This window comes from Pseudophryne corroboree, unplaced genomic scaffold (genome assembly GCF_028390025.1).
Source record: "Pseudophryne corroboree isolate aPseCor3 unplaced genomic scaffold, aPseCor3.hap2 scaffold_191, whole genome shotgun sequence".
NCBI classification, from domain to species: domain Eukaryota; kingdom Metazoa; phylum Chordata; class Amphibia; order Anura; family Myobatrachidae; genus Pseudophryne; species Pseudophryne corroboree.
The window spans coordinates 57239-194052 of NW_026968548.1; the positions used below are offsets into that span (position 1 = coordinate 57239).

The 136814-nt window shown below is 44.0% G+C and overlaps 59 non-coding genes and 7 pseudogenes across 59 annotated transcripts; 6 read left to right on the forward strand and 60 right to left on the reverse strand.

Annotated features, from left to right (window-relative positions):
• Window positions 1–28790: 28790 nt before the first annotated feature.
• LOC135003934 (U1 spliceosomal RNA) lies at window positions 28791–28954 on the reverse strand. Its single transcript, XR_010204812.1, has one exon. It is a non-coding gene; the product is annotated as a U1 spliceosomal RNA (small nuclear RNA).
• A 674-nt stretch (window positions 28955–29628) lies between these two features.
• On the reverse strand, window positions 29629–29791 carry LOC135004021 (U1 spliceosomal RNA). Its single transcript, XR_010204892.1, has one exon. It is a non-coding gene; the product is annotated as a U1 spliceosomal RNA (small nuclear RNA).
• Window positions 29792–29943: 152 nt separating this feature from the next.
• Window positions 29944–30107, reverse strand: LOC135003950 (U1 spliceosomal RNA). Its single transcript, XR_010204829.1, has one exon. It is a non-coding gene; the product is annotated as a U1 spliceosomal RNA (small nuclear RNA).
• Window positions 30108–30802: 695 nt separating this feature from the next.
• Window positions 30803–30944, reverse strand: LOC135004090 (U1 spliceosomal RNA; annotated as a pseudogene).
• A 152-nt stretch (window positions 30945–31096) lies between these two features.
• LOC135004072 (U1 spliceosomal RNA) lies at window positions 31097–31260 on the reverse strand. The gene has a single exon (XR_010204941.1). It is a non-coding gene; the product is annotated as a U1 spliceosomal RNA (small nuclear RNA).
• Window positions 31261–31930: 670 nt separating this feature from the next.
• Window positions 31931–32094, reverse strand: LOC135004103 (U1 spliceosomal RNA). Its single transcript, XR_010204959.1, has one exon. It is a non-coding gene; the product is annotated as a U1 spliceosomal RNA (small nuclear RNA).
• A 152-nt stretch (window positions 32095–32246) lies between these two features.
• On the reverse strand, window positions 32247–32410 carry LOC135003849 (U1 spliceosomal RNA). Its single transcript, XR_010204730.1, has one exon. It is a non-coding gene; the product is annotated as a U1 spliceosomal RNA (small nuclear RNA).
• A 671-nt stretch (window positions 32411–33081) lies between these two features.
• Window positions 33082–33244, reverse strand: LOC135004057 (U1 spliceosomal RNA). Its single transcript, XR_010204926.1, has one exon. It is a non-coding gene; the product is annotated as a U1 spliceosomal RNA (small nuclear RNA).
• A 153-nt stretch (window positions 33245–33397) lies between these two features.
• LOC135003945 (U1 spliceosomal RNA) lies at window positions 33398–33561 on the reverse strand. Its single transcript, XR_010204824.1, has one exon. It is a non-coding gene; the product is annotated as a U1 spliceosomal RNA (small nuclear RNA).
• A 672-nt stretch (window positions 33562–34233) lies between these two features.
• On the reverse strand, window positions 34234–34396 carry LOC135004121 (U1 spliceosomal RNA). Its single transcript, XR_010204975.1, has one exon. It is a non-coding gene; the product is annotated as a U1 spliceosomal RNA (small nuclear RNA).
• A 152-nt stretch (window positions 34397–34548) lies between these two features.
• Window positions 34549–34712, reverse strand: LOC135004225 (U1 spliceosomal RNA). Its single transcript, XR_010205062.1, has one exon. It is a non-coding gene; the product is annotated as a U1 spliceosomal RNA (small nuclear RNA).
• A 670-nt stretch (window positions 34713–35382) lies between these two features.
• Window positions 35383–35545, reverse strand: LOC135004080 (U1 spliceosomal RNA). The gene has a single exon (XR_010204949.1). It is a non-coding gene; the product is annotated as a U1 spliceosomal RNA (small nuclear RNA).
• Window positions 35546–35697: 152 nt separating this feature from the next.
• Window positions 35698–35861, reverse strand: LOC135003840 (U1 spliceosomal RNA). The gene has a single exon (XR_010204722.1). It is a non-coding gene; the product is annotated as a U1 spliceosomal RNA (small nuclear RNA).
• Window positions 35862–36476: 615 nt separating this feature from the next.
• Window positions 36477–36639, reverse strand: LOC135004058 (U1 spliceosomal RNA). The gene has a single exon (XR_010204927.1). It is a non-coding gene; the product is annotated as a U1 spliceosomal RNA (small nuclear RNA).
• A 152-nt stretch (window positions 36640–36791) lies between these two features.
• LOC135003946 (U1 spliceosomal RNA) lies at window positions 36792–36955 on the reverse strand. The gene has a single exon (XR_010204825.1). It is a non-coding gene; the product is annotated as a U1 spliceosomal RNA (small nuclear RNA).
• Window positions 36956–37627: 672 nt separating this feature from the next.
• On the reverse strand, window positions 37628–37790 carry LOC135004107 (U1 spliceosomal RNA). The gene has a single exon (XR_010204962.1). It is a non-coding gene; the product is annotated as a U1 spliceosomal RNA (small nuclear RNA).
• Window positions 37791–37942: 152 nt separating this feature from the next.
• LOC135004226 (U1 spliceosomal RNA) lies at window positions 37943–38106 on the reverse strand. Its single transcript, XR_010205063.1, has one exon. It is a non-coding gene; the product is annotated as a U1 spliceosomal RNA (small nuclear RNA).
• Window positions 38107–38777: 671 nt separating this feature from the next.
• LOC135004081 (U1 spliceosomal RNA) lies at window positions 38778–38940 on the reverse strand. The gene has a single exon (XR_010204950.1). It is a non-coding gene; the product is annotated as a U1 spliceosomal RNA (small nuclear RNA).
• Window positions 38941–39092: 152 nt separating this feature from the next.
• On the reverse strand, window positions 39093–39256 carry LOC135003892 (U1 spliceosomal RNA). The gene has a single exon (XR_010204771.1). It is a non-coding gene; the product is annotated as a U1 spliceosomal RNA (small nuclear RNA).
• Window positions 39257–39930: 674 nt separating this feature from the next.
• Window positions 39931–40093, reverse strand: LOC135003964 (U1 spliceosomal RNA). Its single transcript, XR_010204842.1, has one exon. It is a non-coding gene; the product is annotated as a U1 spliceosomal RNA (small nuclear RNA).
• A 152-nt stretch (window positions 40094–40245) lies between these two features.
• LOC135003918 (U1 spliceosomal RNA) lies at window positions 40246–40409 on the reverse strand. The gene has a single exon (XR_010204796.1). It is a non-coding gene; the product is annotated as a U1 spliceosomal RNA (small nuclear RNA).
• A 674-nt stretch (window positions 40410–41083) lies between these two features.
• LOC135004022 (U1 spliceosomal RNA) lies at window positions 41084–41246 on the reverse strand. The gene has a single exon (XR_010204893.1). It is a non-coding gene; the product is annotated as a U1 spliceosomal RNA (small nuclear RNA).
• Window positions 41247–41398: 152 nt separating this feature from the next.
• On the reverse strand, window positions 41399–41562 carry LOC135003937 (U1 spliceosomal RNA). Its single transcript, XR_010204815.1, has one exon. It is a non-coding gene; the product is annotated as a U1 spliceosomal RNA (small nuclear RNA).
• Window positions 41563–42236: 674 nt separating this feature from the next.
• On the reverse strand, window positions 42237–42399 carry LOC135003971 (U1 spliceosomal RNA). The gene has a single exon (XR_010204849.1). It is a non-coding gene; the product is annotated as a U1 spliceosomal RNA (small nuclear RNA).
• Window positions 42400–42551: 152 nt separating this feature from the next.
• Window positions 42552–42715, reverse strand: LOC135003967 (U1 spliceosomal RNA). Its single transcript, XR_010204845.1, has one exon. It is a non-coding gene; the product is annotated as a U1 spliceosomal RNA (small nuclear RNA).
• Window positions 42716–43389: 674 nt separating this feature from the next.
• Window positions 43390–43552, reverse strand: LOC135004023 (U1 spliceosomal RNA). The gene has a single exon (XR_010204894.1). It is a non-coding gene; the product is annotated as a U1 spliceosomal RNA (small nuclear RNA).
• Window positions 43553–43704: 152 nt separating this feature from the next.
• LOC135003953 (U1 spliceosomal RNA) lies at window positions 43705–43868 on the reverse strand. The gene has a single exon (XR_010204832.1). It is a non-coding gene; the product is annotated as a U1 spliceosomal RNA (small nuclear RNA).
• Window positions 43869–44539: 671 nt separating this feature from the next.
• On the reverse strand, window positions 44540–44702 carry LOC135004047 (U1 spliceosomal RNA). The gene has a single exon (XR_010204917.1). It is a non-coding gene; the product is annotated as a U1 spliceosomal RNA (small nuclear RNA).
• A 152-nt stretch (window positions 44703–44854) lies between these two features.
• Window positions 44855–45018, reverse strand: LOC135004187 (U1 spliceosomal RNA). The gene has a single exon (XR_010205025.1). It is a non-coding gene; the product is annotated as a U1 spliceosomal RNA (small nuclear RNA).
• Window positions 45019–45690: 672 nt separating this feature from the next.
• Window positions 45691–45852, reverse strand: LOC135004043 (U1 spliceosomal RNA). The gene has a single exon (XR_010204911.1). It is a non-coding gene; the product is annotated as a U1 spliceosomal RNA (small nuclear RNA).
• A 152-nt stretch (window positions 45853–46004) lies between these two features.
• On the reverse strand, window positions 46005–46168 carry LOC135003863 (U1 spliceosomal RNA). Its single transcript, XR_010204744.1, has one exon. It is a non-coding gene; the product is annotated as a U1 spliceosomal RNA (small nuclear RNA).
• Window positions 46169–46862: 694 nt separating this feature from the next.
• LOC135004091 (U1 spliceosomal RNA) lies at window positions 46863–47004 on the reverse strand (annotated as a pseudogene).
• A 152-nt stretch (window positions 47005–47156) lies between these two features.
• Window positions 47157–47320, reverse strand: LOC135004083 (U1 spliceosomal RNA). The gene has a single exon (XR_010204952.1). It is a non-coding gene; the product is annotated as a U1 spliceosomal RNA (small nuclear RNA).
• A 6796-nt stretch (window positions 47321–54116) lies between these two features.
• LOC135004041 (U1 spliceosomal RNA) lies at window positions 54117–54268 on the reverse strand (annotated as a pseudogene).
• A 152-nt stretch (window positions 54269–54420) lies between these two features.
• Window positions 54421–54583, reverse strand: LOC135004048 (U1 spliceosomal RNA). Its single transcript, XR_010204918.1, has one exon. It is a non-coding gene; the product is annotated as a U1 spliceosomal RNA (small nuclear RNA).
• A 671-nt stretch (window positions 54584–55254) lies between these two features.
• On the reverse strand, window positions 55255–55417 carry LOC135004007 (U1 spliceosomal RNA). Its single transcript, XR_010204883.1, has one exon. It is a non-coding gene; the product is annotated as a U1 spliceosomal RNA (small nuclear RNA).
• Window positions 55418–55569: 152 nt separating this feature from the next.
• On the reverse strand, window positions 55570–55733 carry LOC135003873 (U1 spliceosomal RNA). The gene has a single exon (XR_010204754.1). It is a non-coding gene; the product is annotated as a U1 spliceosomal RNA (small nuclear RNA).
• Window positions 55734–56404: 671 nt separating this feature from the next.
• LOC135004059 (U1 spliceosomal RNA) lies at window positions 56405–56567 on the reverse strand. The gene has a single exon (XR_010204928.1). It is a non-coding gene; the product is annotated as a U1 spliceosomal RNA (small nuclear RNA).
• A 153-nt stretch (window positions 56568–56720) lies between these two features.
• LOC135003956 (U1 spliceosomal RNA) lies at window positions 56721–56884 on the reverse strand. The gene has a single exon (XR_010204835.1). It is a non-coding gene; the product is annotated as a U1 spliceosomal RNA (small nuclear RNA).
• Window positions 56885–57555: 671 nt separating this feature from the next.
• Window positions 57556–57718, reverse strand: LOC135004061 (U1 spliceosomal RNA). Its single transcript, XR_010204930.1, has one exon. It is a non-coding gene; the product is annotated as a U1 spliceosomal RNA (small nuclear RNA).
• Window positions 57719–57871: 153 nt separating this feature from the next.
• LOC135003959 (U1 spliceosomal RNA) lies at window positions 57872–58035 on the reverse strand. Its single transcript, XR_010204838.1, has one exon. It is a non-coding gene; the product is annotated as a U1 spliceosomal RNA (small nuclear RNA).
• A 672-nt stretch (window positions 58036–58707) lies between these two features.
• Window positions 58708–58870, reverse strand: LOC135004108 (U1 spliceosomal RNA). The gene has a single exon (XR_010204963.1). It is a non-coding gene; the product is annotated as a U1 spliceosomal RNA (small nuclear RNA).
• A 152-nt stretch (window positions 58871–59022) lies between these two features.
• Window positions 59023–59186, reverse strand: LOC135004228 (U1 spliceosomal RNA). The gene has a single exon (XR_010205064.1). It is a non-coding gene; the product is annotated as a U1 spliceosomal RNA (small nuclear RNA).
• A 698-nt stretch (window positions 59187–59884) lies between these two features.
• On the reverse strand, window positions 59885–60020 carry LOC135004100 (U1 spliceosomal RNA; annotated as a pseudogene).
• A 152-nt stretch (window positions 60021–60172) lies between these two features.
• Window positions 60173–60336, reverse strand: LOC135003868 (U1 spliceosomal RNA). Its single transcript, XR_010204749.1, has one exon. It is a non-coding gene; the product is annotated as a U1 spliceosomal RNA (small nuclear RNA).
• Window positions 60337–60951: 615 nt separating this feature from the next.
• On the reverse strand, window positions 60952–61114 carry LOC135004109 (U1 spliceosomal RNA). The gene has a single exon (XR_010204964.1). It is a non-coding gene; the product is annotated as a U1 spliceosomal RNA (small nuclear RNA).
• A 152-nt stretch (window positions 61115–61266) lies between these two features.
• Window positions 61267–61430, reverse strand: LOC135004229 (U1 spliceosomal RNA). Its single transcript, XR_010205065.1, has one exon. It is a non-coding gene; the product is annotated as a U1 spliceosomal RNA (small nuclear RNA).
• A 688-nt stretch (window positions 61431–62118) lies between these two features.
• On the reverse strand, window positions 62119–62254 carry LOC135004101 (U1 spliceosomal RNA; annotated as a pseudogene).
• A 152-nt stretch (window positions 62255–62406) lies between these two features.
• LOC135003869 (U1 spliceosomal RNA) lies at window positions 62407–62570 on the reverse strand. Its single transcript, XR_010204750.1, has one exon. It is a non-coding gene; the product is annotated as a U1 spliceosomal RNA (small nuclear RNA).
• Window positions 62571–63185: 615 nt separating this feature from the next.
• Window positions 63186–63348, reverse strand: LOC135004110 (U1 spliceosomal RNA). The gene has a single exon (XR_010204965.1). It is a non-coding gene; the product is annotated as a U1 spliceosomal RNA (small nuclear RNA).
• Window positions 63349–63500: 152 nt separating this feature from the next.
• LOC135004231 (U1 spliceosomal RNA) lies at window positions 63501–63664 on the reverse strand. Its single transcript, XR_010205067.1, has one exon. It is a non-coding gene; the product is annotated as a U1 spliceosomal RNA (small nuclear RNA).
• A 688-nt stretch (window positions 63665–64352) lies between these two features.
• Window positions 64353–64488, reverse strand: LOC135004102 (U1 spliceosomal RNA; annotated as a pseudogene).
• Window positions 64489–64640: 152 nt separating this feature from the next.
• Window positions 64641–64804, reverse strand: LOC135003870 (U1 spliceosomal RNA). The gene has a single exon (XR_010204751.1). It is a non-coding gene; the product is annotated as a U1 spliceosomal RNA (small nuclear RNA).
• A 615-nt stretch (window positions 64805–65419) lies between these two features.
• On the reverse strand, window positions 65420–65582 carry LOC135004111 (U1 spliceosomal RNA). Its single transcript, XR_010204966.1, has one exon. It is a non-coding gene; the product is annotated as a U1 spliceosomal RNA (small nuclear RNA).
• Window positions 65583–65734: 152 nt separating this feature from the next.
• LOC135004232 (U1 spliceosomal RNA) lies at window positions 65735–65898 on the reverse strand. Its single transcript, XR_010205068.1, has one exon. It is a non-coding gene; the product is annotated as a U1 spliceosomal RNA (small nuclear RNA).
• A 662-nt stretch (window positions 65899–66560) lies between these two features.
• On the reverse strand, window positions 66561–66722 carry LOC135004076 (U1 spliceosomal RNA). The gene has a single exon (XR_010204945.1). It is a non-coding gene; the product is annotated as a U1 spliceosomal RNA (small nuclear RNA).
• A 152-nt stretch (window positions 66723–66874) lies between these two features.
• On the reverse strand, window positions 66875–67038 carry LOC135003857 (U1 spliceosomal RNA). Its single transcript, XR_010204738.1, has one exon. It is a non-coding gene; the product is annotated as a U1 spliceosomal RNA (small nuclear RNA).
• A 671-nt stretch (window positions 67039–67709) lies between these two features.
• LOC135004124 (U1 spliceosomal RNA) lies at window positions 67710–67872 on the reverse strand. The gene has a single exon (XR_010204978.1). It is a non-coding gene; the product is annotated as a U1 spliceosomal RNA (small nuclear RNA).
• Window positions 67873–68016: 144 nt separating this feature from the next.
• Window positions 68017–68132, forward strand: LOC135004193 (U5 spliceosomal RNA). Its single transcript, XR_010205031.1, has one exon. It is a non-coding gene; the product is annotated as a U5 spliceosomal RNA (small nuclear RNA).
• A 270-nt stretch (window positions 68133–68402) lies between these two features.
• LOC135004168 (U5 spliceosomal RNA) lies at window positions 68403–68518 on the forward strand. Its single transcript, XR_010205006.1, has one exon. It is a non-coding gene; the product is annotated as a U5 spliceosomal RNA (small nuclear RNA).
• Window positions 68519–68804: 286 nt separating this feature from the next.
• LOC135004183 (U5 spliceosomal RNA) lies at window positions 68805–68920 on the forward strand. Its single transcript, XR_010205021.1, has one exon. It is a non-coding gene; the product is annotated as a U5 spliceosomal RNA (small nuclear RNA).
• A 274-nt stretch (window positions 68921–69194) lies between these two features.
• Window positions 69195–69310, forward strand: LOC135004196 (U5 spliceosomal RNA). The gene has a single exon (XR_010205034.1). It is a non-coding gene; the product is annotated as a U5 spliceosomal RNA (small nuclear RNA).
• A 14170-nt stretch (window positions 69311–83480) lies between these two features.
• LOC135004206 (U5 spliceosomal RNA) lies at window positions 83481–83596 on the forward strand. Its single transcript, XR_010205044.1, has one exon. It is a non-coding gene; the product is annotated as a U5 spliceosomal RNA (small nuclear RNA).
• A 5363-nt stretch (window positions 83597–88959) lies between these two features.
• Window positions 88960–89033, reverse strand: TRNAN-AUU (transfer RNA asparagine (anticodon AUU)). Its single transcript has one exon. It is a non-coding gene; the product is annotated as a tRNA-Asn (tRNA).
• Window positions 89034–109971: 20938 nt separating this feature from the next.
• Window positions 109972–110150, forward strand: LOC135004146 (U1 spliceosomal RNA; annotated as a pseudogene).
• Window positions 110151–113403: 3253 nt separating this feature from the next.
• LOC135004008 (U1 spliceosomal RNA) lies at window positions 113404–113566 on the reverse strand. The gene has a single exon (XR_010204884.1). It is a non-coding gene; the product is annotated as a U1 spliceosomal RNA (small nuclear RNA).
• Window positions 113567–136814: the final 23248 nt, after the last annotated feature.

The window sequence follows — 136814 nt, forward strand, 5'->3', positions numbered from 1 at the left end:
TACAAGACAGCTTTTCCTTGCCAATATCTCTCTTTTGCAAAGAGCTGCGCATTGGAAAATTCAGGGCTATGTCGTGTAGATGATGGCCTAACAGGAGGCTTTAAAATGTTCTTTCTAGTGTCCTTCGTTTGGGAGAAAAATGCAATGGTACAAGACAGCTTTTCCTTGCCAATATCTCTCTTTTGCAAAGAGCTGCGCATTGGAAAATTCAGGGCTATGTCGTGTAGATGATGGCCTAACAGGAGGCTTTAAAATTTTCTTTCTAGTGTCCTTCATTTGGGAGAAAAATGCAAAGGTACAAGACAGCTTTTCCTTGCCAATATCTCTCTTTTGCAAAGAGCTACGCATTGGAAAATTCAGGGCTATGTCGTGTAGATGATGGCCTAACAGGAGGCTTTAAAATTTTCTTTCTAGTGACCTTCGTTTGGGAGAAAAATGCAATGGTACAAGACAGCTTTTCCTTGCCAATATCTCTCTTTTGCAAAGAGCTGCGCATTGGAAAATCCAGGGCTATGTCGTGTAGATGATGGCCTAACAGGAGGCTTTAAAATTTTCTTTCTAGTGTCCTTCGTTTGGGAGAAAAATGCAAAGGTACAAGACAGCTTTTCCTTGCCAATATCTCTCTTTTGCAAAGAGCTACGCATTGGAAAATTCAGGGCTATGTCGTGTAGATGATGGCCTAACAGGAGGCTTTAAAATTTTCTTTCTAGTGACCTTCGTTTGGGAGAAAAATGCAAAGGTACAAGACAGCTTTTCCTTGCCAATATCTCTCTTTTGCAAAGAGCTGCGCATTGGAAAATTCAGGGCTATGTCGTGTAGATGATGGCCTAACAGGAGGCTTTAAAATGTTCTTTCTAGTGTCCTTCGTTTGGGAGAAAAATGCAATGGTACAAGACAGCTTTTCCTTGCCAATATCTCTCTTTTGCAAAGAGCTGCGCATTGGAAAATTCAGGGCTATGTCGTGTAGATGATGGCCTAACAGGAGGCTTTAAAATTTTCTTTCTAGTGACCTTCGTTTGGTAGAAAAATGCAAAGGTACAAGACAGCTTTTCCTTGCCAATATCTCTCTTTTGCAAAGAGCTGCGCATTGGAAAATTCAGGGCTATGTCGTGTAGATGATGGCCTAACAGGAGGCTTTAAAATTTTCTTTCTAGTGTCCTTCGTTTGGGAGAAAAATGCAAAGGTACAAGACAGCTTTTCCTTGCCAATATCTCTCTTTTGCAAAGAGCTACGCATTGGAAAATTCAGGGCTATGTCGTGTAGATGATGGCCTAACAGGAGGCTTTAAAATTTTCTTTCTAGTGACCTTCGTTTGGGAGAAAAATGCAAAGGTACAAGACAGCTTTTCCTTGCCAATATCTCTCTTTTGCAAAGAGCTGCGCATTGTAAAATTCAGGGCTATGTCGTGTAGATGATGGCCTAACAGGAGGCTTTAAAATGTTCTTTCTAGTGTCCTTCGTTTGGGAGAAAAATGCAATGGTACAAGACAGCTTTTCCTTGCCAATATCTCTCTTTTGCAAAGAGCTGCGCATTGGAAAATTCAGGGCTATGTCGTGTAGATGATGGCCTAACAGGAGGCTTTAAAATTTTCTTTCTAGTGTCCTTCGTTTGGGAGAAAAATGCAAAGGTACAAGACAGCTTTTCATTGCCAATATCTCTCTTTTGCAAAGAGCTACTCATTGGAAAATTCAGGGCTATGTCGTGTAGATGATGGCCTAACAGGAGGCTTTAAAATTTTCTTTCTAGTGCCCTTCGTTTGGGAGAAAAATGCAAAGGTACAAGACAGCTTTTCCTTGCCAATATCTCTCTTTTGCAAAGAGCTGCGCATTAAAAAATTCAGGGCTATGTCGTGTAGATGATGGCCTAACAGGAGGCTTTAAAATTTTCTTTCTAGTGTCCTTCGTTTGGGAGAAAAATGCAATGGTACAAGACAGCTTTTCCTTGCCAATATCTCTCTTTTGCAAAGAGCTGCGCATTGGAAAATTCAGGGCTATGTCGTGTAGATGATGGCCTAACAGGAGGCTTTAAAATTTTCTTTCTAGTGTCCTTCGTTTGGGAGAAAAATGCAAAGGTACAAGACAGCTTTTCCTTGCCAATATCTCTCTTTTGCAAAGAGCTGCGCATTGGAAAATTCAGGGCTATGTCGTGTAGATGATGGCCTAACAGGAGGCTTTAAAATGTTCTTTCTAGTGTCCTTCGTTTGGGAGAAAAATGCAATGGTACAAGACAGCTTTTCCTTGCCAATATCTCTCTTTTGCAAAGAGCTGCGCATTGGAAAATTTAGGGCTATGTCGTGTAGATGATGGCCTAACAGGAGGCTTTAAAATTTTCTTTCTAGTGTCCTTCGTTTGGGAGAAAAATGCAATGGTACAAGACAGCTTTTCCTTGCCAATATCTCTCTTTTGCAAAGAGCTGCGCATTGGAAAATTCAGGGCTATGTCGTGTAGATGATGGCCTAACATGAGGCTTTAAAATTTTCTTTCTAGTGTCCTTCGTTTGGGAGAAAAATGCAAAGGTACAAGACAGCTTTTCCTTGCCAATATCTCTCTTTTGCAAAGAGCTACGCATTGGAAAATTCAGGGCTATGTCGTGTAGATGATGGCCTAACAGGAGTCTTTAAAATTTTCTTTCTAGTGACCTTCGTTTGGGAGAAAAATGCAATGGTACAAGACAGCTTTTCCTTGCCAATATCTCTCTTTTGCAAAGAGCTGCGCATTGGAAAATTCAGGGCTATGTCGTGTAGATGATGGCCTAACAGGAGGCTTTAAAATGTTCTTTCTAGTGTCCTTCGTTTGGGAGAAAAATGCAATGGTACAAGACAGCTTTTCCTTGCCAATATCTCTCTTTTGCAAAGAGCTGCGCATTGGAAAATTCAGGGCTATGTCGTGTAGATGATGGCCTAACAGGAGGCTTTAAAATGTTCTTTCTAGTGTCCTTCGTTTGGGAGTAAAATGCAATGGTACAAGACAGCTTTTCCTTGCCAATATCTCTCTTTTGCAAAGAGCTGCGCATTGGAAAATTCAGGGCTATGTCGTGTAGATGATGGCCTAACAGGAGGCTTTAAAATTTTCTTTCTAGTGTCCTTCATTTGGGAGAAAAATGCAAAGGTACAAGACAGCTTTTCCTTGCCAATATCTCTCTTTTGCAAAGAGCTACGCATTGGAAAATTCAGGGCTATGTCGTGTAGATGATGGCCTAACAGGAGGCTTTAAAATTTTCTTTCTAGTGACCTTCGTTTGGGAGAAAAATGCAATGGTACAAGACAGCTTTTCCTTGCCAATATCTCTCTTTTGCAAAGAGCTGCGCATTGGAAAATTCAGGGCTATGTCGTGTAGATGATGGCCTAACAGGAGGCTTTAAAATGTTCTTTCTAGTGTCCTTCGTTTGGGAGAAAAATGCAATGGTACAAGACAGCTTTTCCTTGCCAATATCTCTCTTTTGCAAAGAGCTGCGCATTGGAAAATTCAGGGCTATGTCGTGTAGATGATGGCCTAACAGGAGGCTTTAAAATTTTCTTTCTAGTGACCTTCGTTTGGGAGAAAAATGCAAAGGTACAAGACAGCTTTTCCTTGCCAATATCTCTCTTTTGCAAAGAGCTGCGCATTGGAAAATTCAGGGCTATGTCGTGTAGATGATGGCCTAACAGGAGGCTTTAAAATTTTCTTTCTAGTGTCCTTCGTTTGGGAGAAAATGCAAAGGTACAAGACAGCTTTTCCTTGCCAATATCTCTCTTTTGCAAAGAGCTGCGCATTGGAAAATTCAGGGCTATGTCGTGTAGATGATGGCCTAACAGGAGGCTTTAAAATTTTCTTTCTAGTGTCCTTCGTTTGGGAGAAAAATGCAATGGTACAAGACAGCTTTTCCTTGCCAATATCTCTCTTTTGCAAAGAGCTGCGCATTGGAAAATTCAGGGCTATGTCGTGTAGATGATGGCCTAACAGGAGGCTTTAAAATTTTCTTTCTAGTGACCTTCGTTTGGGAGAAAAATGCAAAGGTACAAGACAGCTTTTCCTTGCCAATATCTCTCTTTGGCAAAGAGCTGCGCATTGGAAAATTCAGGGCTATGTCGTGTAGATGATGGCCTAACAGGAGGCTTTAAAATTTTCTTTCTAGTGACCTTCGTTTGGGAGAAAAATGCAAAGGTACAAGACAGCTTTTCCTTGCCAATATCTCTCTTTTGCAAAGAGCTGCGCATTGGAAAATTCAGGGCTATGTCGTGTAGATGATGGCCTAACAGGAGGCTTTAAAATTTTCTTTCTAGTGCCCTTCGTTTGGGAGAAAAATGCAATGGTACAAGACAGCTTTTCCTTGCCAATATCTCTCTTTTGCAAAGAGCTGCGCATTGGAAAATTCAGGGCTATGTCGTGTAGATGATGGCCTAACAGGAGGCTTTAAAATTTTCTTTCTAGTGTCCTTCGTTTGGGAGAAAAATGCAAAGGTACAAGACAGCTTTTCCTTTCCAATATCTCTCTTTTGCAAAGAGCTACGCATTGGAAAATTCAGGGCTATGTCGTGTAGATGATGGCCTAACAGGAGGCTTTAAAATTTTCTTTCTAGTGACCTTCGTTTGGTAGAAAAATGCAAAGGTACAAGACAGCTTTTCCTTGCCAATATCTCTCTTTTGCAAAGAGCTGCGCATTGGAAAATTCAGGGCTATGTCGTGTAGATGATGGCCTAACAGGAGGCTTTAAAATTTTCTTTCTAGTGTCCTTCGTTTGGGAGAAAAATGCAATGGAACAAGACAGCTTTTCCTTGCCAATATCTCTCTTTTGCAAAGAGCTGCGCATTGGAAAATTCAGGGTTATGTCGTGTAGATGATGGCCTAACAGGAGGCTTTAAAATTTTCTTTCTAGTGCCCTTCGTTTGGGAGAAAAATGCAATGGTACAAGACAGCTTTTCCTTGCCAATATCTCTCTTTTGCAAAGAGCTGCGCATTGGAAAATTCAGGGCTATGTCGTGTAGATGATGGCCTAACAGGAGGCTTTAAAATTTTCTTTCTAGTTTCCTTCGTTTGGGAGAAAAATGCAAAGGTACAAGACAGCTTTTCCTTGCCAATATCTCTCTTTTGCAAAGAGCTACGCATTGGAAAATTCAGGGCTATGTCGTGTAGATGATGGCCTAACAGGAGGCTTTAAAATTTTCTTTCTAGTGACCTTCGTTTGGTAGAAAAATGCAAAGGTACAAGACAGCTTTTCCTTGCCAATATCTCTCTTTTGCAAAGAGCTGCGCATTGGAAAATTCAGGGCTATGTCGTGTAGATGATGGCCTAACAGGAGGCTTTAAAATATTCTTTCTAGTGTCCTTCGTTTGGGAGAAAAATGCAATGGTACAAGACAGCTTTTCCTTGCCAATATCTCTCTTTTGCAAAGAGCTGCGCATTGGAAAATTCAGGGCTATGTCGTGTAGATGATGGCCTAACAGGAGGCTTTAAAATTTTCTTTCTAGTGACCTTCGTTTGGGAGAAAAATGCAAAGGTACAAGACAGCTTTTCCTTGCCAATATCTCTCTTTTGCAAAGAGCTGCGCATTGGAAAATTCAGGGCTATGTCGTGTAGATGATGGCCTAACAGGAGGCTTTAAAATTTTCTTTCTAGTGTCCTTCGTTTGGGAGAAAAATGCAATGGTACAAGACAGCTTTTCCTTGCCAATATCTCTCTTTTGCAAAGAGCTGCGCATTGGAAAATCCAGGGCTATGTCGTGTAGATGATGGCCTAACAGGAGGCTTTAAAATTTTCTTTCTAGTGTCCTTCGTTTGGGAGAAAAATGCAAAGGTACAAGACAGCTTTTCCTTGCCAATATCTCTCTTTTGCAAAGAGCTACGCATTGGAAAATTCAGGGCTATGTCGTGTAGATGATGGCCTAACAGGAGGCTTTAAAATTTTCTTTCTAGTGACCTTCGTTTGGGAGAAAAATGCAAAGGTACAAGACAGCTTTTCCTTGCCAATATCTCTCTTTTGCAAAGAGCTGCGCATTGGAAAATTCAGGGCTATGTCGTGTAGATGATGGCCTAACAGGAGGCTTTAAAATGTTCTTTCTAGTGTCCTTCGTTTGGGAGAAAAATGCAATGGTACAAGACAGCTTTTCCTTGCCAATATCTCTCTTTTGCAAAGAGCTGCGCATTGGAAAATTCAGGGCTATGTCGTGTAGATGATGGCCTAACAGGAGGCTTTAAAATTTTCTTTCTAGTGACCTTCGTTTGGTAGAAAAATGCAAAGGTACAAGACAGCTTTTCCTTGCCAATATCTCTCTTTTGCAAAGAGCTGCGCATTGGAAAATTCAGGGCTATGTCGTGTAGATGATGGCCTAACAGGAGGCTTTAAAATTTTCTTTCTAGTGTCCTTCGTTTGGGAGAAAAATGCAAAGGTACAAGACAGCTTTTCCTTGCCAATATCTCTCTTTTGCAAAGAGCTACGCATTGGAAAATTCAGGGCTATGTCGTGTAGATGATGGCCTAACAGGAGGCTTTAAAATTTTCTTTCTAGTGACCTTCGTTTGGGAGAAAAATGCAAAGGTACAAGACAGCTTTTCCTTGCCAATATCTCTCTTTTGCAAAGAGCTGCGCATTGTAAAATTCAGGGCTATGTCGTGTAGATGATGGCCTAACAGGAGGCTTTAAAATGTTCTTTCTAGTGTCCTTCGTTTGGGAGAAAAATGCAATGGTACAAGACAGCTTTTCCTTGCCAATATCTCTCTTTTGCAAAGAGCTGCGCATTGGAAAATTCAGGGCTATGTCGTGTAGATGATGGCCTAACAGGAGGCTTTAAAATTTTCTTTCTAGTGTCCTTCGTTTGGGAGAAAAATGCAAAGGTACAAGACAGCTTTTCATTGCCAATATCTCTCTTTTGCAAAGAGCTACTCATTGGAAAAATCAGGGCTATGTCGTGTAGATGATGGCCTAACAGGAGGCTTTAAAATTTTCTTTCTAGTGCCCTTCGTTTGGGAGAAAAATGCAAAGGTACAAGACAGCTTTTCCTTGCCAATATCTCTCTTTTGCAAAGAGCTGCGCATTAAAAAATTCAGGGCTATGTCGTGTAGATGATGGCCTAACAGGAGGCTTTAAAATTTTCTTTCTAGTGTCCTTCGTTTGGGAGAAAAATGCAATGGTACAAGACAGCTTTTCCTTGCCAATATCTCTCTTTTGCAAAGAGCTGCGCATTGGAAAATTCAGGGCTATGTCGTGTAGATGATGGCCTAACAGGAGGCTTTAAAATTTTCTTTCTAGTGTCCTTCGTTTGGGAGAAAAATGCAAAGGTACAAGACAGCTTTTCCTTGCCAATATCTCTCTTTTGCAAAGAGCTGCGCATTGGAAAATTCAGGGCTATGTCGTGTAGATGATGGCCTAACAGGAGGCTTTAAAATGTTCTTTCTAGTGTCCTTCGTTTGGGAGAAAAATGCAATGGTACAAGACAGCTTTTCCTTGCCAATATCTCTCTTTTGCAAAGAGCTGCGCATTGGAAAATTTAGGGCTATGTCGTGTAGATGATGGCCTAACAGGAGGCTTTAAAATTTTCTTTCTAGTGTCCTTCGTTTGGGAGAAAAATGCAATGGTACAAGACAGCTTTTCCTTGCCAATATCTCTCTTTTGCAAAGAGCTGCGCATTGGAAAATTCAGGGCTATGTCGTGTAGATGATGGCCTAACAGGAGGCTTTAAAATTTTCTTTCTAGTGTCCTTCGTTTGGGAGAAAAATGCAAAGGTACAAGACAGCTTTTCCTTGCCAATATCTCTCTTTTGCAAAGAGCTACGCATTGGAAAATTCAGGGCTATGTCGTGTAGATGATGGCCTAACAGGAGTCTTTAAAATTTTCTTTCTAGTGACCTTCGTTTGGGAGAAAAATGCAATGGTACAAGACAGCTTTTCCTTGCCAATATCTCTCTTTTGCAAAGAGCTGCGCATTGGAAAATTCAGGGCTATGTCGTGTAGATGATGGCCTAACAGGAGGCTTTAAAATTTTCTTTCTAGTGTCCTTCGTTTGGGAGAAAAATGCAAAGGTACAAGACAGCTTTTCCTTGCCAATATCTCTCTTTTGCAAAGAGCTACGCATTGGAAAATTCAGGGCTATGTCGTGTAGATGATGGCCTAACAGGAGTCTTTAAAATTTTCTTTCTAGTGACCTTCGTTTGGGAGAAAAATGCAATGGTACAAGACAGCTTTTCCTTGCCAATATCTCTCTTTTGCAAAGAGCTGCGCATTGGAAAATTCAGGGCTATGTCGTGTAGATGATGGCCTAACAGGAGGCTTTAAAATGTTCTTTCTAGTGTCCTTCGTTTGGGAGAAAAATGCAATGGTACAAGACAGCTTTTCCTTGCCAATATCTCTCTTTTGCAAAGAGCTGCGCATTGGAAAATTCAGGGCTATGTCGTGTAGATGATGGCCTAACAGGAGGCTTTAAAATGTTCTTTCTAGTGTCCTTCGTTTGGGAGTAAAATGCAATGGTACAAGACAGCTTTTCCTTGCCAATATCTCTCTTTTGCAAAGAGCTGCGCATTGGAAAATTCAGGGCTATGTCGTGTAGATGATGGCCTAACAGGAGGCTTTAAAATTTTCTTTCTAGTGTCCTTCATTTGGGAGAAAAATGCAAAGGTACAAGACAGCTTTTCCTTGCCAATATCTCTCTTTTGCAAAGAGCTACGCATTGGAAAATTCAGGGCTATGTCGTGTAGATGATGGCCTAACAGGAGGCTTTAAAATTTTCTTTCTAGTGACCTTCGTTTGGGAGAAAAATGCAATGGTACAAGACAGCTTTTCCTTGCCAATATCTCTCTTTTGCAAAGAGCTGCGCATTGGAAAATCCAGGGCTATGTCGTGTAGATGATGGCCTAACAGGAGGCTTTAAAATTTTCTTTCTAGTGTCCTTCGTTTGGGAGAAAAATGCAAAGGTACAAGACAGCTTTTCCTTGCCAATATCTCTCTTTTGCAAAGAGCTACGCATTGGAAAATTCAGGGCTATGTCGTGTAGATGATGGCCTAACAGGAGGCTTTAAAATTTTCTTTCTAGTGACCTTCGTTTGGGAGAAAAATGCAAAGGTACAAGACAGCTTTTCCTTGCCAATATCTCTCTTTTGCAAAGAGCTGCGCATTGGAAAATGCAGGGCTATGTCGTGTAGATGATGGCCTAACAGGAGGCTTTAAAATGTTCTTTCTAGTGTCCTTCGTTTGGGAGAAAAATGCAATGGTACAAGACAGCTTTTCCTTGCCAATATCTCTCTTTTGCAAAGAGCTGCGCATTGGAAAATTCAGGGCTATGTCGTGTAGATGATGGCCTAACAGGAGGCTTTAAAATTTTCTTTCTAGTGACCTTCGTTTGGGAGAAAAATGCAAAGGTACAAGACAGCTTTTCCTTGCCAATATCTCTCTTTGGCAAAGAGCTGCGCATTGGAAAATTCAGGGCTATGTCGTGTAGATGATGGCCTAACAGGAGGCTTTAAAATTTTCTTTCTAGTGACCTTCGTTTGGGAGAAAAATGCAAAGGTACAAGACAGCTTTTCCTTGCCAATATCTCTCTTTTGCAAAGAGCTGCGCATTGGAAAATTCAGGGCTATGTCGTGTAGATGATGGCCTAACAGGAGGCTTTAAAATTTTCTTTCTAGTGCCCTTCGTTTGGGAGAAAAATGCAATGGTACAAGACAGCTTTTCCTTGCCAATATCTCTCTTTTGCAAAGAGCTGCGCATTGGAAAATTCAGGGCTATGTCGTGTAGATGATGGCCTAACAGGAGGCTTTAAAATTTTCTTTCTAGTGTCCTTCGTTTGGGAGAAAAATGCAAAGGTACAAGACAGCTTTTCCTTTCCAATATCTCTCTTTTGCAAAGAGCTACGCATTGGAAAATTCAGGGCTATGTCGTGTAGAGGATGGCCTAACAGGAGGCTTTAAAATTTTCTTTCTAGTGACCTTCGTTTGGTAGAAAAATGCAAAGGTACAAGACAGCTTTTCCTTGCCAATATCTCTCTTTTGCAAAGAGCTGCGCATTGGAAAATTCAGGGCTATGTCGTGTAGATGATGGCCTAACAGGAGGCTTTAAAATTTTCTTTCTAGTGTCCTTCGTTTGGGAGAAAAATGCAATGGAACAAGACAGCTTTTCCTTGCCAATATCTCTCTTTTGCAAAGAGCTGCGCATTGGAAAATTCAGGGTTATGTCGTGTAGATGATGGCCTAACAGGAGGCTTTAAAATTTTCTTTCTAGTGCCCTTCGTTTGGGAGAAAAATGCAATGGTACAAGACAGCTTTTCCTTGCCAATATCTCTCTTTTGCAAAGAGCTGCGCATTGGAAAATTCAGGGCTATGTCGTGTAGATGATGGCCTAACAGGAGGCTTTAAAATTTTCTTTCTAGTGTCCTTCGTTTGGGAGAAAAATGCAAAGGTACAAGACAGCTTTTCCTTGCCAATATCTCTCTTTTGCAAAGAGCTACGCATTGGAAAATTCAGGGCTATGTCGTGTAGATGATGGCCTAACAGGAGGCTTTAAAATTTTCTTTCTAGTGACCTTCGTTTGGTAGAAAAATGCAAAGGTACAAGACAGCTTTTCCTTGCCAATATCTCTCTTTTGCAAAGAGCTGCGCATTGGAAAATTCAGGGCTATGTCGTGTAGATGATGGCCTAACAGGAGGCTTTAAAATATTCTTTCTAGTGTCCTTCGTTTGGGAGAAAAATGCAATGGTACAAGACAGCTTTTCCTTGCCAATATCTCTCTTTTGCAAAGAGCTGCGCATTGGAAAATTCAGGGCTATGTCGTGTAGATGATGGCCTAACAGGAGGCTTTAAAATTTTCTTTCTAGTGACCTTCGTTTGGGAGAAAAATGCAAAGGTACAAGACAGCTTTTCCTTGCCAATATCTCTCTTTTGCAAAGAGCTGCGCATTGGAAAATTCAGGGCTATGTCGTGTAGATGATGGCCTAACAGGAGGCTTTAAAATTTTCTTTCTAGTGTCCTTCGTTTGGGAGAAAAATGCAATGGTACAAGACAGCTTTTCCTTGCCAATATCTCTCTTTTGCAAAGAGCTGCGCATTGGAAAATCCAGGGCTATGTCGTGTAGATGATGGCCTAACAGGAGGCTTTAAAATTTTCTTTCTAGTGTCCTTCGTTTGGGAGAAAAATGCAAAGGTACAAGACAGCTTTTCCTTGCCAATATCTCTCTTTTGCAAAGAGCTACGCATTGGAAAATTCAGGGCTATGTCGTGTAGATGATGGCCTAACAGGAGGCTTTAAAATTTTCTTTCTAGTGACCTTCGTTTGGGAGAAAAATGCAAAGGTACAAGACAGCTTTTCCTTGCCAATATCTCTCTTTTGCAAAGAGCTGCGCATTGGAAAATTCAGGGCTATGTCGTGTAGATGATGGCCTAACAGGAGGCTTTAAAATGTTCTTTCTAGTGTCCTTCGTTTGGGAGAAAAATGCAATGGTACAAGACAGCTTTTCCTTGCCAATATCTCTCTTTTGCAAAGAGCTGCGCATTGGAAAATTCAGGGCTATGTCGTGTAGATGATGGCCTAACAGGAGGCTTTAAAATTTTCTTTCTAGTGACCTTCGTTTGGTAGAAAAATGCAAAGGTACAAGACAGCTTTTCCTTGCCAATATCTCTCTTTTGCAAAGAGCTGCGCATTGGAAAATTCAGGGCTATGTCGTGTAGATGATGGCCTAACAGGAGGCTTTAAAATTTTCTTTCTAGTGTCCTTCGTTTGGGAGAAAAATGCAAAGGTACAAGACAGCTTTTCCTTGCCAATATCTCTCTTTTGCAAAGAGCTACGCATTGGAAAATTCAGGGCTATGTCGTGTAGATGATGGCCTAACAGGAGGCTTTAAAATTTTCTTTCTAGTGACCTTCGTTTGGGAGAAAAATGCAAAGGTACAAGACAGCTTTTCCTTGCCAATATCTCTCTTTTGCAAAGAGCTGCGCATTAAAAAATTCAGGGCTATGTCGTGTAGATGATGGCCTAACAGGAGGCTTTAAAATTTTCTTTCTAGTGTCCTTCGTTTGGGAGAAAAATGCAATGGTACAAGACAGCTTTTCCTTGCCAATATCTCTCTTTTGCAAAGAGCTGCGCATTGGAAAATTCAGGGCTATGTCGTGTAGATGATGGCCTAACAGGAGGCTTTAAAATGTTCTTTCTAGTGTCCTTCGTTTGGGAGAAAAATGCAATGGTACAAGACAGCTTTTCCTTGCCAATATCTCTCTTTTGCAAAGAGCTGCGCATTGGAAAATTCAGGGCTATGTCGTGTAGATGATGGCCTAACAGGAGGCTTTAAAATTTTCTTTCTAGTGTCCTTCGTTTGGGAGAAAAATGCAAAGGTACAAGACAGCTTTTCATTGCCAATATCTTTCTTTTGCAAAGAGCTACTCATTGGAAAATTCAGGGCTATGTCGTGTAGATGATGGCCTAACAGGAGGCTTTAAAATTTTCTTTCTAGTGCCCTTCGTTTGGGAGAAAAATGCAAAGGTACAAGACAGCTTTTCCTTGCCAATATCTCTCTTTTGCAAAGAGCTGCGCATTAAAAAATTCAGGGCTATGTCGTGTAGATGATGGCCTAACAGGAGGCTTTAAAATTTTCTTTCTAGTGTCCTTCGTTTGGGAGAAAAATGCAATGGTACAAGACAGCTTTTCCTTGCCAATATCTCTCTTTTGCAAAGAGCTGCGCATTGGAAAATTCAGGGCTATGTCGTGTAGATGATGGCCTAACAGGAGGCTTTAAAATGTTCTTTCTAGTGCCCTTCGTTTGGGAGAAAAATGCAAAGGTACAAGACAGCTTTTCCTTGCCAATATCTCTCTTTTGCAAAGAGCTGCGCATTGGAAAATTCAGGGCTATGTCGTGTAGATGATGGCCTAACAGGAGGCTTTAAAATGTTCTTTCTAGTGTCCTTCGTTTGGGAGAAAAATGCAATGGTACAAGACAGCTTTTCCTTGCCAATATCTCTCTTTTGCAAAGAGCTGCGCATTGGAAAATTTAGGGCTATGTCGTGTAGATGATGGCCTAACAGGAGGCTTTAAAATTTTCTTTCTAGTGTCCTTCGTTTGGGAGAAAAATGCAATGGTACAAGACAGCTTTTCCTTGCCAATATCTCTCTTTTGCAAAGAGCTGCGCATTGGAAAATTCAGGGCTATGTCGTGTAGATGATGGCCTAACAGGAGGCTTTAAAATGTTCTTTCTAGTGTCCTTCGTTTGGGAGAAAAATGCAATGGTACAAGACAGCTTTTCCTTGCCAATATCTCTCTTTTGCAAAGAGCTGCGCATTGGAAAATTCAGGGCTATGTCGTGTAGATGATGGCCTAACAGGAGGCTTTAAAATGTTCTTTCTAGTGTCCTTCGTTTGGGAGAAAAATGCAATGGTACAAGACAGCTTTTCCTTGCCAATATCTCTCTTTTGCAAAGAGCTGCGCATTGGAAAATTCAGGGCTATGTCGTGTAGATGATGGCCTAACAGGAGGCTTTAAAATGTTCTTTCTAGTGTCCTTCGTTTGGGAGTAAAATGCAATGGTACAAGACAGCTTTTCCTTGCCAATATCTCTCTTTTGCAAAGAGCTGCGCATTGGAAAATTCAGGGCTATGTCGTGTAGATGATGGCCTAACAGGAGGCTTTAAAATTTTCTTTCTAGTGTCCTTCATTTGGGAGAAAAATGCAAAGGTACAAGACAGCTTTTCCTTGCCAATATCTCTCTTTTGCAAAGAGCTACGCATTGGAAAATTCAGGGCTATGTCGTGTAGATGATGGCCTAACAGGAGGCTTTAAAATTTTCTTTCTAGTGACCTTCGTTTGGGAGAAAAATGCAATGGTACAAGACAGCTTTTCCTTGCCAATATCTCTCTTTTGCAAAGAGCTGCGCATTGGAAAATCCAGGGCTATGTCGTGTAGATGATGGCCTAACAGGAGGCTTTAAAATTTTCTTTCTAGTGTCCTTCGTTTGGGAGAAAAATGCAAAGGTACAAGACAGCTTTTCCTTGCCAATATCTCTCTTTTGCAAAGAGCTACGCATTGGAAAATTCAGGGCTATGTCGTGTAGATGATGGCCTAACAGGAGGCTTTAAAATTTTCTTTCTAGTGACCTTCGTTTGGGAGAAAAATGCAAAGGTACAAGACAGCTTTTCCTTGCCAATATCTCTCTTTTGCAAAGAGCTGCGCATTGGAAAATTCAGGGCTATGTCGTGTAGATGATGGCCTAACAGGAGGCTTTAAAATGTTCTTTCTAGTGTCCTTCGTTTGGGAGAAAAATGCAATGGTACAAGACAGCTTTTCCTTGCCAATATCTCTCTTTTGCAAAGAGCTGCGCATTGGAAAATTCAGGGCTATGTCGTGTAGATGATGGCCTAACAGGAGGCTTTAAAATGTTCTTTCTAGTGCCCTTCGTTTGGGAGAAAAATGCAAAGGTACAAGACAGCTTTTCCTTGCCAATATCTCTCTTTTGCAAAGAGCTGCGCATTAAAAAATTCAGGGCTATGTCGTGTAGATGATGGCCTAACAGGAGGCTTTAAAATTTTCTTTCTAGTGTCCTTCGTTTGGGAGAAAAATGCAATGGTACAAGACAGCTTTTCCTTGCCAATATCTCTCTTTTGCAAAGAGCTGCGCATTGGAAAATTCAGGGCTATGTCGTGTAGATGATGGCCTAACAGGAGGCTTTAAAATGTTCTTTCTAGTGTCCTTCGTTTGGGAGAAAAATGCAATGGTACAAGACAGCTTTTCCTTGCCAATATCTCTCTTTTGCAAAGAGCTGCGCATTGGAAAATTTAGGGCTATGTCGTGTAGATGATGGCCTAACAGGAGGCTTTAAAATTTTCTTTCTAGTGTCCTTCGTTTGGGAGAAAAATGCAATGGTACAAGACAGCTTTTCCTTGCCAATATCTCTCTTTTGCAAAGAGCTGCGCATTGGAAAATTCAGGGCTATGTCGTGTAGATGATGGCCTAACAGGAGGCTTTAAAATTTTCTTTCTAGTGTCCTTCGTTTGGGAGAAAAATGCAAAGGTACAAGACAGCTTTTCCTTGCCAATATCTCTCTTTTGCAAAGAGCTACGCATTGGAAAATTCAGGGCTATGTCGTGTAGATGATGGCCTAACAGGAGTCTTTAAAATTTTCTTTCTAGTGACCTTCGTTTGGGAGAAAAATGCAAAGGTACAAGACAGCTTTTCCTTGCCAATATCTCTCTTTTGCAAAGAGCTGCGCATTGGAAAATTCAGGGCTATGTCGTGTAGATGATGGCCTAACAGGAGGCTTTAAAATGTTCTTTCTAGTGTCCTTCGTTTGGGAGAAAAATGCAATGGTACAAGACAGCTTTTCCTTGCCAATATCTCTCTTTTGCAAAGAGCTGCGCATTGGAAAATTCAGGGCTATGTCGTGTAGATGATGGCCTAACAGGAGGCTTTAAAATGTTCTTTCTAGTGTCCTTCGTTTGGGAGTAAAATGCAATGGTACAAGACAGCTTTTCCTTGCCAATATCTCTCTTTTGCAAAGAGCTGCGCATTGGAAAATTCAGGGCTATGTCGTGTAGATGATGGCCTAACAGGAGGCTTTAAAATTTTCTTTCTAGTGTCCTTCATTTGGGAGAAAAATGCAAAGGTACAAGACAGCTTTTCCTTGCCAATATCTCTCTTTTGCAAAGAGCTACGCATTGGAAAATTCAGGGCTATGTCGTGTAGATGATGGCCTAACAGGAGGCTTTAAAATTTTCTTTCTAGTGACCTTCGTTTGGGAGAAAAATGCAATGGTACAAGACAGCTTTTCCTTGCCAATATCTCTCTTTTGCAAAGAGCTGCGCATTGGAAAATCCAGGGCTATGTCGTGTAGATGATGGCCTAACAGGAGGCTTTAAAATTTTCTTTCTAGTGTCCTTCGTTTGGGAGAAAAATGCAAAGGTACAAGACAGCTTTTCCTTGCCAATATCTCTCTTTTGCAAAGAGCTACGCATTGGAAAATTCAGGGCTATGTCGTGTAGATGATGGCCTAACAGGAGGCTTTAAAATTTTCTTTCTAGTGACCTTCGTTTGGGAGAAAAATGCAAAGGTACAAGACAGCTTTTCCTTGCCAATATCTCTCTTTTGCAAAGAGCTGCGCATTGGAAAATTCAGGGCTATGTCGTGTAGATGATGGCCTAACAGGAGGCTTTAAAATGTTCTTTCTAGTGTCCTTCGTTTGGGAGAAAAATGCAATGGTACAAGACAGCTTTTCCTTGCCAATATCTCTCTTTTGCAAAGAGCTGCGCATTGGAAAATTCAGGGCTATGTCGTGTAGATGATGGCCTAACAGGAGGCTTTAAAATTTTCTTTCTAGTGACCTTCGTTTGGGAGAAAAATGCAAAGGTACAAGACAGCTTTTCCTTGCCAATATCTCTCTTTTGCAAAGAGCTGCGCATTGGAAAATTCAGGGCTATGTCGTGTAGATGATGGCCTAACAGGAGGCTTTAAAATTTTCTTTCTAGTGTCCTTCGTTTGGGAGAAAAATGCAAAGGTACAAGACAGCTTTTCCTTGCCAATATCTCTCTTTTGCAAAGAGCTGCGCATTGGAAAATTCAGGGCTATGTCGTGTAGATGATGGCCTAACAGGAGGCTTTAAAATTTTCTTTCTAGTGTCCTTCGTTTGGGAGAAAAATGCAATGGTACAAGACAGCTTTTCCTTGCCAATATCTCTCTTTTGCAAAGAGCTGCGCATTGGAAAATTCAGGGCTATGTCGTGTAGATGATGGCCTAACAGGAGGCTTTAAAATTTTCTTTCTAGTGACCTTCGTTTGGGAGAAAAATGCAAAGGTACAAGACAGCTTTTCCTTGCCAATATCTCTCTTTGGCAAAGAGCTGCGCATTGGAAAATTCAGGGCTATGTCGTGTAGATGATGGCCTAACAGGAGGCTTTAAAATTTTCTTTCTAGTGACCTTCGTTTGGGAGAAAAATGCAAAGGTACAAGACAGCTTTTCCTTGCCAATATCTCTCTTTTGCAAAGAGCTGCGCATTGGAAAATTCAGGGCTATGTCGTGTAGATGATGGCCTAACAGGAGGCTTTAAAATTTTCTTTCTAGTGCCCTTCGTTTGGGAGAAAAATGCAATGGTACAAGACAGCTTTTCCTTGCCAATATCTCTCTTTTGCAAAGAGCTGCGCATTGGAAAATTCAGGGCTATGTCGTGTAGATGATGGCCTAACAGGAGGCTTTAAAATTTTCTTTCTAGTGTCCTTCGTTTGGGAGAAAAATGCAAAGGTACAAGACAGCTTTTCCTTTCCAATATCTCTCTTTTGCAAAGAGCTACGCATTGGAAAATTCAGGGCTATGTCGTGTAGATGATGGCCTAACAGGAGGCTTTAAAATTTTCTTTCTAGTGACCTTCGTTTGGTAGAAAAATGCAAAGGTACAAGACAGCTTTTCCTTGCCAATATCTCTCTTTTGCAAAGAGCTGCGCATTGGAAAATTCAGGGCTATGTCGTGTAGATGATGGCCTAACAGGAGGCTTTAAAATTTTCTTTCTAGTGTCCTTCGTTTGGGAGAAAAATGCAATGGAACAAGACAGCTTTTCCTTGCCAATATCTCTCTTTTGCAAAGAGCTGCGCATTGGAAAATTCAGGGTTATGTCGTGTAGATGATGGCCTAACAGGAGGCTTTAAAATTTTCTTTCTAGTGCCCTTCGTTTGGGAGAAAAATGCAATGGTACAAGACAGCTTTTCCTTGCCAATATCTCTCTTTTGCAAAGAGCTGCGCATTGGAAAATTCAGGGCTATGTCGTGTAGATGATGGCCTAACAGGAGGCTTTAAAATTTTCTTTCTAGTGTCCTTCGTTTGGGAGAAAAATGCAATGGTACAAGACAGCTTTTCCTTGCCAATATCTCTCTTTTGCAAAGAGCTGCGCATTGGAAAATTCAGGGCTATGTCGTGTAGATGATGGCCTAACAGGAGGCTTTAAAATTTTCTTTCTAGTGTCCTTCGTTTGGGAGAAAAATGCAATGGTACAAGACAGCTTTTCCTTGCCAATATCTCTCTTTTGCAAAGAGCTGCGCATTGGAAAATTCAGGGCTATGTCGTGTAGATGATGGCCTAACAGGAGGCTTTAAAATTTTCTTTCTAGTGACCTTCGTTTGGGAGAAAAATGCAAAGGTACAAGACAGCTTTTCCTTGCCAATATCTCTCTTTGGCAAAGAGCTGCGCATTGGAAAATTCAGGGCTATGTCGTGTAGATGATGGCCTAACAGGAGGCTTTAAAATTTTCTTTCTAGTGACCTTCGTTTGGGAGAAAAATGCAAAGGTACAAGACAGCTTTTCCTTGCCAATATCTCTCTTTTGCAAAGAGCTGCGCATTGGAAAATTCAGGGCTATGTCGTGTAGATGATGGCCTAACAGGAGGCTTTAAAATTTTCTTTCTAGTGCCCTTCGTTTGGGAGAAAAATGCAATGGTACAAGACAGCTTTTCCTTGCCAATATCTCTCTTTTGCAAAGAGCTGCGCATTGGAAAATTCAGGGCTATGTCGTGTAGATGATGGCCTAACAGGAGGCTTTAAAATTTTCTTTCTAGTGTCCTTCGTTTGGGAGAAAAATGCAAAGGTACAAGACAGCTTTTCCTTTCCAATATCTCTCTTTTGCAAAGAGCTACGCATTGGAAAATTCAGGGCTATGTCGTGTAGATGATGGCCTAACAGGAGGCTTTAAAATTTTCTTTCTAGTGACCTTCGTTTGGTAGAAAAATGCAAAGGTACAAGACAGCTTTTCCTTGCCAATATCTCTCTTTTGCAAAGAGCTGCGCATTGGAAAATTCAGGGCTATGTCGTGTAGATGATGGCCTAACAGGAGGCTTTAAAATTTTCTTTCTAGTGTCCTTCGTTTGGGAGAAAAATGCAATGGAACAAGACAGCTTTTCCTTGCCAATATCTCTCTTTTGCAAAGAGCTGCGCATTGGAAAATTCAGGGTTATGTCGTGTAGATGATGGCCTAACAGGAGGCTTTAAAATTTTCTTTCTAGTGCCCTTCGTTTGGGAGAAAAATGCAATGGTACAAGACAGCTTTTCCTTGCCAATATCTCTCTTTTGCAAAGAGCTGCGCATTGGAAAATTCAGGGCTATGTCGTGTAGATGATGGCCTAACAGGAGGCTTTAAAATTTTCTTTCTAGTGTCCTTCGTTTGGGAGAAAAATGCAAAGGTACAAGACAGCTTTTCCTTGCCAATATCTCTCTTTTGCAAAGAGCTACGCATTGGAAAATTCAGGGCTATGTCGTGTAGATGATGGCCTAACAGGAGGCTTTAAAATTTTCTTTCTAGTGACCTTCGTTTGGTAGAAAAATGCAAAGGTACAAGACAGCTTTTCCTTGCCAATATCTCTCTTTTGCAAAGAGCTGCGCATTGGAAAATTCAGGGCTATGTCGTGTAGATGATGGCCTAACAGGAGGCTTTAAAATATTCTTTCTAGTGTCCTTCGTTTGGGAGAAAAATGCAATGGTACAAGACAGCTTTTCCTTGCCAATATCTCTCTTTTGCAAAGAGCTGCGCATTGGAAAATTCAGGGCTATGTCGTGTAGATGATGGCCTAACAGGAGGCTTTAAAATTTTCTTTCTAGTGACCTTCGTTTGGGAGAAAAATGCAAAGGTACAAGACAGCTTTTCCTTGCCAATATCTCTCTTTTGCAAAGAGCTGCGCATTGGAAAATTCAGGGCTATGTCGTGTAGATGATGGCCTAACAGGAGGCTTTAAAATTTTCTTTCTAGTGTCCTTCGTTTGGGAGAAAAATGCAATGGTACAAGACAGCTTTTCCTTGCCAATATCTCTCTTTTGCAAAGAGCTGCGCATTGGAAAATTCAGGGCTATGTCGTGTAGATGATGGCCTAAAAGGAGGCTTTAAAATTTTCTTTCTAGTGTCCTTCGTTTGGGAGAAAAATGCAATGGTACAAGACAGCTTTTCCTTGCCAATATCTCTCTTTTGCAAAGAGCTGCGCATTGGAAAATTCAGGGCTATGTCGTGTAGATGATGGCCTAACAGGAGGCTTTAAAATTTTCTTTCTAGTGTCCTTCGTTTGGGAGAAAAACGCAATGGTACAAGACAGCTTTTCCTTGCCAATATCTCTCTTTTGCAAAGAGCTGCGCATTGGAAAATTCAGGGCTATGTCGTGTAGATGATGGCCTAACAGGAGGCTTTAAAATTTTCTTTCTAGTGACCTTCGTTTGGGAGAAAAATGCAAAGGTACAAGACAGCTTTTCCTTGCCAATATCTCTCTTTTGCAAAGAGCTGCGCATTGGAAAATTTAGGGCTATGTCGTGTAGATGATGGCCTAACAGGAGGCTTTAAAATTTTCTTTCTAGTGTCCTTCGTTTGGGAGAAAAATGCAATGGTACAAGACAGCTTTTCCTTGCCAATATTTCTCTTTTGCAAAGAGCTGCGCATTGGAAAATTCAGGGCTATGTCGTGTAGATGATGGCCTAACAGGAGGCTTTAAAATTTTCTTTCTAGTGACCTTCGTTTGGGAGAAAAATGCAAAGGTACAAGACAGCTTTTCCTTGCCAATATCTTTCTTTTGCAAAGAGCTGCGCATTGGAAAATTCAGGGCTATGTCGTGTAGATGATGGCCTAACAGGAGGCTTTAAAATTTTCTTTCTAGTGACCTTCGTTTGGGAGAAAAATGCAAAGGTACAAGACAGCTTTTCCTTGCCAATATCTCTCTTTTGCAAAGAGCTGCGCATTGGAAAATTCAGGGCTCTGTCGTGTAGATGATGGCCTAACAGGAGGCTTTAAAATTTTCTTTCTAGTGCCCTTCGTTTGGGAGAAAAATGCAATGGTACAAGACAGCTTTTCCTTGCCAATATCTCTCTTTTGCAAAGAGCTGCGCATTGGAAAATTCAGGGCTATGTCGTGTAGATGATGGCCTAACAGGAGGCTTTAAAATTTTCTTTCTAGTGTCCTTCGTTTGGGAGAAAAATGCAAAGGTACAAGACAGCTTTTCCTTGCCAATATCTCTCTTTTGCAAAGAGCTACGCATTGGAAAATTCAGGGCTATGTCGTGTAGATGATGGCCTAACAGGAGGCTTTAAAATTTTCTTTCTAGTGACCTTCGTTTGGTAGAAAAATGCAAAGGTACAAGACAGCTTTTCCTTGCCAATATCTCTCTTTTGCAAAGAGCTGCGCATTGGAAAATTCAGGGCTATGTCGTGTAGATGATGGCCTAACAGGAGGCTTTAAAATATTCTTTCTAGTGTCCTTCGTTTGGGAGAAAAATGCAATGGTACAAGACAGCTTTTCCTTGCCAATATCTCTCTTTTGCAAAGAGCTGCGCATTGGAAAATTCAGGGCTATGTCGTGTAGATGATGGCCTAACAGGAGGCTTTAAAATTTTCTTTCTAGTGACCTTCGTTTGGGAGAAAAATGCAAAGGTACAAGACAGCTTTTCCTTGCCAATATCTCTCTTTTGCAAAGAGCTGCGCATTGGAAAATTCAGGGCTATGTCGTGTAGATGATGGCCTAACAGGAGGCTTTAAAATTTTCTTTCTAGTGACCTTCGTTTGGTAGAAAAATGCAAAGGTACAAGACAGCTTTTCCTTGCCAATATCTCTCTTTTGCAAAGAGCTGCGCATTGGAAAATTCAGGGCTATGTCGTGTAGATGATGGCCTAACAGGAGGCTTTAAAATTTTCTTTCTAGTGTCCTTCGTTTGGGAGAAAAATGCAATGGTACAAGACAGCTTTTCCTTGCCAATATCTCTCTTTTGCAAAGAGCTGCGCATTGGAAAATTCAGGGCTATGTCGTGTAGATGATGGCCTAACAGGAGGCTTTAAAATTTTCTTTCTAGTGACCTTCGTTTGGGCGAAAAATGCAAAGGTACAAGACAGCTTTTCCTTGCCAATATCTCTCTTTTGCAAAGAGCTGCGCATTGGAAAATTCAGGGCTATGTCGTGTAGATGATGGCCTAACAGGAGGCTTTAAAATTTTCTTTCTAGTGACCTTCGTTTGGTAGAAAAATGCAAAGGTACAAGACAGCTTTTCCTTGCCAATATCTCTCTTTTGCAAAGAGCTGCGCATTGGAAAATTCAGGGCTATGTCGTGTAGATGATGGCCTAACAGGAGGCTTTAAAATTTTCTTTCTAGTGTCCTTCGTTTGGGAGAAAAATGCAATGGTACAAGACAGCTTTTCCTTGCCAATATCTCTCTTTTGCAAAGAGCTGCGCATTGGAAAATTCAGGGCTATGTCGTGTAGATGATGGCCTAAAAGGAGGCTTTAAAATTTTCTTTCTAGTGTCCTTCGTTTGGGAGAAAAATGCAAAGGTACAAGACAGCTTTTCCTTGCCAATATCTCTCTTTTGCAAAGAGCTGCGCATTGGAAAATTCAGGGCTATGTCGTGTAGATGATGGCCTAACAGGAGGCTTTAAAATTTTCTTTCTAGTGTCCTTCGTTTGGGAGAAAAATGCAAAGGTACAAGACAGCTTTTCCTTGCCAATATCTCTCTTTTGCAAAGAGCTGCGCATTGGAAAATTAAGGGCTATGTCGTGTAGATGATGGCCTAACAGGAGGCTTTAAAATTTTCTTTCTAGTGTCCTTCGTTTGGGAGAAAAACGCAATGGTACAAGACAGCTTTTCCTTGCCAATATCTCTCTTTTGCAAAGAGCTGCGCATTGGAAAATTCAGGGCTATGTCGTGTAGATGATGGCCTAACAGGAGGCTTTAAAATTTTCTTTCTAGTGACCTTCGTTTGGGAGAAAAATGCAAAGGTACAAGACAGCTTTTCCTTGCCAATATCTCTCTTTTGCAAAGAGCTGCGCATTGGAAAATTTAGGGCTATGTCGTGTAGATGATGGCCTAACAGGAGGCTTTAAAATTTTCTTTCTAGTGTCCTTCGTTTGGGAGAAAAATGCAATGGTACAAGACAGCTTTTCCTTGCCAATATTTCTCTTTTGCAAAGAGCTGCGCATTGGAAAATTCAGGGCTATGTCGTGTAGATGATGGCCTAACAGGAGGCTTTAAAATTTTCTTTCTAGTGACCTTCGTTTGGGAGAAAAATGCAAAGGTACAAGACAGCTTTTCCTTGCCAATATCTCTCTTTTGCAAAGAGCTGCGCATTGGAAAATTCAGGGCTATGTCGTGTAGATGATGGCCTAACAGGAGGCTTTAAAATTTTCTTTCTAGTGACCTTCGTTTGGGAGAAAAATGCAAAGGTACAAGACAGCTTTTCCTTGCCAATATCTCTCTTTTGCAAAGAGCTGCGCATTGGAAAATTCAGGGCTATGTCGTGTAGATGATGGCCTAACAGGAGGCTTTAAAATTTTCTTTCTAGTGACCTTCGTTTGGGAGAAAAATGCAAAGGTACAAGACAGCTTTTCCTTGCCAATATCTCTCTTTTGCAAAGAGCTGCGCATTGGAAAATTCAGGGCTATGTCGTGTAGATGATGGCCTAACAGGAGGCTTTAAAATTTTCTTTCTAGTGACCTTCGTTTGGGAGAAAAATGCAAAGGTACAAGACAGCTTTTCCTTGCCAATATCTCTCTTTTGCAAAGAGCTGCGCATTGGAAAATTCAGGGCTATGTCGTGTAGATGATGGCCTAACAGGAGGCTTTAAAATTTTCTTTCTAGTGCCCTTCGTTTGGGAGAAAAATGCAATGGTACAAGACAGCTTTTCCTTGCCAATATCTCTCTTTTGCAAAGAGCTGCGCATTGGAAAATTCAGGGCTATGTCGTGTAGATGATGGCCTAACAGGAGGCTTTAAAATTTTCTTTCTAGTGTCCTTCGTTTGGGAGAAAAATGCAAAGGTACAAGACAGCTTTTCCTTGCCAATATCTCTCTTTTGCAAAGAGCTACGCATTGGAAAATTCAGGGCTATGTCGTGTAGATGATGGCCTAACAGGAGGCTTTAAAATTTTCTTTCTAGTGACCTTCGTTTGGGAGAAAAATGCAAAGGTACAAGACAGCTTTTCCTTGCCAATATCTCTCTTTTGCAAAGAGCTGCGCATTGGAAAATTCAGGGCTATGTCGTGTAGATGATGGCCTAACAGGAGGCTTTAAAATTTTCTTTCTAGTGCCCTTCGTTTGGGAGAAAAATGCAATGGTACAAGACAGCTTTTCCTTGCCAATATCTCTCTTTTGCAAAGAGCTGCGCATTGGAAAATTCAGGGCTATGTCGTGTAGATGATGGCCTAACAGGAGGCTTTAAAATTTTCTTTCTAGTGTCCTTCGTTTGGGAGAAAAATGCAAAGGTACAAGACAGCTTTTCCTTGCCAATATCTCTCTTTTGCAAAGAGCTACGCATTGGAAAATTCAGGGCTATGTCGTGTAGATGATGGCCTAACAGGAGGCTTTAAAATTTTCTTTCTAGTGACCTTCGTTTGGTAGAAAAATGCAAAGGTACAAGACAGCTTTTCCTTGCCAATATCTCTCTTTTGCAAAGAGCTGCGCATTGGAAAATTCAGGGCTATGTCGTGTAGATGATGGCCTAACAGGAGGCTTTAAAATATTCTTTCTAGTGTCCTTCGTTTGGGAGAAAAATGCAATGGTACAAGACAGCTTTTCCTTGCCAATATCTCTCTTTTGCAAAGAGCTGCGCATTGGAAAATTCAGGGCTATGTCGTGTAGATGATGGCCTAACAGGAGGCTTTAAAATTTTCTTTCTAGTGACCTTCGTTTGGGAGAAAAATGCAAAGGTACAAGACAGCTTTTCCTTGCCAATATCTCTCTTTTGCAAAGAGCTGCGCATTGGAAAATTCAGGGCTATGTCGTGTAGATGATGGCCTAACAGGAGGCTTTAAAATTTTCTTTCTAGTGACCTTCGTTTGGTAGAAAAATGCAAAGGTACAAGACAGCTTTTCCTTGCCAATATCTCTCTTTTGCATAGAGCTGCGCATTGGAAAATTCAGGGCTATGTCGTGTAGATGATGGCCTAACAGGAGGCTTTAAAATATTCTTTCTAGTGTCCTTCGTTTGGGAGAAAAATGCAATGGTACAAGACAGCTTTTCCTTGCCAATATCTCTCTTTTGCAAAGAGCTGCGCATTGGAAAATTCAGGGCTATGTCGTGTAGATGATGGCCTAACAGGAGGCTTTAAAATTTTCTTTCTAGTGACCTTCGTTTGGGAGAAAAATGCAAAGGTACAAGACAGCTTTTCCTTGCCAATATCTCTCTTTTGCAAAGAGCTGCGCATTGGAAAATTCAGGGCTATGTCGTGTAGATGATGGCCTAACAGTAGGCTTTAAAATTTTCTTTCTAGTGTCCTTCGTTTGGGAGAAAAATGCAATGGTACAAGACAGCTTTTCCTTGCCAATATCTCTCTTTTGCAAAGAGCTGCGCATTGGAAAATTCAGGGCTATGTCGTGTAGATGATGGCCTAACAGGAGGCTTTAAAATTTTCTTTCTAGTGTCCTTCGTTTGGGAGAAAAATGCAATGGTACAAGACAGCTTTTCCTTGCCAATATCTCTCTTTTGCAAAGAGCTGCGCATTGGAAAATTCAGGGCTATGTCGTGTAGATGATGGCCTAACAGGAGGCTTTAAAATTTTCTTTCTAGTGACCTTCGTTTGGGAGAAAAATGCAAAGGTACAAGACAGCTTTTCCTTGCCAATATCTCTCTTTTGCAAAGAGCTGCGCATTGGAAAATTCAGGGCTATGTCGTGTAGATGATGGCCTAACAGGAGGCTTTAAAATGTTCTTTCTAGTGTCCTTCGTTTGGGAGAAAAATGCAATGGTACAAGACAGCTTTTCCTTGCCAATATCTCTCTTTTGCAAAGAGCTGCGCATTGGAAAATTCAGGGCTATGTCGTGTAGATGATGGCCTAACAGGAGGCTTTAAAATTTTCTTTCTAGTGTCCTTCGTTTGGGAGAAAAATGCAATGGTACAAGACAGCTTTTCCTTGCCAATATCTCTCTTTTGCAAAGAGCTGCGCATTGGAAAATTCAGGGCTATGTCGTGTAGATGATGGCCTAACAGGAGGCTTTAAAATTTTCTTTCTAGTGACCTTCGTTTGGGAGAAAAATGCAAAGGTACAAGACAGCTTTTCCTTGCCAATATCTCTCTTTTGCAAAGAGCTGCGCATTGGAAAATTCAGGGCTATGTCGTGTAGATGATGGCCTAACAGGAGGCTTTAAAATTTTCTTTCTAGTGCCCTTCGTTTGGGAGAAAAATGCAATGGTACAAGACAGCTTTTCCTTGCCAATATCTCTCTTTTGCAAAGAGCTGCGCATTGGAAAATTCAGGGCTATGTCGTGTAGATGATGGCCTAACAGGAGGCTTTAAAATTTTCTTTCTAGTGACCTTCGTTTGGGAGAAAAATGCAAAGGTACAAGACAGCTTTTCCTTGCCAATATCTCTCTTTTGCAAAGAGCTGCGCATTGGAAAATTTAGGGCTATGTCGTGTAGATGATGGCCTAACAGGAGGCTTTAAAATTTTCTTTCTAGTGTCCTTCGTTTGGGAGAAAAATGCAATGGTACAAGACAGCTTTTCCTTGCCAATATCTCTCTTTTGCAAAGAGCTGCGCATTGGAAAATTCAGGGCTATGTCGTGTAGATGATGGCCTAACAGGAGGCTTTAAAATTTTCTTTCTAGTGACCTTCGTTTGGGAGAAAAATGCAAAGGTACAAGACAGCTTTTCCTTGCCAATATCTCTCTTTTGCAAAGAGCTGCGCATTGGAAAATTCAGGGCTATGTCGTGTAGATGATGGCCTAACAGGAGGCTTTAAAATTTTCTTTCTAGTGACCTTCGTTTGGGAGAAAAATGCAAAGGTACAAGACAGCTTTTCCTTGCCAATATCTCTCTTTTGCAAAGAGCTGCGCATTGGAAAATTCAGGGCTATGTCGTGTAGATGATGGCCTAACAGGAGGCTTTAAAATTTTCTTTCTAGTGCCCTTCGTTTGGGAGAAAAATGCAATGGTACAAGACAGCTTTTCCTTGCCAATATCTCTCTTTTGCAAAGAGCTACGCATTGGAAAATTCAGGGCTATGTCGTGTAGATGATGGCCTAACGAGGCTTTAAAATTTTCTTTCTAGTGACCTTCGTTTGGTAGAAAAATGCAAAGGTACAAGACAGCTTTTCCTTGCCAATATCTCTCTTTTGCAAAGAGCTGCGCATTGGAAAATTCAGGGCTATGTCGTGTAGATGATGGCCTAACAGGAGGCTTTAAAATATTCTTTCTAGTGTCCTTCGTTTGGGAGAAAAATGCAATGGTACAAGACAGCTTTTCCTTGCCAATATCTCTCTTTTGCAAAGAGCTGCGCATTGGAAAATTCAGGGCTATGTCGTGTAGATGATGGCCTAACAGGAGGCTTTAAAATTTTCTTTCTAGTGACCTTCGTTTGGGAGAAAAATGCAAAGGTACAAGACAGCTTTTCCTTGCCAATATCTCTCTTTTGCAAAGAGCTGCGCATTGGAAAATTCAGGGCTATGTCGTGTAGATGATGGCCTAACAGTAGGCTTTAAAATTTTCTTTCTAGTGTCCTTCGTTTGGGAGAAAAATGCAAAGGTACAAGACAGCTTTTCCTTGCCAATATCTCTCTTTTGCAAAGAGCTGCGCATTGGAAAATTCAGGGCTATGTCGTGTAGATGATGGCCTAACAGGAGGCTTTAAAATGTTCTTTCTAGTGTCCTTCGTTTGGGAGAAAAATGCAATGGTACAAGACAGCTTTTCCTTGCCAATATCTCTCTTTTGCAAAGAGCTGCGCATTGGAAAATTCAGGGCTATGTCGTGTAGATGATGGCCTAACAGGAGGCTTTAAAATTTTCTTTCTAGTGTCCTTCGTTTGGGAGAAAAATGCAATGGTACAAGACAGCTTTTCCTTGCCAATATCTCTCTTTTGCAAAGAGCTGCGCATTGGAAAATTCAGGGCTATGTCGTGTAGATGATGGCCTAAAAGGAGGCTTTAAAATTTTCTTTCTAGTGTCCTTCGTTTGGGAGAAAAATGCAATGGTACAAGACAGCTTTTCCTTGCCAATATCTCTCTTTTGCAAAGAGCTGCGCATTGGAAAATTCAGGGCTATGTCGTGTAGATGATGGCCTAACAGGAGGCTTTAAAATTTTCTTTCTAGTGTCCTTCGTTTGGGAGAAAAATGCAATGGTACAAGACAGCTTTTCCTTGCCAATATCTCTCTTTTGCAAAGAGCTGCGCATTGGAAAATTCAGGGCTATGTCGTGTAGATGATGGCCTAACAGGAGGCTTTAAAATTTTCTTTCTAGTGACCTTCGTTTGGGAGAAAAATGCAAAGGTACAAGACAGCTTTTCCTTGCCAATATCTCTCTTTTGCAAAGAGCTGCGCATTGGAAAATTCAGGGCTATGTCGTGTAGATGATGGCCTAACAGGAGGCTTTAAAATTTTCGTTCTAGTGCCCTTCGTTTGGGAGAAAAATGCAATGGTACAAGACAGCTTTTCCTTGCCAATATCTCTCTTTTGCAAAGAGCTGCGCATTGGAAAATTCAGGGCTATGTCGTGTAGATGATGGCCTAACAGGAGGCTTTAAAATTTTCTTTCTAGTGACCTTCGTTTGGGAGAAAAATGCAAAGGTACAAGACAGCTTTTCCTTGCCAATATCTCTCTTTTGCAAAGAGCTGCGCATTGGAAAATTCAGGGCTATGTCGTGTAGATGATGGCCTAACAGGAGGCTTTAAAATTTTCTTTCTAGTGCCCTTCGTTTGGGAGAAAAATGCAATGGTACAAGACAGCTTTTCCTTGCCAATATCTCTCTTTTGCAAAGAGCTGCGCATTGGAAAATTCAGGGCTATGTCGTGTAGATGAGGCTAGAGCTGGGGAGGGTCTCTGCTCGGGCACCCCCCTGTCAAGTGAAGGAGATCCAACTGAGGCAGCACAAGGGAACTCTCGAAAGAAGAACAAGGCTAGAGGAAGATCTGAAACAAAGAAATCTGACTTTTACCAGAGCTGACCAGAGGAAAACACAAACACAGTCCCCCACTACCACAAATAAAGCAGTCAAGTTTCCCACATTAAGGGAAATCACAGGGGTCAGCATACCCAGAATGCAATGAATGAACCTCACCCTGGGAGAATAATCTTCATGACCATGGTATCTCCTATGCAAAATAAGTATGATTTGGGATAGAGCTGGGGAGGGCCGCTGCTCAGGCATATCTCTGTCAAGTTAAGGAGATTCAACTGAGGCAGCACAAGGGAACTCTCATCTGGGGACAACAACTGCAGGGAGAACACATATTTTCAGATAAACATGGGAGGGCAGAAGGCTGCCTAATACTGAAGCACCCCCAAACAACAAACCAAATGCAACAACTAGTGCAAGCATTCCTGGGGGAAGGCCTGCCGCAGATGGATTTGCATATGGTGATGTCATCCAAGCAGTGGGTCAAAGTTGGCTTCAACCCTCGTCTGCATATGAAAACAGAAAAGGGGCGTGCAGGGCATGGTGGCCTTTTGCGGCGCTTGTCTGACCCCTAGTTTGCATTAAACACCTCCACCCTCCTTCGGTGTGGGGCTCATGTTGGCTATGCCCCAGCCCCTGAAGCATTCAAGCTGATTTCTTGCAGCAGCTGGGCACTGTAACAGCTCCAGAGCTGCTCTGTAAGGCAAGTAAAAGGGTGTGGGCCCTGCAGCACTACCTGTAGTTTGCATTGTGCATTGGAAGGCACAAAGTAAGCAGACGGGAGGAGAAGTCAGGATAGTGCACAAGGGTATAGAAGGGAGCGGCTGAAGAAAAGAGAAGTGGAAACAGACAGCAAACTAGTCTGGAGAGAGACCTGAGACAAAGAGATCTGAATTATACGAGAGCCGACCAGGGGAAACACAAATTATGCAGTCAAGTTTCCCACATTTGGGGAAATCGCAGGAGCAGCACACCCAGAGTACAATGGGTGAGCCTTGCCCTGGGAGAAGCACCTTCATGATCATAGTATCTCACCTGGCAGGTAAGTAGGAGTTGGGCTAGAGCTGGGGAGGGTCGCTGCTCGTGTACCCCCCTGTAAAGTGAAGTAGATCAAACTGAGGCAGCACAAGGGAACTCTCGAAAGAAGAATAAGGCTAAAGGAAAATCTGAGACAAAGAAATCTGACTTTTACCAGAGCTGACCAGAGGAAAGCACAAACACAGTCTCCCACTACCACAAATAATGCAGTCAAGTTTCCCACATTTGGGGAAATCACAGCGGTCAGCATACCCAAAATGCAATGAATGAACCTCACCCTGGGAGAAAAATCTTCATGACCATGGTATCTCCTATGCAAAATAAGTATGATTTGGAATAGGGCTGGGGAGGGCCGCTGCTCATGCACATCTCTGTCAAGTAAAGGAGATTCAACTGAGGCAGCACAAGGGAACTCTCATCTTGGGACAACAACTGCAGGGAGAACATATATTTTCAGATGAACATGGGAGGGCAGAAGGCTGCCTAATACTGAAGCACCCCCAAACAACAAACCAAATGCAACAACTAGTGCAAGCATTCCTGGGGGAAGGCCTGCCACAGATGGATTTGCATATGGTGATGTCATCCAAGCAGTGGGTCAAAGTTGGCTTCAACCCTCGTCTGCATATGAAAATAAAAAAGGGGTGTGCAGGGCATGGCGGCCTTTTGCGGTGCTTGGATGACCCCTAGTTCGCATTAAACACCTCCACCCTCCTTCGGTGTGGGGCTCATGTTGGCTATGCCCCAGCCCCTGAAGCATTCAAGCTGATTTCTTGCAGCAGCTGGGCACTGTAACAGCTCCAGAGCTGCTCTGTAAAGCAAGTAAAAGGGTGTGGGCCCTGCAGCACTACCTGTAGTTTGCATTGTGCGTTGGAAGGCACAAAGTAAGCAGACAGGAGGAGAAGTCAGGAGAGTCCACAAGGGTATAGAATGGAGGGGCTCAAGAAAAAAGAAGTGGAAACAGACAGCAAACTAGGCTGGAGAGAGACCTGAGACAAAGAGATCTGAATTATATGAGAGCCGACCAGGGGAAACACAAATTATGCAGTCAAGTTTCCCACATTTGGGGAAATCGCAGGGGCAGCACACCCAGAGTGCAATGGGTGAGCCTTGCCCTGGGAGAAGCACCTACATGATCATAGTATCTCACCTGGCAGGTAAGTAGGAGTTGGGCTAGAGCTGGGGAGGGTCGCTGCTCGGGCACCCCCCTGTCAAGTGAAGGAGATCCAACTGAGGCAGCACAAGGGAACTCTCGAAAGAAGAACAAGGCTAGAGGAAGATCTGAGACAAAGAAATCTGACTTTTACCAGAGCTGACCAGAGGAAAGCACAAACACAGTCCCCCACTACCACAAATAATGCAGTTGAGTTTCCCACATTTGGGGAAATCACAGGGGTCAGCATACCCAGAATGCAATGAATGAACCTAACCCTGGGAGAACAATCTTCATGACCATGGTATCTCCTATGCAAAATAAGTATGATTTGGGATAGGGCTGGGGAGGGCCGCTGCTCAGGCACATCTCTGTCAAGTAAAGGAGATTCAACTGAGGCAGCACAAGGGAACTCTCATCTGGGGACAACAACTGCAGGGAGAACACATATTTTCAGATGAACATGGGAGGGCAGAAGGCTGCCTAATACTGAAGCACCCCCAAACAACAAACCAAATGCAACAACTAGTAAAAGCATTCCTGGGAGAAGGTCTGCAGAAGACGGATTTGCATACGGTGATGTCATCCAAGCAGTGGGCCAAAGTTGGCTGGAACCCTCATCTGCATATGAAAAGAGAAAAGGGTTATGCAGGGCATGGCGGCCTTTTGCGGTGCTTGGATGACCCCTAGTTCGCATTAAACACCTCCATTCTCCTTCGGTGTGGGGCTCATGTTGGCTATGCCCCAGCCCCTGAAGTATTCAAGCTGATTTCTTGCAGCAGCTGGGCACTGTAACAGCTCCAGAGCTGCTCTGTAAGGCAAGTAAAAGGGTGTGGGCCCTGCAGCACTACCTGTAGTTCGCATTGTGCGTTGGAAGGCACAAAGTAAGCAGACAGGAGAAGTCAGGAGAGTGCACAAGGGCATAGAAGGCAGGGGCTCAAGAAAAGAGAAGTGGAAACAGACAGCAAACTGGCTGGAGAGAGACCTGAGACAAAGAGATCTGAATTATACGAGTAGCCGACTAGAGGAAACACAAATTATGCAGTCAAGTGTCCCACATTTGGGGAAATCGTAGGAGCAGCACACCCAGAGTGCAATGGGTGAGCCTTGCCCTGGGAGAAGCACCTTCCTGATCATAGTATCTCACCTGGCAGGTAAGTAGGAGTTGGGCTAGAGCTGGGGAGGGTCGCTGCTCGGGCACCCCCCTGTCAAGTGAAGGAGATCCAACTGAGGCAGCACAAGGAAACTCTCGAAAAAAGAACAAGGCTAGAGGAAGATCTGAGACAAAGAAATCTGTATTTTACCAGAGCTGACCAGAGGAAAGCACAAACACAGTCCCCCACTACCACAAATAATGCAGTCGAGTTTCCCACATTTGGGGAAATCACAGGGGTCAGCATACCCAGAATGCAATGAATGAACCTCACCCTGAGAGAACAATCTTCATGACCATGGTATCTCCTATGCAAAATAAGTATGATTTGGGATAGGGCTGGGGAGGGCCGCTGCTCAGGCACATCTCTGTCAAGTAAAGGAGATTCAACTGAGGCAGCACAAGGGAACTCTCATCTGGGGACAACAACTGCAGGGAGAACACATATTTTCAGATGAACATGGGAGGGCAGAAGGCTGCCTAATACTGAAGCACCCCCAAACAACAAACCAAATGTAACAACTAGTAAAAGCATTCCTGGGAGAAGGTCTGCAGAAGACGGATTTGCATACGGTGATGTCATCCAAGCAGTGGGCCAAAGTTGGCTGGAACCCTCATCTGCATATGAAAAGAGAAAAGGGTTATGCAGGGCATGGCGGCCTTTTGCGGTGCTTGGATGACCCCTAGTTCGCATTAAATACCTCCACCCTCCTTCGGTGTGGGGCTCATGTTGGCTATGCCCCAGCCCCTGAAGCATTCAAGCTGATTTCTTGCAGCAGCTGGGCACTGTATCAGCTCCAGAGCTGCTCTGTACGGCAAGTAAAAGGGTGTGGGCCCTGCAGCACTACCTGTAGTTCGCATTGTGCGTTGGAAGGCACAAAGTAAGCAGACGGGAGAAGTCAGGATAGTGCGCAAGGGCATAGAAGGGAGCGGCTCAAGAAAACAGAAGTGGAAACAGACAGCAAACTAGGCTGGAGAGAGACCTGAGACAAAGAGATCTGAATTATACGAGAGCCGACCAGGGGAAACACAAATTATGCAGTCAAGTTTCCCACATTTGGGGAAATCGCAGGAGCAGCACACCCAGAGTGCAATGGGTGAGCCTTGCCCTGGGAGAAGCACCTACGTGATCATAGTATCTCACCTGGCAGGTAAGTAGGAGTTGGGCTAGAGCTGGGGAGGGTCGCTGCTCGGGTACCCCCCCTGTCAAGTGAAGGAGATCCAACTGAGGCAGCACAAGGGAATTCTCGAAAGAAGAACAAGGCTAGAGGAAGATCTGAGACAAAGAAATCTGACTTTTACCAGAGCTGACCAGAGGAAAACACAAACACAGTCCCCCACTACCACAAATAATGCTGTCGAGTTTCCCACATTTGGGGAAATCACAGGGGTCAGCATACCCAGAATGCAATGAATGAACCTCACACTGGGAGAATAATCTTCATGACCATGGTCTCTCCTATGCAAAATAAGTATGATTTGGGATAGGGCTGGGGAGGGCCGCTGCTCAGGCACATCTCTGTCAAGTAAAGGAGATTCAACTGAGGCAGCATAAGGGAACTCTCATCTGGGGACAACAACTGCAGGGAGAACACATATTTTCAGATGAACATGGGAGGGCAGAAGGCTGCCTAATACTGAAGCACCCCCAAACAACAAACCAAATGCAACTACTAGTGCAAGCATTCCTGGGGGAAGGCCTGCAGCAGATGGATTTGCATATGGTGATGTCATCCAAAGCAGTGGGTCAAAGTTTGCTTCAACCCTCGTCTGCATATGAAAAGAGAAAAGGGGCGTGCAGGGCATGGCGGCCTTTTGCGGCGCTTGGATGACCCCTAGTTCGCATTAAACACCTCCACCCTCCTTCGGTGTGGGGCTCATGTTGGCTATGCCCCAGCCCCTGAAGCATTCAAGCTGATTTCTTGCAGTAGCTGGGCACTGTAACTGCTCCAGAGCTGCTCTGTACGGCAAGTAAAAGGGTGTGGGCCCTGCAGCACTACCTGTAGTTTGCATTGTGCATTGGAAGGCACAAAGTAAGCAGACGGGAGAAGTAAGGATAGTGCGCAAGGCCATAGAATGGAGCGGCTTAAGAAAAGAGAAGTGGAAACAGACAGCAAACTAGGCTGGAGAGAGACCTGAGACAAAGAGATCTGAATTATACGAGAGCCGACCAGGGGAAACACAAATTATGCAGTCAAGTTTCCCACATTAGGGGAAATCGCAGGGGCAGCACATCCAGAGTGCAATGGGTGAGCCTTGCCCTGGGAGAAGCACCTTCATGATTATAGTATCTCACCTGGCAGGTAAGTAGAAGTTGGGCTAGAGCTGGGGAGAGTCGCTGCACGGGCACCCCCCTGTCAAGTGAAGGAGATCCAACTGAGGCAGCACAAGGGAACTCTCGAAAGAAGGACAAGGCTAGAGGAAGATCTGAAACAAAGAAATCTGACTTTTACCAGAGCTGACCAGAGGAAAGCACAAACACAGTCCCCCACTACCACAAATAATGCAGTTGAGTTTCCCACATTTGGGGAAATCACAGGGGTCAGCATACCCAGAATGCAATGAATGAACCTCACCCTGGGAGAACAATCTTCAAGACCATGGTCTCTCCTATGCAAAATAAGTATGATTTGGGATAGGGCTGGGGAGGGCCGCTGCTCAGGCACATCTCTGTCAAGTAAAGGAGATTCAACTGAGGCAGCACAAGGGAACTCTCATCTGGGGACAACAACTGCAGGGAGAACACATATTTTCAGATGAACATGGGAGGGCAGAAGGCTGCCTAATACTGAAGCACCCCCAAACAACAAACCAAATGCAACAACTAGTGCAAGCATTCCTGGGGAAGGCCTGCAGCAGATGGATTTGCATATGGTGATGCCATCCAAGCAGTGGGTCAAAGTTGGCTTCAACCCTCGTCTGCATATGAAAAGAGAAAAGGGGCGTGCAGGGCATGGCGGCCTTTTGCGGCGCTTGGATGACCCCTAGTTCGCATTACACACCTCCACCCTCCTTCGGTGTGGGGCTCATGTTGGCTATGCCCCAGCCCCTGAAGCATTCAAGCTGATTTCTTTCAGCAGCTGGGCACTGTAACTGCTCCAGAGCTGCTCTGTAAGGCAAGTAAAAGGGTGTGGGCCCTGCAGCACTACCTGTAGTTTGCATTGTGCGTTGGAAGGCACGAAGTAAGCAGACGGGAGAAGTCAGGATAGTGCGCAAGGGCATAGAAGGGAGCGGCTCAAGTAAAGAGAAGTGGAAACAGACAGCAAACTAGGCTGGAGAGAGACCTGAGACAAAGAGATCTGAATTATACGAGAGATGACCAAGGGAAACACAAATTATGCAGTCAAGTTTCCCACATTTGGGGAAATCGCAGGGGCAGCACAACCAGAGTGCAATGGGTGAGCCTTGCCCTGGGAGAAGCACCTTCATGATCATAGTATCTCACCTGGCAGGTAAGTAGGAGTTGGGCTAGAGCTGGGGAGGGTCGCTGCTCGGGCACCCCCCTCTCAAGTGAAAGAGATCCAACTGAGGCAGCACAAGGGAACTCTCGAAAGAAGAACAAGGCTAGAGGAAGATCTGATATAAAGAAATCTGATTTTTACCAGAGCTGACCAGAGGAAAGCACAAACACAGTCCCCCACTACCACAAATAATGCAGTTGAGTTTCCCACATTTGGGGAAATCACAGGGGTCAGCATACCCAAAATGCAATGAATGAACCTCACCCTCGGAGAACAATCTTCATGACCATGGTATCTCCTATGCAAAATAAGTATGATTTGGGATAGGGCTGGGGAGGGCCGCTGCTCAGGCACATCTCTGTCAAGTAAAGGAGATTCAACTGAGGCAGCACAAGGGAACTCCCATCTGGGGACAACAACTGCAGGGAGAACACATATTTTCAGATGAACATGGGAGGGCAGAAGGCTGCCTAATACTGAAGCACCCGCAAACAATAAACCAAATGCAACAACTAGTACAAGCATTCCTGGGGGAAGTTCTGCAGAAGACGGATTTGCATACGGTGATGTCATCCAAGCAGTGGGCCAAAGTTGGCTGGAACCCTCATCTGCATATGAAAAGAGAAAAGGGGTATGCAGGGCATGGCGGCCTTTTGCGGCGCTTGGATGACCCTTAGTTCGCATTAAACACCCCCACCCTCCTTCGGTGTGGGGCTCATGTTTGCTATGCCCCAGCCCCTGAAGCATTCAAGCTGATTTCTTGCAGCAGCTGGGCACTGTAACAGCTCCAGAGCTGCTCTGTACGGCAAGTAAAAGGGTGTGGGCCCTGCAGCACTACCTGTAGTTTGCATTGTGCATTGGAAGGCACTTAAGAAAAGAGAAGTGGAAACAGACAGCAAACTAGGCTGGAGAGAGACCTGAGACAAAGAGATCTGAATTATACGAGAGCCGACCAGGGGAAACACAAATTATGCAGTCAAGTTTCCCACATTTGGGGAAATCGCAGGAGCAGCACACCCAGAGTGCAATGGGTGAGCCTTGCCCTGGGAGAAGCACCTACGTGATCATAGTATCTCACCTGGCAGGTAAGTAGGAGTTGGGCTAGAGCTGGGGAGGGTCGCTGCTCGGGTACCCCCCTGTCAAGTGAAGGAGATCCAACTGAGGCAGCACAAGGGAATTCTCAAAAGAAGAACAAGGCTAGAGGAAGATCTGAGACAAAGAAATCTGACTTTTACCAGAGCTGACCAGAGGAAAACACAAACACAGTCCCCCACTACCACAAATAATGCTGTCGAGTTTCCCACATTTGGGGAAATCACAGGGGTCAGCATACCCAGAATGCAATGAATGAACCTCACACTGGGAGAATAATCTTCATGACCATGGTCTCTCCTATGCAAAATAAGTATGATTTGGGATAGGGCTGGGGAGGGCCGCTGCTCAGGCACATCTCTTTCAAGTAAAGGAGATTCAACTGAGGCAGCATAAGGGAACTCTCATCTGGGGACAACAACTGCAGGGAGAACACATATTTTCAGATGAACATGGGAGGGCAGAAGGCTGCCTAATACTGAAGCACCCCCAAACAACAAACCAAATGCAACAACTAGTGCAAGCATTCCTGGGGGAAGGCCTGCAGCAGATGGATTTGCATATGGTGATGTCATCCAAAGCAGTGGGTCAAAGTTGGCTTCAACCCTCGTCTGCATATGAAAAGAGAAAAGGGGCGTGCAGGGCTTGGCGGCCTTTTGCGGCGCTTGGATGACCCCTAGTTCGCATTAAACACCTCCACCCTCCTTCGGTGTGGGGCTCATGTTGGCTATGCCCCAGCCCCTGAAGCATTCAAGCTGATTTCTTGCAGTAGCTGGGCACTGTAACTGCTCCAGAGCTGCTCTGTACGGCAAGTAAAAGGGTGTGGGCCCTGCAGCACTACCTGTAGTTTGCATTGTGCATTGGAAGGCACAAAGTAAGCAGACGGGAGAAGTAAGGATAGTGCGCAAGGCCATAGAATGGAGCGGCTTAAGAAAAGAGAAGTGGAAACAGACAGCAAACTAGGCTGGAGAGAGACCTGAGACAAAGAGATCTGAATTATACGAGAGCCGACCAGGGGAAACACAAATTATGCAGTCAAGTTTCCCACATTTGGGGAAATCGCAGGGGCAGCACATCCAGAGTGCAATGGGTGAGCCTTGCCCTGGGAGAAGCACCTTCATGATTATAGTATCTCACCTGGCAGGTAAGTAGAAGTTGGGCTAGAGCTGGGGAGAGTCGCTGCACGGGCACCCCCCTGTCAAGTGAAGGAGATCCAACTGAGGCAGCACAAGGGAACTCTCGAAAGAAGAACAAGGCTAGAGGAAGATCTGAAACAAAGAAATCTGACTTTTACCAGAGCTGACCAGAGGAAAGCACAAACACAGTCCCCCACTACCACAAATAATGCAGTTGAGTTTCCCACATTTGGGGAAATCACAGGGGTCAGCATACCCAGAATGCAATGAATGAACCTCACCCTGGGAGAACAATCTTCAAGACCATGGTCTCTCCTATGCAAAATAAGTATGATTTGGGATAGGGCTGGGGAGGGCCGCTGCTCAGGCACATCTCTTTCAAGTAAAGGAGATTCAACTGAGGCAGCACAAGGGAACTCTCATCTGGGGACAACAACTGCAGGGAGAACACATATTTTCAGATGAACATGGGAGGGCAGAAGGCTGCCTAATACTGAAGCACCCCCAAACAACAAACCAAATGCAACAACTAGTGCAAGCATTCCTGGGGGAAGGCCTGCAGCAGATGGATTTGCATATGGTGATGCCATCCAAGCAGTGGGTCAAAGTTGGCTTCAACCCTCGTCTGCATATGAAAAGAGAAAAGGGGCGTGCAGGGCATGGCGGCCTTTTGCGGCGCTTGGATGACCCCTAGTTCGCATTACACACCTCCACCCTCCTTCGGTGTGGGGCTCATGTTGGCTATGCCCCAGCCCCTGAAGCATTCAAGCTGATTTCTTGCAGCAGCTGGGCACTGTAACTGCTCCAGAGCTGCTCTGTAAGGCAAGTAAAAGGGTGTGGGCCCTGCAGCACTACCTGTAGTTTGCATTGTGCGTTGGAAGGCACGAAGTAAGCAGACGGGAGAAGTCAGGATAGTGCACAAGGGCATAGAAGGGAGCGGCTCAAGAAAAGAGAAGTGGAAACAGACAGCAAACTAGGCTGGAGAGAGACCTGAGACAAAGAGATCTGAATTATACGAGAGATGACCAAGGGAAACACAAATTATGCAGTCAAGTTTCCCACATTTGGGGAAATCGCAGGGGCAGCACAACCAGAGTGCAATGGGTGAGCCTTGCCCTGGGAGAAGCACCTTCATGATCATAGTATCTCACCTGGCAGGTAAGTAGGAGTTGGGCTAGAGCTGGGGAGGGTCGCTGCTCGGGCACCCCCCTCTCAAGTGAAAGAGATCCAACTGAGGCAGCACAAGGGAACTCTCGAAAGAAGAACAAGGCTAGAGGAAGATCTGATATAAAGAAATCTGATTTTTACCAGAGCTGACCAGAGGAAAGCACAAACACAGTCCCCCACTACCACAAATAATGCAGTCGAGTTTCCCACATTTGGGGAAATCACAGGGGTCAACATACCCAGAATGCAATGAATGAACCTCACCCTGGGAGAACAATCTTCATGACCATGGTATCGCCTATGCAAAATAAGTATGATTTGGGATAGGGCTGGGGAGGGCCGCTGCTCAGGCACATCTCTGTCAAGTAAAGGAGATTCAACTGAGGCAGCACAAGGGAACTTTCATCTGGGGACAACAACTGCAGGGAGAACACATATTTTCAGATGAACATGGGAGGGCAGAAGGCTGCCTAATACTGAAGCACCCCCAAACAACAAACCAAATGCAACAACTAGTGCAAGCATTCCTGGGGGAAGGCCTGCAGCAGATGGATTTGCATATGGTGATGTCATCCAAACAGTGGGTCAAAGTTGGCTTCAACCCTCGTCTGCATATGAAAAGAGACAAGGGGCGTGCAGGGCATGGCGGCCTTTTGCGGCGCTTGGATGACCCCTAGTTCGCATTACACACCTCCACCCTCCTTCGGTGTGGGGCTCATGTTGGCTATGCCCCAGCCCCTGAAGCATTCAAGCTGATTTCTTGCAGCAGCTGGGCACTGTAACAGCTCCAGAGCTGCTCTGTAAGGCAAGTAAAAGGGTGTGGGCCCTGCAGTACTACCTGTAGTTTGCATTGTGCATTGGAAGGCACAAAGTAAGCAGACGGGAGGAGAAGTCAGGATAGTGCACAAGGGTATAGAAGGGAGCGGCTGAAGAAAAGAGAAGTGGAAACAGACAGCAAACTAGGCTGTAGAGAGATCTGAGACAAAGAGATCTGAATTATACGAGAACCGACCAGGGGAAACACAAATTATGCAGTCAAGTTTCCCACATTTGGGGAAATCGCAGGGGCAGCACACCCAGAGTGCAATGGGTAAACCTTGCCCTGGGAGAAGCACCTTCATGATCATAGTATCTCACCTGGCAGGTAAGTAGGAGTTGGGCTAGAACTGGGGAGGGTCGCTGCTCGGGCACCCCCCTGTTAAGAGAAGGAGATCCAACTGAGGCAGCACAAGGGAACTCTCAAAAGAAGAACAAGGCTAGAGGAAGATCTGAAACAAAGAAATCTGACTTTTACCAGAGCTGACCAGAAGAAAACACAAACACAGTCCCCCACTACCACAAATAAAGCAGTCGAGTTTCCCACATTTGGGGAAATCACAGGGGTCAGCATACCCAGAATGCAATGAATGAACCTCACCCTGGGAGAATAATCTTCATGACCATGGTATCTCCTATGCAAAATAAGTATGATTTGGGATAGAGCTGGGGAGGGCCGCTGCTCAGGCACATCTCTGTCAAGTTAAGGAGATTCAACTGAGGCAGCACAAGGGAACTCTCATCTGGGGACAACAACTGCAGGGAGAACACATATTTTCAGATGAACATGGGAGGGCAGAAGGCTGCCTAATACTGAAGCACCCCCAAACAACAAACCAAATGCAAAAACTAGTGCAAGCATTCCTGGGGGAAGGCCTGCCGCAGATGGATTTGCATATGGTGATGTCATCCAAGCAGTGGGTCAAAGTTGGCTTCAACCCTCGTCTGCATATGAAAACAGAAAAGGGGCGTGCAGGGCATGGTGGCCTTTTGCGGCGCTTGACTGACCCCTAGTTTGCATTAAACACCTCCACCCTCCTTCGGTGTGGGGCTCATGTTGGCTATGCCCCAGCCCCTGAAGCATTCAAGCTGATTTCTTGCAGCAGCTGGGCACTGTAACAGCTCCAGAGCTGCTCTGTAAGGCAAGTAAAAGGGTGTGGGCCCTGCAGCACTACCTGTAGTTTGCATTGTGCATTGGAAGGCATAAAGTAAGCAGACGGGAGGAGAAGTCAGGATAGTGCACAAGGGTATAGAAGGGAGCGGCTGAAGAAAAGAGAAGTGGAAACAGACAGCAAACTAGGCTGGAGAGAGACCTGAGACAAAGAGATCTGAATTATACGAGAGCCGACCAGGGGAAACACAAATTATGCAGTCAAGTTTCCCACATTTGGGGAAATCGCAGGAGCAGCACACCCAGAGTACAATGGGTGAGCCTTGCCCTGGGAGAAGCACCTTCATGATCATAGTATCTCACCTGGCAGGTAAGTAGGAGTTGGTCTAGAGCTGGGGAGGGTCGCTGCTCGGGTACCCCCCTGTAAAGTGAAGGAGATCCAACTGAGGCAGCACAAGGGAACTCTCGAAAGAAGAACAAGGCTAAAGGAAAATCTGAGACAAAGAAATCTGACTTTTACCAGAGCTGACCAGAAGAAATCACAAACACAGCCTCCCACTACCACAAATAATGCAGTCAAGTTTCCCACATTTGGGGAAATCACAGGGGTCAGCATACCCAAAATGCAATGAATGAACCTCACCCTGGGAGAAAAATCTTCATGACCATGGTATCTCCTATGCAAAATAAGTATGATTTGGAATAGGGCTGGGGAGGGCCGCTGCTCATGCACATCTCTATCAAGTAAAGGAGATTCAACTGAGGCAGCACAAGGGAACTCTCATCTGGGGACAACAACTGCAGGGAGAACACATATTTTCAGATGAACATGGGAGGGCAGAAGGCTGCCTAATACTGAAGCACCCCCAAACAACAAACCAAATGCAACAACTAGTGCAAGCATTCCAGGGGGAAGGCCTGCCGCAGATGGATTTGCATATGGTGATGTCATCCAAGCAGTGGGTCAAAGTTGGCTTCAACCCTCGTCTGCATATGAAAAGAGAAAAGGGGCGTGCAGGGCATGGTGGCCTTTTGCGGCGCTTGGCTGACCCCTAGTTTGCATTAAACACCTCCACCCTCCTTTGGTGTGGGGCTCATGTTGGCTATGCCCCAGCCCCTGAAGCATTCAAGCTGATTTCTTGCAGCAGCTGGGCACTGTAACAGCTCCAGAGCTGCTCTGTAAGGCAAGTAAAAGGGTGTGGGCCCTGCAGCACTACCTGTAGTTCGCATTGTGCGTTGGAAGGCACAAAGTAAGCAGACAGGAGGAGAAGTCAGGATAGTGCGCAAGGGCATAGAAGGGAGCGGCTCAAGAAAAGAGAAGTGGAAAAAGACAGCAAACTAGGCTGGAGAGAGACCTGAGACAAAGAGATCTGAATTATACGAGAGCCGACCAGGGGAAACACAAATTATGCAGTCAAGTTTCCCACATTTGGGGAAATCGCAGGGGCAGCACACCCAGAGTGCAATGGGTGAGCCTTGCCCTGGGAGAAGCACCTTCATGATCATAGTATCTCACCTGGCAGGTAAGTAGGAGTTGGGCTAGAGCTGGGGAGGGTCTCTGCTCGGGCACCCCCCTGTCAAGTGAAGGAGATCCAACTGAGGCAGCACAAGGGAACTCTCGAAAGAAGAACAAGGCTAGAGGAAGATCTGAAACAAAGAAATCTGACTTTTACCAGAGCTGACCAGAGGAAAACACAAACACAGTCCCCCACTACCACAAATAAAGCAGTCAAGTTTCCCACATTAAGGGAAATCACAGGGGTCAGCATACAAAGAATGCAATGAATGAACCTCACCCTGGGAGAATAATCTTCATGACCATGGTATCTCCTATGCAAAATAAGTATGATTTGGGATAGAGCTGGGGAGGGCCGCTGCTCAGGCACATCTCTGTCAAGTTAAGGAGATTCAACTGAGGCAGCACAAGGGAACTCTCATCTGGGGACAACAACTGCAGGGAGAACATATATTTTCAGATGAACATGGGAGGGCAGAAGGCTGCCTAATACTGAAACACCCCCAAACAACAAACCAAATGCAACAACTAGTGCAAGCATTCCTGGGGGAAGGCCTGCCGCAGATGGATTTGCATATGGTGATGTCATCCAAGCAGTGGGTCAAAGTTGGCTTCAACCCTCGTCTGCATATGAAAACAGAAAAGGGGCGTGCAGGGCATGGTGGCCTTTTGCGGCGCTTGTCTGACCCCTAGTTTGCATTAAACACCTCCACCCTCCTTCGGTGTGGGGCTCATGTTGGCTATGCCCCAGCCCCTGAAGCATTCAAGCTGATTTCTTGCAGCAGCTGGGCACTGTAACAGCTCCAGAGCTGCTCTGTAAGGCAAGTAAAAGGGTGTGGGCCCTGCAGCACTACCTGTAGTTTGCATTGTGCATTGGAAGGCACAAAGTAAGCAGACGGGAGGAGAAGTCAGGATAGTGCACAAGGGTATAGAAGGGAGCGGCTGAAGAAAAGAGAAGTGGAAACAGACAGCAAACTAGGCTGGAGAGAGACCTGAGACAAAGAGATCTGAATTATACGAGAGCCGACCAGGGGAAACACAAATTATGCAGTCAAGTTTCCCACATTTGGGGAAATCGCAGGAGCAGCACACCCAGAGTACAATGGGTGAGCCTTGCCCTGGGAGAAGCACCTTCATGATCATAGTATCTCACCTGGCAGGTAAGTAGGAGTTGGGCTAGAGCTGGGGAGGGTCGCTGCTCGTGTACCCCCCTGTAAAGTGAAGGAGATCAAACTGAGGCAGCACAAGGGAACTCTCGAAAGAAGAATAAGGCTAAAGGAAAATCTGAGACAAAGAAATCTGACTTTTACCAGAGCTGACCAGAGGAAAGCACAAACACAGTCTCCCACTAACACAAATAATGCAGTCAAGTTTCCCACATTTGGGGAAATCACAGCGGTCAGCATACCCAAAATGCAATGAATGAACCTCACCCTGGGAGAAAAATCTTCATGACCATGGTATCTCCTATGCAAAATAAGTATGATTTGGAATAGGGCTGGGGAGGGCCGCTGCTCATGCACATCTCTGTCAAGTAAAGGAGATTCAACTGAGGCAGCACAAGGGAACTCTCATCTTGGGACAACAACTGCAGGGAGAACATATATTTTCAGATGAACATGGGAGGGCAGAAGGCTGCCTAATACTGAAGCACCCCCAAACAACAAACCAAATGCAACAACTAGTGCAAGCATTCCTGGGGGAAGGCCTGCCACAGATGGATTTGCATATGGTGATGTCATCCAAGCAGTGGGTCAAAGTTGGCTTCAACCCTCGTCTGCATATGAAAATAAAAAAGGGGTGTGCAGGGCATGGCGGCCTTTTGCGGTGCTTGGATGACCCCTAGTTCGCATTAAACACCTCCACCCTCCTTCGGTGTGGGGCTCATGTTGGCTATGCCCCAGCCCCTGAAGCATTCAAGCTGATTTCTTGCAGCAGCTGGGCACTGTAACAGCTCCAGAGCTGCTCTGTAAGGCAAGTAAAAGGGTGTGGGCCCTGCAGCACTACCTGTAGTTTGCATTGTGCGTTGGAAGGCACGAAGTAAGCAGACGGGAGAAGTCAGGATAGTGCGCAAGGGCATAGAAGGGAGCGGCTCAAGAAAAGAGAAGTGGAAACAGACAGCAAACTAGGCTGGAGAGAGACCTGAGACAAAGAGATCTGAATTATACGAGAGATGACCAAGGGAAACACAAATTATGCAGTCAAGTTTCCCACATTTGGGGAAATCGTAGGAGCAGCACACCCAGAGTGCAATGGGTGAGCCTTGCCCTGGGAGAAGCACCTTCCTGATCATAGTATCTCACCTGGCAGGTAAGTAGGAGTTGGGCTAGAGCTGGGGAGGGTCGCTGTTCGGGCACCCCCCTGCCAAGTGAAGGAGATCCAACTGAGGCAGCACAAGGAAACTCTCGAAAAAAGAACAAGGCTAGAGGAAGATCTGAGACAAAGAAATCTGACTTTTACCAGAGCTGACCAGAGGAAAGCACAAACACAGTCCCCCACTACCACAAATAATGCAGTCGAGTTTCCCACATTTGGGGAAATCACAGGGGTCAGCATACCCAGAATGCAATGAATGAACCTCACCCTGGGAGAACAATCTTCATGATAATGGTATCTCCTATGCAAAATAAGTATGATTTGTGATAGGGCTGGGGAGGGCCGCTGCTCAGGCACATCTCTGTCAAGTAAAGGAGATTCAACTGAGGCAGCACAAGGGAACTCTCATCTGGGGACAACAACTGCAGGGAGAACACATATTTTCAGATGAACATGGGAGGGCAGAAGGCTGCCTAATACTGAAGCACCCCCAAACAACAAACCAAATGCAACAACTAGTGCAAGCATTCCTGGGAGAAGGCATGCAGCAGATGGATTTGCATATGGTGATGCCATCCAAGCAGTGGGTCAAAGTTGGCTTCAACCCTCGTCTGCATATGAAAAGAGAAAAGGGGCGTGCAGGGCATGGCGGCCTTTTGCGGCGCTTGGATGACCCCTAGTTCGCATTACACACCTCCACCCTCCTTCGGTGTGGGGCTCATGTTGGCTATGCCCCAGCCCCTGAAGCATTCAAGCTGATTTCTTGCAGCAGCTGGGCACTGTAACTGCTCCAGAGCTGCTCTGTAAGGCAAGTAAAAGGGTGTGGGCCCTGCAGCACTACCTGTAGTTTGCATTGTGCGTTGGAAGGCACGAAGTAAGCAGACGGGAGAAGTCAGGATAGTGCGCAAGGGCATAGAAGGGAGCGGCTCAAGAAAAGAGAAGTGGAAACAGACAGCAAACTAGGCTGGAGAGAGACCTGAGACAAAGAGATCTGAATTATATGAGAGATGACCAAGGGAAACACAAATTATGCAGTCAAGTTTCCCACATTTGGGGAAATCGTAGGAGCAGCACACCCAGAGTGCAATGGGTGAGCCTTGCCCTGGGAGAAGCACCTTCCTGATCATAGTATCTCACCTGGCAGGTAAGTAGGAGTTGGGCTAGAGCTGGGGAGGGTCGCTGCTCGGGCACCCCCCTGTCAAGTGAAGGAGATTCAACTGAGGCAGCACAAGGAAACTCTCAAAAAAAGAACAAGGCTAGAGGAAGATCTGAGACAAAGAAATCTGACTTTTACCAGAGCTGACCAGAGGAAAGCACAAACACAGTCCCCCACTACCACAAATAATGCAGTCGAGTTTCCCACATTTGGGGAAATCACAGGGGTCAGCATACCCAGAATGCAATGAATGAACCTCACCCTGGGAGAACAATCTTCATGACCATGGTATCTCCTATGCAAAATAAGTATGATTTGGGATAGGGCTGGGGAGGGCCGCTGCTCAGGCACATCTCTGTCAAGTAAAGGAGATTCAACTGAGGCAGCACAAGGGAACTCTCATCTGGGGACAACAACTGCAGGGAGAACACATATTTTCAGATAAACATGGGAGAGCAGAAGGCTGCCTAATACTGAAGCACCCCAAACAACAAACCAAATGCAACAACTAGTACAAGCATTCCTGGGGGAAGGTCTGCAGAAGACGGATTTGCATACGGTGATGTCATCCAAGCAGTGGGCCAAAGTTGGCTGGAACCCTCATCTGCATATGAAAAGAGAAAAGGGGTATGCAGGGCATGGCGGCCTTTTGCGGCGCTTGGATGACCCTTAGTTCGCATTAAACACCTCCACCCTCCGTCGGTGTGGGGCTCATGTTGGCTATGCCCCAGCCCCTGAAGCATTCAAGCTGATTTCTTGCAGCAGCTGGGCACTGTAACAGCTCCAGAGCTGCTCTGAAAGGCAAGTAAAAGGGTGTGGGCCCTGCAGCACTACCTGTAGTTTGCATTGTGCGTTGGAAGGCACAAAGTAAGCAGACAGGAGGAGAAGTCAGGAGAGTCCACAAGGGTATAGAAGGGAGGGGCTCAAGAAAAAAGAAGTGGAAACAGACAGCAAACTAGGCTGGAGAGAGACCTGAGACAAAGAGATCTGAATTATATGAGAGCCGACCAGGGGAAACACAAATTATGCAGTCAAGTTTCCCACATTTGGGGAAATCGCAGGGGCAGCACACCCAGAGTGCAATGGGTGAGCCTTGCCCTGGGAGAAGCACCTACATGATCATAGTATCTCACCTGGCAGGTAAGTAGGAGTTGGGCTAGAGCTGGGGAGGGTCGCTGCTCGGGCACCCCCCTGTCAAGTGAAGGAGATCCAACTGAGGCAGCACAAGGGAACTCTCGAAAGAAGAACAAGGCTAGAGGAAGATCTGAGACAAAGAAATCTGACTTTTACCAGAGCTGACCAGAGGAAAGCACAAACACAGTCCCCCACTACCACAAATAATGCAGTTGAGTTTCCCACATTTGGGGAAATCACAGGGGTCAGCATACCCAGAATGCAATGAATGAACCTAACCCTGGGAGAACAATCTTCATGACCATGGTATCTCCTATGCAAAATAAGTATGATTTGGGATAGGGCTGGGGAGGGCCGCTGCTCAGGCACATCTCTGTCAAGTAAAGGAGATTCAACTGAGGCAGCACAAGGGAACTCTCATCTGGGGACAACAACTGCAGGGAGAACACATATTTTCAGATGAACATGGGAGGGCAGAAGGCTGCCTAATACTGAAGCACCCCCAAACAACAAACCAAATGCAACAACTAGTAAAAGCATTCCTGGGAGAAGGTCTGCAGAAGACGGATTTGCATACGGTGATGTCATCCAAGCAGTGGGCCAAAGTTGGCTGGAACCCTCATCTGCATATGAAAAGAGAAAAGGGTTGTTACAAACCTGCAGCGGCCGCGGCGGCCGCGCTTGTCCCTACGGGTGGTCTGGTCTGCCCGGCGCCTCGTTCCCCCTGGCGGTCTCCGGATTCAGTGGCGGGTCGGCGCTGCTCCCCGGCGGCTTCCCGGAAGCAGGGACGCCGCCATCGCAAGTGAGGGCAAGCAGGCGGAGCAGGTCTGACGTCACCTGCCTGCTCCGTCAATCAGGCTGGGGCGGGGAGTTTAAAAGCGGATACCAGGCAGAGATCCGGTGCCTGAGTATCTTCGTTTCTCCTTCGGAAGCTGTGATTCCAGAGCTCCCTCGTCCTGTGCCTCCAAGCATCCCGTGCCTCCAAGCACCTCCGTGCCTCCAAGCACCTCCGTGCCTCCAAGCACCTCGTGCCTCCAAGCACCTCCGTGCCTCCAAGCACCTCCGTGCCTCCAAGCACCTCCGTGCCTCCAAGCACCTCGTGCCTCCAAGCACCTCCGTGCCTCCAAGTACCTCCGTGCCTCCAAGTACCCCCGTGCCTTCAAGCACCTCCGTGCCTCCAAGCACCTCGTGCCTCCAAGCACCTCCGTGCCTCCAAGCACCTCCGTGCCTCCAAGCACCTCCGTGCCTCCAAGCACCTCGTGCCTCCAAGCATCTCCGTACCTCCAGGGGCCTCCTAGCACGCCCTGTACTTCCAGCACCTCAGAACCCCAATACCGCGGAGCCTCCGACATCACGGTACCTCTAATATCTCAGTACCCCAGCCTTCAGTATTTCTACGAGTCTTGTCTTACAGGAGACCGTCAAGAACTCCTCTGTGCCTCCCGCCTGCCGACGTAGTCCTGCATGAGGAAGACCTACATCCGGCCATCCCTACTGCGACCCAGTGGCGGTTCCTCTTCCCGGTCATCGGAAGAAGCCCCGAGTCCACAACACTCCCAAACCAGGTCAGTGATAGTATACTCAGGCCTAATGGACTCGGGGATTCGGAACACGGACTCGAGTGCCATCCAGAACCTGGCTTCCCGAGTACAAAGTCAGGAGGCGGCGCAAGGCCAGGTGATGCAGTACCTCCAGCAGTTGTCCGGACGTCTGGATCAGATCCAGGCGTCTCTGGCCTCAGTAATTCCGGCTCCTGCTCCAGTGGTCGCACCAGTTGTCGTTGCCAGTAATGTTCAACCATCGGCTGGTATCACTCCACGTCTTCAGTTGCCTACTCCGTCCCGCTATAATGGGAATCCCAAAAATTGCCGCGGTTTCTTGAACCAATGCGAGGTACATTTCGAGCTACTTGCACACAACTTTCCTACAGACCGGTCCAAGGTAGCATATATCATTTCTTTATTGGAAGGTTCTGCTTTGGATTGGGTGTCTCCACTATGGGAACGGTCCGATCCCATGGTTTCCAACTATACCAACTTCATCTCGTCCTTTCGAAGGATTTTCGACGAACCCGGCAGAATGACCACGGCTTCTTCCGATTTGCTCCATGTTCGGCAAGGCGCCCGTTCCGTGGGCCAGTATGTGGTTCATTTCCAGACCATTGCTTCCGAACTACGCTGGAATAATGACGCCCTGAGAGCTGCCTTCTGGAACGGTCTTTCCGACCGGCTGAAAGATGAGCTGGTTACTAGAGATCTGCCGGATCCATTAGAAGATTTGATTTCTCTGTGCGTCAAGGTGGATCTTCGGATGCAAGAGCGTGGAAGAGAACGTAGCCATTCAGATCGTCCCAGGCTCCGGAATCCTACTCCTAGGCCGGTGGCCTCACCTAGCTCAGATGAGCCCATGCAAATTAACCGCTCCCGACTGTCTCCAGAAGAACGACAGCGTCGTCGTGAGGGTAAACTCTGCCTTTACTGTGGAGCCGCAGATCATTTTCTTAAATCTTGTAAAGTCCGTCCGGGAAACGGGCAGTCCTAGCTTGTTCCGGAGGAGTCAAGCTGGGAGTTGCGACAAAAGCTTCTCCAACTTCGGACTGTTTGCTTCCAGTAACTCTAGTCTCCAACTCAGTCTCCAAGTCTTGTGAAGCCCTATTGGACTCCGGAGCTGCGGGGAACTTCGTTTCTTCCATCTGTGCCCAAAGTTTGGGTTTGAAGTTACGGCCTATCGAGCGGCCAATCTCACTGACGGCTATCAATGGGACTAGAATAGCCAAAGGTCTTATAAGGTGGCGCACGGGGCCAGTTAAGCTGCAGGTCGGGGCTCTACATCAGGAAGATTTGGAACTCTTGGTAATCCCAGAAATGTCCCATGATCTGGTTCTTGGAATACCTTGGCTAAAAAGTCATAATCCCCACATCGACTGGAAGTCGTCACAAATTCTGTCCTGGAGTTCCTTTTGTCACACTAATTGTCTTACTCCTGTCTGTCCGCTCCGTGTCACTTCCAAGACGGATGAAGAGCACATTCCGGAGGCATATCAAGGGTACAAGGACGTGTTTTCGGAACAAGCTGCGGACCTATTACCACCTCACAGGCCTTGGGACTGCTCTATTGACCTTGTCCCAGGGAAGACGCCACCCCGTGGTCGCACATATCCTCTGTCTCTTCCTGAGACCCAAGCCATGTCGGAGTATATTAAGTCCAATCTGCTCAAAGGATTCATTCGCCCCTCTTCCTCCCCTGCTGGTGCAGGCTTCTTTTTTGTGAAGAAAAAAGACGGAGGGTTGAGACCATGCATCGACTACCGCGGTCTAAATGACATTACTATTAAGAATAAGTACCCTTTGCCACTAATCACAGAGTTATTTGATAGGGTTCGTGGGGCCCGCATTTTTTCCAAACTCGACTTGAGAGGAGCTTATAATCTTATACGCATCCGAGAGGGGGATGAATGGAAGACTGCCTTTAATACCCGAGATGGGCATTACGAATACTTGGTGATGCCATTTGGTCTTAGTAATGCTCCCGCGGTTTTCCAGGGATTCGTCAATGAAATCTTTCGTGATATGCTGTATCAGAGCGTTGTGGTATATTTGGACGACATATTGATTTTTTCCAAGAATCTTGTCGAACACAGGTTACAAGTCAAAGAAGTACTACACCGTTTACGAGAGAATCATCTCTACGCCAAGCTCTCCAAGTGTACCTTTGAAGTAACATCTATTCCGTTCCTCGGTTATGTCATCTCGGGGACGGAGCTTCGCATGGATCCGGAAAAGTTATCTGCCATTCGTGACTGGACTCAACCTCTTTCCCTGAAAGCAATACAAAGATTCCTGGGCTTTGCGAACTACTACAGGAAATTCATTAAGGGTTTCTCCACCATTGTTGCGCCCATTACTGCCCTGACGAGGAAGGGTTCCAATCCTAGTCTGTGGTCCCCGGAAGCCATTTTAGCTTTTTCTCGTTTAAAATTAGCCTTCATGACGGCTCCAGTTCTCAAACAACCAGATTTCGATGAACCCTTCTTCTTAGAAGTTGATGCGTCTTCAGTCGGAGTTGGGGCTGTTCTCTCCCAGTATTCCTCTGATAAGAAACTACATCCGTGTGGCTTCCATTCTCGTAAGTTCTCTCCGGCCGAACGGAACTACACTATTGGAGACCAGGAACTCTTGGCAATCAAGTCTGCCTTGGAAGAATGGAGATATCTTCTGGAAGGGGCTAAACACGTGTTTACTATCTACACAGATCACAAGAATTTGCTGTACATCAAATCCGCACAGTGCTTGAATCCTCGCCAGGCAAGATGGGCACTTTTCTTTTCCCGATTCTCGTTCATTATCAAGTACCGGGCCGGGAGTCTCAATATTAAAGCAGATGCACTTTCTCGTTCACAAGTTTCCTCTGACGAGGATGAACCTCCGGAGCGGGGTTTAATTCTGAATCCAGTTTCTGTCTCTGTTGCTTTAACTACTCCAGCTCCTCCTCCTGGAAGAATGTCCGTACCAGCTAGATTCCGCTCAAGGATACTACTGTGGGTCCATAACTCCAAGTTTTCCGGTCATCCCGGCGCTCAGAAGATGTACAAGTTTCTGCAAAGATCTTACTGGTGGAACACCATGAGGAAGGATGTACAAGATTGCGTTAATTCCTGTCCCCAATGTACACAACACAAATCTCCTCGTTTGCCTCCTGCAGGGTTACTTCGTCCTCTGCCTATCCCTGTGAGACCCTGGACTCACATTTCCATGGACTTCGTCACTGACCTGCCCTGTTCCAAAGGTTTCAACACCGTTTGGGTTATCGTTGACCGTTTTTCGAAGATGGCACACTTTGTGCCCTTGACTGGTCTTCCAACAGCACCGAAACTGGCACTACTGTTTATCCGAGAACATTTTCGTTTGCATGGGTTGCCACAAGAGATTGTTTCTGACCGAGGAGTACAGTTCACCGCCAGGTTTTGGAAAGCCCTTTGTTCGACTCTGCAAATCAAACTTAAGTTTTCGTCTGCTTATCATCCCCAAACAAATGGACAAACGGAACGTGTCAATCAGGATCTAGAGACTTTTCTTCGTCTGTACCTCTCTCCTTCACAGGACAATTGGGTGGAGTTGCTGCCTTGGGCGGAGTTTGCCCACAACCATTTGTTTCATTCTTCCACTGGGGAATCACCATTTTTCGTCAATTACGGGTTCCATCCCCGTGTTCCGGAATTTCCAAGCCTTCCGTTAGTAGAGGTTCCTGCTGTAGTATCCACTCTACGACACTTTGGACAAATTTGGAGGAAGGTTCATGCCAATCTTAAGCAGGTTTCGGCTCGGTACAAGTTCTTCGCAGATAAGAAACGGCGAGCTGCACCTCAATATAAAGTTGGGGACAGGGTATGGCTGTCCACACGGAACCTCCGGCTGAAGGTGCCTACCATGAAATTCGCTCCAAGGTTCATCGGGCCCTACCCTGTGCTACAAGTCTTAAATCCTGTGGTCTGTAAACTGGGTTTGCCTGCCCATCTTCGAGTACCTAACGCCTTTCATGTTTCTCTACTCCGTCCCCTCGTTCTGAATCGGTTCCACTCAGCACTCCCTAGGTCAACGTCAGTAGTGGCAGAAGCCGGAGCAGAGTTTGAAATCAAAGCTATTCTTGACTCCCGTTATCTTCATAAAAAATTACAGTACTTGGTGGACTGGAAGGGTTACGGTCCTGAGGAAAGAAGTTGGATTGGAGCTACTGAAGTAATGGCTCCTCGTCTGATTCGGATCTTCCACTCCAAACATCCGACTAAGCCCGGGAAGTGTCCAGGGGCCACTCCTGGAGGAGGGGGTACTGTTACAAACCTGCAGCGGCCGCGGCGGCCGCGCTTGTCCCTACGGGTGGTCTGGTCTGCCCGGCGCCTCGTTCCCCCTGGCGGTCTCCGGATTCAGTGGCGGGTCGGCGCTGCTCCCCGGCGGCTTCCCGGAAGCAGGGACGCCGCCATCGCAAGTGAGGGCAAGCAGGCGGAGCAGGTCTGACGTCACCTGCCTGCTCCGTCAATCAGGCTGGGGCGGGGAGTTTAAAAGCGGATACCAGGCAGAGATCCGGTGCCTGAGTATCTTCGTTTCTCCTTCGGAAGCTGTGATTCCAGAGCTCCCTCGTCCTGTGCCTCCAAGCATCCCGTGCCTCCAAGCACCTCCGTGCCTCCAAGCACCTCCGTGCCTCCAAGCACCTCCGTGCCTCCAAGCACCTCGTGCCTCCAAGCACCTCCGTGCCTCCAAGCACCTCCGTGCCTCCAAGCACCTCCGTGCCTCCAAGCACCTCGTGCCTCCAAGCACCTCCGTGCCTCCAAGTACCTCCGTGCCTCCAAGTACCCCCGTGCCTTCAAGCACCTCCGTGCCTCCAAGCACCTCGTGCCTCCAAGCACCTCCGTGCCTCCAAGCACCTCCGTGCCTCCAAGCACCTCGTGCCTCCAAGCATCTCCGTACCTCCAGGGGCCTCCTAGCACGCCCTGTACTTCCAGCACCTCAGAACCCCAATACCGCGGAGCCTCCGACATCACGGTACCTCTAATATCTCAGTACCCCAGCCTTCAGTATTTCTACGAGTCTTGTCTTACAGGAGACCGTCAAGAACTCCTCTGTGCCTCCCGCCTGCCGACGTAGTCCTGCATGAGGAAGACCTACATCCGGCCATCCCTACTGCGACCCAGTGGCGGTTCCTCTTCCCGGTCATCGGAAGAAGCCCCGAGTCCACAACACTCCCAAACCAGGTCAGTGATAAGGGTTATGCAGGGCATGGCGGCCTTTTGCGGTGCTTGGATGACCCCTAGTTCGCATTAAACACCTCCATTCTCCTTCGGTGTGGGGCTCATGTTGGCTATGCCCCAGCCCCTGAAGTATTCAAGCTGATTTCTTGCAGCAGCTGGGCACTGTAACAGCTCCAGAGCTGCTCTGTAAGGCAAGTAAAAGGGTGTGGGCCCTGCAGCACTACCTGTAGTTCGCATTGTGCGTTGGAAGGCACAAAGTAAGCAGACAGGAGAAGTCAGGAGAGTGCACAAGGGCATAGAAGGCAGGGGCTCAAGAAAAGAGAAGTGGAAACAGACAGCAAACTAGGCTGGAGAGAGACCTGAGACAAAGAGATCTGAATTATACGAGTAGCCAACTAGAGGAAACACAAATTATGCAGTCAAGTGTCCCACATTTGGGGAAATCGTAGGAGCAGCACACCCAGAGTGCAATGGGTGAGCCTTGCCCTGGGAGAAGCACCTTCCTGATCATAGTATCTCACCTGGCAGGTAAGTAGGAGTTGGGCTAGAGCTGGGGAGGGTCGCTGCTCGGGCACCCCCCTGTCAAGTGAAGGAGATCCAACTGAGGCAGCACAAGGAAACTCTCGAAAAAAGAACAAGGCTAGAGGAAGATCTGAGACAAAGAAATCTGTATTTTACCAGAGCTGACCAGAGGAAAGCACAAACACAGTCCCCCACTACCACAAATAATGCAGTCGAGTTTCCCAATTTGGGGAAATCACAGGGGTCAGCATACCCAGAATGCAATGAATGAACCTCACCCTGGGAGAACAATCTTCATGACCATGGTATCTCCTATGCAAAATAAGTATGATTTGGGATAGGGCTGGGGAGGGCCGCTGCTCAGGCACATCTCTGTCAAGTAAAGGAGATTCAACTGAGGCAGCACAAGGGAACTCTCATCTGGGGACAACAACTGCAGGGAGAACACATATTTTCAGATGAACATGGGAGGGCAGAAGGCTGCCTAATACTGAAGCACCCCCAAACAACAAACCAAATGTAACAACTAGTGCAAGCATTCCTGGGAGAAGGTCTGCAGAAGAAGGATTTGCATACGGTGATGTCATCCACGCAGTGGGCCAAAGTTGGCTGGAACCCTCATCTGCATATGAAAAGAGAAAAGGGTTATGCAGGGCATGGCGGCCTTTTGCGGTGCTTGGATGACCCCTAGTTCGCATTAAATACCTCCACCCTCCTTCGGTGTGGGGCTCATGTTGGCTATGCCCCAGCCCCTGAAGCATTCAAGCTGATTTCTTGCAGCAGCTGGGCACTGTAACAGCTCCAGAGCTGCTCTGTACGGCAAGTAAAAGGGTGTGGGCCCTGCAGCACTACCTGTAGTTCGCATTGTGCGTTGGAAGGCACAAAGTAAGCAGACGGGAGAAGTCAGGATAGTGCGCAAGGGCATAGAAGGGAGCGGCTCAAGAAAACAGAAGTGGAAACTGACAGCAAACTAGGCTGGAGAGAGACCTGAGACAAAGAGATCTGAATTATACGAGCGCCGACCAGGGGAAACACAAATTATGCAGTCAAGTTTCCCACATTTGGGGAAATCGCAGGAGCAGCACACCCAGAGTGCAATGGGTGAGCCTTGCCCTGGGAGAAGCACCTTCATGATCATAGTATCTCACCTGGCAGGTATGTAGGAGTTGGGCTAGAGCTGGGGAGGGTCGCTGCTCGGGTACCACCCTGTCAAGTGAAGGAGATCAAACTGAGGCAGCACAATGGAACTCTCGAAAGAAGAACAAGGCTAGAGTAAGATCTGAGACAAAGAAATCTGACTTTTACCAGAGCTGACCAGAGGAAAACACAAAAACAGTCCCCCACTACCACAAATAATGCAGTTGAGTTTCCCACATTTGGGGAAATCACAGGGGTCAGCATACCCAGAATGCAATGAATGAACCTCACCCTGGGAGAACAATCTTTATGACCATGGTATCTCCTATGCAAAATAAGTATGATTTGGGATAGGGCTGGGGAGGGCCGCTGCTCAGGCACATCTCTGTCAAGTAAAGGAGATTCAACTGAGGCAGCACAAGGGAACTCTCATCTGGGGACAACAACTGCAGGGAGAACACATATTTTCAGATGAACATGGGAGGGCAGAAGGCTGCCTAATACTGAAGCACGCCCAAACAACAAACCAAATGCAACAACTAGTACAAGCATTCCTGGGGGAAGGTCTGCAGAAGACGGATTTGCATACGGTGATGTCATCCAAGCAGTGGGCCAAAGTTGGCTGGAACCCTCATCTGCATATGAAAAGAGAAAAGGGGTATGCAGGGCATGGCGGCCTTTTGCGGCGCTTGGATGACCCTTAGTTCGCATTAAACACCCCCACCCTCCTTCGGTGTGGGGCTCATGTTGGCCATGCCCCAGCCCCTGAAGCATTCAAGCTGATTTCTTGCAGCAGCTTGGCACTGTAACAGCTCCAGAGCTGCTCTGTACGGCAAGTAAAAGGGTGTGGGCCCTGCAGCACTACCTGTAGTTTGCATTGTGCATTGGAAGGCACAAAGTAAGCAGACGGGAGAAGTAAGGATAGTGCGCAAGGCCATAGAATGGAGCGGCTTAAGAAAAGAGAAGTGGAAACAGACAGCAAACTAGGCTGGAGAGAGACCTGAGACAAAGAGATCTGAATTATACGAGAGCCGACCAGGGGAAACACAAATTATGCAGTCAAGTTTCCCACATTTGGGGAAATCGCAGGAGCAGCACACCCAGAGTGCAATGGGTGAGCCTTGCCCTGGGAGAAGCACCTACGTGATCATAGTATCTCACCTGGCAGGTAAGTAGGAGTTGGGCTAGAGCTGGGGAGGGTCGCTGCTCGGGTACCCCCCCTGTCAAGTGAAGGAGATCCAACTGAGGCAGCACAAGGGAATTCTCGAAAGAAGAACAAGGCTAGAGGAAGATCTGAGACAAAGAAATCTGACTTTTACCAGAGCTGACCAGAGGAAAACACAAACACAGTCCCCCACTACCACAATTAATGCTGTCGAGTTTCCCACATTTGGGGAAATCACAGGGGTCAGCATACCCAGAATGCAATGAATGAACCTCACACTGGGAGAATAATCTTCATGACCATGGTCTCTCCTATGCAAAATAAGTATGATTTGGGATAGGGCTGGGGAGGGCCGCTGCTCAGGCACATCTCTGTCAAGTAAAGGAGATTCAACTGAGGCAGCACAAGGGAACTCTCATCTGGGGACAACAACTGCAGGGAGAACACATATTTTCAGATGAACATGGGAGGGCAGAAGGCTGCCTAATACTGAAGCACGCCCAAACAACAAACCAAATGCAACAACTAGTACAAGCATTCCTGGGGGAAGGTCTGCAGAAGACGGATTTGCATACGGTGATGTCATCCAAGCAGTGGGCCAAAGTTGGCTGGAACCCTCATCTGCATATGAAAAGAGAAAAGGGGTATGCAGGGCATGGCGGCCTTTTGCGGCGCTTGGATGACCCTTAGTTCGCATTAAACACCCCCACCCTCCTTCGGTGTGGGGCTCATGTTGGCCATGCCCCAGCCCCTGAAGCATTCAAGCTGATTTCTTGCAGCAGCTTGGCACTGTAACAGCTCCAGAGCTGCTCTGTACGGCAAGTAAAAGGGTGTGGGCCCTGCAGCACTACCTGTAGTTTGCATTGTGCATTGGAAGGCACAAAGTAAGCAGACGGGAGAAGTAAGGATAGTGCGCAAGGCCATAGAATGGAGCGGCTTAAGAAAAGAGAAGTGGAAACAGACAGCAAACTAGGCTGGAGAGAGACCTGAGACAAAGAGATCTGAATTATACGAGAGCCGACCAGGGGAAACACAAATTATGCAGTCAAGTTTCCCACATTTGGGGAAATCGCAGGAGCAGCACACCCAGAGTGCAATGGGTGAGCCTTGCCCTGGGAGAAGCACCTACGTGATCATAGTATCTCACCTGGCAGGTAAGTAGGAGTTGGGCTAGAGCTGGGGAGGGTCGCTGCTCGGGTACCCCCCCTGTCAAGTGAAGGAGATCCAACTGAGGCAGCACAAGGGAATTCTCGAAAGAAGAACAAGGCTAGAGGAAGATCTGAGACAAAGAAATCTGACTTTTACCAGAGCTGACCAGAGGAAAACACAAACACAGTCCCCCACTACCACAATTAATGCTGTCGAGTTTCCCACATTTGGGGAAATCACAGGGGTCAGCAAACCCAGAATGCAATGAATGAACCTCACACTGGGAGAATAATCTTCATGACCATGGTCTCTCCTATGCAAAATAAGTATGATTTGGGATAGGGCTGGGGAGGGCCGCTGCTCAGGCACATCTCTGTCAAGTAAAGGAGATTCAACTGAGGCAGCATAAGGGAACTCTCATCTGGGGACAACAACTGCAGGGAGAACACATATTTTCAGATGAACATGGGAGGGCAGAAGGCTGCCTAATACTGAAGCACCCCCAAACAACAAACCAAATGCAACAACTAGTGCAAGCATTCCTGGGGGAAGGCCTGCAGCAGATGGATTTGCATATGGTGATGTCATCCAAAGCAGTGGGTCAAAGTTGGCTTCAACCCTCGTCTACATATGAAAAGAGAAAAGGGGCGTGCAGGGCATGGCGGCCTTTTGCGGCACTTGGATGACCCCTAGTTCGCATTAAACACCTCCACCCTCCTTCGGTGTGGGGCTCATGTTGGCTATGCCCCAGCCCCTGAAGCATTCAAGCTGATTTCTTGCAGTAGCTGGGCACTGTAACTGCTCCAGAGCTGCTCTGTACGGCAAGTAAAAGGGTGTGGGCCCTGCAGCACTACCTGTAGTTTGCATTGTGCATTGGAAGGCACAAAGTAAGCAGACGGGAGAAGTAAGGATAGTGCGCAAGGCCATAGAATGGAGCGGCTTAAGAAAAGAGAAGTGGAAACAGACAGCAAACTAGGCTGGAGAGAGACCTGAGACAAAGAGATCTGAATTATACGAGAGCCGACCAGGGGAAACACAAATTATGCAGTCAAGTTTCCCACATTTGGGGAAATCGCAGGGGCAGCACATCCAGAGTGCAATGGGTGAGCCTTGCCCTGGGAGAAGCACCTTCATGATTATAGTATCTCACCTGGCAGGTAAGTAGAAGTTGGGCTAGAGCTGGGGAGAGTCGCTGCACGGTCACCCCCCTGTCAAGTGAAGGAGATCCAACTGAGGCAGCACAAGGGAACTCTCGAAAGAAGAACAAGGCTAGAGGAAGATCTGAAACAAAGAAATCTGACTTTTACCAGAGCTGACCAGAGGAAAGCACAAACACAGTCCCCCACTACCACAAATAATGCAGTTGAGTTTCCCACATTTGGGGAAATCACAGGGGTCAGCATACCCAGAATGCAATGAATGAACCTCACCCTGGGAGAACAATCTTCAAGACCATGGTCTCTCCTATGCAAAATAAGTATGATTTGGGATAGGGCTGGGGAGGGCCGCTGCTCAGGCACATCTCTGTCAAGTAAAGGAGATTCAGCTGAGGCAGCACAAGGGAACTCTCATCTGGGGACAACAACTGCAGGGAGAACACATATTTTCAGATGAACATGGGAGGGCAGAAGGCTGCCTAATACTGAAGCACCCCCAAACAACAAACCAAATGCAACAACTAGTGCAAGCATTCCTGGGGGAAGGCCTGCAGCAGATGGATTTGCATATGGTGATGCCATCCAAGCAGTGGGTCAAAGTTGGCTTCAACCCTCGTCTGCATATGAAAAGAGAAAAGGGGCGTGCAGGGCATGGCGGCCTTTTGCGGCGCTTGGATGACCCCTAGTTCGCATTACACACCTCCACCCTCCTTCGGTGTGGGGCTCATGTTGGCTATGCCCCAGCCCCTGAAGCATTCAAGCTGATTTCTTGCAGCAGCTCGGCACTGTAACTGCTCCAGAGCTGCTCTGTAAGGCAAGTAAAAGGGTGTGGGCCCTGCAGCACTACCTGTAGTTTGCATTGTGCGTTGGAAGGCACGAAGTAAGCAGACGGGAGAAGTCAGGATAGTGCGCAAGGGCATAGAAGGGAGCGGCTCAAGAAAAGAGAAGTGGAAACAGACAGCAAACTAGGCTGGAGAGAGACCTGAGACAAAGAGTTCTGAATTATACGAGAGATGACCAAGGGAAACACAAATTATGCAGTCAAGTTTCCCACATTTGGGGAAATCGCAGGGGCAGCACAACCAGAGTGCAATGGGTGAGCCTTGCCCTGGGAGAAGCACCTTCATGATCATAGTATCTCACCTGGCAGGTAAGTAGGAGTTGGGCTAGAGCTGGGGAGGGTCGCTGCTCGGGCACCCCCCTCTCAAGTGAAAGAGATCCAACTGAGGCAGCACAAGGGAACTCTCGAAAGAAGAACAAGGCTAGAGGAAGATCTGATATAAAGAAATCTGATTTTTACCAGAGCTGACCAGAGGAAAGCACAAACACAGTCCCCCACTACCACAAATAATGCAGTCGAGTTTCCCACATTTGGGGAAATCACAGGGGTCAGCATACCCAAAATGCAATGAATGAACCTCACCCTCGGAGAACAATCTTCATGTCCATGGTATCTCCTATGCAAAATAAGTATGATTTGGGATAGGGCTGGGGAGGGCCGCTGCTCAGGCACATCTCTGTCAAGTAAAGGAGATTCAACTGAGGCAGCACAAGGGAACTCCCATCTGGGGACAACAACTGCAGGGAGAACACATATTTTCAGATGAACATGGGAGGGCAGAAGGCTGCCTAATACTGAAGCACCCCCAAACAACAAACCAAATGCAACAACTAGTACAAGCATTCCTGGGGGAAGTTCTGCAGAAGACGGATTTGCATACGGTGATGTCATCCAAGCAGTGGGCCAAAGTTGGCTGGAACCCTCATCTGCATATGAAAAAAGAAAAGGGGTATGCAGGGCATGGCGGCCTTTTGCGGCGCTTGGATGACCCTTAGTTCGCATTAAACACCCCCACCCTCCTTCGGTGTGGGGCTCATGTTTGCTATGCCCCAGCCCCTGAAGCATTCAAGCTGATTTCTTGCAGCAGCTGGGCACTGTAACAGCTCCAGAGCTGCTCTGTACGGCAAGTAAAAGGGTGTGGGCCCTGCAGCACTACCTGTAGTTTGCATTGTGCATTGGAAGGCACTTAAGAAAAGAGAAGTGGAAACAGACAGCAAACTAGGCTGGAGAGAGACCTGAGACAAAGAGATCTGAATTATACGAGAGCCGACCAGGGGAAACACAAATTATGCAGTCAAGTTTCCCACATTTGGGGAAATCGCAGGGGCAGCACATCCAGAGTGCAATGGGTGAGCCTTGCCCTGGGAGAAGCACCTTCATGATTATAGTATCTCACCTGGCAGGTAAGTAGAAGTTGGGCTAGAGCTGGGGAGAGTCGCTGCACGGGCACCCCCCTGTCAAGTGAAGGAGATCCAACTGAGGCAGCACAAGGGAACTCTCGAAAGAAGAACAAGGCTAGAGGAAGATCTGAAACAAAGAAATCTGACTTTTACCAGAGCTGACCAGAGGAAAGCACAAACACAGTCCCCCACTACCACAAATAATGCAGTTGAGTTTCCCACATTTGGGGAAATCACAGGGGTCAGCATACCCAGAATGCAATGAATGAACCTCACCCTGGGAGAACAATCTTCAAGACCATGGTCTCTCCTATGCAAAATAAGTATGATTTGGGATAGGGCTTGGGAGGGCCGCTGCTCAGGCACATCTCTTTCAAGTAAAGGAGATTCAACTGAGGCAGCACAAGGGAACTCTCATCTGGGGACAACAACTGCAGGGAGAACACATATTTTCAGATGAACATGGGAGGGCCTAATACTGAAGCACCCCCAAACAACAAACCAAATGCAACAACTAGTGCAAGCATTCCTGGGGGAAGGCCTGCAGCAGATGGATTTGCATATGGTGATGCCATCCAAGCAGTGGGTCAAAGTTGGCTTCAACCCTCGTCTGCATATGAAAAGAGAAAAGGGGCGTGCAGGGCATGGCGGCCTTTTGCGGCGCTTGGATGACCCCTAGTTCGCATTACACACCTCCACCCTCCTTCGGTGTGGGGCTCATGTTGGCTATGCCCCAGCCCCTGAAGCATTCAAGCTGATTTCTTGCAGCAGCTGGGCACTGTAACTGCTCCAGAGCTGCTCTGTAAGGCAAGTAAAAGGGTGTGGGCCCTGCAGCACTACCTGTAGTTTGCATTGTGCGTTGGAAGGCACGAAGTAAGCAGACGGGAGAAGTCAGGATAGTGCGCAAGGGCATAGAAGGGAGCGGCTCAAGAAAAGAGAAGTGGAAACAGACAGCAAACTAGGCTGGAGAGAGACCTGAGACAAAGAGTTCTGAATTATACGAGAGATGACCAAGGGAAACACAAATTATGCAGTCAAGTTTCCCACATTTGGGGAAATCGCAGGGGCAGCACAACCAGAGTGCAATGGGTGAGCCTTGCCCTGGGAGAAGCACCTTCATGATCATAGTATCTCACCTGGCAGGTAAGTAGGAGTTGGGCTAGAGCTGGGGAGGGTCGCTGCTCGGGCACCCCCCTCTCAAGTGAAAGAGATCCAACTGAGGCAGCACAAGGGAACTCTCGAAAGAAGAACAAGGCTAGAGGAAGATCTGATATAAAGAAATCTGATTTTTACCAGAGCTGACCAGAGGAAAGCACAAACACAGTCCCCCACTACCACAAATAATGCAGTCGAGTTTCCCACATTTGGGGAAATCACAGGGGTCAGCATACCCAAAATGCAATGAATGAACCTCACCCTCGGAGAACAATCTTCATGTCCATGGTATCTCCTATGCAAAATAAGTATGATTTGGGATAGGGCTGGGGAGGGCCGCTGCTCAGGCACATCTCTGTCAAGTAAAGGAGATTCAACTGAGGCAGCACAAGGGAACTCCCATCTGGGGACAACAACTGCAGGGAGAACACATATTTTCAGATGAACATGGGAGGGCAGAAGGCTGCCTAATACTGAAGCACCCCCAAACAACAAACCAAATGCAACAACTAGTACAAGCATTCCTGGGGGAAGTTCTGCAGAAGACGGATTTGCATACGGTGATGTCATCCAAGCAGTGGGCCAAAGTTGGCTGGAACCCTTATCTGCATATGAAAAAAGAAAAGGGGTATGCAGGGCATGGCGGCCTTTTGCGGCGCTTGGATGACCCTTAGTTCGCATTAAACACCCCCACCCTCCTTCGGTGTGGGGCTCATGTTTGCTATTCCCCAGCCCCTGAAGCATTCAAGCTGATTTCTTGCAGCAGCTGGGCACTGTAACAGCTCCAGAGCTGCTCTGTACGGCAAGTAAAAGGGTGTGGGCCCTGCAGCACTACCTGTAGTTTGCATTGTGCATTGGAAGGCACTTAAGAAAAGAGAAGTGGAAACAGACAGCAAACTAGGCTGGAGAGAGACCTGAGACAAAGAGATCTGAATTATACGAGAGCCGACCAGGGGAAACACAAATTATGCAGTCAAGTTTCCCACATTTGGGGAAATCGCAGGGGCAGCACATCCAGAGTGCAATGGGTGAGCCTTGCCCTGGGAGAAGCACCTTCATGATTATAGTATCTCACCTGGCAGGTAAGTAGAAGTTGGGCTAGAGCTGGGGAGAGTCGCTGCACGGGCACCCCCCTGTCAAGTGAAGGAGATCCAACTGAGGCAGCACAAGGGAACTCTCGAAAGAAGAACAAGGCTAGAGGAAGATCTGAAACAAAGAAATCTGACTTTTACCAGAGCTGACCAGAGGAAAGCACAAACACAGTCCCCCACTACCACAAATAATGCAGTTGAGTTTCCCACATTTGGGGAAATCACAGGGGTCAGCATACCCAGAATGCAATGAATGAACCTCACCCTGGGAGAACAATCTTCAAGACCATGGTCTCTCCTATGCAAAATAAGTATGATTTGGGATAGGGCTTGGGAGGGCCGCTGCTCAGGCACATCTCTTTCAAGTAAAGGAGATTCAACTGAGGCAGCACAAGGGAACTCTCATCTGGGGACAACAACTGCAGGGAGAACACATATTTTCAGATGAACATGGGAGGGCCTAATACTGAAGCACCCCCAAACAACAAACCAAATGCAACAACTAGTGCAAGCATTCCTGGGGGAAGGCCTGCAGCAGATGGATTTGCATATGGTGATGCCATCCAAGCAGTGGGTCAAAGTTGGCTTCAACCCTCGTCTGCATATGAAAAGAGAAAAGGGGCGTGCAGGGCATGGCGGCCTTTTGCGGCGCTTGGATGACCCCTAGTTCGCATTACACACCTCCACCCTCCTTCGGTGTGGGGCTCATGTTGGCTATGCCCCAGCCCCTGAAGCATTCAAGCTGATTTCTTGCAGCAGCTGGGCACTGTAACTGCTCCAGAGCTGCTCTGTAAGGCAAGTAAAAGGGTGTGGGCCCTGCAGCACTACCTGTAGTTTGCATTGTGCGTTGGAAGGCACGAAGTAAGCAGACGGGAGAAGTCAGGATAGTGCGCAAGGGCATAGAAGGGAGCGGCTCAAGAAAAGAGAAGTGGAAACAGACAGCAAACTAGGCTGGAGAGAGACCTGAGACAAAGAGTTCTGAATTATACGAGAGATGACCAAGGGAAACACAAATTATGCAGTCAAGTTTCCCACATTTGGGGAAATCGCAGGGGCAGCACAACCAGAGTGCAATGGGTGAGCCTTGCCCTGGGAGAAGCACCTTCATGATCATAGTATCTCACCTGGCAGGTAAGTAGGAGTTGGGCTAGAGCTGGGGAGGGTCGCTGCTCGGGCACCCCCCTCTCAAGTGAAAGAGATCCAACTGAGGCAGCACAAGGGAACTATCGAAAGAAGAACAAGGCTAGAGGAAGATCTGATATAAAGAAATCTGATTTTTACCAGAGCTGACCAGAGGAAAGCACAAACACAGTCCCCCACTACCACAAATAATGCAGTCGAGTTTCCCACATTTGGGGAAATCACAGGGGTCAGCATACCCAAAATGCAATGAATGAACCTCACCCTCGGAGAACAATCTTCATGTCCATGGTATCTCCTATGCAAAATAAGTATGATTTGGGATAGGGCTGGGGAGGGCCGCTGCTCAGGCACATCTCTGTCAAGTAAAGGAGATTCAACTGAGGCAGCACAAGGGAACTCCCATCTGGGGACAACAACTGCAGGGAGAACACATATTTTCAGATGAACATGGGAGGGCAGAAGGCTGCCTAATACTGAAGCACCCCCAAACAACAAACCAAATGCAACAACTAGTACAAGCATTCCTGGGGGAAGTTCTGCAGAAGACGGATTTGCATACGGTGATGTCATCCAAGCAGTGGGCCAAAGTTGGCTGGAACCCTTATCTGCATATGAAAAAAGAAAAGGGGTATGCAGGGCATGGCGGCCTTTTGCGGCGCTTGGATGACCCTTAGTTCGCATTAAACACCCCCACCCTCCTTCGGTGTGGGGCTCATGTTTGCTATGCCCCAGCCCCTGAAGCATTCAAGCTGATTTCTTGCAGCAGCTGGGCACTGTAACAGCTCCAGAGCTGCTCTGTACGGCAAGTAAAAGGGTGTGGGCCCTGCAGCACTACCTGTAGTTTGCATTGTGCATTGGAAGGCACTTAAGAAAAGAGAAGTGGAAACAGACAGCAAACTAGGCTGGAGAGAGACCTGAGACAAAGAGATCTGAATTATACGAGAGCCGACCAGGGGAAACACAAATTATGCAGTCAAGTTTCCCACATTTGGGGAAATCGCAGGGGCAGCACATCCAGAGTGCAATGGGTGAGCCTTGCCCTGGGAGAAGCACCTTCATGATTATAGTATCTCACCTGGCAGGTAAGTAGAAGTTGGGCTAGAGCTGGGGAGAGTCGCTGCACGGGCACCCCCCTGTCAAGTGAAGGAGATCCAACTGAGGCAGCACAAGGGAACTCTCGAAAGAAGAACAAGGCTAGAGGAAGATCTGAAACAAAGAAATCTGACTTTTACCAGAGCTGACCAGAGGAAAGCACAAACACAGTCCCCCACTACCACAAATAATGCAGTTGAGTTTCCCACATTTGGGGAAATCACAGGGGTCAGCATACCCAGAATGCAATGAATGAACCTCACCCTGGGAGAACAATCTTCAAGACCATGGTCTCTCCTATGCAAAATAAGTATGATTTGGGATAGGGCTTGGGAGGGCCGCTGCTCAGGCACATCTCTTTCAAGTAAAGGAGATTCAACTGAGGCAGCACAAGGGAACTCTCATCTGGGGACAACAACTGCAGGGAGAACACATATTTTCAGATGAACATGGGAGGGCCTAATACTGAAGCACCCCCAAACAACAAACCAAATGCAACAACTAGTGCAAGCATTCCTGGGGGAAGGCCTGCAGCAGATGGATTTGCATATGGTGATGCCATCCAAGCAGTGGGTCAAAGTTGGCTTCAACCCTCGTCTGCATATGAAAAGAGAAAAGGGGCGTGCAGGGCATGGCGGCCTTTTGCGGCGCTTGGATGACCCCTAGTTCGCATTACACACCTCCACCCTCCTTCGGTGTGGGGCTCATGTTGGCTATGCCCCAGCCCCTGAAGCATTCAAGCTGATTTCTTGCAGCAGCTGGGCACTGTAACTGCTCCAGAGCTGCTCTGTAAGGCAAGTAAAAGGGTGTGGGCCCTGCAGCACTACCTGTAGTTTGCATTGTGCATTGGAAGGCACGAAGTAAGCAGACGGGAGAAGTCAGGATAGTGCGCAAGGGCATAGAAGGGAGCGGCTCAAGAAAAGAGAAGTGGAAACAGACAGCAAACTAGGCTGGAGAGAGACCTGAGACAAAGAGATCTGAATTATATGAGAGATGACCAAGGGAAACACAAATTATGCAGTCAAGTTTCCCACATTTGGGGAAATCGCAGGGGCAGCACAACCAGAGTGCAATGGGTGAGCCTTGCCCTGGGAGAAGCACCTTCATGATCATAGTATCTCACCTGGCAGGTAAGTAGGAGTTGGGCTAGAGCTGGGGAGGGTCGCTGCTCGGGCACCCCCCTCTCAAGTGAAAGAGATCCAACTGAGGCAGCACAAGGGAACTCTCGAAAGAAGAACAAGGCTAGAGGAAGATCTGATATAAAGAAATCTGATTTTTACCAGAGCTGACCAGAGGAAAGCACAAACACAGTCCCCCACTACCACAAATAATGCAGTCGAGTTTCCCACATTTGGGGAAATCACAGGGGTCAGCATACCCAGAATGCAATGAATGAACCTCACCCTGGGAGAACAATCTTCATGACCATGGTATCGCCTATGCAAAATAAGTATGATTTGGGATAGGGCTGGGGAGGGCCGCTGCTCAGGCACATCTCTGTCAAGTAAAGGAGATTCAACTGAGGCAGCACAAGGGAACTCTCATCTGGGGACAACAACTGCAGGGAGATCACATATTTTCAGATGAACATGGGAGGGCAGAAGGCTGCCTAATACTGAAGCACCCCCAAACAACAAACCAATTGCAACAACTAGTGCAAGCATTCCTGGGGGAAGGCCTGCAGCAGATGGATTTGCATATGGTGATGTCATCCAAACAGTGGGTCAAAGTTGGCTTCAACCCTCGTCTGCATATGAAAAGAGACAAGGGGCGTGCAGGGCATGGCGGCCTTTTGCGGCGCTTGGATGACCCCTAGTTCGCATTACACACCTCCACCCTCCTTCGGTGTGGGGCTCATGTTGGCTATGCCCCAGCCCCTGAAGCATTCAAGCTGATTTCTTGCAGCAGCTGGGCACTGTAACTGCTCCAGAGACGCTCTGTAAGGCAAGTAAAAGGGTGTGGGCCCTGCAGCACTACCTGTAGTTTGCATTGTGCGTTGGAAGGCACGAAGTAAGCAGACGGGAGAAGTCAGGATAGTGCGCAAGGGCATAGAAGGGAGCGGCTCAAGAAAAGAGAAGTGGAAACAGACAGCAAACTAGGCTGGAGAGAGACCTGAGACAAAGAGATCTGAATTATACGAGAGCCGACCAGGGGAAACACAAATTATGCAGTCAAGTTTCCCACATTTGGGGAAAACGCAGAAGCAGCACACCCAGAGTGCAATGGGTGAGCCTTGCCCTGGGAGAAGCACCTTCATGATCATAGTATCTCACCTGGCAGGTAAGTAGGAGTTGGGCTAGAGCTGGGGAGGGTCGCTGCTCGAGCATCCCCCTGTCAAGTAAAGGAGATTCAACTGAGGCAGCACAAGGGAACTCTCATCTGGGGACAACAACTGCAGGGAGAACACATATTTTCAGATAAAAATCTTGGTCATGCTCTGGTTTCTCTTCAGAACGAACAAATCTTTCGCCTTTTACTAAAGATTTCCGTGGAGAGGAGCAAAACCGAGTTTTATCTCAATTTTTGCATGCCCCATCTTTTTGGGGTATCTTTTATCGGTTTAAAGATAGAATGAGTGTGCTTTAATGTAAGCTCATTTGCATAGAAATGACAGTAAATGTTTGTTTCTTTTCAAACAGAACTTTCTTGACCATGCTACTTGCTTGAAAGATCTGGGAGCACATGGAATACAGTACAAACCATGCTTATAGCAAGGAGAAGACAGGTGAGAAATCTGCTTTCTTTCAAATTGGGCGCTCACTTTGATCTGAATGAGGACTGCTGGCACGGCACTCAGGCGACAGGTGGAATCTTGGTCATGCTCTGGTTTCTCTTCAGAACGAACAAATCTTTCGCCTTTTACTAAAGATTTCCGTGGAGAGGAGCAAAACTGAGTTTTATCTCAATTTTTGCATGCCCCATATTATTGGGGTTTCTTTTATCGGATTAAAGACAGAACGAGTGTGCTTTCTTGTTAGCTTTAATGTAAGTTTATTTGCATAACAATGACAATAAATGCCTGTTTCTTTTCAAGCAGAACTTTCTTGACCATACTAATTGCTTGAAAGATCTGGGAGCACATGGAAAAGAGTACAAACCATGCTTATAGCAAGGGGAAGCCTGGTGAGAAATCTGCTTTCTTTCTTTCAAATTGGGTGCTCACTTTGAGCTGAATGAGGACTGCTGGCATGGCACTCAGGCGACAGGTGGAATCTTGGTCATGCTCTGGTTTCTCTTCAGAACGAACAAATCTTTCGCCTTTTACTAAAGATTTCCGTGGAGAGGAGCAAAACTGAGTTTTATCTCAATTTTTGCATGCCCCGTCTTATTGGGGTTTCTTTTATCAGTTTAAAGATAGAACGAGTGTGCTTTAATGTAAGCTCATTTGCATAGAAATGACAGTAAATGTTTGTTTCTTTTCAAACAGAACTTTCTTGACTATACTAATTGCTTGAAAGATCTGGGAGCACATGGAAAAGAGTACAAACCATGTTTATAGCAAGGGGAAGCCTGGTGAGAAATCTGCTTTCTTTCTTTCAAAGTTGGTGCTCACTTTGAGCTGAATGAGGACTGCTGGCATGGCACTCAGGCGACAGGTAGAATCTTGGTCATGCTGTGGTTTCTCTTCAGAACGAACAAATCTTTCGCCTTTTACTAAAGATTTCCGTGGAGAGGAGCAAAACTGAGTTTTATCTCAATTTTTGCATGCCCCATCTTATTGGGGTTTTATTTTATCGGTTTAAAGATAGAACGAGTGTGCTTTAATGTAAGCTCATTTGCATAGAAATGACAGTAAATGTTTGTTTCTTTTCAAACAGAACTTTCTTGACCACACTAATTGTTTGAAAGATCTGGGAGCACATGGAAAAGAGTACAAACCATGTTTATAGCAAGGGGAAGCTGTCACAACTGAGGGCCTGAGCTGACGGGAGGCAGCCTCAGTTGTAGGGGCTGAGATGTACCGGAACCTGGGAGGTTGTATCAGACCCCTGGACATGTAAGTAACATAAATAATAAATGCCCGAAGGCGTGACCACGACAACTTGGATAAAAGTCAATGATGTTTATTATGACAACTCCGCAACACAGCAGCAGTAAAAGAAAACGTAAAAGTCAGCAAAGAATAAATACAGTTCCTGGGTACTACAGGATGGCAGGAGCCACAGGGCACTGGTAGTGTGAGATAGTTCTTATGATCTTCTAGATGGAAAGTCCTTACCAGGCCCGACTGTAGCAATGGAGATAACCCAGGATTGTGCCAGCTGGTGTTCCAGGAAAAGCTGGGTTGCTGAAGATAAAACAGCTGCTGTGGATACTGGCTGGAACCTGACTGTTGTTAGCACGTAGTGGATACTGGCTGGAACCAGTTAAATAATAAATGAACTTGGGAGCGATGAAATATGAACTGAAATGTAGAACTTGAGAGCGGAGAAATAATAATACCGGTGGAGAGTGGTAAAGTGTAGAAAGGACTAGAGATGAGCGGGTTCGGTTTCTCTGAATCCGAACCCGCACGAACTTCATGTTTTTTTCACGGGTCCGAGCAGACTCGGATCCTCCCGCCTTGCTCGGTTAACCCGAGCGCGCCCGAACGTCATCATGACGCTGTCGGATTCTCGCGAGACTCGGATTCTATATAAGGAGCCGCGCGTCGCCGCCATTTTCACACGTGCATTGAGATTGATAGGGAGAGGACGTGGCTGGCGTCCTCTCCATTTAGATTAGGGTTGAGAGAGAGAGAGAGAGATTGACCCGAGGCTGTGATACTGTAGAAGAGAGTGCAGAGTTTAGTGACTGACGACCACAGTGACCACCAGACAGTGCAGTTGTTTGTTTTATTTAATATATCCGTTCTCTGCCTGAAAAAAACGATACACACAGTGACTCAGTCACATACCATATCTGTGTGCACTGCTCAGCCCAGTGTGCTGCATCAATGTATATATATATATCTGACTGTGCTCAGCTCACACAGCTTATAATTGTGGGGGAGACTGGGGAGCACTGCAGTGCCAGTTATAGGTTATAGCAGGAGCCAGGAGTACATAATATTATATTAAAATTAAACAGTGCACACTTTTGCTGCAGGAGTGCCACTGCCAGTGTGACTAGTGACCAGTGACCTGACCACCAGTATATATAATATTAGTAGTATACTATCTCTTTATCAACCAGTCTATATTAGCAGCAGACACAGTACAGTGCGGTAGTTCACGGCTGTGGCTACCTCTGTGTCGGCACTCGGCAGCCCGTCCATAATTGTATATACCACCTAACCGTGGTTTTTTTTTCTTTCTTTATAGTCATACTAGTTACGAGTATACTATCTCTTTATCAACCAGTCTATATTAGCAGCAGACACAGTACAGTGCGGCAGTTCACGGCTGTGGCTACCTCTGTGTCGGCACTCGGCAGCCCGTCCATAATTGTATATACCACCTAACCGTGGTTTTTTTTTCTTTCTTTATACATACATACTAGTTACGAGTATACTATCTCTTTATCAACCAGTCTATATTAGCAGCAGACACAGTACAGTGCGGTAGTTCACGGCTGTGGCTACCTCTGTGTCGGCACTCGGCAGCCCGTCCATAATTGTATATACCACCTAACCGTGGTTTTTTTTTCTTTCTTTATACATACATACTAGTTACGAGTATACTATCTCTTTATCAACCAGTCTATATATTAGCAGCAGACACAGTACAGTGCGGTAGTTCACGGCTGTGGCTACCTCTGTGTCGGCACTCGGTAGCCCGTCCATAATTGTATATACCACCTAACCGTGGTTTTTTTTTCTTTCTTTATACATACATACTAGTTACGAGTATACTATCTCTTTATCAACCAGTCTATATATTAGCAGCAGACACAGTACAGTGCGGTAGTTCACGGCTGTGGCTACCTCTGTGTCGGCACTCGGCAGCCCGTCCATAATTGTATATACCACCTAACCGTGGTTTTTTTTTCTTTCTTTATACATACATACTAGTTACGAGTATACTATCTCTTTATCAACCAGTCTATATTAGCAGCAGACACAGTACAGTGCGGTAGTTCACGGCTGTGGCTACCTCTGTGTCGGCACTCGGCAGCCCGTCCATAATTGTATATACCACCTAACCGTGGTTTTTTTTTCTTTCTTTATACATACATACTAGTTACGAGTATACTATCTCTTTATCAACCAGTCTATATATTAGCAGCAGACACAGTACAGTGCGGTAGTTCACGGCTGTGGCTACCTCTGTGTCGGCACTCGGCAGCCCGTCCATAATTGTATATACCACCTAACCGTGGTTTTTTTTTCTTTCTTTATACATACATACTAGTTATGAGTATACTATCTCTTTATCAACCAGTCTATATATTAGCAGCAGACACAGTACAGTGCGGTAGTTCACGGCTGTGGCTACCTCTGTGTCGGCACTCGGCAGCCCGTCCATAATTGTATATACCACCTAACCGTGGTTTTTTTTTCTTTCTTTATACATACATACTAGTTACGAGTATACTATCTCTTTATCAACCAGTCTATATATTAGCAGCAGACACAGTACAGTGCGGTAGTTCACGGCTGTGGCTACCTCTGTGTCGGCACTCGGCAGCCCGTCCATAATTGTATATACCACCTAACCGTGGTTTTTTTTTCTTTCTTTATAGTCATACTAGTTACGAGTATACTATCTCTTTATCAACCAGTCTATATTAGCAGCAGACACAGTACAGTGCGGTAGTTCACGGCTGTGGCTACCTCTGTGTCGGCACTCGGCAGCCTGTCCATAATTGTATATACCACCTAACCGTGGTTTTTTTTTCTTTCTTTATACATACATACTAGTTACGAGTATACTATCTCTTTATCAACCAGTCTATATATTAGCAGCAGACACAGTACAGTGCGGTAGTTCACGGCTGTGGCTACCTCTGTGTCGGCACTCGGCAGCCCGTCCATAATTGTATATACCACCTAACCGTGGTTTTTTTTTCTTTCTTTATACATACATACTAGTTACGAGTATACTATCTCTTTATCAACCAGTCTATATATTAGCAGCAGACACAGTACAGTGCGGTAGTTCACGGCTGTGGCTACCTCTGTGTCGGCACTCGGCAGCCCGTCCATAATTGTATATACCACCTAACCGTGGTTTTTTTTTTCTTTCTTTATACATACATACTAGTTACGAGTATACTATCTCTTTATCAACCAGTCTATATATTAGCAGCAGACACAGTACAGTGCGGTAGTTCACGGCTGTGGCTACCTCTGTGTCGGCACTCGGCAGCCCGTCCATAATTGTATACTAGTATCCAATCCATCCATCTCCATTGTTTACCTGAGGTGCCTTTTAGTTGTGCCTATTAAAATATGGAGAACAAAAATGTTGAGGTTCCAAAATTAGGGAAAGATCAAGATCCACTTCCACCTCGTGCTGAAGCTGCTGCCACTAGTCATGGCCGAGACGATGAAATGCCAGCAACGTCGTCTGCCAAGGCCGATGCCCAATGTCATAGTACAGAGCATGTCAAATCCAAAACACCAAATATCAGTAAAAAAAGGACTCCAAAACCTAAAATAAAATTGTCGGAGGAGAAGCGTAAACTTGCCAATATGCCATTTACCACACGGAGTGGCAAGGAACGGCTGAGGCCCTGGCCTATGTTCATGGCTAGTGGTTCAGCTTCACATGAGGATGGAAGCACTCAGCCTCTCGCTAGAAAAATGAAAAGACTAAAGCTGGCAAAAGCAGTAGCACCGCAAAGAACTGTGCGTTCTTCGAAATCCCAAATCCACAAGGAGAGTCCGACTCCAATTGTGTCGGTTGCGATGCCTGACCTTCCCAACACTGGACGTGAAGAGCATGCGCCTTCCACCATTTGCACGCCCCCTGCAAGTGATGGAAGGAGCACCCGCAGTCCAGTTCCTGATAGTCAGATTGAAGATGTCAGTGTTGAAGTACACCAGGATGAGGAGGATATGGGTGTTGCTGGCGCTGGGGAGGAAATTGACCAGGAGGATTCTGATGGTGAGGTGGTTTGTTTAAGTCAGGCACCCGGGGAGACACCTGTTGTCCGTGGTAGGAATATGGCCGTTGACATGCCTGGTGAAAATACCAAAAAAATCAGCTCTTCGGTGTGGAAGTATTTCACCAGAAATGCGGACAACAGGTGTCAAGCCGTGTGTTCCCTTTGTCAAGCTGTAATAAGTAGGGGTAAGGACGTTAACCACCTCGGAACATCCTCCCTTATACGTCACCTGCAGCGCATTCATAATAAGTCAGTGACAAGTTCAAAAACTTTGGGTGACAGCGGAAGCAGTCCACTGACCAGTAAATCCCTTCCTCTTGTAACCAAGCTCACGCAAACCACCCCACCAACTCCCTCAGTGTCAATTTCCTCCTTCCCCAGGAATGCCAATAGTCCTGCAGGCAATGTCACTGGCAATTCTGACGAGTCCTCTCCTGCCTGGGATTCCTCCGATGCATCCTTGCGTGTAACGCCTACTGCTGCTGGCGCTGCTGTTGTTGCTGCTGGGAGTCGATGGTCATCCCAGAAGGGAAGTCGTAAGCACACTTTTACTACTTCCACCAAGCAATTGACTGTCCAACAGTCCTTTGCGAGGAAGATGAAATATCACAGCAGTCATCCTGTTGCAAAGCGGATAACTGAGGCCTTGACAACTATGTTGGTGTTAGACGTGCGTCCGGTATCCGCCGTTAGTTCACAGGGAACTAGACAATTTCTTGAGGTAGTGTGCCCCCGTTACCAAATACCATCTAGGTTCCACTTCTCTAGGCAGGCGATACCGAGAATGTACACGGACGTCAGAAAAAGACTCACCAGTGTCCTAAAAAATGCAGTTGTACCCAATGTCCACTTAACCACGGACATGTGGACAAGTGGAGCAGGGCAGGGTCAGGACTATATGACTGTGACAGCCCACTGGGTAGATGTATGGACTCCCGCCGCAAGAACAGCAGCGGCGGCACCAGTAGCAGCATCTCGCAAACGCCAACTCTTTCCTAGGCAGGCTACGCTTTGTATCACCGGTTTCCAGAATACGCACACAGCTGAAAACCTCTTACGGCAACTGAGGAAGATCATCGCGGAATGGCTTACCCCAATTGGACTCTCCTGTGGATTTGTGGCATCGGACAACGCCAGCAATATTGTGTGTGCATTAAATCTGGGCCAATTCCAGCACGTCCCATGTTTTGCACATACCTTGAATTTGGTGGTGCAGAATTTTTTAAAAAACGACAGGGGCGTGCAAGAGATGCTGTCGGTGGCCAGAAGAATTGCGGGACACTTTCGGCGTACAGGCACCACGTACAGAAAACTGGAGCACCACCAAAAACTACTGAACCTGCCCTGCCATCATCTGAAGCAAGAAGTGGTAACGAGGTGGAATTCAACCCTGTATATGCTTCAGAGGTTGGAGGAGCAGCAAAAGGCCATTCAAGCCTATACAATTGAGCACGATATAGGAGGTGGGATGCACCTGTCTCAAGCGCAGTGGAGAATGATTTCAACGTTGTGCAAGGTTCTGATGCCCTTTGAACTTGCCACACGTGAAGTCAGTTCAGACACTGCCAGCCTGAGTCAGGTCATTCCCCTCATCAGGCTTTTGCAGAAGAAGCTGGAGACATTGAAGGAGGAGCTAACACGGAGCGATTCCGCTAGGCATGTGGGACTTGTGGATGGAGCCCTTAATTCGCTTAGCAAGGATTCACGGGTGGTCAATCTGTTGAAATCAGAGCACTACATTTTGGCCACCGTGCTCGATCCTAGATTTAAAGCCTACCTTGGATCTCTCTTTCCGGCAGACACAAGTCTGCTGGGGTTCAAACACCTGCTGGTGAGTAAATTGTCAAGTCAAGCGGAACGCGACCTGTCAACAACATCTCCTCCTTCACATTCTCCCGCAACTGGGGGTGCGAGGAAAAGGCTCAGAATTCCGAGCCCACCCGCTGGCGGTGATGCAGGGCAGTCTGGAGCGACTGCTGATGCTGACATCTGGTCCGGACTGAAGGACCTGACAACGATTACGGACATGTCGTCTACTGTCACTGCATATGATTCTCTCCCCATTGAAAGAATGGTGGAGGATTATATGAGTGACCGCATCCAAGTAGGCACGTCACACAGTCCGTACTTATACTGGCAGGAAAAAGAGGCAATTTGGAGGCCCTTGCACAAACTGGCTTTATTCTACCTAAGTTGCCCTCCCACAAGTGTGTACTCCGAAAGAGTGTTTAGTGCCGCCGCTCACCTTGTCAGCAATCGGCGTACGAGGTTACATCCAGAAAATGTGGAGAAGATGATGTTCATTAAAATGAATTATAATCAATTCCTCCGTGGAGACATTGACCAGCAGCAATTGCCTCCACAAAGTACACAGGGAGCTGAGATGGTGGATTCCAGTGGGGACGAATTGATAATCTGTGAGGAGGGGGATGTACACGGTGATATATCGGAGGATGATGATGAGGTGGACATCTTGCCTCTGTAGAGCCAGTTTGTGCAAGGAGAGATTAATTGCTTCTTTTTTGGTGGGGGTCCAAACCAACCCGTCATATCAGTCACAGTCGTGTGGCAGACCCTGTCACTGAAATGATGGGTTGGTTAAAGTGTGCATGTCCTGTTTATACAACATAAGGGTGGGTGGGAGGGCCCAAGGACAATTCCATCTTGCACCTCTTTTTTCTTTTCTTTTTCTTTGCGTCATGTGCTGTTTGGGGAGGGTTTTTTGGAAGGGACATCCTGCGTGACACTGCAGTGCCACTCCTAGATGGGCCCGGTGTTTGTGTCGGCCACTAGGGTCGCTTATCTTACTCACACAGCTACCTCATTGCGCCTCTTTTTTTCTTTGCGTCATGTGCTGTTTGGGGAGGGTTTTTTGGAAGGGACATCCTGCGTGACACTGCAGTGACACTCCTAGATGGGCCCGGTGTTTGTGTCGGCCACTAGGGTCGCTTATCTTACTCACACAGCTACCTCATTGCGCCTCTTTTTTTCTTTGCGTCATGTGCTGTTTGGGGAGGGTTTTTTGGAAGGGACATCCTGCGTGACACTGCAGTGCCACTCCTAGATGGGCCCGGTGTTTGTGTCGGCCACTAGGGTCGCTAATCTTACTCACACAGCTACCTCATTGCGCCTCTTTTTTTCTTTGCGTCATGTGCTGTTTGGGGAGGGTTTTTTGGAAGGGCCATCCTGCGTGACACTGCAGTGCCACTCCTAGATGGGCCCGGTGTTTGTGTCGGCCACTAGGGTCGCTTATCTTACTCACACAGCGACCTCGGTGCAAATTTTAGGACTAAAAATAATATTGTGAGGTGTGAGGTATTCAGAATAGACTGAAAATGAGTGGAAATTATGGTTTTTGAGGTTAATAATACTTGGGATCAAAATGACCGCCAAATTCTATGATTTAAGCTGTTTTTTAGGTTTTTTGGAAAAAAACACCCGAATCCAAAACACACCCGAATCCGACAAAAAAAATTCGGTGAGGTTTTGCCAAAACGCGGTCGAACCCAAAACACGGCCGCGGAACCGAACCCAAAACCAAAACACAAAACCCGAAAAATTTCCGGCGCTCATCTCTAGAAAGGACACCGGCCCTTTAAGGGAAGCTGTACTCTGCTGGAAGCTGAGCTGGAAGCAGGTAATGTTGTAGCTGGAAACAGATGAATCCACAATGGATTGGAGAGTCAGGCTACACCGCAGGTGGAATGCTGGTGCGGGTCTCTATGGTGGAAGTCTTGAGACAGGAGCTGGAACCTGGAAGACAATCACAGGAGAGAGACAAACAGGAACTAGGTTTGACAACCAAAGCACTGACGCCTTCCTTACTCAGGCACAGTGTATTTATACCTGCAGCAAGGAAGGGATTGGCTAGGCAATTGTGCAGATTATCAATACTGAGAACAGATTGGTGGAAATGATCAGCTGACAGAATCCAAGATGGCTGCGCCCATGCAGACACTTGGAGGGAAGTTTTGGTTTGTAATCCATGTGGTAATGAAAACAGTAATGGCGGCGCCGGCCACCGGAGACAGGAGGCGCCAGGCTGACAGATGCACATCCAACCACGCGGACACGGCGGAGGCCGCGGGAGACGCCATGCCAGGTGTAATATGGCGTTTACTGTGACAGCGTCCCAGAGTGACAGGAGAGAATACAGGAATGTACACATCAGGATAACAGATGGGATCCGGTCCTGGAGCGCTGAGCCAGCCTTAGGAGGCATCTGATGGGTAAGAAATGGCGTCCAGATACCCGGATCGTGACAGCACCCCCCCCTTTAGGAGTGGCCCCAGGACACTTCTTTGGCTTTTGAGGAAACTTGGAATGGAATCTCCGGACCAAGGCAGGAGCATGGACATCAGAAGCATTGGTCCATGAACGTTCCTCAGGACCATAACCCTTCCAGTCAATAAGATATTGTAGTTGACCGTAACGGTGACGTGAGTCCAGGATCTTGGCCACTTCATACTCAACGCCTCGTTGAGTTTGGACTTTCGGAGTTGGAGGAAGTGAGGAATGAAACCGATTCAAGATCAGCGGTTTCAACAGGGAAACATGGAATGTCCTGGGTATTTTTAAGAAGGGAGGCAACTGGAGTCTGTAAGCAACAGGATTGATGACTTGTTCAATCTTGAAAGGACCGATATAGCGAGGTGCAAACTTCATACTGGGAACTCTTAACCTCAAATTCTTCGTGGATAACCATACCCGATCACCCACCTTGAGAGCAGGAACTGCTCGACGCTTCTTATCCGCAAACTTCTTGTACCTGAACGATGCCTTGAGCAGAGCTGATCGTACGCTCTTCCAGATATTGGCAAACTGATGCAAGGTGATATCCACTGCGGGAACAGAAGTTGCTGGAAGCGGTTGGAACTCAGGGACTTTAGGGTGGAATCCAAAGTTAGTGAAGAATGGTGTTGAAGCAGATGAAGAATGATACTGGTTGTTATGACAGAACTCGGCCCAGGGAAGTAATTGAACCCAGTCATCTTGAGAGGAGGACACATAGATGCGGAGGAAGGCCTCCAAGTCCTGATTCACCCTCTCGGTTTGACCATTGGTCTGAGGATGGTAAGCCGTGGAAAACTTTAGCTTGACTTGGAGGACTTGACATAAACTTCGCCAGAATTTGGCTGTGAATTGAACTCCTCGATCTGAGATAATTTCTTCAGGAAGACCGTGGAGTCGGAAGATCTCTTGTATGAATACTTGAGCCAACTTGGAAGCTGACGGAAGACCGGTGAGAGGAATGAAGTGTGCCATCTTGGTGAACCGGTCAACTACCACCCAGATGGTATTGAACTTGTTGCACATGGGTAAGTCTGTAATGAAATCCATCGACAAGTGGGTCCATGGTCGACGGGGAACGGATAGTGGAACCAGTTGCCCCGCAGGCGACTGGCGGGATACTTTATGTTGGGCACACTTTGGGCAAGATGCAATAAACTCCAAGACGTCCTTTTTCAGAGTTGGCCACCAATAGGACCTAGAGATAAACTCCAGGGTTTTTTGGATACCTGTATGTCCGGCAAAACGGGAAGCATGGGCCCAATGCATGAGCTTCTTCCTTAGCATCGGCTTCACAAAACTTTTCCCTGATGGGGGCGTAGAGTCCATCCCTACCGTGGAGAATGCCAACGGACTTATAATAGGATGCTTGTCTGAAGACTCTGACTCATTTTCTTGCTCCCATGAGCGGGAAAGGGCATCGGCCTTGCGATTCTGAGAGCCCGGACAGAACTGGAGTTTAAAGTCGAACCTGGAAAAGAAAAGTGCCCATCTGGCCTGACGAGGGTTGAGACATTGTGCGCCTTTCAAATATAGAACGTTCTTGTGGTCTGTAAGGATGGTGATTGAATGAGAAGCTCCCTCCAACAGATATCTCCACTCCTCTAGAGCGAGCTTGATGGCTAGCAACTCCTGGTCGCCAATGGCATAGTTGCGCTCCGCTGGGGAGAACTTCCGTGAAAAGAAACTGCAAGGATGTAAATGGCCATCTTTAGCCCTCTGAGATAACACCGCTCCTACTCCAACGGAGGAGGCATCCACCTCTAGGATGAAAGGAGAGTCGATGTCAGGCTGTTTCAGGACAGGCGCAGAGATGAACCTCTGTTTTAAAAGATGAAAAGCTTGCATGGCTTCTTCAGACCACTTGGACGGGTTAGCACCCTTCTTGGTGAAAGCAGTAATAGGCGCCACAATGGTGGGAAAGTCTCGTTTAAACTTTCGGTAATAATTGGCGAACCCTAAGAACCTCTGGACCCCTTTGAGGGTTAAGGGTACTGGCCAATTCTGAATTGCTTGTAGTTTCTCAGGATCCATCTCTAGTCCGAAACCGGACACAATGTACCCTAGAAACGGAATGGACTTGACTTCAAAGACGCATTTCTCTAATTTGCAATAGAGATGATTGACACGGAGACGGGACAGAACCTCCTTTACCCAAAAACGATGTTCCTCTAAATTGTTGGCAAAAATGAGGATATCATCTAGATAGACCACGACATGACGGTATAGAATGTCTCTGAAGATCTCATTGACGAAATGCTGGAAGACAGCTGGAGCATTGCTCAATCCGAAGGGCATGACGAGGTACTCATAATGTCCGTCACGGGTGTTAAATGCGGTCTTCCACTCGTCACCCTCACGGATCCGGATGAGATTGTATGCACCTCGCAAGTCCAGCTTTGTAAAGATGGTAGCTCCGCTAACTCTGTCAAAGAGCTCAGTAATCAGGGGTAAAGGATAACGGTTCTTGATGGTAATGTCGTTCAAACCTCTGTAGTCGATGCACGGCCGCAGACCACCATCTTTCTTTTTTACAAAAAAGAAGCCTGCGCCGGCTGGAGAAGAAGAAGGTCGAATGAACCCCTTTGCTAGGTTCTCTTTAATATATTCCTCCATAGAATGCGTCTCAGGCAGAGACAACGGATAAGTTCGGCCTCGAGGTGGAACCTTCCCTGGAACGAGATCAATCGGACAGTCCCATTCTCTATGAGGAGGAAGGATATCAGCAGAAGCTTTACTGAACACATCCGTGAAATCTTGATATGGAGGAGGTGGAACATCAGACGACCTGGGGGAGGAAGAACAGACAGGCAATACTTTAAACAAACATGTCTCAGCACAGGAGGAACCCCATGCCAGGATTTGCGTAGTCGTCCAATCAATTGTAGGATTGTGAAGACGGAGCCATGGAAGGCCCAGGACCACAGGATGTGTGGCTCTTGGAATCACTAAAAAAGAAATAAGTTCGGAATGAAGAACTCCCACTCTCAGACGAACTGGTAGAGTCCTTAAAGAAATAACTGCATCAAAAATTTTGCTGCCATCCACGGCAGTTAAAGAAATGGACGAAGGAAGTCTCTCGGTGGGTAGGGACCACCGTTTAACATAGGCTTCGGTAATAAAGTTCCCAGCTGCTCCGGAATCAAGGAGGGCAATGACGTTCCGATAACGTTGAGCAACTTGAAGCGAGACTGGGAGATTACAATCTTGAGAAGATGGAGAGGAGATCATTACTCCTAGCCGGCCCTCTCCTTGGCGAGCTAGGATTTGAAGTTTCCCAGACGTTTGGGACAGGCATTAATGGTGTGAGACGGAGCTGCACAATAGAGACAGAGAAACTCGGAGAGACGTCTTCGGCGCTCAGCAGGGGTTAAACGGGAACGGCCAAGTTGCATGGGCTCATCTTTAGATGGTGACAGTTGACGAGGAGGAGGAGCAGAAGATTTTGGAGCAGATGATCTTCCACGCTCAGTTGCTCTCTCTCTGAAACGTAAATCAACTTTCGTGCAGAGTGAGATTAGCTCATCTAACTTAGAAGGTAAGTCTCTGGTAGCTAACTCATCTTTAATACGCTCAGATAAGCCATGCCAGAATGCAGCATACAGGGCCTCGTCGTTCCATGCCAGTTCGGATGCCAGGATCTGGAACTGTATCAGATATTGTCCTACAGTACGTGACCCCTGGCGTAAACGGAGAATCTCGGATGAAGCTGAGGTTACCCGGCCTGGCTCGTCGAAGATGCGCCTGAATGTTGACACGAAGGCAGTGTAGGAAGATAGCAGGGTGTCGGACCTCTCCCATAACGGTGATGCCCAATCAAGGGCTGAGCCACTGAGAAGAGAAATAATGTAGGCAATTTTTGTACGGTCACTGGGAAAATTGCCAGGTTGTAGCTCAAACTGAATCTCACACTAGTTGAGAAATCCCCTGCAGAATCTTGGAGATCCGTCAAATTTTGCTGGCGTTGGAAGATGAAGACGTGGAGCAGAAATGGGTAAGGTGGGTGGGGTTATAGCTGGAGTCACTGTGGTTGACGCACCAGACGCGCCTGATCCACGGAGAGTTGTCTGAATCCCATCCAGCCGAGTAGAGAGATCCTGGAGACAGCGGATGATGTGGCCCTGTGCAGCCTCCTGATGTTCTAGTCGGGCTGCCAGTTCTTGCATCGGCCTGGCCGCTTGATCCTGGTCTCCGGCTGGATTCATTTGGTCAGTGCTTACTGTCACAACTGAGGGCCTGAGCTGACGGGAGGCAGCCTCAGTTGTAGGGGCTGAGATGTACCGGAACCTGGGAGGTTGTATCAGACCCCTGGACATGTAAGTAACATAAATAATAAATGCCCGAAGGCGTGACCACGACAACTTGGATAAAAGTCAATGATGTTTATTATGACAACTCCGCAACACAGCAGCAGTAAAAGAAAACGTAAAAGTCAGCAAAGAATAAATACAGTTCCTGGGTACTACAGGATGGCAGGAGCCACAGGGCACTGGTAGTGTGAGATAGCTCTTATGATCTTCTAGATGGAAAGTCCTTACCAGGCCCGACTGTAGCAATGGAGATAACCCAGGATTGTGCCAGCTGGTGTTCCAGGAAAAGCTGGGTTGCTGAAGATAAAACAGCTGCTGTGGATACTGGCTGGAACCAGACTGTTGTTAGCACGGAGTGGATACTGGCTGGAACCAGTTAAATAATAAATGAACTTGGGAGCGATGAAATATGAACTGAAATGTAGAACTTGAGAGCGGAGAAATAATAATACCGGTGGAGAGTGGTAAAGTGTAGAAAGGACACCGGCCCTTTAAGGGAAGCTGTACTCTGCTGGAAGCTGAGCTGGAAGCAGGTAATGTTGTAGCTGGAAACAGATGAATCCACAATGGATTGGAGAGTCAGGCTACACCGCAGGTGGAATGCTGGTGCGGGTCTCTATGGTGGAAGTCTTGAGACAGGAGCTGGAACCTGGAAGACAATCACAGGAGAGAGACAAACAGGAACTAGGTTTGACAACCAAAGCACTGACGCCTTCCTTACTCAGGCACAGTGTATTTATACCTGCAGCAAGGAAGGGATTGGCTAGGCAATTATGCAGATTATCAATACTGAGAACAGATTGGTGGAAATGATCAGCTGACAGAATCCAAGATGGCTGCGCCCATGCAGACACTTGGAGGGAAGTTTTGGTTTGTAATCCATGTGGTAATGAAAACAGTAATGGCGGCGCCGGCCACCGGAGACAGGAGGCGCCAGGCTGACAGATGCACATCCAACCACGCGGACACGGCGGAGGCCGCGGGAGACGCCATGCCAGGTGTAATATGGCGTTTACTGTGACAGCGTCCCAGAGTGACAGGAGAGAATACAGGAATGTACACATCAGGATAACAGATGGGATCCGGTCCTGGAGCGCTGAGCCAGCCTTAGGAGGCATCTGATGGGTAAGAAATGGTGTCCAGATACCCGGATCGTGACAGAAGCCTGGTGAGAAATCTGCTTTCTTTCATTCAAATTTGGTGCTCACTTTGAGCTGAATGAGAACTGCTGGCATGGCACTCAGGCGACAGGTGGAATCTTGGTCATGCTCTGGTTTCTCTTCAGAACTAACAAATATTTCGCCTTTTATTAAAGATTTCCGTGGAGAGGAGCAAAACTGAGTTTTATCTCAATTTTTGCATGCCCCATATTATTGGGGTTTCTTTTATCAGTTTAAAGACAGAACGAGTGTGCTTTCTTGTTAGCTTTAATGTAAGTTTATTTGCATAACAATGACAGTAAATGTTTGTTTCTTTTCAAACAGAACTTTCTTGACCATGCTACTTGCTTGAAAGATCTGGGAGCACATGGAAAACAGTACAAACCATGCAGTATCACAAGAGCCTTTATTTGATCTTTCATGAAGATAGAGCAGAATTGAGGACACGTCAACAATTTCTGCCAAAGGTGGTTCATCTTTCCACATGGTGCCTTTGGCCACTGACACCTTCGTTGAGTCAAAGTCTCTGGCTGTGGTCAGAACTTTGAAAATTTATGTCACCAGAACGGTTCAGATTAGGAAAACAGAGGCTCTGTTTGTCCTGTATGCTCCCAACAGGATTGGGTGTCCTGCTTCCATGCAGACCATTATGCGCTGAATCTGTGGTAAGATTCAGCATGCTCATTCCACGGCAGGATTGCCGTTACTGAATTAGGTGAAGACCCATTCTACTAGAAAGGTGGGTTCATCCTGGGCAGCTGGTCGGGGAGTCTCAGCATTGCAACTTTGCCGAGCAGCTATTTAGTAAACACTTTTGCTAAGTTTTACAAGTTTGATACCTTGGCTGATGATAACCTCAAGTTGGGTCATTCGGTGCTGCAGAGTCGTACGCACTCTCCCACCCGTTCAAGAGCTTTGGTATAACCCCATGGTTCTTAATGTGACCCCAGCATCCTCTAGGTCGTATGAGAAAATAGGATTTTAATACCTACCGGTAAATCCTTTTCTCTTAGTACGTAGAGGATGCTGGGCACCCGTCCCAGTCCATACTGTGTCTGCAGTTATTACTTGTGGTTATACACATGTTGTGTTACGGTTCTGGTCAGCTTTTTGCTGCAATTGTTCATGCCGTTGGCTTGTGTTCTGTTGAATGCCACGTTCTGCGGCATGCTTAAGGTGTGAGCTGGTAAGATGCTCACCTTAGTTTAACAATAAATCCTTTCCTCGAAATGTCAGTCTCCCTGGGCACAGTTCCTATAACTGGAGTCTGGAGGAGGGGCATAGAGGGAGGAGCCAGTCCACACCCTTTGAAAGTCTTAAAGTGCCCATGTCTCTTGCGGATCCCGTCTATACCCCATGGTTCTTAATGTGACCCCAGCATCCTTTACGGACTAAGAGAAAAGGATGCCCTTGTGTACTATCCTGACTTCTCCTCCCGTCTGCTTACTTTGTGCCTTCCAACGCACAATGCGAACTACAGGTGGTGCTGCAGGGCCCACACCCTTTTACTTGCCTTACAGAGCAGCTCTGGAGCTGTTACAGTGCCCAGCTGCTGCAAGAAATCAGCATGAATGCTTCAGGGGATTGGGCATGGCCAACATGAGCCCCACACCAAAGGAGGGTGGGGGTGTTTAATGCGAACTAGGGGTCATCCAAGCACTGCAAAAGGCCGCCATGCCCTGCATGCCCCTTTTCTCTTTTTATATGCAGATGAGGGTTCCAGCCAACTTTGGCCCACTGCTTGGATGACATCACCGTATGCAAATCCGTCTGCTGCAGACCTTCCCCCAGGAATGCTTGTACTAGTTGTTGTATATGGTTTGATATTTGATGGTGCTTCAGTATTAGGCAGCCTTCCGCCCTCCCATGTTCATCTGAAAAGATGTGGTCTCCCTGCAGTTGTTGTCCCCAGACGAGAGTTCCCTTGTGCTTCCTCAGTTGAATCTCCTTAACTTGACGGGGGAGGGGCTGCCCGAGCTGCCACCCTCCCCAGCCCTATCCCAACTCATACTTATTTTACATATTAGATCTCTTGATCATGAAGATTGTTCTCACAGGGTTAGGTTCATCCATTATATTTTAAAATAGGAAGGTACAAATTACATATTTGAATTGCATCTATGTGCTGGATTCAAATGCCCCCCCCCCCCTTCCTTTCTCAATTGTGCCCGTCAGCAGCTATTCTAAGGTTGCTGCCAATGGGTGTGACACATTAATTTCTTCTGTGGGGTACACTGGACTCCACAAGGATTCACATTGGGGTGTAGAGTAGGATCTTGATCTGAGGCACCAACCGGCTCAAAGCTTTTGACTGTTCCCAAGATGCTCAGCGCATCCTCCTCTATAACCCCGCTTCCATGAACAGGGAGCTCAGTTTGTAGTTGGTGCCTTCAGTAGCAGGCCACTTAACAGGGGCCTGCCTCAGGCAGCCTATTCTTAGCTATTAATTTTGACAAGAAAAGAAGAACTTGTTTTATGAGAATCTACAAGGGCTGCAGCAGGCTAGGTCTAATAGACATCTTTACTGCAGCTTCATCACTCCCAGCGGCGCTGTATACTCCCGTGCCCTGGTTGCTGGGTCACTGCAGCGGAGGCTCCGGTTTCTTCCTAAGGTCAGTCACACACACACCGCCCTTCCGGATCACGAGGCCGCTGATTAAGGGGAGCGTGGCCGTAGGGGGTGGGCCGTGTGCGCACTGGGGTGGACACTGATTACTGGGCAGCCGCTCCACTAGCCACCAGGTACAGTTAAGGAGCACAGGTCTGGGGGTTTTTCTCCTATATTAACCCAATTTTGTACTGCCCGCAGCGCATTGTGATAGGTAATAGGGCCTGATTCAGGTTGGATTGCAATCACAATAAGCGATCCAACTGCAAAAATTGCTAAGAGCATACGCATGTGCCTGCATGCGATCGCCTCTGCCTGTCAATCGGGGCAGGGGGGGAGAGTGGGGTCAGCAACACTCCATTTCCAAGTCAGGGATGGAGCAGTGCGGGGGCAAGGCTTCAAAATGGGGTCTGCAATGGAGGAGACACAGGGGGCGTGGTCACAGCGGCTGTATGACATCACATTCAGCCGCTGTAATCACAAAAATGGTGGCGGCTTCCTGCGCGCACATACAGTCTGCACCAGCAGGAGGCTACACCATTGTTTATGATCACGCTGAACTGCAGTGCGACTGCAATTACAGCATGGTCAAGAAGGGAGGTGTCATACTGGGTGGCCATGCCCTGTCACTGTGCAGGAGCCAGCACCGCTTACACACTAGTCCCCGGGTGCAGCCCCCAACCCCCGGGACACCCGGAGCAACAAAATGTAGATTCAGGCCACCAGGCCACGCCCCTACCTATGAAATAATGCCTCCTTTTTACCATTGCGCTGCTTATTTGCACGCACTGCATTACAATCTCCCTCGCCACCTCTCTGGGTGTCACCAGTGATAGTGACACCTCTGAAATGCTTGTAGCAGCTGGTCCAAAGATCTATGCCTCAAGCCCTGAGTGTTTGCCCTTGTGACTTGTTGATCATCATAGCGAAGCAGATGCTTACAGAAAACTGCAGGGGCTTAGATTGAAAATAAAAAAAATTGATGGGTATAAGGTAGAGAGGAGCGGGTTCGGTTCTCCGAGAACCGAATTCCCCACGAACTCCACGTGGTTTACACTGGTCTGAGGCAGGCTCGGTTGTTCCCGCCTGACTCGGAAAACCTGAACAAGGGAAAATGTCATCATCCCGCTGTCGGATTCTCGCGAGATTCGGATATTATATATAGAGCTGCGCGTTGCCGCCATTTTTACTCGTGCATTGAAGAGAGAGCGGAGAGGACGTGGCTATGTTCTCTCAGTGGAAATCTCAATATCAGTGCTCAGTATCAGTGGTTACTTATTGCTGCTCAGTAATACTAGTAGTGTGTCTCTCCTGCTCAGTGTCAGTTCTCAGTAGTATCCTCATCAGTGCTCAGTATCACTGTTCATTGTCTTGTGCTGCATTGTGTTGCTCAGCATACTACAGTACATTACTAATAGTCCAGTGCTGCATCTTGCTGCTCAGTGTCAGTTCTAGTATCCTCATCAGTGCTCACTATCACTGCTCATTGCATTGTGGTGTTCTGTATACTACAGTAATATAGTAACATATAGTAACATAGTTTTTGAGGTTGAATAGAGGCAAATTGCCCATCGTGTTCAACCTGTTTTAAGTTGTGATGATTCTACATACTTGCTGAATAATGTTTTATGACTAGTTAGCTACTATAACTCATGTTACCCCCGGATTAACCATGTTGATATTTTAAGTATTATAACCTTGGATAGCTTTTTCATTCAGAAATGTATCCATTCCTTTTTTAAATCCAATTACAGAGTCCGCCATTACCACCTTCCCTGGCAGGGAATTCCACATCCTGATTGCCCTAACAGTGAAGAACCCTTTCCTCCATTGCATTCTGAACTTTCCTCCAGTCGCAGCGAGTGACCACGTGTTCTTTTAATAAATAATTCCTCTGATAACTCTTTGTTATGTATCTTTACATATTTGAAGATATTAATAATATCTCCTCTTAGGCACCTCTTTTCTAGTGTATACATATTCAGCCTAGTAAGTCTTTCCTTATAGTCCAGTACTTTTAGGCCTTTAATCAATTTAGTCTTCAGGATCTCTCAGACTTCCATGAGCAGCAGAGTAGTGCAATGGAAGGATGCTGGGCCCATAACCCAGAGGTCGATTAATCGAAACTATCCTCTGCTATGTGCATTTTTTTTTTATAATTAAAGTAATCAAAAACTGGGATTGATATTTTGGCTCTTTTATTTTTACTTAAAGTACAATAACTTTTATCATTTTAATTTGTTTTAATAGTATATTGACAGCATTGTTTTCTTTAAAAAATCCACTTAATTTTCTTTACCCTATTACTGAAATGGTAATTGACAAAAACAAACTACATTGTCACCAGAAGAGCAATGCAAAATGTACAAGTGATATATTAAAATCATCTTCCATCTTGAATTTCAATGATGCATTGGGACAACAATTTTGTGAGAAACATCTTCACCCATAAAGAAAGATTTTCTTAATTCCTTATCTGTGTGCTGATTAGATATTACCTTGTTTTCACATTAAACAGACTTCCACATGAGAAAGCAGCAAGGATGCAGTAACGTTTATGTGTCCTGGTGTAAACCTGTATTTTTTCAGTAGACATTGAAATGAGGATGCATCTTGCTGCCTTTCCAATGTAGCAAGTTTAATTCAGTAATAGGTGAAAAAACATTCCTACAAAGGTGTTAATCAGAGACTTGGCTTTGTGGACACTTTTCAGAGAGCAAATTTGTTAGCATAAAAATAAAGTCAGAAAATGAAGAGCTGTTTAATCACTCAATTGGACTTTTCTGCCAGCATAGTTTTTTTTTCTCTGCAACCCACTGCTAAATTGTGCTTCCTAGCTGTTTTTTATAAAATCACTTAATCAAATCTAACTCTGATTACATCAGAGAAGGCCAGGTACCCTACACCATAAGAGGGGGTTTGAAATTTTGACTTGTCTACTTAAAGATCACCAAAATCTGATCACAAGGTCAATTACATCCCTGGGTGGGATTGAACCACCAACCTTTTGGTTAATAGCCAAACATGCTAACCGATTGCACCACAGAGACACCTCGTAAAAGTCCATTCTGACAAAGGCTAATAAGCATTCATCTAGAACGTTTCCTAGAAAAACTTTAAAAAGTCAATAATCTGGAGAGTTTTTGTAAGAAACACATTGCTACTTTCCCATGATGAGTGAGTGCTTCAGGATCTCTTGCACTTACATGAGCAGCAGAGTACTGCAACGGAAGCATGCTGGGCCCATAACCCAGATGTAGGCAGATTGAAACTATCTTCTGCTATATGCATTGTTTTTTGTTAATTAAAGTAATCCAAAACTGGGATTGATATTTTGGCTCTTTTATTTTTACTTAAAGTACAATAACTTTTACCATTTTAATTTGTTTTAATAGTAAATTGACAGTATTGTTTTCTTTCAAAAATCCACTTAATTTTCTTTACCCTATTATTAAAATGGTAATTGACAAAAACAAACTACATTGTCACCAGAAGAGCAGTACAAAATGTACAAGTGATATATTAAAATCATCATTCCAGCTTGAATTTCAATGATGCTTTGGTGCAACAATTTTGTGAGAAACATCTTCACCCATAAAGAAAGATTTTCTTAATTCCTTACCTGTGTGCTGATTAGATATCACCTTGTTTTCACATTAAACAGACTTCCCCATGAGGAAGCAGCAAGGATGCAGTGACGTTTATGTTTCCTGGTGTCAACCTGTATTATTTCAGTAGACATTGAAATGAGGATGCATCTTACTGCCTTTCCAATGAAGCAAGTTTAATTCAGTAATAGGTGAAAAACCATTCCTACAAAGGTGTTAATCAGAGACTTTACTTTGTGGACACTTTTCAGAGAGCAAATTTGTTAGCATAAACATAAAATCAGAAAATGAAGAGCTGTTTAATCACTCAATTGGACTTTTCTGCCAGCATAGTTTTTTCTCTCTGCAACCCACTGCTAAATTGTGCTTCCTAGCTGTTTTTTTTATAAAATCACTTAATCAAATCTAACTCTGATTACATCAGAGAAGGCCAGGTACCCTACACCATAAGAGGGAGTTTGACATTTTGACTTGTCTACTTAAAGATTACCAAAATCTAATCACAAGGTCAATTACATCCATGGGTGGGATTGAACCACCAACCTTTTGGTTAATAGCCAAACATGCTAACCGATTGCACCACAGAGACACCTCGTAAAAGTATATACTGACAAAGGCTAATAAGCATTCATCTAGAACGTTTCCTAGAAAAACTTTAAAAAGTCAATAATCTGGAGAATTTTTGTAAGAAACACATTGGTACTTTCCCATGATGAGTGAGTGCTTCAGGATCTCTTTCACTTACATGGGCTATTAACCAAAAGGTTGGTGGTTCAATCCCACCCAGGGATGTAATTGACCTTGTGATCGGATTTTGGTGATCTTTAAGTAGACAAGTCAAAATTTCAAACCCCCTCTTATGGTGTAGGGTACCTGGCCTTCTCTGACGTAATCAGAGTTAGATTTAATTAAGTGATTTTATAAAAAACAGCTAGGAAGCACAATTTAGCAGTGGGTTGCAGAGAAAAAAATAACATTTTAAACCTACCGGTAAATTTTTTTTCTCGTAGTCCGTAGAGGATGATGGGGACTCCGTAAGGACCATGGGGGATAGACGGGCTCCGCAGCAGACATGGGCACTTTAAGAAAGACTTTAGATCTGGGTGTGCACTGGCTCCTCCCTCTATGCCCCTCCTCCATACCTCAGTTAGAGAAACTGTGCCCAGAGGAGACGGACAGTACGAGGAAAGGATTTTTGTTAATCCAAGGTCAAGATTCATACCAGCCACACCAATCACACCGTATAACTTGTGATATACTACCCAGTTAACAGTATGAAAACAACATAGCATCAGTCCAAGACCGATGAAAACTAACATATAACCCTTATGTAAGCAATAACTATATACAAGTCTTGCAGAAGTAGTCCGCACTTGGGACGGGCACCCAGCATCCTCTACGGACTACGAGAAAAAGATTTACCGGTAGGTTTAAAATCTTATTTTCTCTTACGTCCTAAAAGATGCTGGGGACTCCGTAAGGACCATGGGGATTATACCAAAGCTCCCAAACGGGCTCCTGCGGATGACTCTGCAGCACCGATTGAGCAAACAGGAGGTCCTCCTCAGCCAGGGTATCAAACTTATAGAACTTTGCAAAGGTGTTTGAACCCGACCAAGTAGCAGCTCGGCACAGCTGTAGTGCCGAGACCCCTCGGGCAGCTGCCCAAGAAGAGCCCACCTTCCTAGTGGAATGGGCCTTGACTGAATTAGGCAATGGCAATCCCGCCATAGAATGCGCCTGCTGAATCGTGTTACAGATCCAGAGAGCAATAGTCTGATTTGAAGCAGGGGTGCCAATCTTGTTGGCTGCATACAGGACAAACAGTGCTTCTGTTTTTCTGACTCTAGCCGTTCTGGCCACGTAAATTTTCAAAGCCCTGACCACATCAAGGGACTCGGAATCCTCCAAGTCACGCGTAGCCACAGGCACCACAATAGGTTGGTTCATATGAAAGAATGAGTCCACTTTTAGCAGGAATTGAGGACGGGTCTGCAATTCCGCTCTATCCATATGGAAAACCAGATAGGGGATTTTATGTGATAAAGCTGCTAATTCCGACACTCGCCTAGCGGAAGCCAAGGCTAATAACATGACCACCTTCCAAGTGAGATATTTAAACTCCACCATTTTAAGTGGTTCAAACCATAACCTTAACACCACGTTAAGGTCCCAAGGGACCACCGGAGGTACAAAAGGAGGCTGAATATGCAGTACTCCCTTCACAAAAGTTTGTACTTACTTCAGGAAGAGAGGCCAATTCCTTTTGAAAGAAAATGGATAAGGCCAAAATCTGAACCTTAATAGAGCCTAATTTTAGGCCCAAATTCACTCCAGTTTGTAGGAAGTGAAGGAAGTGGCCCAGGTGGAATTCTTACGTATGAGCATTCCTGGCCTCACACAAAGAAACATATTTTCGCCATATACAGTGATAATGTTTAGATGTCACGTCCTTCCTAGCCTTTATTAGCGTAGGAATGACCTCATCTGGAATACCCTTTTCCGCTAGGATCCGGCGTTCAACCGCCATGCCGTCAAACGCAGCCGCGGTAAGTCTTGGAACAGACAGGGCCCCTGTTGCAACAGGTCCTGTCTTAGAGGAAGTGGCCACGGATCTTCTGTGAGCATTTCCTGCAGATCTGGATACCAGGTCCTTCGCGGCCAATCTGGAACAATGAGAATTGTTCTTACTCCTCTTTTTCTTACTATTATCAACACCTTGGGTATGAGAGGTAGAGGAGGAAATACATAGACCGACCGGAACACCCACGGTGTCACTAGGGCGTCTACAGCTACTGCCCGAGGGTCTCTTGACCTGGTGCAATACCTCTGTAGCTTTTTGTTGAGGCGGGACGCCATCATGTCTATCTGGAACAGTCCCCACCGACTTGCAATCTGTGCGAAGACTTCCTGATGGAGTCCCCACTCTCCTGGATGTAGGTCGTGTCTGCTGAGGAAGTCTGCATCCCAGTTGTCCACTCCCGGAATGAACACTGCTGACAGTGCGCTTTGATAAAGCTAAATATTTATCTTATTTAAAACCCTTTGTGAGGTCTAAGAACACTGTACGCTATTTGCGTATGGAGTACCGTAAGGGTACGCTCGTTGCGTAACAATCGCTTAGCCGTGGTCGAGACGCTCAAGCGTCACGTTCGCTCACGGCCAAGAGATCACAGGCAGGCACGCTATTGGCTGCTGACTAACGTAATGGTTCGCTATAGCGTAACGGACGCTGTATCGGGAGCGGGCTGCTCGAGCGATACAGACGCTCACGAGAATACGCTGTTGGTATCGGGCACACTTATAGGTGAGCGACTACCGTAATGCTACGCTATCAGCGTAGCGGACGCTCGAGACCACGAGGAGATCACGAGCGGCGCCGACGCTCACAATGTTAAACCTTTATGTCTAAACCACAAACAATGTAATTTGCTGTAAAACCTTAGTGTAGAGATAGGGTGTAAATGCAACACTGTATAACCTTATTAACTCAAAAGCTGTTCGAGCGTCACCGACGCTCTGAGAATACTTAACACTATAAGAAATACACAAATACCGTGCTTAGGGTCCAACGCCTAATATATATATTATGAATGTTATACTTGCAAAAGAATTAATACAATACAAGTCATACACTACAATATAACATAGACTAACTAACCAGGTAACTACACAGTAAATACAATACAAGTTCGTTTAAGAGAAAATGAGAGAAAGAGAAGAGAGAGAGAGAAAGATATGGCCCATAATAACAAGAAAAGACAATATGATTACGGAGAAAACTTACGCACAAAGGAAACGATCGCATGCGCCTCTGGACATCCAGCTCCCGATTTTCAGCAATGATAACCGATGAAGAGTGAGTGCTGGATGTGATCGGCCTGTCTATTTATGCCCCACACACAATACAATTCAATGGTCCCTACAATCTCATTGTTCATTGGACACAGGAATTTGTCTTCGCATTATAACAAAAGGTCATAGGTTGATTCATACAGGTGGGCTGTGACTATTTCCAACAGCTCAGGTGGGAGGGAAACTGGGTTTCCCGCCGCATGGATAAGTAAGTGCAAATACAGTAAATGTTCATAAACTTCTTATGTCCATAACTATTCGCACGAGCGATTGATCCGCTTCAAACCAACACCGGAATATTGCTAATTAAATACTCTTCCGATGGATACTAAACACCACTGTATTACTCCTGTCTGACCCTTCGTATCAAACAATGAGGGATCTCTCTGTCCAGGAACATACTACATTAACTAAACTTTCAGAATCTATCAAAGGGACCATAATCTACAAAATGCATTATATGGTGAAAATATGTAACGAAAGAGTCGTCCGCTAGACGCACACAATCTCTACCGTAAATGTGCATACCGTGCGCCTGCGGGTGCCCGCAACAGCGAGTATGCGCACGCACGGGAGAGCGCACGCATGCGCAGCAGGGACACATATGAGGTGCAAATATGGCAGTGTGCATCGTGATATTTTTCTGACTTTGACAGTCCACCCTTTGGCAGTCAACAATAACTGCCACTTCCTAAAACATTTCAAAAAGAGAAAAATATATGTCAGGGGTTAATACATTTACATGGTTGGGTAGGGGAGGAGAGGAGAAGGTAGGAAAAGGGTATGACCTAGTGAGATAGCAGAAGCATGTGTGTATGAATCCATGTTTGGGGGGTCATGTATCATCGTGCCGTACGTGTTTTAAATCAAGCTTCGAGGTATTGCGAAGTATACATTTGAATTCCTTCTTATCCCGTGGTACGGGTCTGTGGATGGGCTGTCAAACTTTACCGAGCTTTTTTCGGATTTTGGTTGTAACAAAAATGGGGAGCACATTTTAGTTGATGATACATGAATGGGGGAATATGTGATTGCTGATATCTGTGCCTGTATTCCCTATACTATGTGTGTAATTACCTGAAGGTTGTAGAGATGAAGAAAATACATAATTACGGTAAATGCAGTGGTATTCTATGTCAGATTAATGAACATTCGTCGATTGAGGTCTTGTTTGGTGTCTGTTGAATGCAGTCTTCTTTGTGCTTTTGCCCATAAGGTGCGAGCAAAAAGCTTTGTCAATGTCCATAGATTTACAAAAGTGTTGGGCTAGCGTAATTTTAAAATTTCTAGGGAAACTGGGGATCTATGGCATAGTTCATCAAAAATCTGTGTATAAGGTTGTCAAAACTTCTTCTTTAATCCATCTGTTGTCTGTATATCGGCTCATCAAATTCCTCGTCCAAGTGGGTCTTTTTACCTCAGAGGAAAACGGAAAAACAGATGAAAGAAACGGACCGTAGAAATCGCATTACAATTTCCTCACTCCTTAAACTCATCACCCTGGTACTTCGTTTGCACTTCGTTAAAGCCTGACCGCATCTAAATATCAAGCCAATCGTTATGATAACACCTAAGATACATAGGAGAAACTTCCCTACATCCATTATAACTCCTTGAGCCCATTCTCCTAAACCGGAGAACCAATTTCGCGGGTTCAACCATGACACCCAACTAGTCAGCTCATTACTCACAGCAGCAAGGGTGAGATTGTGTCTCCTGCGAAATTCCCACTTCAATTGGAGAATATCGTCCATCTTTTGGTCTATGACCTCGACCGGGTCCTCGGTACTATTCGTTATATATGTGCAGCATTTCACGCCGTACTGCGTTGCCAGTGTGACACAATATCCACCTGTTACTGCTGTGAGATAATTGAGAATCATTCTATGCTGAACTAGTTCTGTTTTATAAGCTTGAAGTTCTCTTCCAGTATACCTAAATGTGTCATCATACATTTCTGTGATATTGTCTAACAAATTTGCGAGCGCAGATATGTATTTATAATTCAACACTCCTCTGGCGGTGCGAGTGAGGTCTAACGCAAGTAGAAACTGAATCCCGGTTGATTCATGGATCATGTCAGAGGCCGGGTGCTCTGTTCTTTCTATCAGGTGCCGTTTAACTACGTGCTCGTAATGGGTGTGAGTATAAGGAGTTTGGGCAACACGGTGTATGTCTTTCATTTTGGCATGTGATACAGTCATTACCTCAAGCAATACTTTTCCAATATAACACAATCCTTCAGAGTTTGGGGCAAGCCACTTATACGCCTTCCTCCCGCATATGAAATATGCATCATCGGGGAGAACATATGGGACGGAGTAGGACATAACCATATTACACATTTTCCATGTGAAATCTCCTAACCCTAATTCTCCCATCTGTCTAGTACACGTATCAGCTTGTACGATATGTGCACAGTATCCTGGTGATACCTCTCCAACTCTCGTAATCCTACTTCCTAGGGTATACCTATACCGGAAAGATTTTCCTCTACTGGCTATGTGGCGTATAAGCTCTGTATCTGTCGGCATTCTATCTGCTCTATATGAAAAGGTCATGGTTTGGTTACTCCATGACACTTCCCAATTTCCCGGCTTTCGGGGATTGGAAATGTTAAAACATATGAGGGATCTATCCACATGATATTGGTGGAGCTTCAAACTAGGAGGACTGGAGATATTAAACCTCCTGTCCACCGGTCTCCCACCACTTAGCTCAAGTACCTCCCCTATCGTTAAAGGAAATGGTACTAGTCCTGATTTGCTATGACCTTGAGGTACTTGAGAGCATACCCAACAATCTGTTTGATTTAACACGCTACCCACTAAGGAGTGATAGTCACTCAAGGGATGCCGGTCCATGTGGATATTAAAACTGGATTGGCATTTCTTAATGCACCCATCCTCGACTACGTTGTCACAGAGCCTACAGATACAGTTTTCTTCAGCTAACAATCCTTCACAATTCCTTCTATTGTCAATGCTATCGGATCGTTTTCTGATACTCGCCTTTGCTTGTTGATTATGTTGTTCTCGGAAAACTACGCCTCCATCTCTGTCATCAGAACCCATTCCAGAATCTCTCTCGACCTCCATGGTACTCTCGCCGGAACAGACTGCTCTGGTCAACATCATGGTCAACAGGAAAATCCGGATCACAGTCTCTTGGGGCAAGTCCATCTTATAGGAGGAAACGAAGAAGAATGAGAAGGGGGGGAAAATAATTTGAGGGAGAGGGGATGGGAAGTTGGAGAAAAACAATAAAAGGGAACAGGGAATCGACAACTGCTTTTGATCTTGTGATTTTCAATGCTCAGGTGCCGCCTCAGTCCTCCTGGAACAGACACTCCAGTGATACAACGTCCTCTACCGTCTGTTCCTTATCACGGGACCTCTCTGGATCAGCAACCTTCTTACAATGGGACGAATGAACCCAAGTCTCTCTCTCGGCAACTTTCAATGCTGTAGTGCTAGTCAATAAGACTTGGTATGGTCCTTCCCATCTGTCAATAAGGCAACCTGAGCGTAGAAAATTTCGTATCATTACATACTCCCCAGGTTCAATGTCATGACAATTACTATCTGGTAAATCAGGAATCACCAACTTCAAATTATTATTTTGATTCCTTAGCTGTTTACTCATATTAACCAGGTACTTTACAGTCACTTCATTGTTACACTTCAAATCATCCTGAGGGTTAATCATAACATGCGGTTGTCGACCAAACAAGATTTCAAAAGGGGACAGATTAAGAGGGGACCTGGGAGTGGTTCTGATGCTGTACAGTACAATGGGTAAAGCTTCTGGCCATGTCAATCCTGTTTCTGCCATAACTTTGCTCAAATTATTTTTAATAGTGCTATTCACTCTTTCCACCTTCGCACTCGCCTGTGGACGGTATGGAGTGTGCAGCTTGCTATCAATTCCCATCAACTTACACATTCCTTGAAAGACATCACCTGTAAAATGGGTACCCCTATCACTTTCGATAATTCTAGGGATACCATATCTACATACAAATTCCTGCACAATTTTCTTAGCAGTAAACATAGCGGTATTTGTGGCCGCCGGGAATGCTTCAACCCAATTTGAGAACACATCTATACAAACAAGTACATATTTCAAATTTCGACAAGGGGGTAATTGAATGAAGTCAATCTGTATTGCCTGGAAAGGACCGCCTGCAGGTGGGATATGAGATGGTTCTGTTGGTATTGCCTTTCCGATATTCTTTCTCAAACAGGTAAGGCATGACATTGCTCTCTTACTTGCATGAGATGAAAATCCTGGGGCGCACCAATATGCTCTTACCAACTTGCACTTTCCTTCCTTGCCCAGATGAGTCAGCCCGTGAGCTGCCTCAGCTAAACATGGAAGATATGCTCTGGCGGCCACCGGTTTACCTTGTCCATCCGTCCAGAGTCCTGAGGACTCCTGGCCATATCCCTTCGCCTTCCAGACTGCCTTTTCCTGTGTGGAACACAAATTTTGCATTTCACACAACTTCTGTGTGTTGATGGTATTAAATACCATCAGTTGTGTGGTGTCTGTCTGTCTGGGGGTACCAGCTGCTAACTTAGCTGCTTCGTCTGCTCGGCTGTTACCAAGTGATACTGGGTCCTGGCTATATGTGTGTGCTTTACACTTGATAACAGCCACTCTGTCGGGTTCCTGTATCGCTGTTAGAAGCCTTTTGATGTGAGCTGCATGCGCTACCGGTGTACCAGCTGCCGTCATGAAATTTCTGAGGCGCCATAGGGCTCCGAAATCATGGACTACCCCGAATGCGTATCTAGAGTCGGTGTAGATATTGGCTGATTTGCCCTTAGCCAATTCACATGCTCTGGTTAGGGCGACCAGTTCAGCAACCTGGGCTGAGTGAGGTGGGCCTAGCGGTTCCGCTTCTATGATGCCTTGGTCATCTACGACTGCGTATCCAGTACACAAGTCTCCCGAGTCTGACTGTCTGTGACAACTACCGTCCGTGTAGAAAGTTAGATCTACATTTTCCAGCGGGTTGTCACTGATGTCAGGCCTTGCGGTAAAATTTTGGGTCAAATATTCCATACAATCATGTGTGTCCTTCTGTGTGTTAAATTCTCCTTCCCCACCACTCTCATCCTCCACCCTTTGTGCCTGTCCAGGCACACCTGGGAGATATGTTGCAGGATTTAATGCACTGCATCTCCTTATGGTGATGTTTACGGGGGCCATTAGTGCCAATTCCCATCTTGTAAACCGCGCTGATGAGACGTGCCTGGTTTGGGCAGAATTTAGCAAGGCTGACACTGCATGTGGTGTATGAATTGTGAGGTTGTGACCTAGCACTACATCTTCGCTTTTCGTTACTAGCAATGCTATCGCAGCGACGCTTCGCAAGCATGTGGGGAGGGATCGCGCTACCGTGTCTAGCTGAGCGCTGTAGTATGCTACTGGCCTGCTGGCATCACCGTGCTTTTGGGTTAAGACGCCTGCCGCGCAACCAGCACTTTCTGTTCCGTACAGCTCAAAGGGTTTCCCATAGTCTGGCATACCTAATGCTGGTGCCTGCGTTAGGCACTGTTTAAGTCTCTCAAATGCCATCTCGGACTCGTCTGTATGCGAAATCCGATCAGGTTTGTTTGAGGAGACCATCTCCTGCAGAGGTAACGCTAGAATGGAAAACCCTGGGATCCAGTTACGGCAATACCCACACATTCCTAAAAATGTTCTGATCTGTTGCTGGGTTTTTGGCAGAGTCATGTCTCTAATTGCTGGAATTCTATCAGTGGTCAGGTGTCTCAGTCCTTGTGTTAGACAGTGTCCCAAATATTTTACCTTAGTTTGGCATAATTGCAACTTGTCTTTGGAAACCTTGTGTCCTGTGTCTGAAAGATGAAACAGGAGCTGTTTCGTATCCTTCAGGGATGCTTCCAATGAATCAGAACACAGTAGTAGATCATCCACGTACTGTATTAATACTGATCCACTCTCTGGTTGGAAAGACTGTAAACAATCATGCAAAGCCTGGGAAAATATACTTGGACTGTCTATGAAACCTTGTGGTAATCGAGTCCATGTGTATTGGACTCCTCTGTATGTGAATGCAAACAAATATTGGCTGTCAGGGTGCAGAGGTACCGAAAAGAAAGCGGAGCAGAGGTCAATAACAGTGAAAAATTTCGCAGTGGGAGGGATTTGCATAAGGATGACAGCTGGATTTGGCACTACGGGGAACTGACTCTCAACTATTTTGTTGATCCCCCTTAGATCCTGCACTAGCCGGTAACCCCTCCCCCCACTCTTTTTCACAGGGAAGATGGGACTATTGGCAGTGCTGGACGTTCTTACCAGAATACCCTGTTGTAGCAAGCGCTCTATTACGGGATACACTCCTAACTCCACCTCTGGCTTCAGAGGGTACTGTGGGATTTTTGGAGCTATCCTACCATCTTTTACTTGTACAACTACTGGAGCTACGTTTGCCATTAATCCAGTGTCCTGTCCATCTTTAGTCCAAAGTGACTCTGGTATCTGGGATGTCATTTCTTCTACTTGGGATGGAGTCCTATTTGTCATAATGGTATGTGACATTAATTTTGATGGGGAGTCTAACATGTCTCGCACTTCCTGAGCGTGATTCTCAGGTATGTCCAAGAATACACCTTCAGGAGTACAATAAATGACGCACCCCATTTTACACAATAACTCTCTTCCCAGGAGATTAGTCGGTGCCGATGCAGCCAGCAAAAAGGAATGCTTGGTATGTAAAGGCCCTACTGTAATCTCGGCTGGTTTGCTAACAGGGTAGTGCTGGACTACTCCCGTTACCCCTATGGCTGGAATTGTCTTACCAGTGGTTCTCATGCCCACTGTCGAATTTATCACTGATTTGGCCGCCCCTGTGTCTACAAGAAAGTTTAATGATTTACCAGCTACATTGATTGCAATTTCAGGTTCACTCCCAAGGCTTGCAATCAATTTTACTGGCTGCAGATTACAGGTATGGCCACACCCCTATTGGGTATGGTGACCTCCCTGAATCCCGCTGGCAGCAACTACTTGTGAAGGGGTTAAATGGGAACTGCCAGGAGTTTGCCAGTCTCTGTTCGGGGGGTATCTTTTTGTTTCTCCTGCATGTGGCTCATAACTCCGTCTCTGCGGACCTTGCTCCCAATGTCGTGTGTCGTGTCGTTGTCTAGGGGGTTGGTAAGATCTTTGCGAATTTTTCGCTCTACAGTCTCGTGCTATGTGTCCCTGTTTATGACAAAAATAACATGTTACCACATTTGACTTACCCACAGGGTTTGGTGATATAAACACAGGCTGTTTTGTGGTCAGGGCCTGTATACTTACTGACATTAACTTATCACCTTGCGACTCCCTGTGTCTGGTGATATTCCGGTCGTGATCAATAGCAGCCTCTCTCAAAGTAGCCACTGACAGACCTCGCCAACATGGTTGCGTGGTCTGTACCCTTGTCTTTAATGCTTCTTTTAAACCATCCATTAGCACAGATACTGCTACTTCTTGATGGTTTGCATTGGTCCTAATGTCCTCTATGCCAGTGTACTTTGCCATTTCTAATAATGCCCGGTGAAAATAATCAGCAGCTGTTTCTGTCTCTTTTTGTTTAATGGAAAAAATTCTATTCCATTTGGCTACAGCTGGGAAATACTCCTTTAACTGTAAATTTATTCTTTTTACGTTATCTTTGTTGTACACATCTGTAAGAGGTACATCCAGATCCAATCCACAGTCAGCTAAAAATTGAGCTGAGTCGACATTGGAGGGTAAACATGCCCTCAGCAATATCTGCCAGTCTTTGTTATTGGGCTCTAAAGTGTTTCCTAGGTCTCTGATGTATTTTTGGCTAGCAACTAAGTCTTTTCTGGGGTCAGGGAATTCAGACACTATGGTCCTTAATTCCATTCTGGAAAATGGGCTATACATGGCAATGTTCCTGATAGGAGTGACTCCTGATGTGTCAGTTTTCCCATTTGGAACAGCTATTACCCTAACAGGATTAAGTCTACTAACATCATTCTGTGTAGATTCTACAGCCTGTGGTGAAATGGTTTCAGCATAGTGTAAGGTGCCGTACTTACCCGTTGATACGACCTCACCTGTCCCTCCGCTAGGGGGCTTTGTTACTAATCTTATGGGTTGGGCCGTGCCTACTGTCGTTTCTGATATAGTGGCTGCTAGAGAGAGCGCCGATATTGTTGCCGATTCGTCCTCTTGATCACACTCCTGGGGAAAGTTCAAAACAGGGTACAACTTGCACGGGTTAATACTTGCATTGGTTAACTTATTAACATTATCCTTAACATTTATACAGTTGCTAAGTGCCTGTTTGTTACCCCCTGATGCGTCATTCTCCGCAACCAATTTCTCTCCTGATATGTATGGTGGCGGCGGGGCCGTGGCTATCAGTTTCCTGATAGGGCCAGATCCCGCCGCCAGAGCCAATCCTCTCTGTATTTCACCCTCCTGTTGCCATAGCTGCAAATAATCATAATGTTGGATTCGTCTCTTTGTTGATTTAATGAGACATATCCTCCTCCTTAAATTCATTAACACTTCTAGGCTGAAGCTACCTACTCTTGGGAATTTCTCCCCGTCATGTACTGTCATTCTCTCCCATTCATCACATAAAATTTCTGTATGTAAACCATATTTTTCACACATTACATACCTTGCCGACCCGACTGGTCGGTTTACTGAATCAACCCGAACCGAGGTTGATCGCCCCCTTCCTGAACAACTGGCCCCCATAATTTGCAGGTGTTGCTTGCTCTACCTCTGACCTTTATCTCAGGGTCTTCAGCGAACCCTTACAAAAAACCAAAATATTAAAAGATAGGTTGACGGTGAAGTTTACCGAGCACCTCACTCACTCGCCCACGCCGACCAATACGCCCACACACTGATATAGCGCTGGCGTACTCGACCCAGGGCCCCTATGAACCTCTATTTACTGGAACATGCGAGAGATATCCGAAGAACACTTACTCTTTCCAGTAACTATTGGTTGTTGGACAATTCCTGAGTGACCAGCGAACTTCCCTTCAGAAAATAAAAAATTACACAAATCACGTCAGAATGTACAAATAGTTTTATGACCGGGTTTGTACACAAATGGTACTGGTCAGACTAACTTAATGCACACAATTACGTGCGGTACAATCGTTCAGCACATAAGCAACTAATCTTATGTACGGAGCGACAAGTGGAATCGACATTCAGCAGCTGCGAATTCCTTCAGCCTGAGCTTTTTATGGCCTATATGGGTGTCGCACCAACCCTTCTTGGTGTTGTGCCTTGTCTCTATAGCGGACTTCCTTGTCTGCTGTACTTGGACCTCCTGGTCTGTTATGCGACCTCCTGGTCTGTTACAGTATGACCTCCTGGTCTGCTACACTCTAATGCTCAAATTTTATGTTTAACCAGAGATGCCTCCCTAGCCACCACGTATGTCACTTACACGTATGTACTTCACGAGAACTCGATGATTTCTGTGGTTCAATCCCCAAAATTGTAAAAACAAACACTCACTCACCACATACACACTTTTGTTTCTATTTCTATTTCTGCGCAGAAATTTTTCTTTAGACCAGATGTGTTGTAAATTTGGAGAAGGATCTGTTAATTTAAATTTCGGATTTAAAATAGATTTGCGCTATTTATCGCCTGTTGCGCTATTTATCGCTTGTTGCGCTATTTATCGCCTGTTGCGCTATTTATCGCTTATTGCGCTATTTATCGCTTATTGTGCTATTTAAAAATCAACACTATCGTGTGATTTGAGTTACGTGGGCGTACCCAGACGCTCCGTTGCGTAATTTACGCTACGTGCGTCGGCCTTTGCGTACGCGAGTCTCAGCCTTTTGTTAGAGACACGTGTATACAAAACCAATGTCCACCGTAACACAACTAACACGTTTTATCAATGTAGATGATCCTCGATCGTCTACCGTGCAACACACCAATCTCTCCTTTTACCTTTAGGTAGAGCTGCGTGTGTGCTTTACACTTTATCCCTTAACGCATTACTTTTACACTTTAACTATGAAATAGCGACAAATCTCTCTTAGCACGTTTTATCAATTATAAAATGGCAAACAGGAGAGTGATATATGAAAATACACGAATGAAAAAGAAATGCAGATATGCGTGTGTGCGTACGCAAGATAGAAATAAACAGTTTTAAAAGACACTAGTGTGTTGTTCTTACCTCCGGTTCCCGGATTCCTTCAGCACCCTTTACTAAGCGAAACAGACGCTTAACCCGTCAGCACTGCGAAGAATATGATCTCCCACCCTTTGCTGATGGATAATGTCTGCTGAAATTACCTAGCAGAGATATGTGAAGGACAGGACGAGCCGCCAATTGATAAAGCTAAATATTTATCTTATTTAAAACCCTTTGTGAGGTCTAAGAACACTGTACGCTATTTGCGTATGGAGTACCGTAAGGGTACGCTCGTTGCGTAACAATCGCTTAGCCGTGGTCGAGACGCTCAAGCGTCACGTTCGCTCACGGCCAAGAGATCACAGGCAGGCACGCTATTGGCTGCTGACTAACGTAATGGTTCGCTATAGCGTAACGGACGCTGTATCGGGAGCGGGCTGCTCGAGCGATACAGACGCTCACGAGAATACGCTGTTGGTATCGGGCACACTTATAGGTGAGCGACTACCGTAATGCTACGCTATCAGCGTAGCGGACGCTCGAGACCACGAGGAGATCACGAGCGGCGCCGACGCTCACAATGTTAAACCTTTATGTCTAAACCACAAACAATGTAATTTGCTGTAAAACCTTAGTGTAGAGATAGGGTGTAAATGCAACACTGTATAACCTTATTAACTCAAAAGCTGTTCGAGCGTCACCGACGCTCTGAGAATACTTAACACTATAAGAAATACACAAATACCGTGCTTAGGGTCCAACGCCTAATATATATATTATGAATGTTATACTTGCAAAAGAATTAACACAATACAAGTCATACACTACAATATAACATAGACTAACTAACCAGGTAACTACACAGTAAATACAATACAAGTACGTTTAAGAGAAAATGAGAGAAAGAGAAGAGCGAGAGAGAAAGATATGGCCCATAATAACAAGAAAAGACAATATGATTACGGAGAAAACTTACGCACAAAGGAAACGATCGCATGCGCCTCTGGACATCCAGCTCCCGATTTTCAGCAATGATAACCGATGAAGAGTGAGTGCTGGATGTGATCGGCCTGTCTATTTATGCCTCACACACAATACAATTCAATGGTCCCTACAATCTCATTGTTCATTGGACACAGGAATTCGTCTTTGCATTATAACAAAAGGTCATAGGTTGATTCATACAGGTGGGCTGTGACTATTTCCAACAGCTCAGGTGGGAGGGAAACTGGGTTTCCCGCCGCATGGATAAGTAAGTGCAAATACAGTAAATGTTCATAAACTTCTTATGTCCATAACTATTCGCACGAGCGATTGATCCGCTTCAAACCAACACCGGAATATTGCTAATTAAATACTCTTCCGATGGATACTAAACACCACTGTATTACTCCTGTCTGACCCTTCGTATCAAACAATGAGGGATCTCTCTGTCCAGGAACATACTACATTAACTAAACTTTCAGAATCTATCAAAGGGACCATAATCTACAAAATGCATTATATGGTGAAAATATGTAACGAAAGAGTTGCCCGCTAGACGCACACAATCTCTACCGTAAATGCGCATACCGTGCGCCTGCGGGTGCCCGCAACAGCGAGTATGCGCACGCACGGGAGAGCGCACGCATGCGCAGCAGGGACACATATGAGGTGCAAATATGGCAGTGTGCATCGTGATATTTTTCTGACTTTGACAGCTTACATGATTCTCCGCCCAGCGAAGAATTCTGGTGGCTTCCGCCATCGCCACTCTGCTCCTTGTGCCGCCTTGGCGGTTTACATGAACTACTGCGGTGACGTTGTCTGACTGGATCAGAACTGGTTGGTCGCGAAGTAAGGTCTCCGCTTGACATAGGGCGTTGTATATGGCCCTTAGCTCCAGGATGTTGATGTGAAGACAAGTCTCCTGACTTGACCAAAGACCTTGGAAATTTCTTCCCTGTGTGGCTGCTCCCCAACCTCGGAGGCTCGCGTTCGTGGTCACCAGGATCCAGTCCTGAATGCCGAACCTGCGGCCCTCTAGAAGGTGAGCACTCTGCAGCCACCACAGGAGAGATACCCTGGCCCTGGGGGACAGGGTGATCAACTGATGAATCTGTAGATGTGACCCGGACCACTTGTCCAGTAGGTCCCATTGCAAGATCCTCGCATGGAACCTGCCAAAGGGAATGGCCTCGTATGATGCCACCATCATTCCCAGGACTCGAGTGCAGTGATGCACTGACACCTGTTTTGGTTTCAATAGGTTCCTGACCAGAGTCATGAGTTCCTGGGCCTTTTCTATCGGAAGATAACCCCTTTTCTGGTCCGTATCCAGAATAATGCCCAAGCAAAGTCAGACGAGTCGTAGGAACCAACTGCGACTTCGGGATATTGAGAATCCAGCCGTGTTGCTGTAACACCTTCAGTGAAAGTTATACGCTGTTCAGCAACTGCTCTCTTGATCTCGCTTTTATGAGGAGATCGTTCAAGTACGGGATAATTGTGACACCTTGCTTTCGCAGGAGCACCATAATTTCCGTCATTACCTTGGTGAAAATTCTCGGAGAAAATTCTGGAGAGACCAAACGGCAACGTCTGAAATTGGTAATGACAATACTGTACCGCAAATCTTAGGTACGCCTGATGAGGTGGATAAATGAGTACATGAAGGTATGCATCCTTTATGTCCAGAGATATCATAAAATCCCCCCCTTCTAGGCTGGCGATGACCGCTCTTAGCGATTCCATCTTGAACTTGAACCTTTTCAAGTATAGGTTCAGGGATTTTAAATTTAATATGGGTCTGACCAAACCGTCCGGTTTTGGGACTACAAACAGGGTCGAATAATTTCCCTTTCCTTGTTGAAGCAGGGGAACCTTGACCACCACCTGTTGAAGATACAATTTGTGAATTGCATTTAACACTATCTCCCTTTCCTGGGGAGAAGATGGTAGGGCCGATTTGAAAAACCGGCGAGGAGGCACCTCTTCGAATTTCAGCTTGTAACCCTGAGAAACAATTTCTATTGCCTAGGGATCCACCTGCGAATGAACCCAGATGTGGCTGAAAACTCGAAGACGTGCCCCCAACTGGGCGGACTCCTTTAGCGGAGCCCCAGCGTCATGCGGTGGATTTTGTAGAGGCCGGGGAGGACTTCTGTTCCTGGGAACTAGCTGTGTTGTGCAGCTTCTTCCCTCTGCCCTTACCTCTGGCAAGAAAGGACGCACCTCGTACTTTCTTGTTTCTCTGTGATCGAAAGGACTGCATTTGATAATGTGGTGCTTTCTTAGGCTGTGAGGGAATATAAGGCAAAAAATTTGATTTACCAGCTGTAGCTGTGGAGACTAGGTCCGAGAGACCTTCCCCAAACAATTCCTCACCCCTGTAAGGTAAAACCTCCATATGCCTTTTTGAGTCGGCATCACCTGTCCATTGCCGGGTCCATAGGACTCGTCTAGCAGAAATCGACATAGCGTTTATTCTAGAACCCAGTAGACTAATGTCACTTTGAGCATCTCTCATATATAGGACAGCATCTTTTATATGCCCTATGGTCAATAACATAGCATCCTTATCTAGGGTCTCAATCTCTGCTGATAAGGTATCTGTCCATGCTGCCACCGCGCTACAACCCCGGCTGACGCAATTGCCGGTCTGAGTAAGGTACCAGAATGTGTGTAAATGGACTTTAGGGTAACCTCCTGCTTGCGGTCAGCATGGTCCCTGATGGTAGCCGTATCCTGGGATGGCAGCGCTACCTTTTTGGATAAGCGTGTCAATGCTTTATCCACCCTAGGGGAGGATTCCCACCGTATCCTGTCCATTGGCGGGAAAGGATACGCCATAAGAATCCTTTTGGGAATCTGCAGCTTTTTGTCTGGAGATTCCCAAGCTTTTTCACATAATTCGTTCAACTCATGTGAGGGGGGAAAGGTTATCTCAGGTTTCTTTCCCTTATACATGTGTACCCTCGTGTCAGGGACAGGGGACTCTGTGATGTGCAAAACATCTTTTATTGCAATAATCATATATCGAATACATTTAGCCAATTTTGGCTGTAACTTTGCATCATCGTAGTCGACACTGGAGTCAGAATCCGTGTCGGTATCTGTGTCAACTATTTGGGATAGTGGGCGCTTTTGAGACCCCGAAGGTCCCTGCGACATAGGGACAGGCATGGGTTGACTCCCTGACTGTTCCCTAGCTTCAGCTTTGTCTAATCTCTTGTGTAATAAGTTTACATTAGCACATAAAACATTTCACATATCCATTCAGTCAGGTGTCGGCGTTGTCGATGGAGACACCACATTAATTTGCTCCTGCTCCTCTCTAGGAGAGCCTTCTACCTCAGACATGTCGACACACGTGTACCGACACACCATACACTCAGGGAATCCTCTTATCTGAGGACAGTTCCCCAACAAGGCCCTTTGGAGAGACAGAGAGAGAGAGTATGCCAGCACACACCCCAGCGCTATATGACCCAGGAAAAAAACACAATAATTTTATGTTTACCCAGAAGCGCTGTATTTCCATATATATATGCGCCTAATTATGTGCCCCCCTCTTCTTTAAGACCCTCTTTCTACCGTGGTATAAGCAGGGGAGAGTCCGTGGAGCTTCCCCTCAGCGGTGCTGTGGAGAAAATGGTGCTGGTGAGTGCTGAGGGAGAAGCCCCACCCCTTCAGCGACGGGCTTCTGTCCCGCTCAAATATAGTAAAAAAATGGCGGGGGCTCTTATATATATATATACAGTGCCTAGCTGCATATATATTTATTTTGCCAAAGAGAGGTCTATATTGCTGCCCAGGGCGTCTCCCCTGAGCCCTTCACCCTTACACTGACTGCCGTGTGTGAGGTGTATGGGAGCAATGGAGCACAGCTTTACTGCTGTGCGTTACCTCAGTGAAGATCATGAAGTCTTCCGCCGGCTCTGAAGTCTTCTTTTCTTCTCATACTCACCCGGCTTCTATCTTCCGGTTCTGCGAGGGGGACGGCGGCGCGGCTCTGGGACGGACGGCGAGGGTGAGACCTGCGTACCGATCCCTCTGGAGCTAATGCTGTACAGTAGCCTAAGAAGCAGAGCCTATCAACTCACAGAAGTAGGTGTGCATCTCTCCCCTCCGCCCCTCGATGCAGGGAGTCTGTTGCCAGCAGGCTCCCTGAAAATAAAAAAATCTAACAAATATACTTTCTGTCAGGAAACTCAGGAGAGCTCCCTGAAAAGCACCCAGTCTCCTCTGGGCACAGTAGTAAACTGAGGTCTGGAGGAGGGGCATAGAGGGAGGAGCCAGTGCACACCCAGATCTAAAGTCTTTCTTTAAGTGCCCATGTCTCCTGCGGAGCCCGTCTATCCCCCATGGTCCTTACGGAGTCCCCAGCATCCTCTAGGACGTAAGAGAAAAATTATGCTGGCAGAAAAATCCAATTGAGTGATTAAACAGCTCCAGAGCTGCTCTGTAAGGCAAGTAAAAGGGTGTGGGCCCTGCAGCACTACCTGTAGTTTGCATTGTGCATTGGAAGCCTAGTTTGCTGTCTGTTTCCACTTCTTTTTTCTTGAGCCCCTCCCGTCTATACCCTTGTGCACTATCCTGACTTCTCCTCCCGTCTGCTTACTTTGTGCCTTCCAATGCACAATGCAAACTACAGGTAGTGCTGCAGGGCCCACACCCTTTTACTTGCCTTACAGAGCAGCTCTTGAGCTGTTACAGTGCCCAGCTGCTGCAAGAAATCAGCGTGAATGCTTCAGGGGCTGGGGCATGGCCAACATGAGCCCCACACCGAAGGAGGGTGGAGGTGTTTAATGCGAACTAGGGGTCTCGCACAATGCGAACTACAGGTAGTGCTGCAGGGCCCACACCCTTTTACTTGCCTTACAGAGCAGCTCTGGAGCTGTTACAGTGCCCAGCTGCTGCAAGAAATCAGCTTGAATGCTTCAGGGGCTGGGGCATATCCAACATGAGCCCCACACCGACGGAGGGTGGAGGTGTTTAATGCGAACTAGGGGTCATCCAAGTGCCGCAAAAGGCCGCCATGCCCTGCACGCCCCTTTTCTCTTTTCATATGCAGACGAGGGTTGAAGCCAACTTTGACCCACTGCTTGGATGACATCGCCATATGCAAATCCATCTGCTGCAGGCCTTCCCCCAGGAATGCTTGCACTAGTTGTTGCATTTGGTTTGTTGTTTGGGGGTGCTTCAGTATTAGGCAGCCTTCTGCCCTCCCATGTTCATCTGAAAATATGTGTTCTCTCTGCAGTTGTTGTCCCCAGATGAGAGTTCCCTTGTGCTGCCTCAGTTGAATCTCCTTTACTTGACAGAGATGTGCCTGAGCAGCGGCCCTCCCCAGCCCTATCCCAAATCATACTTATTTTGCATAGGAGATACCATGGTCATGAAGACTGTTCTCCCAGGGTGCGGTTCATTCATTGCATTCTGGGTATGCTGACCCCTGTGATTTCCCCAAATGTGGGAAACTCGACTGCATTATTTAATGCGAACTAGGGGTCATCCAAGCACCGCAAAAGGCCGCCATGCCCTGCATACCCCTTTTCTCTTTTCATAAGCAGACGAGGTTTGAAGCCAACTTTGACCCACTGCTTGGATGACATCACTTGCTGCCTTTCCAATGAAGCAAGTTTAATTTAATAATAGGTGAAAAACCATCCCTACAAAGGTGTTAATCAGATACTTGGCTTTGTGGACACTTTTCAGAGCACAAATTTGTTAGCATAAAAATAAAGCCAGAAAATGAAGAGCTGTTTAATCACTCAATTGGATTTTTCTGCCAGCATATTTCTTTTTCTCTGCAACCCACTGCTAAATTGTGCTTCGTGGCTGTTTTTTTTATAAAATCACTTAATCAAATCTAACTCTGATTACATCAGAGAAGGCCAGGTACCCTACACCATAAGAGGTGGTTTGAAATTTTTACTTGTCTACTTAAAGATCACCAAAATCTGATAACGAGGTCAATTACGTCCCTAGGTGGGATTGAACCACCAACCTTTTGGTTAACAACTGAACACGCTAACTGTTTGCGCCTCAGAGACACTTTGCGAAAGTACATACTGACAAAGGTTAATAAGCATTCATCTAGAACGTTTCCTAGAAAAACTTTAAAAAGTCAATAATCTGGAGAGTTTTTGTAAGATGTTCCTTCCATCAACCAATGAAGAAACACATTGGTACTTTCCCATGATGAGTGAGTGCTTCAGGATCTCTTGCACTTACATGTGCAGCAAAGGACTACAATGGAAGCATGCTGGGCCTATAACCCAGAGGTAGGCAGATTGTAACTGTCCTCTGCTATATGCATTTTTTTTGTTAATTAAAGTAATCCAAAACTGGGATTGATATTTTGGCTCTTTTATTTTTACTTAAAGTACAATAACTTTTACCGTTTTAATTTGTTTTAATAGTATATTGACAGTATTGTTTTCTTTCAAAAATCCACTTAATTTTCTTTACCCTATTATTAAAATGGTAATTGACAAAAACAAACTACATTGTCACCAGAAGAGCAATACAAAATGTACAAGTGATATATTAAAATCATCTTTTCAGCTTGAATTTCAATGATGCATTGAGGTAACGATTTTGTGAGAAACATCTTCACCCTTAAATAAAGATTTTCTTAATTCCCTACCTGTGTGCTAATTAGATATCACCTTGTTTTCACATTAAACAGACTTCCACATGAGAAAGCAGCAAGGATGCAGTGGCTTTAATGTTTCCTGGTGTCAACCTGTATTATTTCAGTAGACATTGAAATGAGGATGCATCTTGCTGCCTTTCCAATGAAGCAAGTTTAATTTAGTAATAGGTTAAAAACCATCCCTACAAAGGTGTTAATCAGAGACTTGGCTTTGTGGACACTTTTCAGAGAACAAATTTGTTAGCATAAAAATAAAGCCAGAAAATGAAGAGCTGTTTAATCACTCAATTGGATTTTTCTGCCAGCATTTTTCTTTTTCTCTGCAACCCACTGCTAAATTGTGCTTCCTAGCTGTTTTTTTTATAAAATCACTTAATCAAATCTAACTCTGATTACATCAGAGAAGGCCAGGTACCCTACACCATAAGAGGGGGTTTGAAATTTTGACTTGTCTACTTAAAGATCACCAAAATCTGATAACAAGGTCAATTTTGTCCCTGGGTGGGATTGAACCACCAACCTTTTGGTTAATAGCCTTATACACTAACTGATTGCGCCACAGCGACACTTTTCAAAAGTACATACTGACAAAGGCTAATAAGCATTCATCTAGAACGTTTCCTAGAAACATTTTAAAAAGTCAATAATGTGGAGAGTTTTTGTAAGATGTTTCTTCCATCAACCAATGAAGAAACACATTGGTACTTTCCTATGATGAGTGAGTGCTTCAGGATCTCTTGCACTTACATGTGCAGCAGAGTACTGTAATGGAAGCATGCTGGGTCCATAACCCAGAGGTAGGCAGATTGAAACTATCCTCTGCTATATGCATTGTTTTTATTAATTAAAGTAATCCAAAACTGGGATTGATATTTTTGCTCTTTTATTTTTACTTAAAGTACAATAACTTTTACCATTTTAATTTGTTTTAATAGTATATTGACAGTATTGTTTTCTTTCAAAAATCCAATTAATTTTCTTTACCCGATTATTAAAATGGTAATTGACAAAAACAATCTACATTGTCACCAGAAGAGCAGTACAAAATGTACAAGTGATATATTAAAATCATCTTTCCAGCTTGAATTTCAATGATGCCTTGGTGCAACAATTTTGTGAGAAACATCTTCACCCATAAAGAAAGATTTTCTTAATTCCTTACCTGTGTGCTGATTAGATATCACCTTGTTTTCACATTAAACAGACTTCCCCATGAGGAAGCAGCAAGGATGCAGTGACGTTTATGTTTCCTGGTGTCAACCTGTATTATTTCAGTAGACATTGAAATGAGGATGCATCTTGCTGCCTTTCCAATGAAGCAAGTTTAATTCAGTAATAGGTGAAAAACCATTCCTACAAAGGTGTTAATCAGAGACTTGGCTTTGTGGACACTTTTCAGAGAGCAAATTTGTTAGAATAAACATAAAATCAGAAAATGAAGAGCTGTTTAATCACTCAATTGGACTTTTCTGCCAGCATAATTTTTTTTCTCTGCAACCCACTGCTAAATTGTGCTTCCTAGCTGTTTTTTATAAAATCACTTAATCAAATCTAATTCTGATTACATCAGAGAAGGCCGGGTACCCTACACCTTAAGAGGGGGTTTGAAATTTTGACTTGTCTACTTAAAGATCACCAAAATCTGATAACAAGGTCTATTACGTCCCTCTGTGGGATTGAATCACCAACCTTTAGGTTAATAGCCATACACACTAACTGATTGCGCCACAGCGACACTTTGCAAAAGTACATACTGACAAAGGCTAATAAGCATTCATCTAGAACGTTTCCTAGAAAAACTTTAAAAAGTCAATAATCTGGAGAATTTTTGTAAGAAACACATTGGTACATTCCCATGATGAGTGAGTGCTTCAGGATCTCTTGCACTTACATGGGCTATTAACCAAAAGGTTCCCACCCAGTGATGTAATTGACCTTGTGATCAGATTTTGGTGATCTTTAAGTAGACAAGTCAAAATTTCAAACCCCCTCTTATGGTGTAGGGTACCTGGCCTTCTCTGACGTAATCAGAGTTAGATTTAATTAAGGTGCGCAAGGGCATAGAAGGGAGCGGTTTAAGTAAAAAAGAAGTGGAAACAGACAGCAAACTAGGCTGGAGAGAGACCTGAGACAAAGAGATCTGAATTATACTAGAGCCGACCAGGGGAAACACAAATTATGCAGTCAAGTTTCCCACATTTGGGGAAATCGCAGGAGCAGCACACCCAGAGTGCAATGGGTGAGCCTTTCCCTGGGAGAAGCACCTTCATGATCATAGTATCTCACCTGGCAGGTAAGTAGGAGTTGGGCTAGAGCTGGGGAAGGTCGCTGCTCGGGTACCCCCCTGTCAAGTGAAGGAAATCCAACTGAGGCAGCACAAGGGAACTCTCGAAAGAAGAACAAGGCTAGAGGAAGATCTGAGTCAAAGAAATCTGACTTTTACCAGAGCTGACCAGAGGAAAGCACAAACACAGTCCCCCACTACCACCAGGAAACATTAACGCCACTGCATCCTTGCTGCTTTCTCATGTGGAAGTCTATTTAATGTGAAAACAAGGTGATATCTAATTAGCACACAGAAAAGAAAATTAAGTGAATTTTTGAAAGAAAACAATACTGTCAATATACTATTAAAACAAATTAAAATGGTAAAAGTTATTGTACTTTAAGTAAAAATAAAAGAGCAAAAATATCAATCCCAGTTTTGGATTACTTTAATTAACAAAAAAAATGCATATAGCAGAGGATAGTTTCAATCTTTCTACCTCTGGGTTATGGGCCCAGCATGCTTCCATTGCAGTACTCTGCTGCACATGTAAGTGCAAGAGATCCTGAAGCACTCACTCATCATCGGAAAGTACCAATGTGTTTCTTCATTGGTTGATGGCAGAAACATCTTACAAAAACACTCCAGATTATTGACTTTTTAAAGTTTTTCTAGGAAACGTTCTAGATGATTGTTTATTAGCCTTTGTCAGTATGTAATTTTGCAAAGTGTCGCTGTGGCGCAATCAGTTAGTGTGTATGGCTATTAACCAAAAGGTTGGTGGTTCAATCCCACCTAGGGATGTAATTGACTTTGTTATCAGATTTTGGTGATCTTTAAGTAGACAAGTCAAAATTTCAAACCCCCTGTTATGGTGTTAGGTATTTAGACTTCTCTGATGTAATCAGAGTTAGATTTGATTCAGTGATTTTATAAAAACAGCTAGGAAGCACAATTTAGCAGTGGGTTGCAGAGAAAAAGAAATATGCTGGCAAAAAAATCCAATTGAGTGATTAAACAGCTCTTGGATGGTTTTTCACCTATTACTAAATTAAACTTGCTTCATTGGAAAGGCAGCAAGATGCATCCTCATTTCAATATCTACTGAAATAATACAGGTTGACACCAGGAAACATTAACGCCACTGCATCCTTGCTGCTTTCTCATGTGGAAGTCTGTTTAATGTGAAAACAAGGTGATATCTAATTAGCACACAGGTAAGGAATTAAGAAAATCTTTATTAAAGGGTGAAGATGTTTCTCACAAAATCGTTGCCCCAATGCATCATTGAAATTCAAACTGGAAAGATGATTTTAATATATCACTTGTACATTTTGTATTGCTCTTCTGGTGACAATGTAGTTTGTTTTTGTTAATTACCATTTTAATAATCGGGTAAAGAAAATTAATTGGATTTTTGAAAGAAAACAATACTGTCAATATACTATTAAAACAAATTAAAATGGTAAAAGTTATTGTACTTTAAGTAAAAATAAAAGAGCAAAAATATCAATCCCAGTTTTGGATTACTTTAATTAACAAAAAAAAATGCATATAGCAGAGGATAGTTTCAATCTGCCTACCTCTGGGTTATGGACCCAGCATGCTTCCATTACAGTACTCTGCTGCACATGTAAGTGCAAGAGGTCCTGAAGCACTCACTTATCATGGGAAAGTTCCAATGTGTTTCTTCATTGGTTGATGGAAGAAACATCTTACAAAAACTCTCCACATTATTGACTTTTTAAAATGTTTCTAGGAAACGTTCTAGATGAATGCTTATTAGCCTTTGTCAGTATGTAAGTTTGCAAAGTGTCTCTGTGGCGCAATCGGTTAGTGTGTTTGGTTATTAATCAAAGGGTTGGTGGTTCAATCCCACCCAGGGATGTAATTGACCCTGTTATCAGATTTTGGTGATCTTTAAGTAGACAAGTCAAAATTTCAAACCCCCTCTTATGGTGTAGGGTACCTGGCCTTCTCTGATGTAATCAGAGTTAGATTTGATTAAGTGATTTTATAAAAAAACAGCTAGGAAGCACAATTTAGCAGTGGGTTGCAGAGAAAAAGAAATATGCTGGCAGAAAAATCCAATTGAGTGATTAAACAGCTCTTCATTTTCTGGCTTTATTTTTATGCTAACTAATTTGTTCTCTGAAAAGTGTCCACAAAGCCAAGTGTCTGATTAACATCTTTGTAGGGATGGTTTTTCACCTATTACTAAATTAAACTTGCTTCATTGGAAAGGCAGCAAGATGCATCCTCATTTCAATATCTACGGAAATAATACAGGTTGACACCAGGAAACATTAACGCCACTGCATCTTTGCTGTTTTCTCATGTGGAAGTCTGTTTAATGTGAAAACAAGGTGATATCTAATTAGCACACAGGTAAGGAATTAAGAAAATCTTTATTTAAGGGTGAAGATGTTTCTCACAAAATCGTTGCCCCAATGCATCATTGAAATTCAAGCTGGAAAGATGATTTTAATATATCACTTGTACATTTTGTATTGCTCTTCTGGTGACAATGTAGTTTGTTTTTGTCAATTACCATTTTAATAATCGGGTAAAGAAAATTAATTGGATTTTTGAAAGAAAACAATACTGTCAATATACTATTAAAACAAATTAAAATGGTAAAAGTTATTGTACTTTAAGTAAAAATAAAAGAGCACAAATATCAATCCCAGTTTTGGATTACTTTAATTAACAAAAAAAATGCATATAGCAGAGGATAGTTTCAATCTGCCTACCTCTGGGTTATGGACCCAGCATGCTTCCATTACAGTACTCTGCTGCACATGTAAGTGCAAGAGATCCTGAAGCACTCACTCATCATGGGAAAGTACCAATGTGTTTCTTCATTGGTTGATGGAAGAAACATCTTACAAAAACTCTCCAGATTATTGACTATTTAAAGTTTTTATAGGAAACGTTCTAGATGAATGCTTATTAGCCTTTGTCAGTAAGTACGTTTGCAAAGTGTCACTGTGGCGCAATCAGTTAGTGTGTACGGCTATTAACCAAAAGGTTGGTGGTTCAATCCCACCCAGGGACGTAATTGACCTTGTTATCAGATTTTGTTGATCTTTAAGTAGACAAGTCAAAATTTCGAAAACCCCTGTTATGGTGTAGGGTACCTGGCCTTCTCTGATGTAATCAGAGTTAGATTTGATTCAGTGATTTTATAAAAACAGCTAGGAAGCACAATTTAGCAGTGGGTTGCAGAGAAAAAGAAATATGCTGGCAAAAAAATCCAATTGAGTGATTAAACAGCTCTTCATTTTCTGGCTTTATTTTTATGCTAACAAATTTGTTCTCTGAAAAGTGTCCACAAAGCCAAGTATCTGATTAACATCTTTGTAGGGATGGTTTTTCACCTATTACTAAATTAAACTTGCTTCATTGGAAAGGCAGCAAGATGCATCCTCATTTCAATATCTACTGAAATAATACAGGTTGACACCAGGAAACATTAACGCCACTGCATCCTTGCTGCTTTCTCATGTGGAAGTCTGTTTAATGTGAAAACAAGGTGATATCTAATTAGCACACAGGTAAGGAATTAAGAAAATCTTTATTTAAGGGTGAAGATGTTTCTCACAAAATCGTTGCCCCAATGCATCATTGAAATTCAAGCTGGAAAGATGATTTTAATATATCACTTGTACATTTTGTATTGCTCTTCTGGTGACAATGTAGTTTGCTTTTGTCAATTACCATTTTAATAATCGGGTAAAGAAAATTAATTGGATTTTTGAAAGAAAACAATACTGTCAATATACTATTAAAACAAATTAAAATGGTAAAAGTTAATGTACTTTAAGTAAAAATAAAAGAGCAAAAATATCAATACCAGTTTTGGATTACTTTAATTAACAAAAAAAAATGCATATAGCAGAGGATAGTTTCAATCTGCCTACCTCTGGGTTATGGACCCAGCATGCTTCCATTACAGTACTCTGCTGCACATGTAAGTGCAAGAGATCCTGAAGCACTCACTCATCATGGGAAAGTACCAATGTGTTTCTTCATTGGTTGATGGAAGAAACATCTTACAAAAACTCTCCACATTATTGACTTTTTAAAATGTTTCTAGGAATCGTTCTAGATGAATGCTTATTAGCCTTTGTCAGTAAGTACTTTTGCAAAGTGTCACTGTGGCGCAATCAGTTAGTGTGTAAGGCTATTAACCAAAAAGTTGGTGGTTCAATCCCACCCAGGGACTTAATTGACCTTGTTATCAGATTTTGGTGATCTTTAAGTAGACAAGTCAAAATTTCAAACCCCCTATTATGGTGTAGGGTACCTGGCCTTCTCTGATGTAATCAGAGTTAGATTTGATTCAGTGATTTTATAAAAACAGCTAGGAAGCACAATTTAGCAGTGGGTTGCAGAGAAAAAGAAATATGCTGGCAGAAAAATCCAATTGAGTGATTAAACAGCTCTTCATTTTCTGGCTTTATTTTTATGCTAACTAATTTGTTCTCTGAAAAGTGTCCACAAAGCCAAGTATCTGATTAACATATTTGTAGGGATGGTTTTTCACCTATTACTAAATTAAACTTGCTTCATTGGAAAGGCAGCAAGATGCATCCTCATTTCAATATCTACTGAAATAATACAGGTTGACACCAGGAAACATTAACGCCACTGCATCCTTGCTGCTTTCTCATGTGGAAGTCTGTTTAATGTGAAAACAAGGTGATATCTAATTAGCACACAGGTAAGGAATTAAGAAAATCTTTATTTAAGGGTGAAGATGTTTCTCACAAAATCGTTGCCCCAATGCATCATTGAAATTCAAGCTGGAAAGATGATTTTAATATATCACTTGTACATTTTGTATTGCTCTTCTGGTGACAATGTAGTTTGTTTTTGTCAATTACCATTTTAATAATCGGGTAAAGAAAATTAATTGGATTTTTGAAAGAAAACAATACTGTCAATATACTATTAAAACAAATTAAAATGGTAAAAGTTATTGTACTTTAAGTAAAAATAAAAGAGCAAAAATATCAATCCCAGTTTTGGATTACTTTAATTAACAAAAAAAATGCATATAGCAGAGGATAGTTTCAATCTGCCTACCTCTGGGTTATGGACACAGCATGCTTCCATTAGAGTACTCTGCTGCACATGTAAGTGCAAGAGATCCTGAAGCACTCACTCATCATGGGAAAGTACCAATGTGTTTCTTCATTGGTTGATGGAAGAAACATCTTACAAAAACTCTCCACATTATTGACTTTTTAAAATGTTTTTAGGAATCGTTCTAGATGAATGCTTATTAGCCTTTGTCAGTATGTACTTTCACAAAGTGTCGCTGTGGCGCAATCAGTTAGTGTGTAAGGCTATTAACCAAAAGGTTGGTGGTTCAATCCCACCCAGGGACTTAATTGACCTTGTTATCAGATTTTGGTGATCTTTAAGTAGACAAGTCAAAATTTCAAACCCCCTGTTATGGTGTAGTGTACCTGGCCTTCTCTGATGTAATCAGAGTTAGATTTGATTAAGTGATTTTATAAAAAAACAGCTAGGAAGCACAATTTAGCAGTGGGTTGCAGAGAAAAAGAAAAATGCTGGCAGAAAAATCCAATTGAGTGATTAAACAGCTCTTCATTTTCTGGCTTTATTTTTATGATAACAAATTTGTTCTCTGAAAAGTGTCCACAAAGCCAAGTATCTGATTAACATCTTTGTAGGGATGGTTTTTCACCTATTACTAAATTAAACTTGCTTCATTGGAAAGGCAGCAAGATGCATCCTCATTTCAATATCTACGGAAATAATACAGGTTGACACCAGGAAACATTAACGCCACTGCATCTTTGCTGTTTTCTCATGTGAAAGTCTGTTTAATATGAAAACAAGGTGATATCTAATTAGCACACAGGTAAGGAATTAAGAAAATATTTATTTAAGGGTGAAGATGTTTCTCACAAAATCGTTGCCCCAATGCATCATTGAAATTCAAGCTGGAAAGATGATTTTAATATATCACTTGTACATTTTGTATTGCTCTTCTGGTGACAATGTAGTTTGTTTTTGTCAATTACCATTTTAATAATCGGGTAAAGAAAATTAAGTGGATTTTTGAAAGAAAACAATACTGTCAATATACTATTAAAACAAATTAAAATGGTAAAAGTTATTGTACTTTAAGTAAAAATAAAAGAGCAAAAATATCAATCCCAGTTTTGGATTACTTTAATTAACAAAAAAAAAATGCATACAGCAGAGGATAGTTTCAATCTGCCTACCTCTGGGTTATGGACCCAGCATGCTTCCATTACAGTACTCTGCTGCACATGTAAGTGCAAAAGATCCTGAAGCACTCACTCATCATGGGAAAGTACCAATGTGTTTCTTCATTGGTTGATGGAAGAAACATCTTACAAAAACTCTCCACATTATTGACTTTTTAAAATGTTTCTAGGAATCGTTCTAGATGAATGCTTATTAGCCTTTGTCAGTATGTACTTTTGCAAAGTGTTGCTGTGGCGCAATCAGTTAGTGTGTAAGGCTATTAACCAAAAGGTTGGTGGTTCAATCCCACCCAGGGACTTAATTGACCTTGTTATCAGATTTTGGTGATCTTTAAGTAGACAAGTCAAAATTTCAAACCCCCTGTTATGGTGTAGGGTACCTGGCCTTCTCTGATGTAGTTAGATTTGATTCAGTGATTTTATAAAAACAGCTAGGAAGCACAATTTAGCAGTGGGTTGCAGAGAAAAATAAAAATGCTGGCAGAAAAATCCAATTGAGTGATTAAACAGCTCTTCATTTTCTGGCTTTATTTTTATGCTAACTAATTTGTTCTCTGAAAAGTGTCCACAAAGCCAAGTATCTGATTAACATATTTGTAGGGATGGTTTTTCATCTATTACTAAATTAAACTTGCTTCATTGGAAAGGCAGCAAGATGCATCCTCATTTCAATATCTACTGAAATAATACAGGTTGACACCAGGAAACATTAACGCCACTGCATCCTTGCTGCTTTCTCATGTGGAAGTCTGTTTAATGTGAAAACAAGGTGATATCTAATTAGCACACAGGTAAGGAATTAAGAAAATCTTTATTTAAGGGTGAAGATGTTTCTCACAAAATCGTTGCCCCAATGCATCATTGAAATTCAAGCTGGAAAGATGATTTTAATGTATCACTTGTACATTTTGTATTGCTCTTCTGGTGACAATGTAGTTTGTTTTTGTCAATTACCATTTTATTAATAGGGTAAAGAAAATTAAGTGGATTTTTGAAAGAAAACAATACTGTCAATATACTATTAAAACAAATTAAAATGGTAAAAGTTATTGTACTTTAAGTAAAAATAAAAGCTAAAATATCAATCCCAGTTTTGGATTACTTTAATGAACAAAAAAAAAATGCATATAGCAAAGGATAGTTTCAATCTGCCTACCTCTGGGTTATGGGCCCAGCATGCTTCCATTGCAGTACTCTGCTGCACATTTAAGTGCAAGAGATCCTGAAGCACTCACTCATCATGCGAAAGTACCAATGTGTTTCTTCATTGGTTGCTGGAAGAAACATCTTACAAAAACTCTCCAGATTATTGACTTTTTAAAGTTTTTCTAGGAAACGTTCTAGATGAATGCTTATTAGTCTTTTTCAGTATGGACTTTTTGCAAAGTGTCTCTGTGGCGCAATCTGTTAGTGTGTTCAGCTATTAATCAAAAGATTGGTGGTTCAATCCCACCCAGGGACGTAATTGACCTTGTGATCAGATTTTGGTGATATTTAAGTAGACAAGTCAAAATTGCAAACCCTCTCTTATGGTGTAGGGTACCTGGCCTTCTCTGATGTAATCAGAGTTAGATTTGATTAAGTGATTTTATAAAAAAACAGCTAGGAAGCACAATTTAGCAGTGGGTTGCAGAGAAAAAGAAAAATGCTGGCAGAAAAATCCAATTGAGTGATTAAACAGCTCTTCATTTTCTGGCTTTATTTTTATGATAACAAATTTGTTCTCTGAAAAGTGTCCACAAAGCCAAGTATCTGATTAACATTTTTGTAGGGATGGTTTTTCACCTATTACTAAATTAAACTTCCTTCATTGGAAAGGCAGCAAGATGCATCCTCATTTCAATATCTACGGAAATAATACAGGTTGACACCAGGAAACATTAACGCCACTGCATCTTTGCTGTTTTCTCATGTGGAAGTCTGTTTAATGTGAAAACAAGGTGATATCTAATTAGCACACAGGTATGGAATTAAGAAAATCTTTATTTAAGGGTGAAGATGTTTCTCACAAAATCGTTGCCCCAATGCATCATTGAAATTCAAGCTGGAAAGATGATTTTAATGTATCACTTGTACATTTTGTATTGCTCTTCTGGTGACAATGTAGTTTGTTTTTGTCAATTACCATTTTAATAATAGGGTAAAGAAAATTAAGTGGATTTTTGAAAGAAAACAATACTGTCAATATACTATTAAAACAAATTAAAATGGTAAAAGTTATTGTACTTTAAGTAAAAATAAAAGCTAAAATATCAATCCCAGTTTTGGATTACTTTAATGAACAAAAAAAAAATGCATATAGCAAAGGTTAATTTCAATCTGCCTACCTCTGGGTTATGGGCCCAACATGCTTCCATTGCAGTACTCTGCTGCACATTTAAGTGCAAGAGATCCTGAAGCACTCACTCATCATGCGAAAGTACCAATGTGTTTCTTCATTGGTTGCTGGAAGAAACATCTTACAAAAACTCTCCAGATTATTGACTTTTTAAAGTTTTTCTAGGAAACGTTCTAGATGAATGCTTATTAGTCTTTGTCAGTATGGACTTTTTGCAAAGTGTCTCTGTGGCGCAATCTGTTAGTGTGTTCAGCTATTAATCAAAAGGTTGGTGGTTCAATCCCACCCAGGGACGTAATTGACCTTGTGATCAGATTTTGGTGATATTTAAGTAGACAAGTCAAAATTGCAAACCCTCTCTTATGGTGTAGGGTACCTGGCCTTCTCTGATGTAATCAGAGTTAGATTTGATTAAGTGATTTTATAAAAAAACAGCTAGGAAGCACAATTTAGCAGTGGGTTGCAGAGAAAAAGAAAAATGCTGGCAGAAAAATCCAATTGAGTGATTAAACAGCTCTTCATTTTCTGGCTTTATTTTTATGATAACAAATTTGTTCTCTGAAAAGTGTCCACAAAGCCAAGTATCTGATTAACATTTTTGTAGGGATGGTTTTTCACCTATTACTAAATTAAACTTGCTTCATTGGAAAGGCAGCAAGATGCATCCTCATTTCAATATCTACGGAAATAATACAGGTTGACACCAGGAAACATTAACGCCACTGCATCTTTGCTGTTTTCTCATGTGGAAGTCTGTTTAATGTGAAAACAAGGTGATATCTAATTAGCACACAGGTATGGAATTAAGAAAATCTTTATTTAAGGGTTAAGATGTTTCTCACAAAATCGTTGCCCCAATGCATCATTGAAATTCAAGCTGGAAAGATGATTTTAATATATCACTTGTACATTTTGTATTGCTCTTCTGGTGACAATGTAGTTTGTTTTTGTCAATTACCATTTTAATAATCGGGTAAAGAAAATTAATTGGATTTTTGAAAGAAAACAATACTGTCAATATACTATTAAAACAAATTAAAATGGTAAAAGTTATTGTACTTTAAGTAAAAATAAAAGCTAAAATATCAATCCCAGTTTTGGATTACTTTAATGAACAAAAAAAAAAATGCATATAGCAAAGGATAGTTTCAATCTGCCTACCTCTGGGTTATGGGCCCAGCATGCTTCCAGTGCAGTACTCTGCTGCACATGTAAGTGCAAGAGATCCTGAAGCACTCACTCATCATGCGAAAGTACCAATGTGTTTCTTCATTGGTTGCTGGAAGAAACATCTTACAAAAACTCTCCAGATTATTGACTTTTTAAAGTTTTTCTAGGAAACGTTCTAGATGAATGCTTATTAGTCTTTGTCAGTATGTACTTTTTGCAAAGTGTCTCTGTGGCGCAATCGGTTAGTGTGTTCAGCTATTAATCAAAAGGGTGGTGGTTCAATCCCACCCAGGGACGTAATTGACCTTGTGATCAGATTTTGGTAATATTTAAGTAGACAAGTCAAAATTGCAAAACCCCTCTTATGGTGTAGGGTACCTGGCCTTCTCTGATGTAATCAGAGTTAGATTTGATTAAGTGATTTTATAAAAAAACAGCTAGGAAGCACAATTTAGCAGTGGGTTGCAGAGAAAAAGAAAAATGCTGGCAGAAAAATCCAATTGAGTGATTAAACAGCTCTTCATTTTCTGGCTTTATTTTTATGATAACAAATTTGTTCTCTGAAAAGTGTCCACAAAGCCAAGTATCTGATTAACATTTTTGTAGGGATGGTTTTTCACCTATTACTAAATTAAACTTGCTTCATTGGAAAGGCAGCAAGATGCATCCTCATTTCAATATCTACGGAAATAATACAGGTTGACACCAGGAAACATTAACGCCACTGCATCTTTGCTGTTTTCTCATGTGGAAGTCTGTTTAATGTGAAAACAAGGTGATATCTAATTAGCACACAGGTATGGAATTAAGAAAATCTTTATTTAAGGGTTAAGATGTTTCTCACAAAATCGTTGCCCCAATGCATCATTGAAATTCAAGCTGGAAAGATGATTTTAATATATCACTTGTACATTTTGTATTGCTCTTCTGGTGACAATGTAGTTTGTTTTTGTCAATTACCATTTTAATAATCGGGTAAAGAAAATTAATTGGATTTTTGAAAGAAAACAATACTGTCAATATACTATTAAAACAAATTAAAATGGTAAAAGTTATTGTACTTTAAGTAAAAATAAAAGCTAAAATATCAATCCCAGTTTTGGATTACTTTAATGAACAAAAAAAAAAAATGCATATAGCAAAGGATAGTTTCAATCTGCCTACCTCTGGGTTATGGGCCCAGCATGCTTCCAGTGCAGTACTCTGCTGCACATGTAAGTGCAAGAGATCCTGAAGCACTCACTCATCATGCGAAAGTACCAATGTGTTTCTTCATTGGTTGCTGGAAGAAACATCTTACAAAAACTCTCCAGATTATTGACTTTTTAAAGTTTTTCTAGGAAACGTTCTAGATGAATGCTTATTAGTCTTTGTCAGTATGTACTTTTTGCAAAGTGTCTCTGTGGCGCAATCGGTTAGTGTGTTCAGCTATTAATCAAAAGGGTGGTGGTTCAATCCCACCCAGGGACGTAATTGACCTTGTGATCAGATTTTGGTAATATTTAAGTAGACAAGTCAAAATTGCAAAACCCCTCTTATGGTGTAGGGTACCTGGCCTTCTCTGATGTAATCAGAGTTAGATTTGATTAAGTGATTTTATAAAAAAACAGCTAGGAAGCACAATTTAGCAGTGGGTTGCAGAGAAAAAGAAAAATGCTGGCAGAAAAATCCAATTGAGTGATTAAACAGCTCTTCATTTTCTGGCTTTATTTTTATGATAACAAATTTGTTCTCTGAAAAGTGTCCACAAAGCCAAGTATCTGATTAACATCTTTGTAGGGATGGTTTTTCACCTATTACTAAATTAAACTTGCTTCATTGGAAAGGCAGCAAGATGCATCCTCATTTCAATATCTACGGAAATAATACAGGTTGACACCAGGAAACATTAACGCCACTGCATCTTTGCTGTTTTCTCATGTGAAAGTCTGTTTAATGTGAAAACAAGGTGATATCTAATTAGCACACAGGTAAGGAATTAAGAAAATATTTATTTAAGGGTGAAGATGTTTCTCACAAAATCGTTGCCCCAATGCATCATTGAAATTCAAGCTGGAAAGATGATTTTAATATATCACTTGTACATTTTGTATTGCTCTTCTGGTGACAATGTAGTTTGTTTTTGTCAATTACCATTTTAATAATCGGGTAAAGAAAATTAAGTGGATTTTTGAAAGAAAACAATACTGTCAATATACTATTAAAACAAATTAAAATGGTAAAAGTTATTGTACTTTAAGTAAAAATAAAAGAGCAAAAATATCAATCCCAGTTTTGGATTACTTTAATTAACAAAAAAAAAATGCATATAGCAGAGGATAGTTTCAATCTGCCTACCTCTGGGTTATGGACCCAGCATGCTTCCATTACAGTACTCTGCTGCACATGTAAGTGCAAAAGATCCTGAAGCACTCACTCATCATGGGAAAGTACCAATGTGTTTCTTCATTGGTTGATGGAAGAAACATCTTACAAAAACTCTCCACATTATTGACTTTTTAAAATGTTTCTAGGAATCGTTCTAGATGAATGCTTATTAGCCTTTGTCAGTATGTACTTTTGCAAAGTGTCGCTGTGGCGCAATCAGTTAGTGTGTAAGGCTATTAAACAAAAGGTTGGTTGTTCAATCCCACCCAGGGACTTAATTGACCTTGTTATCAGATTTTGGTGATCTTTAAGTAGACAAGTCAAAATTTCAAACCCCCTGTTATGGTGTAGGGTACCTGTCCTTCTCTGATGTAGTTAGATTTGATTCAGTGATTTTATAAAAACAGCTAGGAAGCACAATTTAGCAGTGGGTTGCAGAGAAAAAGAAATATGCTGGCAGAAAAATCCAATTGAGTGATTAAACAGCTCTTCATTTTCTGGCTTTATTTTTATGCTAACTAATCTGTTCTCTGAAAAGTGTCCACAAAGCCAAGTATCTGATTAACATATTTGTAGGGATGGTTTTTCATCTATTACTAAATTAAACTTGCTTCATTGGAAAGGCAGCAAGATGCATCCTCATTTCAATATCTACTGAAATAATACAGGTTGACACCAGGAAACATTAACGCCACTGCATCCTTGCTGCTTTCTCATGTGGAAGTCTGTTTAATGTGAAAACAAGGTGATATCTAATTAGCACACAGGTAAGGAATTAAGAAAATCTTTATTTAAGGGTGAAGATGTTTCTCACAAAATCGTTGCCCCAATGCATCATTGAAATTCAAGCTGGAAAGATGATTTTAATGTATCACTTGTACATTTTGTATTGCTCTTCTGGTGACAATGTAGTTTGTTTTTGTCAATTACCATTTTAATAATAGGGTAAAGAAAATTAAGTGGATTTTTGAAAGAAAACAATACTGTCAATATACTATTAAAACAAATTAAAATGGTAAAAGTTATTGTACTTTAAGTAAAAATAAAAGCTAAAATATCAATCCCAGTTTTGGATTACTTTAATGAACAAAAAAAAAATGCATATAGCAAAGGATAGTTTCAATCTGCCTACCTCTGGGTTATGGGCCCAGCATGCTTCCATTGCAGTACTCTGCTGCACATTTAAGTGCAAGAGATCCTGAAGCACTCACTCATCATGCGAAAGTACCAATGTGTTTCTTCATTGGTTGCTGGAAGAAACATCTTACAAAAACTCTCCAGATTATTGACTTTTTAAAGTTTTTCTAGGAAACGTTCTAGATGAATGCTTATTAGTCTTTGTCAGTATAGACTTTTTGCAAAGTGTCTCTGTGGCGCAATCTGTTAGTGTGTTCAGCTATTAATCAAAAGGTTGGTGGTTCAATCCCACCGAGGGACGTAATTGACCTTGTGATCAGATTTTGGTGATATTTAAGTAGACAAGTCAAAATTGCAAACCCTCTCTTATGGTGTAGGGTACCTGGCCTTCTCTGATGTAATCAGATTTAGATTTGATTAAGTGATTTTATAAAAAAACAGCTAGGAAGCACAATTTAGCAGTGGGTTGCAGAGAAAAAGAAAAATGCTGGCAGAAAAATCCAATTGAGTGATTAAACAGCTCTTCATTTTCTGGCTTTATTTTTATGATAACAAATTTGTTCTCTGAAAAGTGTCCACAAAGCCAAGTATCTGATTAACATTTTTGTAGGGATGGTTTTTCACCTATTACTAAATTAAACTTGCTTCATTGGAAAGGCAGCAAGATGCATCCTCATTTCAATATCTACGGAAATAATACAGGTTGACACCAGGAAACATTAACGCCACTGCATCTTTGCTGTTTTCTCATGTGGAAGTCTGTTTAATGTGAAAACAAGGTGATATCTAATTAGCACACAGGTAAGGAATTAAGAAAATCTTTATTTAAGGGTTAAGATGTTTCTCACAAAATCGTTGCCCCAATGCATCATTGAAATTCAAGCTGGAAAGATGATTTTAATATATCACTTGTACATTTTGTATTGCTCTTCTGGTGACAATGTAGTTTGTTTTTGTCAATTACCATTTTAATAATCGGGTAAAGAAAATTAATTGGATTTTTGAAAGAAAACAATACTGTCAATATACTATTAAAACAAATTAAAATGGTAAAAGTTATTGTACTTTAAGTAAAAATAAAAGCTAAAATATCAATCCCAGTTTTGGATTACTTTAATGAACAAAAAAAAAATGCATATAGCAAAGGATAGTTTCAATCTGCCTACCTCTGGGTTATGGGCCCAGCATGCTTCCAGTGCAGTACTCTGCTGCACATGTAAGTGCAAGAGATCCTGAAGCACTCACTCATCATGCGAAAGTACCAATGTGTTTCTTCATTGGTTGCTGGAAGAAACATCTTACAAAAACTCTCCAGATTATTGACTTTTTAAAGTTTTTCTAGGAAACGTTCTAGATGAATGCTTATTAGTCTTTGTCAGTATGTACTTTTTGCAAAGTGTCTCTGTGGCGCAATCGGTTAGTGTGTTCAGCTATTAATCAAAAGGTTGGTGGTTCAATCCCACCCAGGGACGTAATTGACCTTGTGATCAGATTTTGGTAATATTTAAGTAGACAAGTCAAAATTGCAAAACCCCTCTTATGGTGTAGGGTACCTGGCCTTCTCTGATGTAATCAGAGTTAGATTTGATTAAGTGATTTTATAAAAAAAAACAGCTAGGAAGCACAATTTAGCAGTGGGTTGCAGAGAAAAAGAAAAATGCTGGCAGAAAAATCCAATTGAGTGATTAAACAGCTCTTCATTTTCTGGCTTTATTTTTATGATAACAAATTTGTTCTCTGAAAAGTGTCCACAAAGCCAAGTATCTGAATAACATCTTTGTAGGGATGGTTTTTCACCTATTACTAAATTAAACTTGCTTCATTGGAAAGGCAGCAAGATGCATCCTCATTTCAATATCTACGGAAATAATACAGGTTGACACCAGGAAACATTAACGCCACTGCATCTTTGCTGTTTTCTCATGTGGAAGTCTGTTTAATGTGAAAACAAAGTGATATCTAATTAGCACACAGGTAAGGAATTAAGAAAATCTTTATTTAAGGGTAAGGATGTTTCTCACAAAATCGTTGCCCCAATGCATCATTGAAATTCAAGCTGGAAAGATGATTTTAATATATCACTTGTACATTTTGTATTGCTCTTCTGGTGACAATGTAGTTTGTTTTTGTCAATTACCATTTTAATAATCGGGTAAAGAAAATTAAGTGGATTTTTGAAAGAAAACAATACTGTCAATATACTATTAAAACAAATTAAAATGGTAAAAGTTATTGTACTTTAAGTAAAAATAAAAGAGCAAAAATATCAATCCCAGTTTTGGATTACTTTAATTAACAAAAAAAAAATGCATATAGCAGAGGATAGTTTCAATCTGCCTACCTCTGGGTTGTGGACCCAGCATGCTTTCATAACAGTACTCTGCTGCACATGTAAGTGCAAGAGATCCTGAAGCACTCACTCATCATGGGAAAGTACCAATGTGTTTCTTCATTGGTTGATGGAAGAAACATCTTACAAAAACTCTCCAGATTATTGACTATTTAAAGTTTTTATAGGAAACGTTCTAGATGAATGCTTATTAGCCTTTGTCAGTATGTACTTTTGCAAAGTGTCGCTGTGGCGCAATCAGTTAGTGTGTACAGCTATTAACCAAAAGGTTGGTGGTTCAATCCCACCCAGGGACATAATTGACCTTGTTATCAGATTTTGTTGATCTTTAAGTAGACAAGTCAAAATTTCGAAAACCCCTGTTATGGTGTAGGGTACCTGGCCTTCTCTGATGTAATCAGAGTTAGATTTGATTCAGTGATTTTATAAAAACAGCTAGGAAGCACAATTTAGCAGTGGGTTGCAGAGAAAAAGAAATATGCTGGCAAAAAAATCCAATTGAGTGATTAAACAGCTCTTCATTTTCTGGCTTTATTTTTATGCTAACAAATTTGTTCTCTGAAAAGTGTCCACAAAGCCAAGTCTCTGATTAACACCTTTGTAGGGATGGTTTTTCACCTATTACTAAATTAAACTTGCTTCATTGGAAAGGCAGCAAGATGCATCCTCATTTCAATATCTACTGAAATAATACCGGTTGACACCAGGAAACATTAACGCCACTGCATCCTTGCTGCTTTCTCATGTGGAAGTATGTTTAATGTGAAAACAAGGTGATATCTAATTAGCACACAGGTAAGGAATTAAGAAAATATTTATTTAAGGGTGAAGATGTTTCTCACAAAATCGTTGCCCCAATGCATCATTGAAATTCAAGCTGGAAAGATGATTTTAATATATCACTTGTACATTTTGTATTGCTCTTCTGGTGACAATGTAGTTTGTTTTTGTCAATTACCATTTTAATAATCGGGTAAAGAAAATTAATTGGATTTTTGAAAGAAAACAATACTGTCAATATACTATTAAAACAAATTAAAATGGTAAAAGTTATTGTACTTTAAGTAAAAATAAAAGAGCAAAAATATCAATCCCAGTTTTGGATTACTTTAATTAACAAAAAAAAAATGCATATAGCAGAGGATAGTTTCAATCTGCCTACCTCTGGGTTATGGACACAGCATGCTTCCATTAGAGTACTCTGCTGCACATGTAAGTGCAAAAGATCCTGAAGCACTCACTCATCATGGGAAAGTACCAATGTGTTTCTTCATTGGTTGATGGAAGAAACATCTTACAAAAACTCTCCACATTATTGACTTTTTAAAATGTTTCTAGGAATCATTCTAGATGAATGCTTATTAGCCTTTGTCAGTATGTACTTTTGCAAAGTGTCTCTGTGGCGCAATCAGTTAGTGTGTAAGGCTATTAACCAAAAGGTTGGTGGTTCAATCCCACCCAGGGACTTAATTGACCTTGTTATCAGATTTTGGTGATCTTTAAGTAGACAAGTCAAAATTTCAAACCCCCTGTTATGGTGTAGGGTACCTGGCCTTCTCTGATGTAGTTAGATTTGATTCAGTGATTTTATAAAAACAGCTAGGAAGCACAATTTAGCAGTGGGTTGCAGAGAAAAAGAAATATGCTGGCAGAAAAATCCAATTGAGTGATTAAACAGCTCTTCATTTTCTGGCTTTATTTTTATGCTAACTAATTTGTTCTCTGAAAAGTGTCCACAAAGCCAAGTATCTGATTAACATATTTGTAGGGATGGTTTTTCATCTATTACTAAATTAAACTTGCTTCATTGGAAAGGCAGCAAGATGCATCCTCATTTCAATATCTACTGAAATAATACAGGTTGACACCAGGAAACATTAACGCCACTGCATCCTTGCTGCTTTCTCATGTGGAAGTCTGTTTAATGTGAAAACAAGGTGATATCTAATTAGCACACAGGTAAGGAATTAAGAAAATCTTTATTTAAGGGTGAAGATGTTTCTCACAAAATCGTTGCCCCAATGCATCATTGAAATTCAAGCTGGAAAGATGATTTTAATGTATCACTTGTACATTTTGTATTGCTCTTCTGGTGACAATGTAGTTTGTTTTTGTCATTTACCATTTTAATAATAGGGTAAAGAAAATTAAGTGGATTTTTAAAAGAAAACAATGCTGTCAATATACTATTAAAACAAATTAAAATGGTAAAAGTTATTGTACTTTAAGTAAAAATAAAAGCTAAAATATCAATCCCAGTTTTGGATTACTTTAATGAACAAAAAAAAATGCATATAGCAAAGGATAGTTTCAATCTGCCTACCTCTGGGTTATGGGCCCAGCATGCTTCCATTGCAGTACTCTGCTGCACATTTAAGTGCAAGAGATCCTGAAGCACTCACTCATCATGCGAAAGTACCAATGTGTTTCTTCATTGGTTGCTGGAAGAAACATCTTACAAAAACTCTCCAGATTATTGACTTTTTAAAGTTTTTCTAGGAAACGTTCTAGATGAATGCTTATTAGTCTTTGTCAGTATGGACTTTTTGCAAAGTGTCTCTGTGGCGCAATCTGTTAGTGTGTTCAGCTATTAATCAAAAGGTTGGTGGTTCAATCCCACCCGGGGACGTAATTGACCTTGTGATCAGATTTTGGTGATATTTAAGTAGACAAGTCAAAATTGCAAACCCTCTCTTATGGTGTAGGGTACCTGGCTTTCTCTGATGTAATCAGAGTTAGATTTGATTAAGTGATTTTATAAAAAAACAGCTAGGAAGCACAATTTAGCAGTGGGTTGCAGAGAAAAAGAAAAATGCTGGCAGAAAAATCCAATTGAGTGATTAAACAGCTCTTCATTTTCTGGCTTTATTTTTATGATAACAAATTTGTTCTCTGAAAAGTGTCCACAAAGCCAAGTATCTGATTAACATTTTTGTAGGGATGGTTTTTCACCTATTACTAAATTAAACTTGCTTCATTGGAAAGGCAGCAAGATGCATCCTCATTTCAATATCTACGGAAATAATACAGGTTGACACCAGGAAACATTAACGCCACTGCATCTTTGCTGTTTTCTCATGTGGAAGTCTGTTTAATGTGAAAACAAGGTGATATCTAATTAGCACACAGGTAAGGAATTAAGAAAATCTTTATTTAAGGGTGAAGATGTTTCTCACAAAATCGTTGCCCCAATGCATCATTGAAATTCAAGCTGGAAAGATGATTTTAATATATCACTTGTACATTTTGTATTGCTCTTCTGGTGACAATGTAGTTTGTTTTTGTCAATTACCATTTTAATAATCGGGTAAAGAAAATTAATTGGATTTTTGAAAGAAAACAATACTGTCAATATACTATTAAAACAAATTAAAATGGTAAAAGTTATTGTACTTTAAGTAAAAATAAAAGCTAAAATATCAATCCCAGTTTTGGATTACTTTAATGAACAAAAAAAAAATGCATATAGCAAAGGATAGTTTCAATCTGCCTACCTCTGGGTTATGGGCCCAGCATGCTTCCAGTGCAGTACTCTGCTGCACATGTAAGTGCAAGAGATCCTGAAGCACTCACTCATCATGCGAAAGTACCAATGTGTTTCTTCATTGGTTGCTGGAAGAAACATCTTACAAAAACTCTCCAGATTATTGACTTTTTAAAGTTTTTCTAGGAAACGTTCTAGATGAATGCTTATTAGTCTTTGTCAGTATGTAATTTTTGCAAAGTGTCTCTGTGGTGCAATCGGTTAGTGTGTTCAGCTATTAATCAAAAGGTTGGTGGTTCAATCCCACCCAGGGACATAATTGACCTTGTGATCAGATTTTGGTAATATTTAAGTAGACAAGTCAAAATTGCAAAACCCCTCTTATGGTGTAGGGTACCTGGCCTTCTCTGATGTAATCAGAGTTAGATTTGATTAAGTGATTTTATAAAAAAAAACAGCTAGGAAGCACAATTTAGCAGTGGGTTGCAGAGAAAAAGAAAAATGCTGGCAGAAAAATCCAATTGAGTGATTAAACAGCTCTTCATTTTCTGGCTTTATTTTTATGATAACAAATTTGTTCTCTGAAAAGTGTCCACAAAGCCAAGTATCTGATTAACATCTTTGTAGGGATGGTTTTTCACCTATTACTAAATTAAACTTGCTTCATTGGAAAGGCAGCAAGATGCATCCTCATTTCAATATCTACGGAAATAATACAGGTTGACACCAGGAAACATTAACGCCACTGCATCTTTGTTGTTTTCTCATGTGGAAGTCTGTTTAATGTGAAAACAAAGTGATATCTAATTAGCACACAGGTAAGGAATTAAGAAAATCTTTATTTAAGGGTAAGGATGTTTCTCACAAAATCGTTGCCCCAATGCATCATTGAAATTCAAGCTGGAAAGATGATTTTAATATATCACTTGTACATTTTGTATTGCTCTTCTGGTGACAATGTAGTTTGTTTTTGTCAATTACCATTTTAATAATCGGGTAAAGAAAATTAATTGGATTTTTGAAAGAAAACAATACTGTCAATATACTATTAAAACAAATTAAAATGGTAAAAGTTATTGTACTTTAAGTAAAAATAAAAGAGCAAAAATATCAATCCCAGTTTTGGATTACTTTAATTAACAAAAAAAAATGCATATAGCAGAGGATAGTTTCAATCTGCCTACCTCTGGGTTATGGACCCAGCATGCTTTCATAACAGTACTCTGCTGCACATGTAAGTGCAAGAGATCCTGAAGCACTCACTCATCATGGGAAAGTACCAATGTGTTTCTTCATTGGTTGATGGAAGAAACATCTTACAAAAACTCTCCAGATTATTGACTATTTAAAGTTTTTATAGGAAACGTTCTAGATGAATGCTTATTAGCCTCTGTCAGTATGTACTTCTGCAAAGTGTCGCTGTGGCGCAATCAGTTAGTGTGTACAGCTATTAACCAAAAGGTTGGTGGTTCAATCCCACCCAGGAACATAATTGACCTTGTTATCAGATTTTGTTGATCTTTAAGTAGACAAGTCAAAATTTCGAAAACCCCTGTTATGGTGTAGGGTACCTGGCCTTCTCTGATGTAATCAGAGTTAGATTTGATTCAGTGATTTTATAAAAACAGCTAGGAAGCACAATTTAGCAGCTGGTTGCAGAGAAAAAGAAAAATGCTGGCAGAAAAATCCAATTGAGTGATTAAACAGCTCTTCATTTTCTGGCTTTATTTTTATGATAACAAATTTGTTCTCTGAAAAGTGTCCACAAAGCCAAGTATCTGAATAACATCTTTGTAGGGATGGTTTTTCACCTATTACTAAATTAAACTTGCTTCATTGGAAAGGCAGCAAGATGCATCCTCATTTCAATATCTACGGAAATAATACAGGTTGACACCAGGAAACATTAACGCCACTGCATCTTTGCTGTTTTCTCATGTGGAAGTCTGTTTAATGTGAAAACAAAGTGATATCTAATTAGCACACAGGTAAGGAATTAAGAAAATCTTTATTTAAGGGTAAGGATGTTTCTCACAAAATCGTTGCCCCAATGCATCATTGAAATTCAAGCTGGAAAGATGATTTTAATATATCACTTGTACATTTTGTATTGCTCTTCTGGTGACAATGTAGTTTGTTTTTGTCAATTACCATTTTAATAATCGGGTAAAGAAAATTAATTGGATTTTTGAAAGAAAACAATACTGTCAATATACTATTAAAACAAATTAAAATGGTAAAAGTTATTGTACTTTAAGTAAAAATAAAAGAGCAAAAATATCAATCCCAGTTTTGGATTACTTTAATTAACAAAAAAAAAATGCATATAGCAGAGGATAGTTTCAATCTGCCTACCTCTGGGTTGTGGACCCAGCATGCTTTCATAACAGTACTCTGCTGCACATGTAAGTGCAAGAGATCCTGAAGCACTCACTCATCATGGGAAAGTACCAATGTGTTTCTTCATTGGTTGATGGAAGAAACATCTTACAAAAACTCTCCAGATTATTGACTATTTAAAGTTTTTATAGGAAACGTTCTAGATGAATGCTTATTAGCCTTTGTCAGTATGTACTTTCACAAAGTGTCGCTGTGGCGCAATCAGTTAGTGTGTAAGGCTATTAACCAAAAGGTTGGTGGTTTAATCCCACCCAGGGACTTAATTGACCTTGTTATCAGATTTTGGTGATCTTTAAGTAGACAAGTCAAAATTTCAAACCCCCTGTTATGGTGTAGGGTACCTGGCCTTCTCTGATGTAATCAGAGTTAGATTTGATTAAGTGATTTTATAAAAAAACAGCTAGGAAGCACAATTTAGCAGTGGGTTGCAGAGAAAAAGAAAAATGCTGGCAGAAAAATCCAATTGAGTGATTAAACAGCTCTTCATTTTCTGGCTTTATTTTTATGATAACAAATTTGTTCTCTGAAAAGTGTCCACAAAGCCAAGTATCTGATTAACATCTTTGTAGGGATGGTTTTTCACCTATTACTAAATTAAACTTGCTTCATTGGAAAGGCAGCAAGATGCATCCTCATTTCAATATCTACGGAAATAATACAGGTTGACACCAGGAAACATTAACGCCACTGCATCTTTGCTGTTTTCTCATGTGAAAGTCTGTTTAATGTGAAAACAAGGTGATATCTAATTAGCACACAGGTAAGGAATTAAGAAAATATTTATTTAAGGGTGAAGATGTTTCTCACAAAATCGTTGCCCCAATGCATCATTGAAATTCAAGCTGGAAAGATGATTTTAATATATCACTTGTACATTTTGTATTGCTCTTCTGGTGACAATGTAGTTTGTTTTTGTCAATTACCATTTTAATAATCGGGTAAAGAAAATTAAGTGGATTTTTGAAAGAAAACAATACTGTCAATATACTATTAAAACAAATTAAAATGGTAAAAGTTATTGTACTTTAAGTAAAAATAAAAGAGCAAAAATATCAATCCCAGTTTTGGATTACTTTAATTAACAAAAAAAAAATGCATATAGCAGAGGATAGTTTCAATCTGCCTACCTCTGGGTTGTGGACCCAGCATGCTTTCATAACAGTACTCTGCTGCACATGTAAGTGCAAGAGATCCTGAAGCACTCACTCATCATGGGAAAGTACCAATGTGTTTCTTCATTGGTTGATGGAAGAAACATCTTACAAAAACTCTCCAGATTATTGACTATTTAAAGTTTTTATAGGAAACGTTCTAGATGAATGCTTATTAGCCTTTGTCAGTATGTACTTTTGCAAAGTGTCGCTGTGGCGCAATCAGTTAGTGTGTACAGCTATTAACCAAAAGGTTGGTGGTTCAATCCCACCCAGGGACATAATTGACCTTGTTATCAGATTTTGTTGATCTTTAAGTAGACAAGTCAAAATTTCGAAAACCCCTGTTATGGTGTAGGGTACCTGGCCTTCTCTGATGTAATCAGAGTTAGATTTGATTCAGTGATTTTATAAAAACAGCTAGGAAGCACAATTTAGCAGTGGGTTGCAGAGAAAAAGAAATATGCTGGCAAAAAAATCCAATTGAGTGATTAAACAGCTCTTCATTTTCTGGCTTTATTTTTATGCTAACAAATTTGTTCTCTGAAAAGTGTCCACAAAGCCAAGTCTCTGATTAACACCTTTGTAGGGATGGTTTTTCACCTATTACTAAATTA